The 144,179-nt window shown below is 39.7% G+C and overlaps 4 protein-coding genes and 3 long non-coding RNA genes across 14 annotated transcripts; all 7 read right to left on the bottom strand.

The window, feature by feature from the left end:
* Nucleotides 1-330: 330 nt before the first annotated feature.
* Nucleotides 331-1,195, bottom strand: LOC6503188 (vesicle transport protein SFT2A). Its single transcript, XM_001967687.4, has one exon. It carries the CDS (start codon nucleotides 1,029-1,031, stop codon nucleotides 531-533), a length of 501 nt encoding a protein of 166 aa, XP_001967723.2. The 5' UTR covers nucleotides 1,032-1,195; the 3' UTR covers nucleotides 331-530.
* A 19,216-nt stretch (nucleotides 1,196-20,411) lies between these two features.
* On the bottom strand, nucleotides 20,412-20,959 carry LOC116655093. Its single transcript, XR_004310253.2, has 2 exons — nucleotides 20,817-20,959; nucleotides 20,412-20,683 (listed from the first exon to the last, which is right to left on the bottom strand). It is a non-coding gene; the product is annotated as an uncharacterized LOC116655093 (long non-coding RNA).
* A 1,938-nt stretch (nucleotides 20,960-22,897) lies between these two features.
* LOC123257723 lies at nucleotides 22,898-27,078 on the bottom strand. The gene is made up of 6 exons (XM_044717648.1): nucleotides 25,571-27,078; nucleotides 25,242-25,411; nucleotides 24,972-25,178; nucleotides 23,653-24,714; nucleotides 22,969-23,563; nucleotides 22,898-22,913 (listed from the first exon to the last, which is right to left on the bottom strand). The coding sequence occupies exons 1-6, from the start codon at nucleotides 27,076-27,078 to the stop codon at nucleotides 22,898-22,900; spliced, it is 3,558 nt and encodes a 1,185-aa protein (XP_044573583.1).
* On the bottom strand, nucleotides 27,017-28,366 carry LOC116655083. The gene is made up of 2 exons (XM_032452147.1): nucleotides 28,277-28,366; nucleotides 27,017-28,222 (listed from the first exon to the last, which is right to left on the bottom strand). The coding sequence occupies exon 2, from the start codon at nucleotides 28,031-28,033 to the stop codon at nucleotides 27,083-27,085; it is 951 nt and encodes a 316-aa protein (XP_032308038.1). The 5' UTR covers nucleotides 28,034-28,222; nucleotides 28,277-28,366; the 3' UTR covers nucleotides 27,017-27,082.
* Nucleotides 28,367-38,107: 9,741 nt separating this feature from the next.
* On the bottom strand, nucleotides 38,108-38,820 carry LOC123257739. Its single transcript, XR_006507854.1, has 2 exons — nucleotides 38,627-38,820; nucleotides 38,108-38,493 (listed from the first exon to the last, which is right to left on the bottom strand). It is a non-coding gene; the product is annotated as an uncharacterized LOC123257739 (long non-coding RNA).
* A 14,488-nt stretch (nucleotides 38,821-53,308) lies between these two features.
* On the bottom strand, nucleotides 53,309-55,510 carry LOC123257738. The gene is made up of 2 exons (XR_006507853.1): nucleotides 53,827-55,510; nucleotides 53,309-53,694 (listed from the first exon to the last, which is right to left on the bottom strand). It is a non-coding gene; the product is annotated as an uncharacterized LOC123257738 (long non-coding RNA).
* Nucleotides 55,511-55,793: 283 nt separating this feature from the next.
* Nucleotides 55,794-143,690, bottom strand: LOC6496629 (slo-interacting protein 1). Of its 8 annotated transcripts, XM_044717669.1 has the most exons (6): nucleotides 143,560-143,690; nucleotides 142,966-143,451; nucleotides 87,978-88,292; nucleotides 69,084-70,023; nucleotides 58,578-58,726; nucleotides 58,060-58,444 (listed from the first exon to the last, which is right to left on the bottom strand). In XM_044717669.1, exons 1-6 carry the CDS (start codon nucleotides 143,605-143,607, stop codon nucleotides 58,136-58,138), a joined length of 2,247 nt encoding a protein of 748 aa, XP_044573604.1. In that variant the 5' UTR covers nucleotides 143,608-143,690; the 3' UTR covers nucleotides 58,060-58,135. The 8 variants fall into 8 exon arrangements, 3 of the variants coding, with proteins under 3 accessions (XP_044573604.1, XP_032308025.2, XP_044573603.1); XR_006507848.1 differs by lacking the exons at nucleotides 58,060-58,444; nucleotides 58,578-58,726; nucleotides 69,084-70,023 and adding exons at nucleotides 55,794-56,065; nucleotides 56,198-56,345; XR_006507850.1 differs by lacking the exons at nucleotides 58,060-58,444; nucleotides 58,578-58,726; nucleotides 69,084-70,023 and adding exons at nucleotides 55,794-56,065; nucleotides 56,213-56,345.
* Nucleotides 143,691-144,179: the final 489 nt, after the last annotated feature.

Genomic DNA, 144,179 nt, shown 5'->3' with positions numbered 1-144,179 from the left:
TACTGGCCTAAATAACTAAAGAAGGAAAAGTTATAATAGGTTATGGGCCCAGGAACGTTTTGTTCAGTTTAAGGGGGCAGGATGGTTTCAGGGGCTGAAAAAAAGCACATTTTTGCGATTTTTTTTCTCATTTCTGAGTGAACGAAATGATCCAATTTTTTTACACGATAAATGGCTATATTTGTAGAGTATTTAAGAATATTTTTTATTAAGAAATAATTATTATTTATTCCGTGACGGCAGTCGGCCGGAGTCGCTTCAAAAAATTGGTCTCTTGCGGTGCGTAAAGTCTGGCCTTACAGTGTTATCTAAAATCAAAAAATTGAATTGATTTAAAAGATATATATATATATATATATTTATTTAAAAGACAAACGAGAGAATACTTGTTAATAAGCGAAATACAAAAACGGAATTTCTACGGCCTACTCCTAGGTTAATACAGACGATGTAATTGTCTCTCTTTGCTTAAGTTACAAAAGAAATCTAGAATTTCATATATTATATTATGTACAGAAGCGCTGGGGATGTTAGACTTCGAAGCATGCCGACACGGTCTTTTTAACAGCATCTCGGGCATATGGGATGTACGATAGCGAGTACAAGGTCATGGCCAGGGATTGTATGATAATGAATATAAGCGTCAGTCCGGCTTTTTTCAACACTATGGCCGATATAAAAGTCATAATAATGGCCACGATCACGATACTGGTGGCTATCAGTCGGGTCTCGGCAAACATCTTTTTGATCTGCTTGAAGGGACCCATCAGGAAGCAAGTACTGGCCATCGAGATAATATTTCCTAGAGTATAAAAAACCGCAAAGACCACAATTCCTCGATGCAAAAATAGGGCAATGGAGCCCAGCAGCGAAAGGAAAATGCCCAAGACAAAGCAAATGCAAAACGCCTTGATGCGAGTGGACCAACTCAAAGTGGACATGTCGTTAATCTGTGTGATGATGCTGCTTTCCTCCTCAGGTGTGGGCTCATCCCCACTCAGAACGCGGCGTAGCTTGTCCATGTTTACCATGGGTTGGATGTATTCAACAAGTGAAGTCTACTTAAGCCCTGCTCTGGCTCTCAAGTCAACAGATAACAGCCTCTGTTCTTATTTCTGTCGGGTTTTTCCACTGCCGCAAAGACAATATTAAATCCAAGATCAGATCAGAATTAGGTCTGTCAAAGATTGATCAACATGACTTAAAATATTTGTTTCTTGTGCGGATGAACGAAACCATTTTGAAAAATATGCAATTTTGAATTTTTGGCGCGGTTTCAAAGTCAAAAGTGCCATTTTTACATAAAAATCCGCCCATTTTTGCCCCTAAAAAAAGTAAAAAAAATTTTTTTGAAGTCTCAAACCATCCTGCCCCCTTAAGGTAAAAGAAAAAAGGTCATTTTGCTCGATTACGATGGATTTGGCGAAGCACGTTACGAAGCTCTCAGGCGCGACCGATTGGCCGATTTGGAAAAGAAAAATAAGGGACCTGATAGATTATCACGACGGTGCCAGGTATTCAGGATATGCAACGAGTTTTTCGCTTTCTCTTGGAATCCAGGTAACGATGTATCAACCCACATAGAAAAATTGCGTAGTCTATGGAACGATTTAAATCAAGCTTTAAAGGCCAAAAATGAAACTGAGCTGCCAGATTTAATACTTGTTTGTAAAACGCTACATATTTTGCCAAAAACCTTAGAAACGTTCCGTCAAAGTTGGATGCTCTTGACGAAAGAAGAAGAAAAGACTTTTGACGAATTAACTAATCAAATTGTCATGTTTGAGAGAAATTTTAGAACAAAAGCAAATGACGAAAAGGAAAGTCAGGAGGCTTTTTCTACCACAGCAAAAAAGGAGCATCATCAGGATTCAGGAGCATCTGGTCGGAGATTCGATACCTGCCGCTATTGCAAGAAAAAGGGGCACTGGGTGAGGAACTGCATAAAATGGAAGAAGAATGCGGCCCATTTGAGGATTCTTTCCAGAAGAAGAGGTATTTGGTAGTTTTTAAGGATCATTTCACCAGGTTTCGATATAGGTACATCGTCAAGCAGAAATCAGAGGTCAAGGACGTGCTACGACACATGGTTTCTCACGCCAAGCAACAAGGGCACACAATTCGAGAATTCCTGAGCGACAATGGAGGAGAATTCGACTGTGCAGAAGTGAGAGAAACTCTTCATGAAGCTGGTATAACTTTTCGACTCACCGCTCCGTATACTCCAGAACAAAACGGTGGGGTCGAGAGAGAGAATCGATCGATAGTCGAAATGGCGAGAACTTTCAAGTATTCTAATCCAGAAATAAAATTTCCAGAAGCAATTTGGTCCGAGTTGGTCAGCACAGCAGTCTACGTTCTCAATAGGACGGGCAAATCTTCGTTGAAGGGTCTGAGCCCTTACCAACTTTGGCTGGGCAAGAAACCAAGAATCAAACATCTTCGAATCGTAGGATCGACGTGCTATGTACACATTCCATCCCAAAAAAGGAAGAAGATGGTCGAAAAAGCTGAAAAGGGGTACCTGGTGGGTTACGGCGGCGATGAGAGGTATCGTATTTACTTACCAGAGAAGCACAAAGTAGTCGTGTCGAGGGATGTAAAATTTCAAGAGAAATTCAGCAACTGTGAACCAGGCGTCAACCTACCTTTCCAAGATTTTGGATCCAAGGACGTCGTGGAAGACAAGGAAGAAGAAGACGTGAGCTTGCACCAGAGCGAGGACGAAGACAAGGAAGAAGAAGACGCGAATTTGCACAAGAGCGAGCACGAAGACACACTCCAGGAGCAAGACTTGAAAGAAGACACAGCCGAAACAGGAAGCGAAGACAATTACGAAACCGGAGTAGAAACAAGCTTTGACGAAGAAAACAACAAGAGAAAAATGCAATCAATGCGGTTGAGGGATCGTTCGAAGTTGAAGAGACCGGAGCATATGGATGACTACGTAGCAGCAGCCGAGAATTTTGTGCTGGAGAGTCCAGATTCCTTCCATGAAGCCATCAACAGCAACGTCGAGTGGAAAAAGGCAATGGACAGGGAAATTTATTCTTTAAATCAGAATGAAACTTGGAGCTTGACAAGACTCCCCAGAGGAGAGAAATGATATGTTTTTGTTCCAGTTTAACGTCTCAACAGCTTTTCTTTACGGTGAATTGGACGACAAGGAAATTTACATGCAACAACCTGAGGGATACGAGCAAGGACAGGGGTTGTTTGCAGATTGAAGAAGAGTCTCTACGGGCTTAAGCAAGGGCCGAGATGTTGGCAAGAACGCTTCGGAGGTTTCCTGCGGAAACACAATTTCAAAGTCAGCGAGGCAGATCCATGTCTCTACGTCAGGGAAAGAAATTGCAAAAAGATTCTACTCGTTGTTTACGTAGATGACGGACTCGCCGCAGCAACAGACACGCAAGATTTGGAAGAATTTTTGGACGAGTTAAAATCAGAGTTCAAAATTGTCTCAAGCAAGGCTGAGTGCTTCTTGGGACTCGAAATCAAAAAACAAGAAAATGGACTAAAAATTAGTCAACAAGGATATGCCACAAGGATTTTGGAGCGATTCAGATTCTCGGATTGCAAAGCTGTTTCAACCCCACTTCTCAAGACTTTGGAAATTACGACAACAGGGAAAGAATCAGAGACGTCTGCTTTCCCTTATCGCCAAGCCATCGGAGCCCTTATGTACCTCATGCTTGGAACTAGGCCAGACTTGGCTTTCAGCATCGGATTTCTTTCAAGAACGCTTGAAAATCCTACAAAAGAAAACATTGCACAAGTTAAGAGGGTTTTCCGTTACATTTCCGGAACAATCAACGTTGGGATAGTCTATCGGAAACAGAAGAAAGGAACCCTCGAATGCTACAGCGATGCTGACTATGGTGGCTGCAGGGAAAGAATTGCTGAGGGAGAATTTGGAATCGAACAAATCCCGACTGAAGAACAACTCGCAGATATGATGACAAAGCCGATCCTCAATACTCGTCTCCGGATTCTTTGCAACAAGATTGGACTCTTCTGAAGGAGAAAAACACCATTTATTTTGCTTTATATGGAGTCATAAAATTTAATTGTCTGTCAATTGAATTGTTATTTTTGAATTCTCAGAAGGGCAAGTGTTAAAGATAAATGTTTCAAATTCAAAAATACCCGCCAAGTAAGAGGGCGCTTATAATATAATATCATATCGATAACTTTTAAATTCATAACGATTGTATCGAATCAAAACTAAACATATAACCTAAAGAGCTGTCGAAGAGAGTTAATAAACACGAGGTTGATTTTCAATAAATATGGTTTATTTACTGGCCTAAATAACTAAAGAAGGAAAAGTTATAATAGAATATATATACTTTATAGGGTCGGAGATGTCTCCTTCACTGCGTTGCACACTTTTGACCAAAATTATAATACCCTCTGCAAGGGTATAAAAATATGATATATAGGTGTACAAAATTGCATATAACCAATATTCTTATTCGGCACGTGCCTGATTTTTAGATCTGATTTAAAGATCAATCCGCAGAAAACAACAAACTTCTGTTTTACACTGAAAACGCTCAGAATTAATTCTCCTCTCCCCAGAGAAAAGTTACCCTAGACCAGCCAAAACTCTGGACAAGCGACTTACGTTTGGCCCACATCTCAAGTCAGCGTCTAAAAAGTTTAATATAAGGATTCAGTAACTGCGTTGGCTGATAAATAGAAGGAGCCGCGGTAATGCTCTGTAGCGCAAAACCTTACCTGCATGAAGAAAAAGGGCTCTCAAGGCCTCTTATCTGATCTGCATGAGATGATATACGCCAAAATCAGGAACCTTCTAGACAATGGATACGCGGTTAAGCTATCCAAGGAGAAAACCTGACGTGAAAACAGTCGTTTATGGTATCTTCCCATATTTATAGCGCGGAATCCAAATAATTCGAGTAAGGTAAGACTAGTATGGGATGCAGCCGCGAAGGCACTAATCAGGGGACCAGATTGCCTGAACCCACTCATAAAGGTGTTACTTGCCATCCTTGTCAACAAGATTTGTCATTTGCGGTGACATTGCGGCAATGTTTCAAACCCAGCAAAAGGTGTGGAAAACGGGCCGGAGTTCTTAAAATTTGAATCCAGAAATTGGCCAACACTGAAGAAGCAGGGAAGCATCACAGACACTTTGGAAATACGGAAGCATGTGATGCGATGCATGCGAGAACATCGGTTAAGTTCAACGCGCACTATTTCTGTGCTCTTGAGCTGCTCGCATGCAGGCGTGTTTTTTATTGTGCTCCGGGAAAAAATATTCAATAAAATCATAAAAGTGCAGTGACTGGTCTAAGAAATCTACAATAACGCGAAAAGACGCTTTTTGCGATGAAATCGCTAATGTTTATATTGATTAATAAATTATTTAATTAATATAAAACACAACTCTTAAAACTCAAACTAAATCAACCTCGACTGCAATGAGCTTAAACGACGTTCGCACACAACGTCAACGTGAGCAAGACGAGAGACGGCTCTCAGTACAAAGAAACAACGCGTACTTCTCTTTTAAAGCAACCGAAAACCATGCAAGCTCTGATCAAGCGCGGTCAATTACCCCCAACTTGACCGAATTCTTAAACGTAGAGAGCGAGAGAGCGCGTTCCTGCTCCCCCTCGATACCATCGATGTCTCTGCAGCCAAAGAGTGCAGTAACTAGCACCTCAATTTCTTTGACAACGTCAACAGTAACAACAACAACAACCGCAACTGTATCTACAGCGCGTTTAACGACGTCATCAGCTAGCAGCGCAAATAGTAATACGTCCGCGCTGCCCGAAAACCAAAACAAAAACAAAAACAATGACTATATTAAGCCGGCTGTGCAGACTGGCATGGATCGCTACATCCAAATCAAAAGGAAGCTGAGCCCCCTGAATTCCAAACGCAAAATAACCCGTGGCAATGCTAGCCTAGCAGCAAAAGAAACGCCCATTAACTCAAACCGATTTAAAATCTTGGCAGACGCCGATGAGGTTGAGGCGGTCGAATCCACTGAAGTTGAGAAAAGGAAGCCAAAACCTCCGCCTATCTATATACGCGAAAAAAGTTCCAATGTTCTTGTCAACAAAATTATTGAGCTTATTGGTAAGGATAACTTCCACATAATACCCCTTGTAAACATTCAAGAAACAAAAGTTCAAATGAAGTCTGAAGATAACTACAGAGTATTATCAAAATATCTTACCGAGAATAAAAAGAATTTTTACAAGTATCAGCTAAAAAGCACCAAGGGCCTGCAAGTCGTACTTAAGGGCATAGAGCCCGAAGTAACGCCTGCAGAGATAAAAAAGGCGCTACAGGAGAAGGGTTTTAGCGCCAAGACAGTCTTTAATATCCTTAACAGGGATAGAAAGCCGCAGCCACTCTTTAAGGTTGAGCTCGAACCAGAAACAAAGCTCCTGAAGAAATACGAAGTGCACCCAATATACAATCTTCAGTACCTGCTGCACCGCAGAATTACAGTTGAGGAACCGCACAAACGCAATGGCCCGGTACAATGTGCGAACTGCCAGGAATATGGCCATACAAGGTCATACTGTAAACTGCGCCCGGTGTGTGTAGTTTGCGGAGAGCTTCATGACTCCGCACACTGCCCAGCGAGCAAAGATGACAGCAACTCGAAAAAGTGCGGCAACTGCGGTGGCAATCACACTGCTAATTATAGAGGATGCCCAGTCTATAAGGAGCTGAAAAGTCGCATCCACCAGATGCTGCCCGCACCCAAAATGGACAGTTCACGGCGTCCAGATCAAACCCTGAAGTCTTCTTCTCGACTGCAGCCAGATCCTCACTAGGACCCATTAACGTTGACAAAAATGTGACATACGCAAGCGCCTTAAAATCAGGACCGGCGACACCTGCCTCAAGAAGCTCATTTCTGCAATCAGCATATCAAGAACCGAACACGGCTCAGCAACATCAACCAACAGAGCAGCCAAAAAGCAACTTTGAAGCTATGATATGCAGCCTACAACAAAGCCTGACGGAATTTATGTCGTTTATGCGCACAACTATGCAAGATTTAATGCGAAACCAAAATCTATTGATTCAAATGCTGGTTTCACAACAATCCAAATAATGGCTTTCCTACGGATATCTACGTGGAACGCTAACGGCGTTTCGCAACATAAACTTGAGTTAGCTCAATTCCTACTCGACAATCACATCGATGTAATGCTGCTTTCGGAAACACACCTCACAAACAAATACAATTTTCAACTACGAGGATATTCATTCTACGGAACAAATCATCCAGATGGTAAAGCACATGGTGGGACTGGAATTCTAATCAGCCGCATAAAGCACCATTATCAAAACAAATTTGCTAAAAACTACCTACAGGCCACATCTATTAATATACAACTAAATACTGGCAACCAACTTACACTAGCCGCCGTATACTGCCCCCCTCGCTTCAATATAGCTGAAGATGAGTTTATGCAGATTTTCAACACACTTGGAGACCACTTCATAGCAGCAGGAGACTACAATGCCAAGCACACACACTGGGGATCCCGTCTCGTGACTCCAAAAGGGAAGCAGCTCTATAATCCAATTATCAAAGCCAAGAACAAGCTCGACTATGCTTCTTCTGGCACACCAACATACTGGCCGGCAGACCCAAGGAAACTACCAGACTTAATAGACTTTGCGATTACCAAAAACATCCCTAAAAATCTGATAAGCGCCAATTGCCTATCGGATCTTTCATCTGATCACTCGCCTGTCCTGTTTATTCTACTGCGACATCCAGGAACATTGGAACAACCATTTAAATTGACCTCACAGAAAACCAATTGGGTTAAGTACAGAAAATATATCAGCTCACACATTGAGCTAAGTCCTCATCTCCACGATGAAGCCAACGTAGACAGCTTTGTTAATTCACTTGAGTCTGTACTCGTCTCTGCAGCTCGAGACCCAACATCGCAAACTATAAATACACAAAGCAATAAAAAGACAAATTTACAAATCGAACAGCTCGTCCTCGAAAAGCGGCGTTTACGTCGCGAGTGGCAATTCCACAGATCGCCATCTGCCAAGCAAAGCTTAAGACATGCCTTACGTCAACTAACTAAAGCCCTACAGCAAGCTTATGCTTATGAACCTTATGTCCACCGCCGCTATATAGAGCAATTGTCAACTTCTAGTACAAAACACTCACTATGGAGAGCTCACCCAACTCTAAGCTCACCGAAAGAAACCGTGATGCCTATTAGAAATCCCACAGGCAGCTGGGCGCGCAGCGATGCAGACAGAGCCAGCACGTTTGCCAATCACTTTAAAAATATCTTCCAACCAAATCCTGCCACTAGTGCCTTTACTTTGCCGACTTTACCATATGAGCCTCAGCTTCAACATGAACCAATCGAGTTTCGCCCAAACGAAATCGCTAATATCATCAAAAACCAACTAAATCCGAAAAAATCACCAGGCTGCGACCTCATAACTCCCAAAATGATCATTGAGCTTCCATATTGCGCCGTCTGCACTATCACCCAGCTCTTCAATGCCATCGCAAAACTTGGCCACTTTCCAGCGAGATGGAAAAAGTCAATTATAATAATGATAGCAAAGCCGGGAAAAGACCACTCAATTCCCACGTCGTATAGACCTATAAGCCTACTTTCATGCTTATCTAAACTCTTTGAGAAATGCATTCTGACTCGAATAAACACATACCTAAGGATCCAGGAAGGAATCCCGTCACATCAGTTTGGGTTTCGTGAAAAGCACGGAACAATTGAGCAGGTCAACCGGATAACAGCAGAAATTCGGAATGCATTCGAAAAACGCGAGTACTGTACCGCAATATTTCTAGATGTCTCTCAAGCATTTGATAGAGTCTGGCTAGAAGGTCTAATGTACAAGATCAAGACAATGCTCCCTTGTAATACTCACAAGCTTCTAGAGTCTTACCTTTACGACAGAAAATTTGCTGTGAGGTGCAACACTGATATATCTGACGAATTCACTGTTGGAGCTGGAGTTCCTCAAGGAAGTGGTCTCGGACCAACATTATATGTTCTCTACACAGCAGACATCCCGACAAGCACACGACTAACAACATCTACGTTTGCTGATGATACAGCTATTCTTAGCCGCTCAAAATGCCCGATGCAAGCAACTGCGCAGCTAGCTCTTCATCTGGTGGATGTTGAAAAATGGCTATCAGACTGGCGAATTAAAGTAAACGAACAAAAATGCAAGCACGTTACTTTCACCTTGAATAGGCAAAACTGCCCGCCCCTTACGCTAAACAACACCCTACTCCCGCAAGCAAACGAGGTAACATATCTAGGAGTACACCTCGATAGAAGACTCACATGGCGTCGGCACATAGAAGCTAAAACAACCCACCTAAAGCTAAAAGCCAGCAGCCTTCATTGGCTTATCAACGCTCGGTCTCCCCTTTGCCTTGAATATAAAGTCCTGCTGTATAACTCGGTACTTAAACCTATATGGATGTACGGCTTCCAGTTATGGGGGAATGCTAGCAATAGCAATATTGACATAATCCAGCGAGCTCAGTCGAAGATCTTGAGAACAATCACCGGGGCACCTTGGTACGTTCGCAACGAAAACATACATCGCGACTTAAACATTCTTCCAGTCAAAGATGTGATCGCAGAACAGAAGGAAAAGTACTTTAGCAAGCTATTGTCGCACCCTAACCACCTGGCGAGAGGTCTAACAAGGTTGAGCAACCAATCACGACTTCGACGCAATGACCTACCCACCCAGCGACCGTCTTGAGGAACGTGCAACCAGAATGCAGTCTTAGTCTACTGTAAGTTAAATGTTAATGATAAGATTTGAAAACTTATTGTTAGTCTCAAAATCAAGTGATAGGCAAGACATGCCAACAGCCACGTAAGCCCATGTAAACAAAGCAAACTATACAAGCAATCTCAAGCTATGGCCAACGATGGAGTACTTCTGTCTAGAGGCAGAATGACTTCAATTGACACAGCTGAGGACGCAATTATTAGGACTGGCTCCAGGATGCCAGATAACCAACTTAATAGTTGGGATACTCAGTCTTTCGTCTGACTTTGCCGTATCCCGACGTGTTTTTGCGATTGCTCTCATCTTATTACCTACATATATCATTGATACGAGACTCCTCTTTCCGCGTATCATTGTCGGAGATAATTGACTTACATAGTTCATTATCCACACACTTCTTAAAAATAATATTATTCTTCAATATTACTTCTGCCGTGCTCTGCGAATATTCATATATATATATTCCTGAGTCTATTCTCCGATCGAGTAATCCCGTTATATCATTGTTACTCTGAAGCGGTTATTCGTCACATTCGTATCTCTTTTGTTACGTATTCTCTTCGACGTGCCTGATCCGAACGTGCCTCTCTACCACTGAACTCTTTGAACTCTACCATTGAACTCTTCTCGCTCTCACTACAGTGGACAAATCTCAGTCAATAATGAGTATAATTTGCACTGCTAAGAAATGCGAGTTTGGAGGATCCATCACTGGAGATTCGTATCTGTCCTGCTGGCTTTGCAACAACTGCTCACATATTAAATGTGCTGGTGGTGGGCACAATGGACGGATAAGCGATCTCATCCCTAAGAATATTGGTCTGACATGGTCTTGTATTGCCTGCAGAGAGATTGAGTCTGAGATGCGGACCTTCATAAGGCAGACGAGAAACGATTTTCTTGATGTCCGTAAGCAGTTTGCTGCACTTAATGAGCAATTCCTTACACTTGAGACCCAATTTCTTGGTCTCAAGTTACTAAGTGAATCTCCAAGGAGAAAAATTCCGAATAATAACCCGATGGCGGTCAATATATTGGGCACTCCTGCTTCTCATGTGATTCATTCGGATAAATTCTTAACTCCTAATACTTCATCGCCTCCTGTTGTTCCTGTGGAAGTGATCCATTCACCAAGTCTGCCAATGGAATCGTCAATGAGTCTTGTTCCACCTATTGTCCTGGATCCTCCATCGTTGGAAAACCTCCAGGTTCCTGTGGCTCCGTCACCTAGGCCTCTCACTGGTGTGGCGCCTGAGTTAAAATCCTCTGGGCTTTCGCTGAGAGCTGTTGCACCTCGTAAAGCTGTTGCACCTCGTAAAGCCATATTTGTATCCCGCCTCATGCCGGATGCCACTGTGGATGATGTCAGGAGTCACCTCTTAAAACATCTTAAGGTAGCTCCTAATGATTTAGCGGTCTTTAAGTTTAATTTTAAACATAAGCGTAGCATATCCTCTTTCAAAATTGTTATACCTGAATCCTACTTTGAAAAAGCACTAGATCCGTCAGCCTCGCCCGAGCACAGTATTATTCACGAATTTTTATCTAAAGACCCTCTGAATCACAACTTTGCCGATTCAGCTCCAAAAAACTGATTAATAATGTTTTTTCTTGCTGCTACCAAAACGTTCGAAGTATTCTGGGTAAACTGAGCCAATTTTTTACTAAGAGTGCTTCTTTTGAATTTGATGCTATTGCACTTACTGAAACCTGGCTTAATTCCTCTGTCTCTGATTATGAAATTTTTGTTCCAAACTACACTGTGTTTCGATTGGATAGGCCTTCTTTCGGTGGTGGTGTCCTCATTGCTGTTAGTATTAAATACTCGGCTGAACTAATCACTTTCCCGAATCAGTTTGGAATCGAGTTTATCGCAGTAAAAATAACTGTTGGTCCGTCTCATATTTTCATGACCTGTTCTTATATACCTCCATCGGTTGATGATACGGTATATTTTCATCACCTTAATGCTATCAAGTACGTTTTATCATTAGTCAATGACTCTGATTTTGTCCTAATCATGGGTGATTTCAACCTTCCCCAAATCTCCTGGATCCCGTGTGAAGATGACAATTCCTTGCATTCAAGTTGCCATAACGACTTCATTGATGAATTAATTGAAATTGCTCTTTCCCAAATTAACCCCATCCTTAACACACTTAGCAGGTCCCTAGACCTTATTTTCTGTAATAGAATATCCTCTGTCACTGTAAATCGGTCTTCACCACTATCGCTTCCTGAAGATGTACACCATCCCACACTATTGGTTTCGGAGTTAATTGATGTCCCTAATATGCATAACTATGAGGCTCAGTATCGTTCTAAATGTTTCCGAAAAACGGATTACAACGCTCTTCGCAATCATTTAGCTGGAATTGACTGGGAATATCTTTCATCTTTAAACTCTATTGATGCTGCTACTGATTCTTTTTATGGTGTAATCCACAACGCGTTGGACAAATTTGTTCCAGTACTATCATCGTCTTCATCCACGAAACTGCCAAGGTTTAACAAACACCTTTCTCGTCTTAAGAACAGGAAATCTCGAGCTTACAAAATGTTTAAGGATCTTTGTTCTGGATCTTTGTTTCATCAGACACACTTTCTTTACATTCGTAACCAGTTTATTGTTCTTAATAATCAACTTTATAAGCGTAAGATCACCATTCAGTTCGAGGGCATAAAGTGGCGACTCAAAAATAGGAATTTATACTCGTCCCCAGGAACCTGTGGTTTAAAGAACGAGTGACCGACACGATGATAGCCAAGGACGAACCAGTTCGACGAGTGACTATAAGCCAAAGCATGGCGTTGTGTAGTGTGTGGATTTCCAACAGGGCATTCATTCGAAGAGCGGGTCATAAGATAGACAAAAAAAAAAGGAGAGCTTTGAAGCTTTTTTTTTTATAGCAATGATCTCACGGTCATCTTGGATAAGCAAACGAAGCATCACGCGATTCTTATCTATTAATTTTGCATATCGAGATAAGAGTGCAGCAACAGTTATGTGAAAGTTTTTTCTGCTAGCATCTGCTGCTATTTAGGACAAGATTTGCATGGGAAAGCTTACTCATTAACTAACGAGCTTTGAAGAAATATGGCTGCAATCTAAAGCCCAGATTAATAAATATTTAAATATTGTTTAAAAACGAAGTGAAATTAAAGGAATATATTTACAAAAATACCAGTGGAATTATTTGGATCTATTTAATTGTGTTTAGTGATTTTGTCTAGTGCCACGTGCCAGTGCGGCTAGTACGAGATTACATTATCGGCCAAACCCAGATTACATAATAGGCTATCCAAAGCCTATTAGGCTTTGGATTAGTGCAGAGATCTAACGTGGGATCGGAAGAAATTCTTTTCATGCATTTTGGAGTCGACCACAACCTCAGTGACACGCCTTATTCGCTACACGGAGAGAAAACTCCAGCGAATTATTTATAAATTTGTAACTATTTACCAATTGCTTAATTTAATACACATTTTTTCTACTGAACCTGTTTGCATTTTAGGGGATTTGTTTCTTTTGTTTTCTTTTGGATTTGATTCTGCAGTACAATCATCCGGGATTCTTTATTAATTTTCTAGCTAGTGCACTTAAATATATTCTGATGATGTGTTGCATGGATACGTGAAAACAACCACCCCATCCGTCGATCAGATAACAAGAAAAGCACGACCTTTGAAACAGACATTCAGAAAACATAATTTTCTATAAACAATGGGAAATACGAATTCCTAAGAGTGCTCTTTGCCCTTTTAACAAGCGCTCCTAGAATATTCCAACGAGAAATGGATGATATTTTAAGAGAACAAGTAGGTGAAAATTGTCGTGTTTATATGGATGACATTATTATATTTTCAAAAAAAATTTAATAACATTACAAAGATTTCATAAACGCAAATTATTAGCTATAGAATGGGCTTTTAAAAATCTTCCAAACTTCTTATATGGGGTAAGCAATATCGAAATCTATACAGATCACCAACCACTTTCATATTCAATTTCTCAATAGAATCCAAATATCGAAATGAAAAGATAGTATTCTTTCATTGAAAATTATTCACCCAAAATTATTTATAAACTAGGAGTAACAAATTTTGTTACGGATGCTTTATCAAGAATCCAAATAATCAACTTAACGGAAAGTAACGAATCAGACTTAGATCAAAATATCCAGCACTCAGCTGAGAGTAGTTTTGAGAATGTTAAACAAGAAACCTGAAAACTTTTAAACCACTTTAAACTACAACTTATTATAGCAACGGGAAGGTATACAATACATAAGTCGATTAATGTACTTGAAAATACTATACATATAATAGAGTATGACACTCCAGAAAACTTAATGTCTATCTTAAAGGAATATATTCCACCTCATGAACTAATAGGCATTGTACTCTAGAGGACATTTAAACAAGAAAGGAAAGCTAACTTCGGGCGGAGCCGAAGTTGATATACCCTTGCAGTTCAGTCGCAGTCCGCTAGGTGGCGCCACGCATCTTATATTATTAAATATATAGCGGATCGTATATAGTCGGCCGATCCTTATGAAATTTGGCATATTGAATTATTTTGCCCAAAGGGTAATCTGTACCAAGTCCCATCTTTCTAACTTAAAAAACACCAAAGTTATGCCAATTTCGATCGTTCTATGACAGCTATAGGATATAGTCGGCCGATCCTTATGAAATTTTGTACATAAGATATTTTGGTATAAAATATATATCCACATAAATATAACATGTGTGGAAAGTCCCAACCCTCTAACTTAAAAAACACCAAAGTTATGGCATTTCCGATCAATCAGTTATATGGCAGCTATAGGATATAGTCGACCGATCCCGGCCGTTCCATATATATATATACTACATATATATACTACATATATACTACCTGCAAGGAAAAGAAGGAGCAAGGGTATAAAGATAATAATCTGTAATCTGTAATCAAAACAATTACAACAGACACCAAGTAAAAATTCCCATCGGTCAAGCACACCATACGGAAATAGAAGGGAAATGTTTGCATCTTGAAATATACTATGCCCAAAATCTTATATTCATTACCAGTATAGATTCGTATTCACAATACTTGGTCGTAAATGAAATTCCTAATAAACTAAATATAGAAACAAAGATTCAGAAATTTTACAACAGTTTCCATTGGCCAAAACATTGATGATAGGAAAGGAACAAAGTTTTTCCTCATCCCAATTTAAATCTTTTGTCCAACGCAATGGAATATCTGTATTCTTTGCGGATCCTCGACATAGTACGTCCAACATACAAATATAACGGGCACAATTATAAAAATAAGTACCATTGTTAAAGAAAATATTTCTAGCAAAGTTATCGCAGCGGACGGCAGTCTGCTAGGTGGCGACACGCATGCCCCCTGCTGCTTTAAGGCGCGTAAAGACACTATATTAATAGGCGAAGAATTAAAAATTTCCAATGAACGTTCAATCTGAGTGAGTGATATACCAAATGTAATATACCAAAAGGTATTGTTTTCACTAGAGGGATTTTATCCAAACATTAGCCAAAAGAAGTATGGTTTGGGAGAAATTCCATATTCGGTTGCCAAATATATATATATATATATTGTCTTTTTGTAAGTTTCCAACATAAACAACATTTTTTCGCTTGTAGATGGCGCTTTGCCACTCCCATCAAATAAAAAATAAATTATATCAAATAAAAAACCTCTTGACGAGGTAAAATAACGAAAACTATGTATAAAAAATTACATATAAAAAATTTTCTTATTAGGCACGTGGGTCATTATTAATAAACAATATAAACACGTGCCGGGTACGAATATTTTTTATATGTAATTTTTTATATATATGTATATTGTATTTTTTCGTCACCAAAATGGATATCAGATATTCGCCACCGTTATTTTACCGTCACCGTTTTTTTTATTTAATTATAAATAACAGAAACCGCACGATTCATAAATACAACATTAAATAATTGACGTCAAATTCCAAATATTGATTTCATTAATGTACTTTTTATTACTGGCAGCCAAAACCAAACCAGAAATTATGGATTATTCGAACCATGATATCGTTCTATACAATGATACCAAAGATGTTCTTATTTATTAATCATACTCATATTTCATATTTCTAATAAAAGCTTTTATAGATAAACGACAGATGACGACAGCAAAAATTCTCTTTGAGAAATATCCCACGATTTAAAAATTATTGAAATATTTATCACCCAAATAATACCCAGAAGGTCAAATAGAGGTGTATTAATGAAATAGGAACTATTTGGAAATGGATAGCAGGGACACCAGATCACGATAATTTCATAACAGTCCAGCGCTTGCTTACTTACGGTCTTGAATGAATTTAATTTAAATGAATTTAATAGACACATTTACACTTACAAAAATTGGTTTATTAAATATTTAAATTCTAAATTTAAATTCTGAATTTAAAATCGCTTTGCACCAGGATCTTATTATAATATACATAAAATATCCAATTATTACCGAGCGTTTTGACGTTTACATACGACGTTGTATTCATTTGATTCCACAGGCCGACAGAAAAGAATCTTCACGCATAACCATATGCGTCACTCATAATCCATAGTCCAGAACGAAAATATGTAGGTGCCAACACCCACATCTTCCGCGGTACATCTAATAGAAGAAAATTCTGCACCTAAGAGGGAAAACTCGAAATAATTTTATTGAAGTTTTTATAGTTAGTTAAACAAGAATTGCTCCAATTAAATAAGAGTTTTTAATCTTATATTTTCAAAAAGCCATGGCTATCTATAAAATCTGTAAAGCGGCTAAACCGGCAAAGGATTTGTTTGAACATATAAACAATTTATTTAAACCAGGGGTGACAAAGCACTGCTTATGACAGAGCGAAATTCAATAACAAAGCAAAAAATCACAAATACATATGTGCGATAGAGTTATTTTTATTTCCAATCCAACAACAAAATGCTTTTGCACTAGGCCAAAAAGTGTTGAAACTTTGTTAAGTATTGTTGAGCTATGCAAAATTGTTTTTGTAATTTTTTACCGATAATGGAATAATTAATATTTCCGACAATAATATACTTCTATCATACTTTACTTCTAAAATACTTATTCTAAATACTTTAATACTTAAATATTTTACTTCTAAAATACTTTAGAAGAAAATGTCAATGAATCGGAACAGTTCAATTTACAATGGGGAGAGTTATATGGCACATTATTCAAGGGCTCTACCCAACTTATAAACAACTTCGAGCCAAGAGCGGATTTCTAAATAAATCTGACAGACCCGGAATAAATCCGGGGTCAACTATTTCTGTCAAGACCTTGCGTGTCAGTAACCAAATCGCCCGGCGAACCTTGAATTTTTTTATTTGATGGAACATTTTTATGTAATTCTATTAAGTGTTTTAGTGTCCCATTGTTTAATGAGGACTCAGAGCTTCATACGCAAAGAGCTTTCTAAACAAATAACGCATATAAGTAATGTGTTGGCACCTAGTGCCAAGACCTACTACCCTATATTTACACTTAATAATCTGATCTAATCAATGTTCATCAGCATGTCGCAATACACAATAATTAGACCCACTAACCTATTGGCACACATAGAAATAACACAGGCCGACAATTTCCAACTTTTTTTTTCCTCCACGCATAATTTTACCTGCTCCATAATCTTTAGGCTCCCCTGAACCAAAGTCCAGAACAAACATAGGTTCTATCACCCACCGTTTCCGCGGTACACCTAAGAGAAGAAATTGATCAAATTTTACCATATATTGAATTATGTAGGCCGTGAAATGGCTACGACCATCATTGTTTCCAGTACATATCATTTTTGAAATGTATGTGTACCAACTAAAATTAAAAAATGGTATCTAGCAGTTACCATATCTTTGGAATACTCATCCAAAGTTGAAATCTCAGATTTTCTACGTTAATTTTTGCTCTTCTATGATTTTTCCCCAAACATTTTTCTATGGAAGATTTTTATTTTCTTATTGAAATCAATATTTCATACCATGTTTTAATTTTGGATTTAAGGAAAAACTCGAAATAATATTATTGAATTTAATATAGGTGGTTCAACAATATTTTCTTCAATTAAATTGGAGTTTTTAATCTCATATTTTCAAAAAGTCATCCTTATGAAATTTTGTACATAAAATGTTTTGGTCAAATATAACATGTGTGGAAAGTCCCAACCCTCTAACTTAAAAAACACCAAAGTTATGGCATTTCTGATCAATCAGTTATATGGCAGCTATAGTATATACTACCTGCAAGGAAAAAAAGAATGTGTGCAAAGTTTCAACTCGATAGCTCTAAAACTGAGAGACTAGTTTGCGTAGAAACAGACAGACGGACAGACTGACATGCTCATATCGACTCAGGAGGTGATCCTGATCAAGAATATATACACTTTATGGGGTCGGGGATGTCCCCTTCACTGCGTTGCACCCTTTTGACCAAAATTATAATACCCTTTGCAAGGGTATATAAACACCCAAATTGACGAAAACAAAAATAGGGGCGCTCGACTCTTCGTTATAATTCCCCCTATATACTTAAGCGAATATTAGCTTTCCTACGCTCCCGCTCGTCCTTATGCTAACTTAGACTAGACTTTAAAAATAACATTCAAGTACATATCACAAGCTGCATTTGTCTGAAACTGTGGAAGATTTTTTTTCATTTTGAGTCAATTTCCTAGGAAAGGCCGGAAAAGCCGCTCCCTGCATTTATTTGTAGAAATAGCTTAGGATTCGTAATTGCGGGACCAACAAAGCAAAGAGGGATTGCACAGACTGTCGGTTTATAGGACGATTGGAGCCGAAGCCGAAAACAAAAGCTGATCCGAGGAAGGATCATCGTCAAAGGTCAGGTAGGTTATCCTTCTTAGCCACACCCGCCAGTACATCCGGATTGTTGGAGCACCACTTTCTCAAGCGAAACTTGCCCTTGGACAGGATTCCAGAAATTTGATCACTCATGTTGACAACCATCTTCAGTAGGTTGTTCTTTACCACCAGAAATGAGAGCATCTACGTAGAAATATTGCTGCAAGATCTCGGACGTCAAAGGGAAATCAGCAATTTCTTTCTCAGAAAGCTGATGCATTGCTCTTACGGCCAAATATGATACGGCAGACTTCGTTCCGTATGTCACTATATTCAACTAATACGTCAGGAGATCATCCTGGGGGGATTTCTTGCCAGATAAAACATTGGGGGTAGCATTCTAATACAATTATAAATTTTACAAATAGCGCCATATAACGCCACAGGTTAAGAGTGAATCCTCAGAAGAATATGGAATAGCTTAGGCTGGCCATTAAAACGTCATTCAATGAGTATCCCGAGATTGTAGCAGCGGAACATTAAACACCACCCTATGTTTGGTTATTGAGCTTTCCTCATTCACCACGCAATGATGAGGTAGGAAATACTTGCCCGTATTGCACCCGCATTTCTGGATAACTTCATTTCCAGAGTATGAAAGCCCCTCAAGGCCCGAGTGTAAGAATCTCCTAGGACATGGAAGTTGCATTTAGCTGAAGGACTGGCGGAAAACTTCCTTGTCTTCAACCGAACAAACGTTTAAGAGAAATACCCTTTTGGATGCCTTCACGATTGGCTCAACACAATTTTCGACTCCTCAAAATTGACAGAATTATTGGGCTGGGCTGACTGTCCGTAATGTTGAAAGCTATAACAATCTAAATTTTCGAATAATACGTTTTAAGGCGGCATTTTACGCGCAAATTAACAGAAGCTTTATCCGTTTTAAGCTCAGCGCCACTGAGACGGGCCATCGTTACAGAACATTTAGTGCGGCACTTGTAAACCGGAATCTAAAAAAACTCGGGTAGGTAGAAAGGCTCCTGATTGACCAAAAAGGAGGTGGTTGGTAGGAGCTATAGCTCAGCATGGCGATCTTGGGTCACGTCGGTGTGGATTGACCGGCATGGTGGGGTCGCACTGGAAAATTGATGGGTCCCCAGACTCTTACACGGAGTGGAGCTCTGTTAGAGCATGCTAGTATCGACTCAAGAGGTGAACCCAATAAAGAATGTATATATGTACATTATAGGGCAGGAGATTTTTCCTTCACTGCGTTGCACATTTTTGACCAAAATTCTAATACCCACTGCAAGGGTATAACTAACAAGAAAGGAGAGCTAACTTCGGGCGGAGCCGAAGTTGATATACCCTTGCAGTTGAGTTGGGGGCGCCACGCATCTTATATTATTAGATATATAGCGGATCGTATATAGTTGGCCGATCCTTATGAAATTTGGCATATCGAATTATTTTGCCCAAAGAGGAATCCACTGAAACTTCCATCTTTCTAACTTGAAAAACAACGAAGTTATGGCATTTCCGATCAATCAGTTATATGGCAGCTATAGGATATAGTTGACCGATCCCGGAGAAAGAAGGGTGTGTGCAAAGTTTCAACTCGATAACATATTTAATTCTAAGTAAAGCTATGTAATGTATTACTTAGGATATATAGGAAAAAACATTTATTGTTTTTCGTGCAGCTATGTTTTATGATGTCGCCGCTCTCGTGCCCGTTCTATATGCCTTTTCCGTTCATCCTTTGTCCAACAACGACCAATTTTCTCTTCTGATATTGTTTCCTCTTCAGTAGGTAGCTCATTTCCCCGAATATTTTTTTGAATTGTGCGATTACGCACCGGTCGTTTCACAATGTACCGAGATCCATCTGGTCGTCGCTTAACTTTCCAAACCATAGATGATTCATCACCGCCTTTTATGTTGACTAGTTCAGAAGTATTCTTTGAACTTTGAATAGAGCTTTGTTCGCAACCTAAAATTAAATTGACATGTTAAATCAAAGGAAGAAAAAACTACACTTTTCATTACAAACAACTTTAAAGTTTTTATTAAAGGTTTAGATTTAGCAACAAAATTTAAAAAAAAAAACCAAGATGGAAACTTACCTCTTGGCTACTTACAAAATGATAGCGACTTAAATTTGGTGCATTAAACTGCGGATGGTGACTTTCTTCTACTTTCTTTTTTGTATAACATGTTGATCTGATCTATGCACATTTATGTCCTCTTTATTGCTGGCTTTTCTGGGGGTTTCTAAAAAGAAATATAAAAAATTAGTAAAGAATATCAACTTTGGTCGGAGTCTTTTGGTACACATTTTTTAACTATGACTACCAATTTATTTAGAAAAATAAACAATTTACCAGGTGAAATTTCTATGTATTTTTTCCCTCCCCATGAGGGGAGAAGCCAGTGAAAGTGCGGCCGTCTACATTTTGACAAAAAAAAGTAATTGCCATAAATGTCGTGGGATGGCTCAAGATATGTTTTTGACAAGGGTAATAAACGTTAATTCCGGGAGCGAAGCGGCGCCAGAAGCGGTAATCAGCAGTATAAGCGGGAAGATTGACCGACTGACCGAAGCAAGCAAAGCCAGCTAGCTAAGCCGAAATGCATGAACATGCCATGCATGACTAGCAATCTGACTGAGCAGACTCAGAGGTGGGTAATGCCAGTGTCGTTCCAACACGTTCATAACATTGACCTTTGTATATTTATGTATAATTTAGAATCTGTAAAATAATTGTTCTTCTAAAATAAAGATAGTTGCGAATACAGAGTAGATCGGTTCGTTACTCAGTGTCAAGGTATGGCACTTAAAACCAACCTACTTCGAGTGATCCTGCGTAAAACGGACCACAAGTAGGACTCTCTTAAAACAAACCTACTTCGAGAGTTGCTCCTGTGTAAAACGGACCACAAGTAGGACTTTCTTAAAACTATCTACTTCGAGTGGCTCCTGTGTAAACTGACAACAAGTAGAACTTTCGTCATCAAACCCACTTCGAGTGGCTCCTGTGTAAAACGGACCACAAGTAGCCTTCGGTATCTAATCTACTTCGAGTGTTGCTTCCGTAAAACGGACCACAAGTAGAAACCGCGCTATCCAACCTACTTCGAAAGTTGCTCCCGTGAAACGGCCCATAAGTAGGATCGGCCGATACGGAATCCGCCGAAACCCCATACTATCTGTACTTGAGGACAACCAACCCAGGACTTCAAGTATCTCACATCAACTCTAGCCTGATCACAGCAAGCGCATGGTGAACCCGATCAGTCCCTTGCAGAATCCAGGTACATTTAGTCGGAACTTTTACACGTTCTTTGAATACGACTACGTTTCTGAGATCTGTGCGCTCAAAAATACTGAAAGCCTATGTGGGAAACAGAATATATATAAATGTCTATAACTCCTCTAAAAATCGGTCGATTAGCTGTAGAAATAGTTTGGCTCAAAAAATTTTCAAAATACTTTTTTGTGTACCGCTGAAACTGTGGGTGATGGAACCTATGTGTGTTCTAGACTTTGGTTCAAAGGAGCCTGAAGGTTATTTCAAGATACGGAGGAGTAATAGAGGAAGACTCACAGTATTAATATGTACCTGTGTTTTTGATCTAATGATATTGTCGTCGCTCGGGTGGGAGATGCCTTCAACATATGTACGGCGGCGATGGGGCAACCCGCTTCTAAAACACAAGGCAATGTGTATTCGTACAGCGTATGTTTTATTCTATGGGGATTACATGTTAGGGTAAGAAAGAATTATAAAATTACAAAAGCTTACCGCAGTTTAACCTCCCACACTCTATGACAACAATCACAAATTCACCACACGCGCCATTATTTTCTATCCTAGTGTGCCCAATCTCTTCACGAGTGCACAATAACAAAATTCTACTTAAATACTAACTATCGATAATCGATCCGCGACATCCCCACCTCCGTGAAGAACTTCTTCACTCAAATCCAAAGCCGCCAACTTTGAAGCGGGGCGCATTATCCAGCGGGTCCGATCTCCATCCATGATCCTAACGCGGGCTCTTCTGACCTCACCATCCGTTCCAGCAAAGGTCTCCTCCACGACGCCTTTCCGCCAGTCTCGACGCGGAATGGCTGGATCGCAAACGAAGACAATGTCTCCTGGTTGAATCGGCTTCTCTCTGCGGCACCACTTCTCTCTCCGTGTCAGCGTGGGTAGGTACTCCAAGACCCACCTCTTCCAGAATCGGTCTCTCAACATCCTTGCCACGCGCCACTGCTTCCGCGTAGCTCCTTCCTTGACGAGGCCTCCATCCAGGCCGGGGGTATCCGGTGGGCAAGCTGCTCCCTTGAGGAGATCGTTGGGCGTGAGAGGGACTTCCTGGTCCGCACTCACTGGCAAATGGGTGAGCGGACGAGAATTAACGACATTCTCCGCCTCTATCAGGAAACTCTCCAGGACGTGCTCCTTCGGCGCCACTTCCTTAACTGTGTGGCGTAGCACCCTCTTCACGCACTGTACCATTCGCTCCCAAACTCCACCCTCTGACGGGTTCGCTGAGCAGTTGAAGATCCATTCAATTCTTTTGCTTGACAGCTCCGACTGGATCCTCTCGGGTTCGAAGATCTCCGCAAATCTCTTGGCCTCTCTGTCTGCTCCAACGAAGTTCTTGCCATTGTCGCTGCGCAGTCTATGTACATGCCCTCGACGGCAGATGAAATTCCTGATTGCAAGTATGCAGGACTCAGTCGACAGGTCATGTGCCAGTTCCAGATGAATCGCCCTGGTCGTCAGGCACGTAAACAAGGCCACCCACCGTTTCTCCTGGTGCCGAGCAACGGTCACTAGCAGCGGCTCAAAGTAGTCGATGCCTGTGCTCTTAAACGGCCATAGGCGTCCAAACGATCATCTGGCAGGGGTCCCATAATCGGCGGCATCGGCCGTGCTCTGTGCAGCTTACACTCGCTGCATCCCGAGATCACACTACGAAGCACTCTCCGCAGTCTCGTAATCCAGAACCTGGTCCGGATCTCCGTCATCGTAGCATCCACGTTTTGATGCTTCATCCTCACATGGGCGTCGCGCACAATCATCTCCGTGAGACCATGCCGGTGGGAGAGGATCACTGGCCTCCTGGCGCTGTACGGTATACATAGCGCCGCATCGATCCTGCCATACGCTCGCAGGATTCCGTTGCCATCTAGGTATGGCGCCAGTCCACATATGTCGCTTCCTTTAGCGACGTCCAAGCCCTTCTCTGCGGCCTGCACCTCATCGGGGAACGCCTCACGTTGTGCTCTACGGAATAAAAAGTCCTCAGCTGCTTCACACTCGGCTGCATTGAGGCCGTAGTTCTCCAGCTCATCTCGTTGTCCACGGCATCGACGTATGAACCTTAGGACCCAGGCCGTAGTCCTCAGCAATCGCCTGTAGCTTGAGAATCTCTCCAGCGATATGAACGGGTCACTCGCTCCAACAAGCACGAACTCACTCGGCATCTCCTCTTCGCCTTCTGCATCCGCTTCGTCGGTGAGAGCAGTTCCTGGCCAACTGCCCGCTGGTCTCCTCAGAAATGCCGGCCCTCTTAACCAGCGTGCCTCCTCGCTTAGGTCCACGCGTTGCGCTCGAGTTGCATCATCTGCCACGTTGTCGGCGGATGGTAGCCATCTCCATTGGGCCATCTTCGTCGACTCCAGATTCTCGGCTACTCTGTTCCCTACGAACTGCTTGTTGCGCCTGTGTGTGCTGCCAATCCAACGCAGCACTGTCTTCGAATCCGTCCATAGCACAGTCTCTGCAATGGCCACACTATGGTCCTGTCTGATTGTGTCCATCAACCTCGTTCCTAGAACTGCTGCCTGCAGCTCCAACCGTGGAATCGTCATCGTTCGCATCGGTGCACACTTCGTCTTTGCGCACACGAACCTCACTTGCACGCCGCCGTCCTCGTACGTGATCCTCCAGTAGACCACTGATGCGAATGCCGACTGACTCGCATCCACAAATACGAGGCGTTGTACATCTCAGCCGGTAGTGGTTCATCCCATGAGATCTTCCTTCTCCATACCTCTCGCAACAACAACTTCGCTGTTATCTTTAGACAACATAGGAATCCCAAGGGGTCGAACGTTGACATGACCATACTCAAGAATTCCCTTTTTGTGGCAATTCTCTTCCCATCGGACACGACGGGGGCGACTTTGTGGTACTTCACTCAAAACCTGAAGTCGTCCGTGGCTGGCTGCCACCGCATTCCCAAAATCTTTTACTCTGCCTCACCCCATCCAATACTCTGGGCGTGATCACTGGGTCCAAGCATCCACTGTAGCATCTCCACTGTAGGCGAACTGGACGAAAACTTGCAAAGCTCAAAACCGCCTTCTGCATGTATCTTCTTCACTCTGCTAGATACTTCGATAGCTTCGCTCTCTGTGGCAAAGCTGCCCACATAGTCATCCACGTAGTGGTAGTCCACGATGGCTTTGACTGCTCAGGGATCCGAATCCAGGAATCGCTTGGCATTCACTGTCTTTACATGATGCGCCGCACTCGGTGAGCATGCTGCTCCAAAGGTCATCACGCACATCTCGTAGACGTCGGGGTCCCGTTGGTCATTCCCATCTCTCCACAGAAATCGTTGCGCACATCTATCCTCGGGTCGGAACAGCACCTGGTGAAACATCTCCTTAATGTCGCTGCAGACTCCGACGGCACCTTCCCTAAAATCTAAGAGGATAGATGCCAAGGCCTTATAGTGTTGCGGCCCCTTGCTCAGCGCAGAATTCAGTGATACTCCTCCAACTCGTGCCGCTGCGTCGAATACTAATCGGATCTTCCCTGGCGTGTTGGGATTCTCCACTCCAAAATGTGGCAACTACCATGTTCTATCGCTTCCCGAATCCTGTCGTTCCAGACGCCGAGCGTATCCCTTGTCGATATAATCATTAACAATCCGTGAATATTCTTGGGCGAACTGCCCATCTCGCTTTATTTTCTTCTCGATGTTGACCAATCTATTGTACGCCATATTATAACTACGTGGCAGCACAATGTTATCCGTTTTCCTCAATAATCCCGTCTGGTATCGGCGGCCAACTCGCACCGTAGTATCCTCCAAGATCTTCTGAGCCCTCACGTCGTCGCTGGCTGTGGCCGCTGGCGCCGCCTTCACACCGAAGTTCTCGATCTCGAAGTAGTCCTCGACGATCCGTTCCACGTTATCATCCAACGACGTGGCTAGCAGACAAGACCTCGGTGATGGCGTGTCTCGTCGTCCTTCTACAGGCCCAAAAACAACCCATCCTAATTCGGTTGCGGCAGCGTACGGTCCCTCGCTGGCAAACCGTCTCGTTTTCAATGGCAGTCCTAGATGCCCATGGTCCAAACCAATAAGCAGCTTCGGCACTGCATTTACGTAGGGCTTCATTGGTAATAGAGCGTCCTTGTTCACGCTCCTAACATCCCTTCTGTGCAGGCTCTGCATCGGCAGACTCAAGTTCGAAATGGCATAGACGTTCCTCAGCACATGTCGGGAGGACTTGCCTGCTCTACTGATCTGCAGACGTACCACGTTAATAGGCTCTCTTGTGGCCGTGCCTCCGAACCATTGAACGTTCAGCTGACGACGTACTCCTTGTACGCCTAGCTCTGCAACCAGCTCGTTGTCTACCATCGTCACCGAAGAACCTTCATCCAGAAGAGCGTACGTATCCACCTGCTTCCCACCTCCGTATAGCGTCACCGGCAATACACGGAACAGAAGTCGTTCTCGGTCCTCGTCGACACAGCTCAAATTTCTCTCCGGCGTTGCAGAAGCATCCACGGATGAGGCTGCTCCTCCATTCACTCGGACGCCTTCCCTCGGTCCGGCGGCCTGCCGGTTGTAGCTTCTCCAATTGCCGCCTCGCTGTGGCGGTCTCCTGAAGCCTTCATTGTTTGCCTCATGAAGAAGACGGTGGTGCTTCCTCCTGCATCCATTCATGGGGCACTCTCCTGACGCAGCGCAGGATCTAGTCATATGCCCGCTTTGCAAGCACATGAAGCATAGGCGATGTCTTCTTGCGAGTCTCCACCTCTCTGTAGGTGTGGCTCCAATAAATCGTTGGCAGTCCCGAACTGCATGTTGTCCAAGGCCTTCACAAATTGGACAATTCCTGCGGCAGCTCTCCTGTTGCTCCTCCTGCTCTCGGTCGACGCTGGCATGAAGCAATCGACGCCTTGGCTCCTTTCCATCAATGTCGGCCACCATGCAGACCACGTTGGCTAGTTCCGTCAACCACGAACTGAAGTCCACAATCGTCGGATAGGGCCGAATAGTTGCAGGGTGCCTTGCCCAGTCCACTCGTTTGCTTATTGGGAGCTTGGCCACAAGCTCTTCCATCAGCATAGGGTTACCCAGGTGCTGCTCCGCCTTCGCTGACTGTAGGAAAGCCTTCAGGTTGCTGACATGTGTGGCGAATGCGACGAGCTTTCCTAGATTGTGCTCCGTAATTGCAGGCACATCTCGAATGCTGTTGGGCTGGCTGCGTATTAGTTGCTCCGGTCGGCCGTATCTGAATCGCAGCTACATTCGCATTGCTGGGGTGAATCAACAACGACTTCACCGTCTCACGCGCGTCATCCTTTAACGCCTTCAGTAGCCTTTGGTTATTCTCCAAGTCCGTACAACCATACGCTTGCGTCGTCTCCTTAAACGCGCAGTAGAAAATGGGCCAGTCCTCTAGCTTCCCTCCGAACGTAGGCAGTTCAGGAAGCTTTCGTGGCGCCCAGCGTGCAGTTCCTCCAATGCTCGTCGCCCAAGCACCGTCTCCAGGAGAAGGCGCACGTACCGATGTTCCGCCGGCCACTTCATTCTGTAGCCCGAAACCATGCGCTGGAATAGTAGTGACGGTAGCGCAAAATGGCGATGCTTGATTAATCCTCGTGGTACAGTTCTGCGAACACGGTACCGTTTGAGATCCGCTCCAGGATGGCGGTCTCTCTGACGCCGCATGATAAACACTTGTCGGGTTGGGTACGGTCAGGCCGATTGCAAATGGCGGCTGACCTACCCCAACCTCACTCGACACAACGGGGTCAGTGCGTTCCATATTAGCGCTGCGAGCGCGTTCCAACTCCTTCTCCAACTCGGCAATCCTATCCATGAGGTCGGCCACCTTCGGTTTCCTGGTGGCTCCAGATGCTGCCAGCTGCGCTGATGACGCCGGGGCTTCACTGCCTCGGCCGCTGGCTTGCGACGTCCCTATACTAGGTTGCGGGGCCAAAACGCTGCCATCTACTTGCGTTGCGATATTCTGTCCCTCGTTTAGTCGGGGACTCCTTCTGGGCGAATGGTGCATCATGTCGTCCAGGCAAGATCGACCCTCTCACCAGGGTGCTATTCCAAAACAATGTCGCCAGTCGCCTGACTGCGAATAAAAGATTCTGTCGTCGCTCGGGTGGGAGATGCCTTCAACATATGTACGGCGGCGATGGGGCAACCCGCTTCTAAAACACAAGGCAATGTGTATTCGTACAGCGTATGTTTTATTCTATGGGGATTACATGTTAGGGTAAGAAAGAATGATAAAATTACAAAAGCTTACCGCAGTTTAACCTCCCACACTCTATGACAACAATCACAAATTCACCACACGCGCCATTATTTTCTATCCTAGTGTGCCCAATCTCTTCACGAGTGCGCAATAACAACATTCTACTTAAATACTAACTATCGATAATCGATCCGCGACAGATATGTATATGCATTCAAATATCCAGAAAAGTTTTCAAATAGCCCACAATCTTGAATCAAGTGAGCGAAAAAAAATAATGATATATATTTTTTCGATCAAAAAATAATGATTATTTTCTGAGTGAAAAAATATAAACCAATTCATCATTATTATCCTTTTAAAAAAATTACGCCATTTTTTTGTATGCGATTTATTTTTTATTCTAGGCCACAAACTTTTTGTTTTTTTGCTACAAATCATGTTTTTTTTAAATAAATGTTAATTTTCCTGTGACACAAAAAACATTTCTAATATTTTTTTAAGTAATTATTTTTATAAACTTATAAAAAAACAAATATGAATGCTACATATTTAATTCTAAGTAAAGCTATGTAATATATTACTTAGGATATATAGGAAAAAAAATGTATTGTTTTTCTTGCAGCTATGTTTTATGACGTCGCCGCTCTCGTGCCCGTTCTATATGCCTTTTCCGTTCATCCTTTTTCCAACAACGACCAATTTTCACTTCTGATATTGTTTCCTCTTCAGTAGGTAGCTCATTTCCACGAATATTTTTTTGAATTGTCCGATTACGCACCGGTCGTTTCACAATGTACCGAGATCCATCTGGTCGTCGTTTAACTTTCCAAACCATAGATGATTCATCACCGCCTTTTATGTTGACTAGTTCAGAAGTATTCTTTGAACTTTGAATAGAGCTTTGTCGCAACCTAAAATTAAATTGACATGTTAAATCAAAGGCAGAAAAAACTACACTTTTCATTACAAACAACTTTAAAGTTTTTATTATAAGTTTAGATTTAGCAACAAAATTTAAAAAAAAAACCAAGATGGAAACTTACCTCTTGGCTACTTACAAAATGACAGCGACTTAAATTGGGTGCATTAAACTGCGGATGGTGACTTTCTTCTACTTTCTTTATTTGTATAACATGTTGATCTGATCTATGCACATTTATGTCCTCTTCATTGCTGGCTTTTGTGGGGGTTTCTAAAAAAGAAATATAAAAAATTAGTAAAGAATATCAACTTTGGTCGGAGTCTTTTGGTACACATTTTTTAACTATGACTACCAATTTATTTAGAAAAATAAACAATTTACCAGGTGAAACTTCTATATATTTTTTCCCTCCCCATGAGGGGAGAAGCCAGTGAAAGTGCGGCCGTCTACATTTTGACAAAAAAAAGTAATTGCCATAAATGTCGTGGGATGGCTCAAGATATGTTTTTGACAAGGGTAATAAACGTTAATTCCGGGAGCGAAGCGGCGCCAGAAGCGGTAATCAGCAGTATAAGCGGGAAGATTGACCGACTGACCGAAGCAAGCAAAGCCAGCTAGCTAAGCCGAAATGCATGAACATGCCATGCATGACCAGCAATCTGACTGAGCAGACTCAGAGGTGGGTAATGCCAGTGTCGTTCCAACACGTTCATAACATTGACCTTTGTATAATTATGTATAATTTAGAATCTGTAAAAGAATTGTTCTTCTAAAATAAAGATAGTTGCGAATACAGAGTAGATCGGTTCGTTACTCAGTGTCAAGGTATGGCACTTAAAACCAACCTACTTCGAGTGATCCTGCGTAAAACGGACCACAAGTAGGACTCTCTTAAAACAAACCTACTTCGAGAGTTGCTCCTGTGTAAAACGGACCACAAGTAGGACTTTCTTAAAACTATCTACTTCGAGTGGCTCCTGTGTAAACTGACAAGTAGAACTTTCGTCATCAAACCCACTTTGAGTGGCTCCTGTGTAAAACGGACCACAAGTAGCCTTCGGTATCTAATCTACTTCGAGTGTTGCTTCCGTAAAACGGACCACAAGTAGGAACCGCGTTATCCAACCTACTTCGAAAGTTGCTCCCGTGAAACGGCCCACAACTAGGATCGGCCGATACGGAATCCGCCGAAACCCCATACTATCTGTACTTGAGGACAACCAACCCAGGACTTCAAGTATCTCACATCAACTCTAGCCTGATCACAGCAAGCGCATGGTGAACCCGATCAGTCCCTTGCAGAATCCAGGTACATTTAGTCGGAACTTTTACACGTTCTTTGAATACGACTACGTTTCTGAGATCTGTGCGCTCAAAAATACTTAAAGCCTATGTGGGAAACAGAATATATATAAATGTCTATAACTCCTCTAAAAATCGGTCGATTAGCTGTAGAAATAGTCTGGCTGAAAACATTTTCAAAATACGTTTTTGTGTACCGCTGAAACTGTGGGTGATGGAACCTATATGTGTTCTAGACTTTGGTTCAAAGGAGCCTGAAGGTTATTTCAAGATACGGAGGAGTAATAGAGGAAGACTCACAGTATTAATATGTACCTGTGTTTTTGATCTAATGATATGTATATGCATTCAAATATCCAGAAAAGTGTTCAAATAGCCCACAATCTTGAATCAAGTGAGCGAAAAAAAATAAAAATCATAAATAATGTTTATTCCTGATATATATTTTTTCGATCAAAGAATAATGATTATTTTCTGAGTGAAAAAATATAAACCAATTCATCATTATTACCCTTTTAAAAAAATTAATTTTTTTTGTATGCGATTTATTTTTTATTCTAGGCCACAAACTTTTTGTTTTTTTGCTACAAATCATGTTTTTTTTTAAATAAATGTTAATTTTTCTGTGACACAAAAAACATTTCTAATATTTTTTTAAGTAATTATTTTTATAAACTTATAAAAAAACAAATATGAATGCTACATATTTAATTCTAAGTAAAGCTATGTAATGTATTACTTAGGATATATAGGAAAAAACCTTTATTGTTTTTCGTGCAGCTATGTTTTATGATGTCGCCGCTCTCGTGCCCGTTCTATATGCCTTTTCCGTTCATCCTTTGTCCAACAACGACCAATTTTCACTTCTGATATTGTTTCCTCTTCAGTAGGTAGCTCATTTCCCCGAATATTTTTTTGAATTGTGCGATTACGCACAGGTCGTTTCACAATGTACCGAGATCCATCTGGTCGTCGTTTAACTTTCCAAACCAAAGATGATTCATCACCGCCTTTTATGTTGACTAGTTCAGAAGTATTCTTTGAACTTTGAATAGAACCTTGAGCTTTGTTCGCAACCTAAAATTAAATTGACATGTTAAATCAAAGGCAGAAAAAACTACACTTTTCATTACAAAACAACTTTAAAGTTTTTATTATAAGTTTAGATTTAGCAACAAAATTTAAAAAAAAAACCAAGATGGAAACTTACCTCTTGGCTACTTACAAAATGATAGCGACTTAAATTTGGTGCATTAAACTGCGGATGGTGACTTTCTTCTACTTTCTTTATTTGTATAACATGTTTGTTGACACCTAGTGCCAAGACCTACTACCCTATATGCACACTTAGTAATTTGATCCAATCAATATGCATCAGCAAGTCGCAATATACAAACCCACTAACCGATTTTCTCACCTCTAAACAATTAGTAATAAGCATAAAACTATATCCAACCTATTAACCCAGCACTAATAGACGGCGCCAAAAGCAGAAGCAGCATATCAGCGGGAAGAATGACCGACTGACCGATGCAAGTAAAAACCAGCCAGCTAAGCCGAATTGCGCAAGCAGTACATGAACAACCAATCTGAGTCAGCAGACTCAGAGGTGGGTGACCCTGGCATTAACCTTAGTTTAGCACGTCCAGAACTTTGACCTTTCTTAGATTTAATGATGTATAATTTAGCATCTTATATAAGAGTTATTCTTCTGAAATAAAGACAGTTCCGAAATCAGAGTCAATCGTCTCGTTACTCAGTGTCTGAACCACGGCACTTAAAATCAACCTACTTCTAGTGATCCTGTGTAAAACGGTTCACAAGTAGAATCCGCGGCATACCAGTCTACTTCTAGTGTTGCTCCCGTGAAACGGACCACAAGTAGACCCCGCGTCACCTCCTTACTTCTCGTGTTGCTCCCGTGAAACGGACCACGAGGAGACCCCGCGGCATACCAGTCTAGCTCGAGTGTTGCTCCCGTGAAACGGACCACCAGCAGACCCCGCGCTATCTAACCTACTTAGAGTGTTGCTCCCGTGAAACGGACCGCCAGTAGGACCGGCCGATAAGGAATCAGCCGAACCAACATACCACCGGTACTTGAGGAAAACCACCCCAGGACTTCAAGCACATCAACTCATGCCTGATCACAGCAAGCGTCTGGCCAACCCGAGCAGTCCCTTGCATAATCCAGGTAAATTTAGTCAGGACTATTTACGGTTTTGACTACGACTCCGGGACCTACCGTTACTCCCGTGAGTTCAAGTTTGACGTAGCTGCCGCGTAACGCTCTACGGACGAACATTTGGTGACCCCGACGTGATCCTTTAGGATCACAACTTGAACACAAACCTCAACGCAATATAACTCAAAAAAAAAAAAAAAAAAAAAAAAAGGGGAGAGAGGAGAGATACATTGCAACAATGGGATCAGAATCAGACCCCGTAATCCAAATGCTCATTGATGAGCAAATTGAAAGCAACATAGTCATCCAAAGGCTAATAAGAAACTTCACTAAGGACTCCGCAGAGCGTAAACTCAAGGGAGGATACTTCGAAGAGAAACTCAGACAGCTCACTCACTCATGGACCCAGTTTAAAAAAAATGATGCCAAGCTCAAGGAGCTAGCACTAAGTCCTGAGAATGAGTATTTCACAAAGGCCAAAGCGCTAGAAGAGCTTGTGAAAAAATATGAAGCAATATTTTCGGATGGAATCCCATCAGTGTCAGGCCCGTCACAAAGGCCCCGGAAAACAGGCGAAAATCTCGAGCCAAAGGCACAAGCATCACGAGGAAACGAAGGAGAAGACCTTCGATTAACATCATTAAAACGAAGACATGAAGGACGATTAGACGATATGGAAGACTTGCTGTGCAACCGCACCGAAGGACGGGAAGTGTCCACACACGTCAGACAACACATGAAGGAGCTATGGAAGGAAATCGTCACGGGATACCATGATCTCATCGACCTGGAACCAGCCATAAAAAATGATGATCACACCGATGACAGATTTCAGGTTGTACGAGCAGAATATTTTTCGTTTTTGAGCGAAGAATCGAAGTCAACTTCAGCATCAACACAAAAACTCGCGATTGCACCTCCGTTTGTAATACCACCAGTAGAAATTCCAAAGTTTGACGGAGACTACCGGCATTGGCTACGATTCTACGAAATTTTTACGGAATGCATCCACGATCAAGACTACAGTGATGCAGTAAAATTCCGTCATTTGGAGAATCATGTAACAGGTGAAGCACAAAACCTAATCGCAACGTCGATTGGCGGACAGACCAGTTACCAGGATGCATGGCAACGACTAAAGAATCGATACCACAATGAACGGCTGTTGATTAAATCCGCGATTCAAGAGCTTTTCGGACACCCCAGAACAAATGGATCAGCGGACCAGCTGCGCAGCTTACATGATACCGTGCTCCGAACGGTCGCCACACTCGACGCACTCAAAGTGTCAACAGACAACTGGGACCCAATCTTGATACACATCATTGAGGAAAGATTGGATCCACACACGCTGTCAGCTCTAGAACTAGCCGTCACCGATCCAACCAATCGACAATCTCTGAAGCAGATGTTAGAAAACCTTGAGCGTCAGGCAACCAGTCAAGTAACAATGCAGAAAAATACGTCGGCGGCTCCACTTCGATCCAGTTCATCACGATGGGTGTGTTCAGCCACAGCCCTGCTTACAGATAAGCCCACCGTTCTTTTACCAACCGCCCAAGTGGCAGTACATGGCCCAGCCGGAACCCATCAGCAATGCCGCACACTCCTAGATTCTGGATCACAGATTAACATAATCACCAGAAGGATGGCTGACACACTTGGACTACAATTGGAGCCATCAACCCTGAACATCGCTGCACTGGGAGGAACAACAACAAGATTAGGAAAAAAGGCTGTGGTGACCCTATCATCATTAACCACTGACTTCGAAGATCAAATCAACGTCGTTGTACTACCGGAAATAATGCCCAATCAACCATCCCACCCTATTCAAGCGCCAAGAAATATCTCACCTCAGTTGCGCTTAGCCGATCCTGAATTTACGCAGCCCCAGAATATTGATCTGTTGTTGGGCGCCGAAATCATCTCCCAGCTTATGAGGCCACAACAGACATATTTGGGAGAAGGACAACCACTACTAAAAAATACCGCGCTTGGATGGATTGTGATGGGGCCAGTGCGACCGGCATCAGCTCCTAATAACAAGGCAGAACAAGTCGTCGGTAATACGACGGCTTGGACACCGGAAGCTAACGAGCCACGACAAAGTTTGATTGCATGCATCGGCAAGGAGCAAATAGTAAAATCCGGAAGAGTACATAGTTCCCCACTCATTGCGGATCAACAAGAAGCTAACGAGCCACGACAAGATCAACAAGGAGAGCCGCAGACGGACCCCAATCCACAAGCCCAAGGTTGTCAACTCACAACTGAAGAGCACAGAGTGAAGGGGCCAGTAACCAAGGAAATTCAAGGAGTAGAAGTCACCTCCTATCTGGCATGGGTAACATGCATCTCCGAAAGGGAGCAAGAAGCAAGGTCAAGAGAGGACCAAGAGTCCTGTATGCGCACTGACCAACCAGAAAAAAGGTGTAGTACTTCATGGGATGCCCAAGGAGAATGGTTACGAGGGCGCGCAACAAGGCGAAGGAGACAACAGGTCGGATAGAATTATCGTTGGTAGAGATCTCACCCACATGATTCAAAATTGTAGTAACTTTAGATTTTAGTAATTAGTTTTAAGATACACAATATTTTCTAGCGCAAGGGTACACATCGGTTCACTAAGACGGTCCAACAACAACGCACAGCCCCTATTATTGAGTACCTCAATGGGGGGGGAGAATGTTGACACCTAGTGCCAAGACCTACTACCCTATATGCACACTTAGTAATTTGATCCAATCAATATGCATCAGCAAGTCGCAATATACAAACCCACTAACCGATTTTCTCACCTCTAAACAATTAGTAATAAGCATAAAACTATATCCAACCTATTAACCCAGCACTAATAGACGGCGCCAAAAGCAGAAGCAGCATATCAGCGGGAAGAATGACCGACTGACCGATGCAAGTAAAAACCAGCCAGCTAAGCCGAAATGCGCAAGCAGTACATGAACAACCAATCTGAGTCAGCAGACTCAGAGGTGGGTGACCCTGGCATTAACCTTAGTTTAGCACGTCCAGAACTTTGACCTTTCTTAGATTTAATGATGTATAATTTAGCATCTTATATAAGAGTTATTCTTCTGAAATAAAGACAGTTCCGAAATTAGAGTCAATCGTCTCGTTACTCAGTGTCTGAACCACGGCACTTAAAATCAACCTACTTCTAGTGATCCTGTGTAAAACGGTTCACAAGTAGAATCCGCGGCATACCAGTCTACTTCTAGTGTTGCTCCCGTGAAACGGACCACAAGTAGACCCCGCGTCACCTCCTTACTTCTCGTGTTGCTCCCGTGAAACGGACCACGAGGAGACCCCGCGGCATACCAGTCTAGCTCGAGTGTTGCTCCCGTGAAACGGACCACCAGCAGACCCCGCGCTATCTAACCTACTTAGAGTGTTGCTCCCGTGAAACGGACCGCCAGTAGGACCGGCCGATAAGGAATCAGCCGAACCAACATACCACCGGTACTTGAGGAAAACCACCCCAGGACTTCAAGCACATCAACTCATGCCTGATCACAGCAAGCGTCTGGCCAACCCGAGCAGTCCCTTGCAGAATCCAGGTAAATTTAGTCAGGACTATTTACGGTTTTGACTACGACTCCGGGACCTACCGCTACTCCCGTGAGTTCAAGTTTGACGTAGCTGCCGCGTAACGCTCTACGGACGAACAATGTTGATCTGATCTATGCACATTTATGTCCTCTTCATTGCTGGCTTTTCTGGGGGTTTCTAAAAAAGAAATATAAAAAATTAGTAAAGAATATCAACTTTGGTCGGAGTTTTTTGGTACACATTTTTTAACTATGACTACCAATTTATTTAGAAAAATAAACAATTTACCAGGTGAAACTTCTATATATTTTTTCCCTCCCCATGAGGGGAGAAGCCAGTGAAATTGCGGCCGTCTACATTTTGACAAAAAAAAGTAATTGCCATAAATGTCGTGGGATGGCTCAAGATATGTTTTTGACAAGGGTAATAAACGTTAATTCCGGGAGCGAAGCGGCGCCAGAAGCGGTAATCAGCAGTATAAGCGGGAAGATTGACCGACTGACCGAAGCAAGCAAAGCCAGCTAGCTAAGCCGAAATGCATGAACATGCCATGCATGACCAGCAATCTGACTGAGCAGACTCAGAGGTGGGTAATGCCAGTGTCGTTCCAACACGTTCATAACATTGACCTTTGTATAATTATGTATAATTTAGAATCTGTAAAAGAATTGTTCTTCTAAAATAAAGATAGTTGCGAATACAGAGTAGATCGGTTCGTTACTCAGTGTCAAGGTATGGCACTTAAAACCAACCTACTTCGAGTGATCCTGCGTAAAACGGACCACAAGTAGGACTCTCTTAAAACAAACCTACTTCGAGAGTTGCTCCTGTGTAAAACGGACCACAAGTAGGACTTTCTTAAAACTATCTACTTCGAGTGGCTCCTGTGTAAACTGACAAGTAGAACTTTCGTCATCAAACCCACTTTGAGTGGCTCCTGTGTAAAACGGACCACAAGTAGCCTTCGGTATCTAATCTACTTCGAGTGTTGCTTCCGTAAAACGGACCACAAGTAGGAACCGCGTTATCCAACCTACTTCGAAAGTTGCTCCCGTGAAACGGCCCACAACTAGGATCGGCCGATACGGAATCCGCCGAAACCCCATACTATCTGTACTTGAGGACAACCAACCCAGGACTTCAAGTATCTCACATCAACTCTAGCCTGATCACAGCAAGCGCATGGTGAACCCGATCAGTCCCTTGCAGAATCCAGGTACATTTAGTCGGAACTTTTACACGTTCTTTGAATACGACTACGTTTCTGAGATCTGTGCGCTCAAAAATACTGAAAGCCTATGTGGGAAACAGAATATATAAAAATGTCTATAACTCCTCTAAAAATCACTCGATTAGCTGTAGAAATATTTTGGCTCAAAACATTTTCAAAATACTTTTTTGTGTACCGCTGAAACTGTGGGTGATGGAACCTATGTGTGTTCTAGACTTTGGTTCAAAGGAGCCTGAAGGTTATTTCATGATACGGAGTAGTAATAGAGGAAGACTCACAGTATTAATATGTACCTGTGTTTTTGATCTAATGATATGTATATGCATTCAAATATCCAGAAAAGTTTTCAAATAGCCCACAATCTTGAATCAAGTGAGCGAAAAAAAATAAAAATCATAAATAATGTTTATTCCTGATATATATTTTTTCGATCAAAGAATAATGATTATTTTCTGAGTGAAAAAATATAAACCAATTCATCATTATTACCCTTTTAAAAAAATTAATTTTTTTTGTATGCGATTTATTTTTTATTCTAGGCCACAAACTTTTTGTTTTTTTGCTACAAATCATGTTTTTTTTTAAATAAATGTTAATTTTTCTGTGACACAAAAAACATTTCTAATATTTTTTTAAGTAATTATTTTTATAAACTTATAAAAAAACAAATATGAATGCTACATATTTAATTCTAAGTAAAGCTATGTAATGTATTACTTAGGATATATAGGAAAAAACATTTATTGTTTTTCGTGCAGCTATGTTTTATGATGTCGCCGCTCTCGTGCCCGTTCTATATGCCTTTTCCGTTCATCCTTTGTCCAACAACGACCAATTTTCACTTCTGATATTGTTTCCTCTTCAGTAGGTAGCTCATTTCCCCGAATATTTTTTTGAATTGTGCGATTACGCACAGGTCGTTTCACAATGTACCGAGATCCATCTGGTCGTCGTTTAACTTTCCAAACCAAAGATGATTCATCACCGCCTTTTATGTTGACTAGTTCAGAAGTATTCTTTGAACTTTGAATAGAACCTTGAGCTTTGTTCGCAACCTAAAATTAAATTGACATGTTAAATCAAAGGCAGAAAAAACTACACTTTTCATTACAAAACAACTTTAAAGTTTTTATTATAAGTTTAGATTTAGCAACAAAATTTAAAAAAAAAACCAAGATGGAAACTTACCTCTTGGCTACTTACAAAATGATAGCGACTTAAATTTGGTGCATTAAACTGCGGATGGTGACTTTCTTCTACTTTCTTTATTTGTATAACATGTTGATCTGATCTATGCACATTTATGTCCTCTTCATTGCTGGCTTTTCTGGGGGTTTCTAAAAAAGAAATATAAAAAATTAGTAAAGAATATCAACTTTGGTCGGAGTTTTTTGGTACACATTTTTTAACTATGACTACCAATTTATTTAGAAAAATAAACAATTTACCAGGTGAAACTTCTATATATTTTTCCCCTCCCCATGAGGGGAGAAGCCAGTGAAATTGCGGCCGTCTACATTTTGACAAAAAAAAGTAATTGCCATAAATGTCGTGGGATGGCTCAAGATATGTTTTTGACAAGGGTAATAAACGTTAATTCCGGGAGCGAAGCGGCGCCAGAAGCGGTAATCAGCAGTATAAGCGGGAAGATTGACCGACTGACCGAAGCAAGCAAAGCCAGCTAGCTAAGCCGAAATGCATGAACATGCCATGCATGACCAGCAATCTGACTGAGCAGACTCAGAGGTGGGTAATGCCAGTGTCGTTCCAACACGTTCATAACATTGACCTTTGTATATTTATGTATAATTTAGAATCTGTAAAAGAATTGTTCTTCTAAAATAAAGATAGTTGCGAATACAGAGTAGATCGGTTCGTTACTCAGTGTCAAGGTATGGCACTTAAAACCAACCTACTTCGAGTGATCCTGCGTAAAATGGACCACAAGTAGGACTCTCTTAAAACAAACCTACTTCGAGAGTTGCTCCTGTGTAAAACGGACCACAAGTAGGACTTTCTTAAAACTATCTACTTCGAGTGGCTCCTGTGTAAACTGACAACAAGTAGAACTTTCGTCATCAAAACCCACTTCGAGTGGCTCCTGTGTAAAACGGACCACAAGTAGCCTTCGGTATCTAATCTACTTCGAGTGTTGCTCCCGTGCAACGGCCCACAACTAGGATCGGCCTATACGGAATCCGCCGAAACCCCGTACTATCTGTACTTGAGGACAACCAACCCAGGACTTCAAGTATCTCACATCAACTCTAGCCTGATCACAGCAAGCGCATGGTGAACCCGATCAGTCCCTTGCAGAATCCAGGTACAATTAGTCGGAACTTTTACACGTTCTTTCTACGTTTCTGAGATCTGTGCGCTCAAAAATACTGAAAGCCTATGTGGGAAACAGAATATATATAAATGTCTATAACTCCTCTAAAAATCGGTCGATTAGCTGTAGAAATAGTTTGGCTCGAAACATTTTCAAAATACTTTTTTGTGTACCGCTGAAACTGTGGGTGATGGAACCTATGTGTGTTCTAGACTTTGGTTCAAAGGAGCCTGAAGGTTATTTCATGATACGGAGTAGTAATAGAGGAAGACTCACAGTATTAATATGTACCTGGGTTTTTGATCTAATGATATGTATATGCATTCAAATATCCAGAAAAGTTTTCAAATAGCCCACAATCTTGAATCAAGTGAGCGAAAAAAAATAAAAATCATAAATAATGTTTATTCCTGATATATATTTTTTCGATCAAAGAATAATGATTATTTTCTGAGTGAAAAAATATAAACCAATTCATCATTATTAATTTCGCCATTTTTTTGTATGCGATTTATTTTTTATTCTAGGCCACAAACTTTTTGTTTTTTTGCTACAAATCATGTTTTTTTTAAATAAATGTTAATTTCCTGTGACACAAAAAACATTTCCAATATTTTTTAAGTAATTATTTTTATAAACTTATAAAAAAACAAATATCAATGCTACATATTTAATTCTAAGTAAAGCTATGTAATGTATTACTTAGGATATATAGGAAAAAACATTTATTGTTTTTCGTGCAGCTATGTTTTATGATGTCGCCGCTCTCGTGCCCGTTCTATATGCCTTTTCCGTTCATCCTTTGTCCAACAACGACCAATTTTCACTTCTGATATTGTTTCCTCTTCAGAAGGTAGCTCATTTCCCCGAATATTTTTTTGAATTGTGCGATTACGCACCGGTCGTTTCACAATTTACCGAGATCCATCTGGTCGTCGTTTAACTTTCCAAACCATAGATGATTCATCACCGCCTTTTATGTTGACTAGTTCAGAAGTATTCAGTGGCGTAGATAGCTTTTTGCTATGGGGGGGATATGACTCAGAATAATATCCTGTTTTTTTGTAAGTTTTATTTTACACTGCGATAATAATCCGCAATCTGCGATAATAATAATAATAATGCTGTACTGCACAGTCATCGCGTAAAAATGTGTTTCTTTTTCAATTTTGAGATTATATCATCTTATAATTCTCAGACCCAAGGGGGGTATTGATCCCCCTGATCCCCCCCTATCTACGCTACTGGAAGTATTCTTTGAACTTTGAATAGAACCTTGAGCTTTGTTCGCAACCTAAAATTAAATTGACATGTTAAATCAAAGGCAGAAAAAACTACACTTTTCATTACAAACAACTTTAAAGTTTTTATTATAAGTTTAGATTTAGCAACAAAATTTAAAAAAAAAACCAAGATGGAAACTTACCTCTTGGCTACTTACAAAATGATAGCGACTTAAATTTGGTGCATTAAACTGCGGATGGTGACTTTCTTCTACTTTCTTTATTTGTATAACATGTTGATCTGATCTATGCACATTTATGTCCTCTTCATTGCTGGCTTTTCTGGGGGTTTCTAAAAATGAAATATAAAAAATTAGTAAAGAATATCAACTTTGGTCGGAGTTTTTTGGTACACATTTTTTAACTATGACTACCAATTTATTTAGAAAAATAAACAATTTACCAGGTGAAACTTCTTTATATTTTTTCCCTCCCCATGAGGGCTTCTCCCCCAGTGAAATTGCGGCCGTCTACATTTTGACAAAAAAAAGTAATTGCCATAAATGTCGTGGGATGGCTCAAGATATGTTTTTGACAATGGTAATAAACGTTAATTCCGGGAGCGAAGCGGCGCCAGAAGCGGTAATCAGCAGTATAAGCGGGAAGATTGACCGACTGACCGAAGCAAGCAAAGCCAGCTAGCTAAGCCGAAATGCATGAACATGCCATGCATGACCAGCAATCTGACTGAGCAGACTCAGAGGTGGGTAATGCCAGTGTCGTTCCAACACGTTCATAACATTGACCTTTGTATAATTATGTATAATTTAGAATCTGTAAAAGATTTGTTCTTCTAAAATAAAGATAGTTGCGAATACAGAGTAGATCGGTTCGTTACTCAGTGTCAAGGTATGGCACTTAAAACCAACCTACTTCGAGTGATCCTGCGTAAAATGGACCACAAGTAGGACTCTCTTAAAACAAACCTACTTCGAGAGTTGCTCCTGTGTAAAACGGACCACAAGTAGGACTTTCTTAAAACTATCTACTTCGAGTGGCTCCTGTGTAAACTGACAACAAGTAGAACTTTCGTCATCAAACCCACTTCGAGTGGCTTCTGTGTAAAACGGACCACAAGTAGCCTTCGGTATCTAATCTACTTCGAGTGTTGCTTCCGTAAAACGGACCACAAATAGGAACCGCGTTATCCAACCTACTTCGAAAGTTGCTCCCGTGAAACGGCCCACAACTAGGATCGGCCGATACGGAATCCGCCGAAACCCCATACTATCTGTACTTGAGGACAACCAACCCAGGACTTCAAGTATCTCACATCAACTCTAGCCTGATCACAGCAAGCGCATGGTGAACCCGATCAGTCCCTTGCAGAATCCAGGTACAATTAGTCGGAACTTTTACACGTTCTTTCTACGTTTCTGAGATCTGTGCGCTCAAAAATACTGAAAGCCTATGTGGGAAACAGAATATATATAAATGTCCTCTAAAAATCGGTCGATTAGCTGTAGAAATAGTTTGGCTCAAAACATTTTCAAAATACTTTTTTGTGTACCGCTGAAACTGTGGGTGATGGAACCTATGTGTGTTCTAGACTTTGGTTCAAAGGAGCCTGAAGGTTATTTCATGATACGGAGTAGTAATAGAGGAAGACTCACAGTATTAATATGTACCTGTGTTTTTGATCTAATGATATGTATATGCATTCAAATATCCAGAAAAGTTTTCAAATAGCCCACAATCTTGAATCAAGTGAGCGAAAAAAAATAAAAATCATAAATAATGTTTATTCCTAATATATATTTTTTCGATCAAAGAATAATGATTATTTTCTGAGTGAAAAAATATAAACCAATTCATCATTATTATCCTTTTAAAAAAATTACGCCATTTTTTTGTATGCGATTTATTTTTTATTCTAGGCCACAAACTTTTTGTTTTTTTGCTACAAATCATGTTTTTTTTAAATAAATGTTAATTTTCCTGTGACACAAAAAACATTTCTAATATTTTTTTAAGTAATTATCATCCTTTGTCCAACAACGACCTATTTTCACTTCTGATATTGTTTCCTCTTCAGTAGGTAGCTCATTTCCCCGAATATTTTTTTGAATTGTGCGATTACGCACCGGTCGTTTCACAATTTACCGAGATCCATCTGGTCGTCGTTTAACTTTCCAAACCATAGATGATTCATCACCGCCTTTTATGTTGACTAGTTCAGAAGTATTCAGTGGCGTAGATAGCTTTTGGCTATGGGGGGGGGATATGACTCAGAATAATATCCTGTTTTTTTGTAAGTTTTATTTTACACTGCGATAATAATCCGCAATCTGCGATAATAATAATAATAATGCTGTACTGCACAGTCATCGCGTAAAAATGTGTTTCTTTTTCAATTTTGAGATTATATCATCTTATAATTCTCAGACCCAAGGGGGGTATTGATCCCCCTGATCCCCCCCTATCTACGCTACTGGAAGTATTCTTTGAACTTTGAATAGAACCTTGAGCTTTGTTCGCAACCTAAAATTAAATTGACATGTTAAATCAAAGGCAGAAAAAACTACACTTTTCATTACAAACAACTTTAAAGTTTTTATTATAAGTTTAGATTTAGCAACAAAATTTAAAAAAAAAACCAAGATGGAAACTTACCTCTTGGCTACTTACAAAATGATAGCGACTTAAATTTGGTGCATTAAACTGCGGATGGTGACTTTCTTCTACTTTCTTTATTTGTATAACATGTTGATCTGATCTATGCACATTTATGTCCTCTTCATTGCTGGCTTTTCTGGGGGTTTCTAAAAATGAAATATAAAAAATTAGTAAAGAATATCAACTTTGGTCGGAGTTTTTTGGTACACATTTTTTAACTATGACTACCAATTTATTTAGAAAAATAAACAATTTACCAGGTGAAACTTCTTTATATTTTTTCCCTCCCCATGAGGGCTTCTCCCCCAGTGAAATTGCGGCCGTCTACATTTTGACAAAAAAAAGTAATTGCCATAAATGTCGTGGGATGGCTCAAGATATGTTTTTGACAATGGTAATAAACGTTAATTCCGGGAGCGAAGCGGCGCCAGAAGCGGTAATCAGCAGTATAAGCGGGAAGATTGACCGACTGACCGAAGCAAGCAAAGCCAGCTAGCTAAGCCGAAATGCATGAACATGCCATGCATGACCAGCAATCTGACTGAGCAGACTCAGAGGTGGGTAATGCCAGTGTCGTTCCAACACGTTCATAACATTGACCTTTGTATAATTATGTATAATTTAGAATCTGTAAAAGATTTGTTCTTCTAAAATAAAGATAGTTGCGAATACAGAGTAGATCGGTTCGTTACTCAGTGTCAAGGTATGGCACTTAAAACCAACCTACTTCGAGTGATCCTGCGTAAAACGGACCACAAGTAGGACTCTCTTAAAACAAACCTACTTCGAGAGTTGCTCCTGTGTAAAACGGACCACAAGTAGGACTTTCTTAAAACTATCTACTTCGAGTGGCTCCTGTGTAAACTGACAACAAGTAGAACTTTCGTCATCAAACCCACTTCGAGTGGCTTCTGTGTAAAACGGACCACAAGTAGCCTTCGGTATCTAATCTACTTCGAATGTTGCTTCCGTAAAACGGACCACAAATAGGAACCGCGTTATCCAACCTACTTCGAAAGTTGCTCCCGTGAAACGGCCCACAACTAGGATCGGCCGATACGGAATCCGCCGAAACCCCATACTATCTGTACTTGAGGACAACCAACCCAGGACTTCAAGTATCTCACATCAACTCTAGCCTGATCACAGCAAGCGCATGGTGAACCCGATCAGTCCCTTGCAGAATCCAGGTACAATTAGTCGGAACTTTTACACGTTCTTTCTACGCTTCTGAGATCTGTGCGCTCAAAAATACTGAAAGCCTATGTGGGAAACAGAATATATATAAATGTCTATAACTCCTCTAAAAATCGGTCGATTAGCTGTAGAAATAGTTTGGCTCAAAACATTTTCAAAATACTTTTTTGTGTACCGCTGAAACTGTGGGTGATGGAACCTATGTGTGTTCTAGACTTTGGTTCAAAGGAGCCTGAAGGTTATTTCATGATACGGAGTAGTAATAGAGGAAGACTCACAGTATTAATATGTACCTGTGTTTTTGATCTAATGATATGTATATGCATTCAAATATCCAGAAAAGTTTTCAAATAGCCCACAATCTTGAATCAAGTGAGCGAAAAAAAATAAAAATCATAAATAATGTTTATTCCTAATATATATTTTTTCGATCAAAGAATAATGATTATTTTCTGAGTGAAAAAATATAAACCAATTCATCATTATTATCCTTTTAAAAAAATTACGCCATTTTTTTGTATGCGATTTATTTTTTATTCTAGGCCACAAACTTTTTGTTTTTTTGCTACAAATCATGTTTTTTTTAAATAAATGTTAATTTTCCTGTGACACAAAAAACATTTCTAATATTTTTTTAAGTAATTATCATCCTTTGTCCAACAACGACCTATTTTCACTTCTGATATTGTTTCCTCTTCAGTAGGTAGCTCATTTCCCCGAATATTTTTTTGAATTGTGCGATTACGCACCGGTCGTTTCACAATTTACCGAGATCCATCTGGTCGTCGTTTAACTTTCCAAACCATAGATGATTCATCACCGCCTTTTATGTTGACTAGTTCAGAAGTATTCAGTGGCGTAGATAGCTTTTGGCTATGGGGGGGGATATGACTCAGAATAATATCCTGTTTTTTTGTAAGTTTTATTTTACACTGCGATAATAATCCGCAATCTGCGATAATAATAATAATAATGCTGTACTGCACAGTCATCGCGTAAAAATGTGTTGAATACGACTACGTTTCTGAGATCTGTGCGCTCAAAAATACTGAAAGCCTATGTGGGAAACAGAATATATAAAAATGTCTATAACTCCTCTAAAAATCGGTCGATTAGCTGTAGAAATAGTTTGGCTCAAAACATTTTCAAAATACTTTTTTGTGTACTGCTGAAACTGTGGGTGATGGAACCTATATGTGTTCTAGACTTTGGTTCAAAGGAGCCTGAAGGTTATTTCATTATACGGAGGAGTAATAGAGGAAGACTCACAGTGATACATACACACATAATGATATGTATATGCATTCAAATATCCAGAAAAGTGTTCAAATAGCCCACAATCTTGAATCAAGTGAGCGAAAAAAAATAAAAATCATAAATAATGTTTATTCCTGATATATATTTTTTCGATCAAAGAATAATGATTATTTTCTGAGTGAAAAAATATAAACCAATTCATCATTATTACCCTTTTAAAAAAATTACGCCATTTTTTTGTATGCGATTTATTTCTTATTCTAGGCCACAATATATAATATAAATGGCCATCACAACCCTATCGGGTCACAGCCTGTTGCACAATCTGCCTCCACGCTTTCCTGTCCTGGGCCCGCGCTCGCCAGTTGGTAACACCAGATGTAGACAGGGCTTCCATCACCTGGTCCTGCCAACGTATCCGGGGTCGTCCTCTCCTCCGTTTTCCGACTATTACCGCATCAAATACCTTACGAGCCGGAGCGTCTTCTTCCATACGGGCGATGTGACCCAGCCAGCGGAGTCTTTGAATTTTGACTCGGCTTACTATATCAACATCCCCGTACAGCTCATACAGCTCGTGGTTCCATCTGGTGCGATAAGCATCGCCAACGCAGATTGGACCGAAGATTTTGCGGAGAATCTTTCTCTCGAACACTCCAAGAGCAGCTGCATCGGATTGCACCACTGTCCAGCACTCCGCACCATATAAGAGTACTGGAAGAATGAGCGTCCTGTAGAGTGTTATTTTTGTCGGTCGAGAGAGAGCTCTACTGTTAAAGTGCCTACTGAGCCCAAAGTAGCACCTGTTGGCAAGTGTGATTCTCCGCTTAATCTCCAGGCTGACATCATTTGTGCTAGATATTGCAGATCCAAGGTAAATGAATTCCTTCACGGACTCAAAGCTATGGCTTCCTGCAGATAGCTGGGAATCAAGACGCCGCGATTCCCTGCTAGAGCACACCATAAACTTTGTCTTATCCATGTTAACTGCCAGTCCTACTTTAGCTGACTCTTTTTCAATAGCCCCGAAGGCTGCTGTAACATCACGCTTGGTTCGGCCAATGATATCAATATCATCAGCGTAGCCAAGGAGTTGGACACATCTGTTTGTTAGAATAGTGCCCGTCCGATGCACACCAGCCTTCCTTATAATACTCTCCATTAGAATGTTGAAGAGCATACAAGACAGCGAGTCGCCTTGTCTGAGACCACACTTGGTATAAAAGGTTTCAGATTGGTCATTTCCTACCCTGACAGAGCTGATGGTGTTGCTCAATGTCATCATGCAAAGCCGTATTAGCTTTGCTGGTATACCAAGCTCAGACATGGCGGCATATAGGCGATCTCGCCGGGGACTATCGAATGCTGCCTTGTAATCGACGAAGAGGTGATATGTGTCGATCTGATTTTCGTAGGACTTCTCCAGGATTTGGCGCAAGGTGAAAATCTGGTCAATAGTGGATTTGCCAGGCCTGAACCCGCACTGATAAGGTCCAATCAGTGCTTCGGCATGTGGTTTAAGTTTTTCACACAGTACGCTCGTAAGGACCTTGTATGCGACTGGAAGAAGACTAATGCCACGGTAATTGGTGCGCAATGTGGCATCACCCTTCTTCAGGATAGGACAGATCATGCTGTGGTACCAATCGTCGGGCATGCTCTCCGTAAGCCATATCTTGCTGATTAGTTTGTGCATGCTCCCTACCAACATATCACCAGCAGCCTTAAACAATTCAGCCGGCAGGCCGTCAGCACCTGCGGATTTATTGTTTTTAAGTCGTTGGATTGCATCCTTGACTTCGGCATGGCTTGGGGTCGGTACGTCCACATCAGTACCATAGATTGGGGTTTGTGGATCATACTCTCCATAGTCATCATGGCCAGAGCCAGCTAATAGACTTGAGAAGTGATCCCTCCATAACCTCAGCACAATCTCTGCATCTGTGATTAGGTTTCCGTCATCGTCCTTGCACGCAACTCCTCCAGTCTTAAAACCTTGGGTCAGACGCTTAACCCTCTGGTAGAAGTTACGAGCTTCATTCCGGTCTCTGCTGCTCTCAATGCTCTCACACTCACGCCTCTCCTGTTCTCTCTTCTTGCGTCTGAAGAGGCGTTTCTCATCTCTCCTCCTTGACCTGTAGACCTCGACAACAGCCCTTGTGGCCCCAGCTTGCAGTGTTCTTCCGTAGGCGGCGTCTTTTGCAGCTGTTGCGTCGCGACACTCCTGGTCGTACCATGGATTCCTCTTTGGGGTACGTTGGAATCCGATGACCTCTTCTGCAGAAGTTCGCAGGGAGTGGGATATGAGTGCCCACATATTGCTGATGTCTTCAGGTGTTGGAGTTGCTCGGCTCAGTAGGCCTGTGACTTGAGTGGAGAATGCATCCCTTGTCCGTTGTGATTGCAGCTTCCCGATGTCCAGCTTTCTCAACAGTCCTCGACGTGCAACCTTCGCAACACATAGCCGTGTGCGAATCTTAGCTGCAACAAGATAATGGTCGGAGTCGATGTTGGGACCCCGACAGGATCGCACGTCGAGTACGTTAGATGCATGCCTTGCATCGATCACAACATGATCTATCTGATTTCTGGTCAGTCGATCAGGAGAGAGCCATGATGCCTTGTGTATGTCCAAATGACGAAACCCAGTACTACGAACTACCATATTATGCGCTGCAGCAAAGCCTATTAATCTGAGACCATTGCTCGAGGTGGTCTCGTGTAGACTAAATTGCCCGACGGTGGCACCAAAGATGTCTTCTCGCCCTACCTTGGCATTAAAATCCCCAAGGAGGATCTTAATGTCATGGGAAGGACAGCGTCCGTAAGCCCGGTCGAGCTCCGCATAGAAAGCATCCTTGGTGACATCGTCCTTTTCTTCGGTTGGGGCATGCGCACATATCAGGCTGATGTTGAAGAATTTGGCAGTAATTCGGATCGTTGCAAGTCTCTCGTTTATTGGCAGAAAGTGAGAGACCCGGCGCCGCAGTCTGGCGCCTACAACGAAGCCACAGCCAAATTCATGCCGTTCTGGATGGCAGCTGTAGTAAATGTCGCAGTTCTTCTTCCTAAGGCAACCTTGTCCTATCCATCGCATTTCCTGGATAGCAGTGATGTCAGCCCTACATTTATTGAGGGTATCTGCTAGCTGTTGAGCAGCACCTGGTCTGTACAATGTGCGTACATTCCAAGTGCATACTCTCAAATCATTGTCCTTTTTACGTGTGCCATGGTCGTCAACTTTAGATTGGTTCCGTTCCGAGGCTTCATCTGCTACATTCACTGAAGATTTGTTTTCCGTGGGTGGATTTCAAGTCCTACGCCACAACCTAGTTTGAAGAGCTAGGACTCTCGTCGCGCGCTTTAGTTTGTCAGACAACGGGTGTTGAGTGACAATCCAGGGAGAACCACGTGGAGGTAGTGCGTCGGCTTGGGGAGAGCAGTGATAAGGATCATGCTGGCATTCACCAAGTTGAGTGCAATCAGACACTTTACCTTATATAATCTCCCCCATTCTCCCCATTCTAGGCCACAAACTTTTTGTTTTTTTGCTACAAATCATGTTTTTTTTAAATAAATGTTAATTTTCCTGTGACACAAAAAACATTTCTAATATATTTTTAAGTAATTATTTTTATAAACTTATAAAAAAACAAATATGAATGCTACATATTTAATTCTAAGTAAAGCTATGTAATGTATTACTTAGGATATATAGGAAAAAACATTTATTGTTTTTCGTGCAGCTATGTTTTATGATGTCGCCGCTCTCGTGCCCGTTCTATATGCCTTTTCCGTTCATCCTTTGTCCAACAACGACCAATTTTCTCTTCTGATATTGTTTCCTCTTCAGTAGGTAGCTCATTTCCCCGAATATTTTTTTGAATTGTGCGATTACGCACCGGTCGTTTCACAATGTACCGAGATCCATCTGGTCGTCGTTTAACTTTCCAAACCATAGATGATTCATCACCGCCTTTTATGTTGACTAGTTCAGAAGTATTCTTTGAACTTTGAATAGAACCTTGAGCTTTGTTCGCAACCTAAAATTAAATTGACATGTTAAATCAAAGGCAGAAAAAACTACACTTTTCATTAGAAACAACTTTAAAGTTTTTATTATAAGTTTAGATTTAGCAACAAAATTTAAAAAAAAAACCAAGATGGAAACTTACCTCTTGGCTACTTACAAAATGATAGCGACTTAAATTTGGTGCATTAAACTGCGGATGGTGACTTTCTTCTACTTTCTTTTTTGTATAACATGTTGATCTGATCTATGCACATTTATGTCCTCTTCATTGCTGGCTTTTCTGGGGGTTTCTAAAAAAGAAATATAAAAAATTAGTAAAGAATATCAACTTTGGTCGGAGTCTTTTGGTACACATTTTTTAACTATGACTACCAATTTATTTAGAAAAATAAACAATTTACCAGGTGAAACTTCTATATATTTTTTCTCTCCCCATGAGGGGAGAAGCCAGTGAAAGTGCGGCCGTCTACATTTTGACAAAAAAAGTAATTGCCATAAATGTCGTGGGATGGCTCAAGATATGTTTTTGACAAGGGTAATAAACGTTAATTCCGGGAGCGAAGCGGCGCCAGAAGCGGTAATCAGCAGTATAAGCGGGAAGATTGACCGACTGACCGAAGCAAGCAAAGCCAGCTAGCTAAGCCGAAATGCATGAACATGCCATGCATGACCAGCAATCTGACTGAGCAGACTCAGAGGTGGGTAATGCCAGTGTCGTTCCAACACGTTCATAACATTGACCTTTGTATAATTATGTATAATTTAGAATCTGTAAAAGAATTGTTCTTCTAAAATAAAGATAGTTGCGAATACAGAGTAGATCGGTTCGTTACTCAGTGTCAAGGTATGGCACTTAAAACCAACCTACTTCGAGTGATCCTGCCTAAAACGGACCACAAGTAGGACTCTCTTAAAACAAACCTACTTCGAGAGTTGCTCCTGTGTAAAACGGACCACAAGTAGGACTTTCTTAAAACTATCTACTTCGAGTGGCTCCTGTGTAAACTGACAACAAGTAGAACTTTCGTCATCAAACCCACTTCGAGTGGCTCCTGTGTAAAACGGACCACAAGTAGCCTTCGGTATCTAATCTACTTCGAGTGTTGCTTCCGTAAAACGGACCACAAGTAGGAACCGCGTTATCCAACCTACTTCGAAAGTTGCTCCCGTGAAACGGCCCATAAGTAGGATCGGCCGATACGGAATCCGCCGAAACCCCGCACTATCTGTACTTGAGGACAACCAACCCAGGACTTCAAGTATCTCACATCAACTCTAGCCTGATCACAGCAAGCGCATGGTGAACCCGATCAGTCCCTTGCAGAATCCAGGTACATTTAGTCGGAACTTTTACACGTTCTTTGAATACGACTACGTTTCTGAGATCTGTGCGCTCAAAAATACTGAAAGCCTATGTGGGAAACAGAATATATATAAATGTCCTCTAAAAATCGGTCGATTAGCTGTAGAAATAGTTTGGCTCAAAACATTTTCAAAATACTTTTTTGTGTACCGCTGAAACTGTGGGTGATGGAACCTATATGTGTTCTAGACTTTGGTTCAAAGGAGCCTGAAGGTTATTTCATTATACGGAGGAGTAATAGAGGAAGACTCACAGTATTAATATGTACCTGTGTTTTTGATCTAATAATATGTATATGCATTCAAATATCCAGAAAAGTTTTCAAATAGCCCACAATCTTGAATCAAGTGAGCGAAAAAAAATAAAAATCATAAATAATGCTTATTCCTGATATATATTTTTTCGATCAAAGAATAATGATTATTTTCTGAGTGAAAAAATATAAACCAATTCATCATTATTACCCTTTTAAAAAAATTACGCCATTTTTTTGTATGCGATTTATTTTTTATTCTAGGCCACAAACTTTTTGTTTTTTTGCTACAAATCATGTTTTTTTTTTTAAATAAATGTTAATTTTCCTGTGACACAAAAAACATTTCTAATATATTTTTAAGTAATTATTTTTATAAACTTATAAAAAAACAAATATGAATGCTACATATTTAATTCTAAGTAAAGCTATGTAATGTATTACTTAGGATATATAGGAAAAAACATTTATTGTTTTTCGTGCAGCTTATGATGTCGCCGCTCTCGTGCCCGTTCTATATGCCTTTTCCGTTCATCCTTTGTCCAACAACGACCAATTTTCACTTCTGATATTGTTTCCTCTTCAGTAGGTAGCTCATTTCCCCGAATATTTTTTTGAATTGTGCGATTACGCACCGGTCGTTTCACAATGTACCGAGATCCATCTGGTCGTCGTTTAACTTTCCAAACCATAGATGATTCATCACCGCCTTTTATGTTGACTAGTTCAGAAGTATTCAGTGGCGTAGATAGCTTTTGGCTATGGGGGGGGATATGACTCAGAATAATATCCTGTTTTTTTGTAAGTTTTATTTTACACTGCGATAATAATCCGCAATCTGCGATAATAATAATAATAATGCTGTACTGCACAGTCATCGCGTAAAAATGTGTTGAATACGACTACGTTTCTGAGATCTGTGCGCTCAAAAATACTGAAAGCCTATGTGGGAAACAGAATATATAAAAATGTCTATAACTCCTCTAAAAATCGGTCGATTAGCTGTAGAAATAGTTTGGCTCAAAACATTTTCAAAATACTTTTTTGTGTACCGCTGAAACTGTGGGTGATGGAACCTATATGTGTTCTAGACTTTGGTTCAAAGGAGCCTGAAGGTTATTTCATTATACGGAGGAGTAATAGAGGAAGACTCACAGTGATACATACACACATAATGATATGTATATGCATTCAAATATCCAGAAAAGTGTTCAAATAGCCCACAATCTTGAATCAAGTGAGCGAAAAAAAATAAAAATCATAAATAATGTTTATTCCTGATATATATTTTTTCGATCAAAGAATAATGATTATTTTCTGAGTGAAAAAATATAAACCAATTCATCATTATTACCCTTTTAAAAAAATTACGCCATTTTTTTGTATGCGATATATTTTTTATTCTAGGCCACAAACTTTTTGTTTTTTTGCTACAAATCATGTTTTTTTTAAATAAATGTTAATTTTCCTGTGACACAAAAAACATTTCTAATATATTTTTAAGTAATTATTTTTATAAACTTATAAAAAAACAAATATGAATGCTACATATTTAATTCTAAGTAAAGCTATGTAATGTATTACTTAGGATATATAGGAAAAAACATTTATTGTTTTTCGTGCAGCTATGTTTTATGATGTCGCCGCTCTCGTGCCCGTTCTATATGCCTTTTCCGTTCATCCTTTGTCCAACAACGACCAATTTTCTCTTCTGATATTGTTTCCTCTTCAGTAGGTAGCTCATTTCCCCGAATATTTTTTTGAATTGTGCGATTACGCACCGGTCGTTTCACAATGTACCGAGATCCATCTGGTCGTCGTTTAACTTTCCAAACCATAGATGATTCATCACCGCCTTTTATGTTGACTAGTTCAGAAGTATTCTTTGAACTTTGAATAGAACCTTGAGCTTTGTTCGCAACCTAAAATTAAATTGACATGTTAAATCAAAGGAAGAAAAAACTACACTTTTCATTAGAAACAACTTTAAAGTTTTTATTATAAGTTTAGATTTAGCAACAAAATTTAAAAAAAAAACCAAGATGGAAACTTACCTCTTGGCTACTTACAAAATGATAGCGACTTAAATTTGGTGCATTAAACTGCGGATGGTGACTTTCTTCTACTTTCTTTTTTGTATAACATGTTGATCTGATCTATGCACATTTATGTCCTCTTCATTGCTGGCTTTTCTGGGGGTTTCTAAAAAAGAAATATAAAAAATTAGTAAAGAATATCAACTTTGGTCGGAGTCTTTTGGTACACATTTTTTAACTATGACTACCAATTTATTTAGAAAAATAAACAATTTACCAGGTGAAACTTCTATATATTTTTTCTCTCCCCATGAGGGGAGAAGCCAGTGAAAGTGCGGCCGTCTACATTTTGACAAAAAAAGTAATTGCCATAAATGTCGTGGGATGGCTCAAGATATGTTTTTGACAAGGGTAATAAACGTTAATTCCGGGAGCGAAGCGGCGCCAGAAGCGGTAATCAGCAGTATAAGCGGGAAGATTGACCGACTGACCGAAGCAAGCAAAGCCAGCTAGCTAAGCCGAAATGCATGAACATGCCATGCATGACCAGCAATCTGACTGAGCAGACTCAGAGGTGGGTAATGCCAGTGTCGTTCCAACACGTTCATAACATTGACCTTTGTATAATTATGTATAATTTAGAATCTGTAAAAGAATTGTTCTTCTAAAATAAAGATAGTTGCGAATACAGAGTAGATCGGTTCGTTACTCAGTGTCAAGGTATGGCACTTAAAACCAACCTACTTCGAGTGATCCTGCCTAAAACGGACCACAAGTAAGACTCTCTTAAAACAAACCTACTTCGAGAGTTGCTCCTGTGTAAAACGGACCACAAGTAGGACTTTCTTAAAACTATCTACTTCGAGTGGCTCCTGTGTAAACTGACAACAAGTAGAACTTTCGTCATCAAACCCACTTCGAGTGGCTCCTGTGTAAAACGGACCACAAGTAGCCTTCGGTATCTAATCTACTTCGAGTGTTGCTTCCGTAAAACGGACCACAAGTAGGAACCGCGTTATCCAACCTACTTCGAAAGTTGCTCCCGTGAAACGGCCCATAAGTAGGATCGGCCGATACGGAATCCGCCGAAACCCCGTACTATCTGTACTTGAGGACAACCAACCCAGGACTTCAAGTATCTCACATCAACTCTAGCCTGATCACAGCAAGCGCATGATGAACCCGATCAGTCCCTTGCAGAATCCAGGTACATTTAGTCGGAACTTTTACACGTTCTTTGAATACGACTACGTTTCTGAGATCTGTGCGCTCAAAAATACTGAAAGCCTATGTGGGAAACAGAATATATATAAATGTCCTCTAAAAATCGGTCGATTAGCTGTTTGGCTCAAAACATTTTCAAAATACTTTTTTGTGTACCGCTGAAACTGTGGATGATGGAACCTATATGTGTTCTAGACTTTGGTTCAAAGGAGCCTGAAGGTTATTTCATTATACGGAGGAGTAATAGAGGAAGACTCACAGTATTAATATGTACCTGTGTTTTTGATCTAATAATATGTATATGCATTCAAATATCCAGAAAAGTTTTCAAATAGCCCACAATCTTGAATCAAGTGAGCGAAAAAAAATAAAAATCATAAATAATGCTTATTCCTGATATATATTTTTTCGATCAAAGAATAATGATTATTTTCTGAGTGAAAAAATATAAACCAATTCATCATTATTACCCTTTTAAAAAAATTACGCCATTTTTTTGTATGCGATTTATTTTTTATTCTAGGCCACAAACTTTTTGTTTTTTTGCTACAAATCATGTTTTTTTTTTAAATAAATGTTAATTTTCCTGTGACACAAAAAACATTTCTAATATATTTTTAAGTAATTATTTTTATAAACTTATAAAAAAACAAATATCAATGCTACATATTTAATTCTAAGTAAAGCTATGTAATGTATTACTTAGGATATATAGGAAAAAACATTTATTGTTTTTCGTGCAGCTATGTTTTATGATGTCGCCGCTCTCGTGCCCGTTCTATATGCCTTTTCCGTTCATCCTTTGTCCAACAACGACCAATTTTCTCTTCTGATATTGTTTCCTCTTCAGTAGGTAGCTCATTTCCCCGAATATTTTTTTGAATTGTGCGATTACGCACCGGTCGTTTCACAATGTACCGAGATCCATCTGGTCGTCGCTTAACTTTCCAAACCATAGATGATTCATCACCGCCTTTTATGTTGACTAGTTCAGAAGTATTCTTTGAACTTTGAATAGAGCTTTGTTCGCAACCTAAAATTAAATTGACATGTTAAATCAAAGGAAGAAAAAACTACACTTTTCATTACAAACAACTTTAAAGTTTTTATTAAAGGTTTAGATTTAGCAACAAAATTTAAAAAAAAAACCAAGATGGAAACTTACCTCTTGGCTACTTACAAAATGATAGCGACTTAAATTTGGTGCATTAAACTGCGGATGGTGACTTTCTTCTACTTTCTTTTTTGTATAACATGTTGATCTGATCTATGTACATTTATGTCCTCTTTATTGCTGGCTTTTCTGGGGGTTTCTAAAAAAGAAATATAAAAAATTAGTAAAGAATATCAACTTTGGTCGGAGTCTTTTGGTACACATTTTTTAACTATGACTACCAATTTATTTAGAAAAATAAACAATTTACCAGGTGAAATTTCTATGTATTTTTTCCCTCCCCATGAGGGGAGAAGCCAGTGAAAGTGCGGCCGTCTACATTTTGACAAAAAAAAGTAATTGCCATAAATGTCGTGGGATGGCTCAAGATATGTTTTTGACAAGGGTAATAAACGTTAATTCCGGGAGCGAAGCGGCGCCAGAAGCGGTAATCAGCAGTATAAGCGGGAAGATTGACCGACTGACCGAAGCAAGCAAAGCCAGCTAGCTAAGCCGAAATGCATGAACATGCCATGCATGACTAGCAATCTGACTGAGCAGACTCAGAGGTGGGTAATGCCAGTGTCGTTCCAACACGTTCATAACATTGACCTTTGTATATTTATGTATAATTTAGAATCTGTAAAAGAATTGTTCTTCTAAAATAAAGATAGTTGCGAATACAGAGTAGATCGGTTCGTTACTCAGTGTCAAGGTATGGCACTTAAAACCAACCTACTTCGAGTGATCCTGCGTAAAACGGACCACAAGTAGGACTCTCTTAAAACAAACCTACTTCGAGAGTTGCTCCTGTGTAAAACGGACCACAAGTAGGACTTTCTTAAAACTATCTACTTCGAGTGGCTCCTGTGTAAACTGACAACAAGTAGAACTTTCGTCATCAAACCCACTTCGAGTGGCTCCTGTGTAAAACGGACCACAAGTAGCCTTCGGTATCTAATCTACTTCGAGTGTTGCTTCCGTAAAACGGACCACAAGTAGGAACCGCGTTATCCAACCTACTTCGAAAGTTGCTCCCGTGAAACGGCCCATAAGTAGGATCGGCCGATACGGAATCCGCCGAAACCCCGTACTATCTGTACTTGAGGACAACCAACCCAGGACTTCAAGTATCTCACATCAACTCTAGCCTGATCACAGCAAGCGCATGGTGAACCCGATCAGTCCCTTGCAGAATCCAGGTATTTAGTCGGAACTTTTACACGTTCTTTGAATACGACTACGTTTCTGAGATCTGTGCGCTCAAAAATACTGAAAGCCTATGTGGGAAACAGAATATATATAAATGTCCTCTAAAAATCGGTCGATTAGCTGTAGAAATAGTTTGGCTCAAAACATTTTCAAAATACTTTTTTGTGTACCGCTGAAACTGTGGGTGATGGAACCTATATGTGTTCTAGACTTTGGTTCAAAGGAGCCTGAAGGTTATTTCATTATACGGAGGAGTAATAGAGGAAGACTCACAGTATTAATATGTACCTGTGTTTTTGATCTAATAATATGTATATGCATTCAAATATCCAGAAAAGTTTTCAAATAGCCCACAATCTTGAATCAAGTGAGCGAAAAAAAATAAAAATCATAAATAATGTTTATTCCTGATATATATTTTTTCGATCAAAGAATAATGATTATTTTCTGAGTGAAAAAATATAAACCAATTCATCATTATTACCCTTTTAAAAAAATTACGCCATTTTTTTGTATGCGATTTATTTTTTATTCTAGGCCACAAACTTTTTGTTTTTTTGCTACAAATCATGTTTTTTTTTAAATAAATGTTAATTTTCCTGTGACACAAAAAACATTTCAAATATTTTTTTAAGTAATTATTTTTATAAACTTATAAAAAAACAAATATGAATGCTACATATTTAATTCTAAGTAAAGCTATGTAATGTATTACTTAGGATATATAGGAAAAAACATTTATTGTTTTTCGTGCAGCTTATGATGTCGCCGCTCTCGTGCCCGTTCTATATGCCTTTTCCGTTCATCCTTTGTCCAACAACGACCAATTTTCACTTCTGATATTGTTTCCTCTTCAGTAGGTAGCTCATTTCCCCGAATATTTTTTTGAATTGTGCGATTACGCACCGGTCGTTTCACAATGTACCGAGATCCATCTGGTCGTCGTTTAACTTTCCAAACCATAGATGATTCATCACCGCCTTTTATGTTGACTAGTTCAGAAGTATTCTTTGAACTTTGAATAGAACCTTGAGCTTTGTTCGCAACCTAAAATTAAATTGACATGTTAAATCAAAGGCAGAAAAAACTACACTTTTCATTACAAACAACTTTAAAGTTTTTATTATAAGTTTAGATTTAGCAAAAAAATTAAAAAAAAAAAACCAAGATGGAAACTTACCTCTTGGCTACTTACAAAATGATAGCGACTTAAATTTGGTGCATTAAACTGCGGATGGTGACTTTCTTCTACTTTCTTTATTTGTATAACATGTTGATCTGATCTATGCACATTTATGTCCTCTTCATTGCTGGCTTTTCTGGGGGTTTCTAAAAAAAAAAATATAAAAAATTAGTAAAGAATATTCTTTCAGCCTTTCTTTCGTAAGGCTGACTTTACGAAATTAAATAAGTTAATTTTGGAATTTGATTGGTCTGATTTACTGGCATGCGAGGATATAAACATCGCATTACAAAAATTTTATTACACTTTGAACATATTTTTCGACGCTTGCGTGCCGTGGAAATATCCGTCCGCTTCAACGAATCCGCCTTGGTATACAAGGCACCTTATAAATTTAAAGAATAGTATGAGTAGACTTTTAAACAAACATAGATTATCTGGCTGTACAGTTAGTTATTCAAGATACTTAGTAGCGCGGTCCAATTTCACCGTGCATAACGCAGAATGTTATAGGAGTTATATTCGCCGCTGCAGGATTCAGTTTACTCAGGATCCGAAGCAGTTTTATAACTTAGTAAACACTAAGCGTAAACATGTATCTTTTCCCCCACTGCTTACGTTTGAGAACTCTTATGCGAACACCGATCAGGCAATGGCCGATCTCTTTGCACAGTTTTTTCAAACTACCTATTCACCTAGCAGCAGTTTAGCTCAGCCTTACACTTATAATATCCAATCAGCCAACCTTATATTTTGCCCATCTTTCGATCAAAGTGGTGTGTTATCGGATCTTCTCCAGGTTAAGCCCGTGTATTCGCCAGGCCCTGATGGAGTACCAGGCTGTGTTCTGAAGTACTGCGCCGAGGCACTGTGCAAACCGCTTGTTAAACTCTTTAATCTATCGCTGGAAACTTCGATCTTTCCCCTTATGTGGAAGGAATCCTTCATTATTCCGCTGCATAAAAAAGGGAAAAAATCCGACGCTGCTAATTATAGAGGCATCTCTAAATTGTCAGCAATTCCAAAGCTTTTGGAAAAACTTATCACTCCACATTTGCAACACCTATGTAGTTCAATAATAACTCCGTGCCAGCATGGCTTCATGAAGCGCCGCTCCACCACTACCAACTTATTGGAGCTAACATCTTTTATCACGGATGGCTTCCGGAATGGCTTACAAACAGACGTCATATACACTGACTTCAGTAAAGCATTTGACTCTGTTAACCATTCGCTTCTTATAAGTAAACTCAGTCTTTTGGGATTCCCAACTGATCTTCTTATGTGGATTTCGAGCTACTTATCAGGGAGAACCCAACGTGTTTTCTTTAAAGATGTTACCTCGCGTTTAGTCCGCGCCACATCGGGGGTGCCCCAAGGAAGCCATCTTGGACCCCTACTTTTTACTCTTTTTATTAACGACTTGCCCCTTGCCTTAACTAATTCACTTGTACTTATGTACGCTGATGACGTTAAGCTATGCCTTCAGAATAAATTCACTAGCGCCCAGTCTAGACTTCAATCCGATTTGGATAAACTTCAAAATTGGTGTTTAGCAAATAACCTAAAGCTTAATGGATCGAAATGTAAACTTATGTCTTTTTACCAAACTAGTCCTCACCAGGCTATGTACTTTCTCTATGGGAACGCCTTAGAACGATTAACTCAGGTTGACGATCTAGGTGTCCTATTAGATTTGAAACTTAAATTTACCGACCATGTATCTACCATGGTTAATAAAGCTATGGGTGTGCTTGGTTTTATTAAAAGATGGTCAAAAGAATTTTATGACCAGTACATAACTAAAACGTTATATACATCACTGGTCCGTCCGATTCTTGAGTATGGATCGTGGGTCTGGAGTCCTCAATATGGAGTACACCAAGATCACATTGAATCTGTACAAAAAAACTTCCTTACTTTTGCGCTTAGGGGACTTAATTGGGATGCAAATCTTTACCTCCCCTCTTATCATAGTAGACTTTTACTAATCAACTTACCATCATTAACAAATCGTAGAACGATGCTGGGTGTCATGTTTTTATATAATCTTATTTATGGAAATATAGACATTCAGCATTTACTAACACGCTTAAATTTTAACGTTCCTAGTAGAAGGACCAGAAACTTTCGTCCTCTGCTCCTCAGCCATTGTAGTTCGACATATGCCCAACACGATCCGTTCAGGGTATTATGTTCGGACTACAATGGTCTCTACCACATCTTGTCATTTTGCTCTACTAACAATCTTAAATTGCTTTTATTAACCGCCTTATCTGTGCAACACTCTTCCTCGTAATATCTTTCTCATAATCCTCGCTTATCTATCTCGGATCTATTCCCGCGATTGGAGCCGTACGTTACGCGGCAGCGTCCCTCGGTCGGTTGGACGGGAGGTGGGCTGTACGTATGCAGTGGAAACCGCGCAAAAAAAAATATCAACTTTGGTCGGAGTCTTTTGGTACACATTTTTTAACTATGACTACCAATTTATTTAGAAAAATAAACAATTTACCAGGTGAAACTTCTATATATTTTTTCCCTCGCCATGAGGGGAGAAGCCAGTGAAAGTGCGGCCGTCTACATTTTGACAAAAAAAAGTAATTACCATAAATGTCATGGGATGGCTCAAGATATGTTTTTGACAAGGGTAATAAATGATAATTCCGGGAGCGAAGCGGATTTCTATCCAGCGCGATAAGCTTAGGATAACTTCACATCCTGCTGGTACTTGGTGACGATTGCATTATCGGCCAAAGATGGCACACAATGAAAAAGGAAAAAAGCTTATGTGGGATACGAGAAAAGCACCAGAGCACTCAAGCCAATCGACGTGGGTTCCCCAATCGACCATTCATGTCAAAATATAAGAAAAATTGATGCTGGCGAAAGACCAAAAAGATATAAAATAAATATCTCTTTGCAGTATTATAATACTGCTTAGCTTTCCTTTTTATACCCTTGCAGAGGGTATTATAATTTTGGTCAAAAGAGTGCAACGCAGTGAAGGAGACATCTCCGACCCTATAAAGTATATATATTCTTGATCAGGATCACCTCCTGAGTCGATATGAGCATGTCAGTCTGTCCGTCTGTCTGTTCCTACGCAAACTAGTCTTTCAGTTTTAAAGCTATCGAGTTGAAACTTTGCACACACCCTTCTTTCTCCGGGATCGGTCAACTATATCCTATAGCTGCCATATAACTGATTGATCGGAAATGCCATAACTTCGTTGTTTTTCAAGTTAGAAAGATGGAAGTTTCAGTGGATTCCTCTTTGGGCAAAATAATTCGATATGCCAAATTTCATAAGGATCGGCCAACTATATACGATCCGCTATATATCTAATAATATAAGATGCGTGGCGCCCCCAACTCAACTGCAAGGGTATATCAACTTCGGCTCCGCCCGAAGTTAGCTCTCCTTTCTTGTTAGTTATACCCTTGCAGTGGGTATTAGAATTTTGGTCAAAAATGTGCAACGCAGTGAAGGAAAAATCTCCTGCCCTATAATGTACATATATACATTCTTTATTGGGTTCACCTCTTGAGTCGATACTAGCATGCTCTAACAGAGCTCCACTCCGTGTAAGAGTCTGGGGACCCATCAATTTTCCAGTGCGACCCCACCATGCCGGTCAATCCACACCGACGTGACCCAAGATCGCCATGCTGAGCTATAGCTCCTACCAACCACCTCCTTTTTGGTCAATCAGGAGCCTTTCTACCTTCCCGAGTTTTTTTAGATTCCGGTTTACAAGTGCCGCACTAAATGTTCTGTAACGATGGCCCGTCTCAGTGGCGCTGAGCTTAAAACGGATAAAGCTTCTGTTAATTTGCGCGTAAAATGCCGCCTTAAAACGTATTATTCGAAAATTTAGATTGTTATAGCTTTCAACATTACGGACAGTCAGCCCAGCCCAATAATTCTGTCAATTTTGAGGAGTCGAAAATTGTGTTGAGCCAATCGTGAAGGCATCCAAAAGGGTATTTCTCTTAAACGTTTGTTCGGTTGAAGACAAGGAAGTTTTCCGCCAGTCCTTCAGCTAAATGCAACTTCCATGTCCTAGGAGATTCTTACACTCGGGCCTTGAGGGGCTTTCATACTCTGGAAATGAAGTTATCCAGAAATGCGGGTGCAATACGGGCAAGTATTTCCTACCTCATCATTGCGTGGTGAATGAGGAAAGCTCAATAACCAAACATAGGGTGGTGTTTAATGTTCCGCTGCTACAATCTCGGGATACTCATTGAATGACGTTTTAATGGCCAGCCTAAGCTATTCCATATTCTTCTGAGGATTCACTCTTAACCTGTGGCGTTATATGGCGCTATTTGTAAAATTTATAATTGTATTAGAATGCTACCCCCAATGTTTTATCTGGCAAGAAATCCCCCCAGGATGATCTCCTGACGTATTAGTTGAATATAGTGACATACGGAACGAAGTCTGCCGTATCATATTTGGCCGTAAGAGCAATGCATCAGCTTTCTGAGAAAGAAATTGCTGATTTCCCTTTGACGTCCGAGATCTTGCAGCAATATTTCTACGTAGATGCTCTCATTTCTGGTGGTAAAGAACAACCTACTGAAGATGGTTGTCAACATGAGTGATCAAATTTCTGGAATCCTGTCCAAGGGCAAGTTTCGCTTGAGAAAGTGGTGCTCCAACAATCCGGATGTACTGGCGGGTGTGGCTAAGAAGGATAACCTACCTGACCTTTGACGATGATCCTTCCTCGGATCAGCTTTTGTTTTCGGCTTCGGCTCCAATCGTCCTATAAACCGACAGTCTGTGCAATCCCTCTTTGCTTTGTTGGTCCCGCAATTACGAATCCTAAGCTATTTCTACAAATAAATGCAGGGAGCGGCTTTTCCGGCCTTTCCTAGGAAATTGACTCAAAATGAAAAAAAATCTTCCACAGTTTCAGACAAATGCAGCTTGTGATATGTACTTGAATGTTATTTTTAAAGTCTAGTCTAAGTTAGCATAAGGACGAGCGGGAGCGTAGGAAAGCTAATATTCGCTTAAGTATATAGGGGGAATTATAACGAAGAGTCGAGCGCCCCTATTTTTGTTTTCGTCAATTTGGGTGTTTATATACCCTTGCAAAGGGTATTATAATTTTGGTCAAAAGGGTGCAACGCAGTGAAGGGGACATCCCCGACCCCATAAAGTGTATATATTCTTGATCAGGATCACCTCCTGAGTCGATATGAGCATGTCAGTCTGTCCGTCTGTCTGTTTCTACGCAAACTAGTCTCTCAGTTTTAGAGCTATCGAGTTGAAACTTTGCACACATTCTTTTTTTCCTTGCAGGTAGTATATACTATAGCTGCCATATAACTGATTGATCGAAAATGCCATAACTTTGGTGTTTTTTAAGTTAGAGGGTTGGGACTTTCCACACATGTTATATTTGACCAAAACATTTTATGTACAAAATTTCATAAGGATGACTTTTTGTAAATATGAGATTAAAAACTCCAATTTAATTGAAGAAAATATTGTTGAACCACCTATATTAAATTCAATAATATTATTTCGAGTTTTTCCTTAAATCCAAAATTAAAACATGGTATGATCTATTGATTTCAATAAGAAAATAAAAATCTTCCATAGAAAAATGTTTGGGAAAAAATCATAGAAGACCCAAAATTAATGTAGAAAATCTGAGATTTCGACTTTGGATGAGTATTCCAAAGATATGGTAACTGCTAGATACCAATTTTTAATTTTAGTTGGTACACATACATTTCAAAAATGATATGTACTAGAAATAATGATGGTTATCGCCATTACACGGCCTACATAATTCAATATATGGTAAAATTTGATCGATTTCTTCTCTTAGGTGTACCGCGGAAACTGTGGGTGATAGAACCTATGTTTGTTCTGGACTTTGGTTCAGGGGATCCTAAAGGTTATGGAGCAGGTAAAATTATTCGTGGAGGAAAAAAAAAGTTGGAAATTGTCGGCCCGTGTTGTCAGCTTGTCCTATAACTCTCTCCGTACTGTATCCACACTTGCATTTAAATGTAATTTTGAATGAATTTTCGAAGACCCACAATGTGAGTTTGACAATTCTCGAACAATTCGGCACTCAGCAGGTGAAAGGACTTTTTTTATATTTAAGAGGTTTAGACCCCTGACAATTTTTAAACTTTATCGCATGGAATTTTGCTCAGAATGAAGAAATCACGTCTGTTCCTATTCAAGTGCATGCAAAAAACTACACCATTCTAGGAGTGGTCAAAGCAAAACAGAAAAAAAAATCTCTTATTTCCATAGTTTGCCTATGTTCTCTTCTTCAGAAAACAAATTCTAGTCCCCATTCAAGTGCACGGCAGTGTATGATGCAAAGAAGTTTTAAAAACACGATCTTGACCCGCGCGGGATGCGAAGAAGTTTTAAAAACTTGTTTTTCGACCTATCTTAGTCCTATCTTTCAAACTTAAACAAGGAAAGCTAACTTCAGGCGGATCCAAAACTGATATACCCTTGCAGTTAAGGTTGTGCAATTTCCGATCGTTCAGTCATATGGCGGCTATAGGATATAGTCAGCCGATCCTGATGAAATTTGGCAGAATCCATAGAAAATCCCATCATTCTAGCTTAAAAGACACCAAAGTTATGCCAATTCGATCGTTCAGATATATGGCAGTTATAGGATATAGTTGGCCGATCCTTGTACATAAGATATGTTGGTCAAATATAACATGTGTGGAAAGTCCCAACCCTCTATCTTAAAAAAAGTTATGACCAAAGTTATGACATTTTCGATCAATCAGTCGACTCAGGAGGTGATCCTGATCAAAAATATATATACTTTATAGGGTCGGAGATGTCTCCTTCACTGCGTTGCACACTTTTGACCAAAATTATAATACCCTCTGCAAGGGTATAAAAAGTCGCTCTCCCGTAGCTCTCTCTTTACTAACTCCCTCCTCTACCTACCTTTTATTAACCTTAGTTGGTACAGTGGTTGAAGGCTTATTTGCTTAAAATAAAAAAAAAAATAATAATAATAATAGAAAATTTAAAAAATTATAAATTCATTTTTGCTAATTTGTAATTTTAAAAAAATGGAATACAATGTTGTCTGCTCATTAAAATCGTGCAATAAGCCGATATCTTCGTCCCAGGCCAGCATCTATTGTTGGCTGTGCGAAAGTGTCTCACATGCCAAATGTGCTGGCCTTACTGCATCTGTCTCGGATGCCATATCCCGCCGTGTTGGCCTCCATTATTGCTGCAGTGGGTGCCGGGCTGTCCAAGATGAAATGAGATCATTCATGCGACAGACCAAGAGTGGGTTTAAAGATTTGATCGTTGGTTTCCGAAAAATCAGTGCGCTGGATGTTCAATTCAATAGCCTCAATTCAATAGAAAAAATGTGCTACTAGGGAAGTTGCAGCTCCAGAGATCGCGGGACAGCTGGATCCTCCCGCAACAATACAGCCGCTCATTACCCTTGCTACTCGAAGAGCAAGGACGGTAAATGAAAAATCAGCACCCGAATTTACCGTAGCAGAGCATAACTTGTCTGCTTTGTCCTCCATGGCATCACTCCAAGTGATTCCTAGGAATGCCCTAGAATTAACCCCCATAGCTTCCACTAGAAATGGTAACCCGCCGCCCGGACCACCGGAACGGACTGATGCCGCGGTATTACCGACCGTGGCACCAAAACCATTACAGGTAATACCACCTGTTAGACAAATATTTGTCTCACGGCTAGCCCCCGATACCTCGGAGATTGATATCTCGGCTTATATCAAAGCCAAAACCAAGGCCGTTATTAGAGTGGAAGACATTAGGAAATTTAAATACTCCTACTCGAGGCGCATGTCATCCTTCATGATACGTGTGCCAGTGCCGATGTTTGTGACAATATGTTCGCCTGGCTTCTGGCCAGAGGACATATTTGTACAAGAGCATCAGCCGAGTAAGGTAAAAAAAAAAATTCGAAGCCTGCTGGAGTCAAGCTCCCAACATCTGTCCAATCCGACTCTTCAAAAAACTAACATGTTCTATCAATCTTACCTATCAGAACTGTCGGGGCCTGCTACGTAGACTAGACTTTACTCTGATAGTATTTCCTTTGCGTCCCATATTATAGTCTTTACTGAAACTTGGTTAAAGACGGAGATCTTTTGCTCCGAAGTTTTTCCAAGTAGGTACACCACTTTTAGACGTGACCGACCTCTGCGAAGAGGAGGAGGAGTCTTAATTTCTATTGACTCCAATTTCGTTTTTGAAGAGGTAAAGTTACCAGAGTTTGGTGATCGAATTCATTTGCGTTAAAGTCATATTGTTTGCTCAATCATTGTTTATTACCTGTTCTTACATTCCACCATCTTCCGAGCCGCCTACATACTGGCATCACTTGTCGGCTATACAGGCTGTTACCAATCTTATGTCAGATATTGACCTTCTGGTAGTTCTTGGCGACTTTAATTTACCAGAACTTAATTGGTCAAATACTGAAAATGTATCTTTCTTATCACTTTCCACCCATTATGATTTCACGGCGGGCATCTTTGACTTGTCCCTAGGCCAGATCAACCATGTTAGAAATTCGTTAGGTCGGCTTCTTGACTTATGTTTTGTATCTGATCCAGATAGTACCACACTTTCCAGAGCGTTGCCCCTCTCAACCCCTGAAGATCCATACCACCTTACGCTTGAAGTTTCAATTGAAACCAATTCTGGTGTCAATCAGAAGCCTTCCCGCGTATCAAAGAAGATTCGTTGTTTTCGTAAACTTAATTTGTTAATCGACACTTTTACTGGTCCGATATTCTGGCATGCACAGATATAAATATCATCCTAGATAAATTTTATTTGACATTAAATACATTCTTTGACTTAAGTGTGCCGTGGAAATATCCGTCCGCTACTAATAATCCTCCTTGGTTTACAAGGTGCCTAACAAAATTAAAAACAGATAAAGACAGGCTTTTAAATAAATATAAAAGAACATAGATTTCTCAAGATACTTAATAGCTCGGTTAAATTTCACCGTGCATAACGCCGAATGTTATAAAAATTATATTCGCCGCTGTCGGATTCAGTTCACTCAGGATCCAAAGCAGTTTTATAACTTTGTAAACACGAAGCGTAAACATGTATCTTTTCCTTCCCTACTTACGTATACAAATTTATCAGGGACTTCAGATCAGGCCATGGCCATTCCAAACAACGTATTCACCTCCTAAAACTTCAGATCAGTCATACGCTTACAACATTCAACCAACTAATCGTATATTTGTTCCATTTCTTTCTAAAAACAATTTTTTATTGGATCTTCAAAAGGTAAAACCAGTTTATTCGCCAGGCCAGGAGTACCAGGCTGTGTGCTAAAATACTGTGCTAGGGCTCTGTGCAAACCTCTTCAAAAACTTTTCAACTTATCTTTGGAATCTTCGATTTTCCCCTTTAAATGGAAGGAATCTTTCATAATTCCTCTGCACAAAAAGGGGAAAAAATCCGTTGCTGCCAACTACAGAGGCATCTCAAAAGTGTCAGCGATTCCCAAGTTATTCGAAAAATTAATAACTCCACATTTGCAACACCTATGCCCATCAATAATTTTTCCACTCCTACTAATAAACTTACCCTCCTTAACAAATCGTAGAACAATGCTGGGTGTCGTTTTCCTACACAAGCTTATTAATGGTGATGTAGATAGCCAGCACACTAACACCCTTACAGTTTAACGTTCCGAATAGACGGACCAGAAACTTTAGTCCTTTAGTCTTAAGGCATTGTAGATCACAGTACGATCCCCTTAGGATTTTATGTTCGAACTATAATGGTCTGTATCGTATTATTTCTCTTCCATCCCTTTCAAATATGAAAACCTCCATTTTAAATTACCTTCAAGAGCATACTAATTCTTCCTCGTTTTCTTTATAATCCTTCTATTTATATTTACTAACTCGAATTTATTCCCGCGATTCGAGCCGTACGTTATGCGGCAGGCGCCCCTCGGTCGGTTGGGTGGGAGTTGGGCTGTACGTATGCAGTGGGAACCGTGCGAAAAAAAAAAAATTTGTATTACCTTCTGCAAGGGTATAAAATGTTTAATAAGGGAGGGTGTTTTTTTTCAAATTTTTCTAAATAACTTAAATACTTTGTAAAAATTTATGATAGCTAGTTTTTATAGTCTCACATTTCTTAAAATACATTCAGTGTTTCTCTGAAGTTAAAATTATGATTACCGCAACCATTTCATTGTTGGTTATTCTAGTGGAGTTATTTTTATTTTCGCGGCTTTTTACCCATATAGGGTATTTGTACCCATATAGGGTATGTTTGTTTGTTTATATATAATATATTTGAGAACACTTACTTTTTTGTGCCACGAAAGTGCCCTAATACGAGTAAAATTCTAATAAAAATTTACAAGTACTGAATTAAGCACTGAATAAAACTAAGACACCAAATATGCAAGAGCTGTTAAGATCCTCGAAGCTAGGTATAATTTGTTGACATACCGCTGATATAAGCTGTGTGCAAGTTGCCAGAACAGAGCCCAATGCGTCCTGATTTCCCAAATGGCAAAAGTAACATACTACTTAAAGGAGAAGTAACAAAAGCTTCACTTTGCGAAACTGTAGAGTCAACTTCAGGATCTATCCCTTCCAGTTTAGAATTCGAAATGGGTTCTTCATCAGCTTTCAATATATTCATATGAGGCTTCGCGCTATTTTTTGAACCTTCAGCGTTGAAAGCACTAAGGGAATTATGCACTTCTTCGCTAGGAATTTTGATTGGGCGATTTAAGCTATATACAATTCCACTACTGCTGGATCGACTTGTACTAGTGATTGTGCTGCGTAATGTGAAAATTCTATTGCATTCAGGAAGTTGATTTGGTTTTGCTGATGGAAGTCGACTAAGATTTTTCGTTGTCTTAGGGCATTGGGATTTTAAACCCAGCCACTGGGCGACTCGTTGAGTTTGATGTTGCATTGATGTCACCAATGCATCTGTTTCTATTCCGGCCGGTTCCGTTATTGTTGCAGGTGAACAAGAACCCACTGCCGTCATGTAATTTGAACTTTGATATGGTGAGCAATATAAGGGTTCAGATTCAGAATCCTCTGGAATGGTCTCATAAATATGCTCATTTTCATCGTAGTCATATAAAAGATTTTCTTGATTTTTATTTGTCGATCGATCTATGGTTTTGTTTATTTTATTCGGAATACAATTTTCTTCATTAAATAACCTTGTATTTTCACCAGAATTTTTTTGTGTTTCTAAACATAAGCATTTTGGAGTGTGAAAATCTTCATTATTTGATATAGTTTTTTTATATTTAACTTGGCTTAGTAGAACTTTATCCAATTTATCTACAACATTTTTGTAGTCGTCGCTTAGAAAACTGTTGTCGTATTCAAAGTTACTCTCAATGTCATCGCCGTCATCTTCCTAGCAAATTTTAGAAAAATGTTTATAGTTAGACAAAATGTTAAATATATTAACCAAGGATTTGGTTTTCATACTCTAAATTAACAAAACTTAAAAGATTTTGACTTCGAGCAGAGCCGAAGCTTACATGTAAAAAGTGTACTTGCACTTGCATATCCTTGTTTTTACTATTCTCTCTTTCTACCCTTTTTGATGGTGGAATTTCTTAAGATATACATGCACAAAGTATACGAGTGCAACAGAGACAAAACATCCATTACACTCATAGGAATTTGTGTGTTTGGCGAGTGGCACTCATGCACTAATTTGTATACATGCTGTTCCCTGGTGTGGACGAGACTCTTACAAATAGAACTCGAAGGTTTGGAACGTAGACTCATATTAAATTCACGCTGTTGAAGTTTGTTTCAAATTTCTCCCACACCTTCTATTGCATAAATGGCATATTTCAGTAGCGACACAAATATGTTGGGAAAAGCTTTGCTGTTAAACTATTCAAAGCAGGGGTGCCCAAGCACTGCTTGACAGAGCCACGTCTATACCTATATTCTAGGAGTGTGAAAATCTTCATTATTTGATATAGTTTTTTTATATTTAACTTGGCTTAGTAGAACTTTATCTAATTTATCTACAACATTTTTGTAGTCGTCGCTTAGAAAACTGTTGTCGTATTCAAAGTTACTCTCAATGTCATCGCCGTCATCTTCCTAGCAAATTTTAGAAAAATGTTTATAGTTAGTCAAAATGTTAAATATATTAACCAAGGATTTGGTTTACTCCTCCTGTGTCGATACAAGCATGTCCGTCTGTCCATCTGCCTGTTTCTACGCTAACTTATCTCTCCGTCTTAAAGATAACTTTAAACTTTGCACACATCCTTCTTTCCTTTGCATGCAGTATAAGTCCGAAACCGGCAGGATCGATGGACTATATCCTAAAGCTGCCATATCTTAGCGGCCGGGGAAGAATAATTTAAATATGTAATTTTTTATACATGTATTAAATTTTTTCACCACCAAAATTTTGGTGGGGATATTTTGGGCGTGGCACGCAGGTTCGCCACCGCTATATACCTCGTCAAGATTAGAAACGAGTCGAATAGCGGTATTGCCAGTGCTTCTATCAAAATACGCGTGCCCTTGCAGATGTTCAAGACGATTTGTTCCGCCAGCTTTTGGTCAGAGAACATTTTCGGTCAAGAACATCAGCCAAGTACGGTGAAGAAAAAAATATCCAAGCCTGTGGGTGTAAAACTTCCACATGTTACGGCCACTGGCTAACCTTCCACCTCATCTTCCTCAGTTTCAAAAAACTAATGTCTTCACTAACACTTACCTATCAGAATACAAGAGGATTACGTAGTAAACCTTCCAAACTGTTTTCTGATAGTTCTTTCTTTGCATCTCACATTATTGTATTTACAGAAACTTGGTTAAAGCCGGAGATCTTAAGCTCCGAAGTTTTTCCTAGTAGGTACACCACTTTTAGATGTGATAGAACTCTGCGAAGGGGAGGAGGAGTGTTCATTTCTGTAGACTCGCTTCTGAAGAGGTAAAATCACAAGAGTTTGGTGACATTGAATTCCTTTGCATCAAAATTACTTTGTCCGATCAATCTTTGTATGTTACCTGTTCTTACATACCACCTTTGTCCGAACCGCCAACATACTGGCAACATTTGTCCGCTATTCGTTTGGTTTTCGATAGTCTGTCTGATGGTGACCAGCTGATAGCTCTGGGTGACTTTAATATCCCAGAACTTATATGGTCAAATGTTGAAAATTCACCGTCTTTACAGCTTAACTCCCACCATGACTTCCCTGCGGGCATGTTTGACATGTCACTCGGGCAAACACTTAACACTCAAACATCATAAAGTTCGTTTCTTTCGTAAGGCTGACTTTATGAAATTAAATAAGTTAATCTCGGAATTTGATTGGTCTGATTTACTGGCATGCGATGACATAAACTTAGCATTACGATTGACGATTGTGTGCCGTGGAAATATCCGTCCGCTTCAACGAATCCGCCTTGGTATACAAGGCATCTTAACAACTTAAAGAATAGTATAAGAAGACTTTTGAATAAACATAGATTATCTGGCTGTACAGTTAGTTATTCTAGATACTTAGTAGCCCGGTCCAATTTCACCGTGCATAACGCAGAATGTTATAAGAGTTATATTCGCCGCTGCAGGATTCAGTTTACTCAGGATCCGAAGCAGTTTTATAACTTTGTAAACACTAAGCGTAAACATGTATCTTTTCCCCCACTGCTTACGTTTGAGAACTCTTATGCGAACACCGATCAGGCAATGGCCGATCTCTTTGCACAGTTTTTTCAAACTACCTATTCACCTAGCAGCAGTTTAGCTCAGCCTTACACTTATAATATCCAATCAGCCAACCTTATATTTTGCCCATCTTTCGATCAAAGTGGTGTGTTATCGGATCTTCTCCAGGTTAAGCCCGTGTATTCGCCAGGCCCTGATGGAGTACCAGGCTGTGTTCTGAAGTACTGCGCCGAGGCACTGTGCAAACCGCTTGTTAAACTCTTTAATCTATCGCTGGAAACTTCGATCTTTCCCCTTATGTGGAAGGAATCCTTCATTATTCCGCTGCATAAAAAAGGGAAAAAATCCGACGCTGCTAATTATAGAGGCATCTCTAAATTGTCAGCAATTCCAAAGCTTTTGGAAAAACTTATCACTCCACATTTGCAACACCTATGTAGTTCAATAATAACTCCGTGCCAGCATGGCTTCATGAAGCGCCGCTCCACCACTACCAACTTATTGGAGCTAACATCTTTTATCACGGATGGCTTCCGGAATGGCTTACAAACAGACGTCATATACACTGACTTCAGTAAAGCATTTGACTCTGTTAACCATTCGCTTCTTATAAGTAAACTCAGTCTTTTGGGATTCCCAACTGATCTTCTTATGTGGATTTCGAGCTACTTATCAGGGAGAACCCAACGTGTTTTCTTTAAAGATGTTACCTCGCGTTTAGTCCGCGCCACATCGGGGGTGCCCCAAGGAAGCCATCTTGGACCCCTACTTTTTACTCTTTTTATTAACGACTTGCCCCTTGCCTTAACTAATTCACTTGTACTTATGTACGCTGATGACGTTAAGCTATGCCTTCAGAATAAATTCACTAGCGCCCAGTCTAGACTTCAATCCGATTTGGATAAACTTCAAAATTGGTGTTTAGCAAATAACCTAAAGCTTAATGGATCGAAATGTAAACTTATGTCTTTTTACCAAACTAGTCCTCACCAGGCTATGTACTTTCTCTATGGGAACGCCTTAGAACGATTAACTCAGGTTGACGATCTAGGTGTCCTATTAGATTTGAAACTTAAATTTACCGACCATGTATCTACCATGGTTAATAAAGCTATGGGTGTGCTTGGTTTTATTAAAAGATGGTCAAAAGAATTTTATGACCAGTACATAACTAAAACGTTATATACATCACTGGTCCGTCCGATTCTTGAGTATGGATCGTGGGTCTGGAGTCCTCAATATGGAGTACACCAAGATCACATTGAATCTGTACAAAAAAACTTCCTTACTTTTGCGCTTAGGGGACTTAATTGGGATGCAAATCTTTACCTCCCCTCTTATCATAGTAGACTTTTACTAATCAACTTACCATCATTAACAAATCGTAGAACGATGCTGGGTGTCATGTTTTTATATAATCTTATTTATGGAAATATAGACATTCAGCATTTACTAACACGCTTAAATTTTAACGTTCCTAGTAGAAGGACCAGAAACTTTCGTCCTCTGCTCCTCAGCCATTGTAGTTCGACATATGCCCAACACGATCCGTTCAGGGTATTATGTTCGGACTACAATGGTCTCTACCACATCTTGTCATTTTGCTCTACTAACAATCTTAAATTGCTTTTATTAACCGCCTTATCTGTGCAACACTCTTCCTCGTAATATCTTTCTCATAATCCTCGCTTATCTATCTCGGATCTATTCCCGCGATTGGAGCCGTACGTTACGCGGCAGCGTCCCTCGGTCGGTTGGACGGGAGGTGGGCTGTACGTATGCAGTGGAAACCGCGCAAAAAAAAATATCAACTTTGGTCGGAGTCTTTTGGTACACATTTTTTAACTATGACTACCAATTTATTTAGAAAAATAAACAATTTACCAGGTGAAACTTCTATATATTTTTTCCCTCGCCATGAGGGGAGAAGCCAGTGAAAGTGCGGCCGTCTACATTTTGACAAAAAAAAGTAATTACCATAAATGTCATGGGATGGCTCAAGATATGTTTTTGACAAGGGTAATAAATGATAATTCCGGGAGCGAAGCGGATTTCTATCCAGCGCGATAAGCTTAGGATAACTTCACATCCTGCTGGTACTTGGTGACGATTGCATTATCGGCCAAAGATGGCACACAATGAAAAAGGAAAAAAGCTTATGTGGGATACGAGAAAAGCACCAGAGCACTCAAGCCAATCGACGTGGGTTCCCCAATCGACCATTCATGTCAAAATATAAGAAAAATTGATGCTGGCGAAAGACCAAAAAGATATAAAATAAATATCTCTTTGCAGTATTATAATACTGCTTAGCTTTCCTTTTTATACCCTTGCAGAGGGTATTATAATTTTGGTCAAAAGAGTGCAACGCAGTGAAGGAGACATCTCCGACCCTATAAAGTATATATATTCTTGATCAGGATCACCTCCTGAGTCGATATGAGCATGTCAGTCTGTCCGTCTGTCTGTTCCTACGCAAACTAGTCTTTCAGTTTTAAAGCTATCGAGTTGAAACTTTGCACACACCCTTCTTTCTCCGGGATCGGTCAACTATATCCTATAGCTGCCATATAACTGATTGATCGGAAATGCCATAACTTCGTTGTTTTTCAAGTTAGAAAGATGGAAGTTTCAGTGGATTCCTCTTTGGGCAAAATAATTCGATATGCCAAATTTCATAAGGATCGGCCAACTATATACGATCCGCTATATATCTAATAATATAAGATGCGTGGCGCCCCCAACTCAACTGCAAGGGTATATCAACTTCGGCTCCGCCCGAAGTTAGCTCTCCTTTCTTGTTAGTTATACCCTTGCAGTGGGTATTAGAATTTTGGTCAAAAATGTGCAACGCAGTGAAGGAAAAATCTCCTGCCCTATAATGTACATATATACATTCTTTATTGGGTTCACCTCTTGAGTCGATACTAGCATGCTCTAACAGAGCTCCACTCCGTGTAAGAGTCTGGGGACCCATCAATTTTCCAGTGCGACCCCACCATGCCGGTCAATCCACACCGACGTGACCCAAGATCGCCATGCTGAGCTATAGCTCCTACCAACCACCTCCTTTTTGGTCAATCAGGAGCCTTTCTACCTTCCCGAGTTTTTTTAGATTCCGGTTTACAAGTGCCGCACTAAATGTTCTGTAACGATGGCCCGTCTCAGTGGCGCTGAGCTTAAAACGGATAAAGCTTCTGTTAATTTGCGCGTAAAATGCCGCCTTAAAACGTATTATTCGAAAATTTAGATTGTTATAGCTTTCAACATTACGGACAGTCAGCCCAGCCCAATAATTCTGTCAATTTTGAGGAGTCGAAAATTGTGTTGAGCCAATCGTGAAGGCATCCAAAAGGGTATTTCTCTTAAACGTTTGTTCGGTTGAAGACAAGGAAGTTTTCCGCCAGTCCTTCAGCTAAATGCAACTTCCATGTCCTAGGAGATTCTTACACTCGGGCCTTGAGGGGCTTTCATACTCTGGAAATGAAGTTATCCAGAAATGCGGGTGCAATACGGGCAAGTATTTCCTACCTCATCATTGCGTGGTGAATGAGGAAAGCTCAATAACCAAACATAGGGTGGTGTTTAATGTTCCGCTGCTACAATCTCGGGATACTCATTGAATGACGTTTTAATGGCCAGCCTAAGCTATTCCATATTCTTCTGAGGATTCACTCTTAACCTGTGGCGTTATATGGCGCTATTTGTAAAATTTATAATTGTATTAGAATGCTACCCCCAATGTTTTATCTGGCAAGAAATCCCCCCAGGATGATCTCCTGACGTATTAGTTGAATATAGTGACATACGGAACGAAGTCTGCCGTATCATATTTGGCCGTAAGAGCAATGCATCAGCTTTCTGAGAAAGAAATTGCTGATTTCCCTTTGACGTCCGAGATCTTGCAGCAATATTTCTACGTAGATGCTCTCATTTCTGGTGGTAAAGAACAACCTACTGAAGATGGTTGTCAACATGAGTGATCAAATTTCTGGAATCCTGTCCAAGGGCAAGTTTCGCTTGAGAAAGTGGTGCTCCAACAATCCGGATGTACTGGCGGGTGTGGCTAAGAAGGATAACCTACCTGACCTTTGACGATGATCCTTCCTCGGATCAGCTTTTGTTTTCGGCTTCGGCTCCAATCGTCCTATAAACCGACAGTCTGTGCAATCCCTCTTTGCTTTGTTGGTCCCGCAATTACGAATCCTAAGCTATTTCTACAAATAAATGCAGGGAGCGGCTTTTCCGGCCTTTCCTAGGAAATTGACTCAAAATGAAAAAAAATCTTCCACAGTTTCAGACAAATGCAGCTTGTGATATGTACTTGAATGTTATTTTTAAAGTCTAGTCTAAGTTAGCATAAGGACGAGCGGGAGCGTAGGAAAGCTAATATTCGCTTAAGTATATAGGGGGAATTATAACGAAGAGTCGAGCGCCCCTATTTTTGTTTTCGTCAATTTGGGTGTTTATATACCCTTGCAAAGGGTATTATAATTTTGGTCAAAAGGGTGCAACGCAGTGAAGGGGACATCCCCGACCCCATAAAGTGTATATATTCTTGATCAGGATCACCTCCTGAGTCGATATGAGCATGTCAGTCTGTCCGTCTGTCTGTTTCTACGCAAACTAGTCTCTCAGTTTTAGAGCTATCGAGTTGAAACTTTGCACACATTCTTTTTTTCCTTGCAGGTAGTATATACTATAGCTGCCATATAACTGATTGATCAGAAATGCCATAACTTTGGTGTTTTTTAAGTTAGAGGGTTGGGACTTTCCACACATGTTATATTTGACCAAAACATTTTATGTACAAAATTTCATAAGGATGACTTTTTGAAAATATGAGATTAAAAACTCCAATTTAATTGAAGAAAATATTGTTGAACCACCTATATTAAATTCAATAATATTATTTCGAGTTTTTCCTTAAATCCAAAATTAAAACATGGTATGAAATATTGATTTCAATAAGAAAATAAAAATCTTCCATAGAAAAATGTTTGGGGAAAAATCATAGAAGAGCAAAAATTAACGTAGAAAATCTGAGATTTCAACTTTGGATGAGTATTCCAAAGATATGGTAACTGCTAGATACCATTTTTTAATTTTAGTTGGTACACATACATTTCAAAAATGATATGTACTGGAAACAATGATGGTCGTAGCCATTTCACGGCCTACATAATTCAATATATGGTAAAATTTGATCAATTTCTTCTCTTAGGTGTACCGCGGAAACGGTGGGTGATAGAACCTATGTTTGTTCTGGACTTTGGTTCAGGGGAGCCTAAAGATTATGGAGCAGGTAAAATTATGCGTGGAGGAAAAAAAAAGTTGGAAATTGTCGGCCTGTGTTATTTCTATGTGTGCCAATAGGTTAGTGGGTCTAATTATTGTGTATTGCGACATGCTGATGAACATTGATTAGATCAGATTATTAAGTGTAAATATAGGGTAGTAGGTCTTGGCACTAGGTGCCAACACATTACTTATATGCGTTATTTGTTTAGAAAGCTCTTTGCGTATGAAGCTCTGAGTCCTCATTAAACAATGGGACACTAAAACACTTAATAGAATTACATAAAAATGTTCCATCAAATAAAAAAATTCAAGGTTCGCCGGGCGATTTGGTTACTGACACGCAAGGTCTTGACAGAAATAGTTGACCCCGGATTTATTCCGGGTCTGTCAGATTTATTTAGAAATCCGCTCTTGGCTCGAAGTTGTTTATAAGTTGGGTAGAGCCCTTGAATAATGTGCCATATAACTCTCCCCATTGTAAATTGAACTGTTCCGATTCATTGACATTTTCTTCTAAAGTATTTTAGAAGTAAAATATTTAAGTATTAAAGTATTTAGAATAAGTATTTTAGAAGTAAAGTATGATAGAAGTATATTATTGTCGGAAATATTAATTATTCCATTATCGGTAAAAAATTACAAAAACAATTTTGCATAGCTCAACAATACTTAACAAAGTTTCAACACTTTTTGGCCTAGTGCAAAAGCATTTTGTTGTTGGATTGGAAATAAAAATAACTCTATCGCACATATGTATTTGTGATTTTTTGCTTTGTTATTGAATTTCGCTCTGTCATAAGCAGTGCTTTGTCACCCCTGGTTTAAATAAATTGTTTATATGTTCAAACAAATCCTTTGCCGGTTTAGCCGCTTTACAGATTTTATAGATAGCCATGGCTTTTTGAAAATATAAGATTAAAAACTCTTATTTAATTGGAGCAATTCTTGTTTAACTAACTATAAAAACTTCAATAAAATTATTTCGAGTTTTCCCTCTTAGGTGCAGAATTTTCTTCTATTAGATGTACCGCGGAAGATGTGGGTGTTGGCACCTACATATTTTCGTTCTGGACTATGGATTATGAGTGACGCATATGGTTATGCGTGAAGATTCTTTTCTGTCGGCCTGTGGAATCAAATGAATACAACGTCGTATGTAAACGTCAAAACGCTCGGTAATAATTGGATATTTTATGTATATTATAATAAGATCCTGGTGCAAAGCGATTTTAAATTCAGAATTTAAATTTAGAATTTAAATATTTAATAAACCAATTTTTGTAAGTGTAAATGTGTCTATTAAATTCATTTAAATTAAATTCATTCAAGACCGTAAGTAAGCAAGCGCTGGACTGTTATGAAATTATCGTGATCTGGTGTCCCTGCTATCCATTTCCAAATAGTTCCTATTTCATTAATACACCTCTATTTGACCTTCTGGGTATTATTTGGGTGATAAATATTTCAATAATTTTTAAATCGTGGGATATTTCTCAAAGAGAATTTTTGCTGTCGTCATCTGTCGTTTATCTATAAAAGCTTTTATTAGAAATATGAAATATGAGTATGATTAATAAATAAGAACATCTTTGGTATCATTGTATAGAACGATATCATGGTTCGAATAATCCATAATTTCTGGTTTGGTTTTGGCTGCCAGTAATAAAAAGTACATTAATGAAATCAATATTTGGAATTTGACGTCAATTATTTAATGTTGTATTTATGAATCGTGCGGTTTCTGTTATTTATAATTAAATAAAAAAAACGGTGACGGTAAAATAACGGTGGCGAATATCTGATATCCATTTTGGTGACGAAAAAATACAATATACATATATATAAAAAATTACATATAAAAAATATTCGTACCCGGCACGTGTTTATATTGTTTATTAATAATGACCCACGTGCCTAATAAGAAAATTTTTTATATGTAATTTTTTATACATAGTTTTCGTTATTTTACCTCGTCAAGAGGTTTTTTATTTGATATAATTTATTTTTTATTTGATGGGAGTGGCAAAGCGCCATCTACAAGCGAAAAAATGTTGTTTATGTTGGAAACTTACAAAAAGACAATATATATATATATATATTTGGCAACCGAATATGGAATTTCTCCCAAACCATACTTCTTTTGGCTAATGTTTGGATAAAATCCCTCTAGTGAAAACAATACCTTTTGGTATATTACATTTGGTATATCACTCACTCAGATTGAACGTTCATTGGAAATTTTTAATTCTTCGCCTATTAATATAGTGTCTTTACGCGCCTTAAAGCAGCAGGGGGCATGCGTGTCGCCACCTAGCAGACTGCCGTCCGCTGCGATAACTTTGCTAGAAATATTTTCTTTAACAATGGTACTTATTTTTATAATTGTGCCCGTTATATTTGTATGTTGGACGTACTATGTCGAGGATCCGCAAAGAATACAGATATTCCATTGCGTTGGACAAAAGATTTAAATTGGGATGAGGAAAAACTTTGTTCCTTTCCTATCATCAATGTTTTGGCCAATGGAAACTGTTGTAAAATTTCTGAATCTTTGTTTCTATATTTAGTTTATTAGGAATTTCATTTACGACCAAGTATTGTGAATACGAATCTATACTGGTAATGAATATAAGATTTTGGGCATAGTATATTTCAAGATGCAAACATTTCCCTTCTATTTCCGTATGGTGTGCTTGACCGATGGGAATTTTTACTTGGTGTCTGTTGTAATTGTTTTGATTACAGATTACAGATTATTATCTTTATACCCTTGCTCCTTCTTTTCCTTGCAGGTAGTATATATGTAGTATATATATGTAGTATATATATATATGGAACGGCCGGGATCGGTCGACTATATCCTATAGCTGCCATATAACTGATTGATCGGAAATGCCATAACTTTGGTGTTTTTTAAGTTAGAGGGTTGGGACTTTCCACACATGTTATATTTATGTGGATATATATTTTATACCAAAATATCTTATGTACAAAATTTCATAAGGATCGGCCGACTATATCCTATAGCTGTCATAGAACGATCGAAATTGGCATAACTTTGGTGTTTTTTAAGTTAGAAAGATGGGACTTGGTACAGATTACCCTTTGGGCAAAATAATTCAATATGCCAAATTTCATAAGGATCGGCCGACTATATACGATCCGCTATATATTTAATAATATAAGATGCGTGGCGCCACCTAGCGGACTGCGACTGAACTGCAAGGGTATATCAACTTCGGCTCCGCCCGAAGTTAGCTTTCCTTTCTTGTTTAAATGTCCTCTAGAGTACAATGCCTATTAGTTCATGAGGTGGAATATATTCCTTTAAGATAGACATTAAGTTTTCTGGAGTGTCATACTCTATTATATGTATAGTATTTTCAAGTACATTAATCGACTTATGTATTGTATACCTTCCCGTTGCTATAATAAGTTGTAGTTTAAAGTGGTTTAAAAGTTTTCAGGTTTCTTGTTTAACATTCTCAAAACTACTCTCAGCTGAGTGCTGGATATTTTGATCTAAGTCTGATTCGTTACTTTCCGTTAAGTTGATTATTTGGATTCTTGATAAAGCATCCGTAACAAAATTTGTTACTCCTAGTTTATAAATAATTTTGGGTGAATAATTTTCAATGAAAGAATACTATCTTTTCATTTCGATATTTGGATTCTATTGAGAAATTGAATATGAAAGTGGTTGGTGATCTGTATAGATTTCGATATTGCTTACCCCATATAAGAAGTTTGGAAGATTTTTAAAAGCCCATTCTATAGCTAATAATTTGCGTTTATGAAATCTTTGTAATGTTATTAAATTTTTTTTGAAAATATAATAATGTCATCCATATAAACACGACAATTTTCACCTACTTGTTCTCTTAAAATATCATCCAGGCAATTCAGGCTATAGACCGGTTGTTGAGGAGTTCAGGAATTTGCCATGTATTTTCCCGATACTATCCATCCAAGAAGCGTTTTTTGCAGTATGGGATAGTTCGGACCTTGCTTTATTTGGCCAGCGGACAACAGTTCGAAAAATGTCTCAGCTCCAATTAACATATCTATCCGCTGAGGTTTATAAAAATATGGGTTTGCTAAGGGCAAGTTCTTTGGTAGGGTCCAATCTTTCACGTTCACTGGCTGGTAAGGGTGATAGCCTGAAATGGTTTTTAAAATCAAAAAGTTGAACGAAAACCCCTGCCATTGATTCTCGTCTTCACCACGGTGTGTATCTTTTTCTTTGCTTGTGAATTAGATTGACCAATTCCAAGCAAGTTGATGCACGATTCTTTTCTACGGATCTATACGCGTTGAGCAAGATCTTCAGTAATGAAGTTCATTTGTGACCTTGAGTCAAGTAATGCTCGGGCCAATATGTGCTCGCTACTTTTTGTTCGAACGCTTACGATCGACGTCGCTAACAATACCCTTTCTAGAGCCGACGCATGCAAAGCATGTGAAGTAGAAGGGCCATCATTCGTTAACGCTGGAGGAGGATTTTTTGTTGGTGGTGGGAACGCTAAGTTATTTTCAGTCACTGTAAATCGGTGTAGAAGTTTATGGTGCGATCTTGCACAGATTTGACATCTGGTTGATTTTCACTTCGCAAAGGTGTGACCTTTTCGCAGATAATTTAGACAGAGAGATGCTGACTTGACAAACTCAACCCTTTGCATTACAGCAAGGCGAGCGAGCGGACTGCACTGGGCTACAAAATGGTCTTGAGCGTCGCAATTACTGCAAGCTGGTTTGGTGTTAGCAGAGGAGCAAGCCAACGAACTTCTATTAAGTTGTTTGCTAAACCCAGTTTTCTCCTGTTTTGTTTTGCCAGTCTCTTCAGAGGATGGATGTTGGTACCTACAATTTAATACCTTTTCGAAATCGGACCACAGAGGCAATTCCTCATAATCCAATCCCTCTTCCCATCTTTGCCTGGTCACTGGATCTACTCTACTTAAAACTAAATATATAATCATAGAGTTTGCAATTTTAGTGTCATCTCCTATGGATAATAATGATCCATAAATCGATGACACAGTCGATGAGATAAGGCAGAAGGCTGGGAAATTTTCGGAAGACTGAACAATTGACTTATTTGGTTGGATGAGACATTCGTTATCATAGACTCTTTTTAAACTAGCGATAGCTTAGTCGTAATTACTTTCGGTGATTTGGAATACCTTGATAGTTCCTAAGGCTTCAGGGAGGCAAGCAATTAATTGATTAAATTTCTCAATAACAGGAATGTTCACACCTTTGTGTACCAAGGTCTCGAAATAAATTTTAATTTTAATTTCGGTACAAAATAAACGAAAACAATAATAATTAATTAATTAACGAAATTACTTTTATTTACAATTTTTATTTAAAAGTAATTCTGTGAATTATAATTTTTTATTTTTTATAATAAAAAAAATAAATAATAAATTTTCAACCAACGAAAGCAATAATTAATTAATTAATTTAGGCACTGAGTACTTAAATATTTGTTCGCCAATGATACCGAAAACTTGACGATCCGTTCAACAAAAGGCGCCAAAAATGCATATACGCGCATACATACAGTAGCGGATAACGGAGGGAGGCGAAAACGATAAGTTCACCGCTGCATCTATTTGTATGTACCAATTAATAATGCACAAATATATAAAATAAGTTTTTGGCTGCACTTTATCGATTTTATTGGCAAATATTTACAATAACGAGAACGAGGGGTTGGAGCGACAGTAATTTTGGAATAAATTATGCGTCTTAATTTTGTTCACAAGCAATTGTTCATATGTATTGGCAATATTTTAATAAAATTTAAATAAAACTTTATTATTCACTTTAGCTCTACTATTTTGAAGTACGTATGCGCCAAGAACTGAAAGGAGGGTGCAACATTCCAGCACAAGACGAATATTATTTTGTTATTTCTCGACTTTCAATTTTTTGCACAAATACCTGCGGTTCTGAGTTTGGATCCTTTAAACCTGCGGCTACTTTCCTAGTACACTCGATGGAGGTGCAGGGCATGGGGATGACGATGACTCCTTCACTAAAGGCGCTGAATTAATCTAGTTGATCAATAAAAGTTGTTTCGCAACGCGAACTTTAAATTGTTTTTTTTGTTTATTGTTTTCAAAGTTCACAGCACTACCATCGCGAGCAACTTTTTATTTTTATTTTTTCTCTCAACACTATCAAAAAAAACTAAAGGTGGCTGTTTACTAAAATTTCCACAACGACGAAAAAGAAAATTAGAAGCACTCGACTCAACGTTATAATTCGCTATATTCAACCAATAAGAACTTAAGCCTAGCTTATCTATTGCGGCGAAGCGGGGTGAATTTGTAATAGAGCGCAACTGAGCTTTTATTTCGCTCCCACTCCGCCCTATGCTAACTTAGACTAGACTTCAATTTTTCTCGACTTCAATACTTAATTATACTACCAATCTAATCTAATCTAATGCTACAATCTTCTATGATTTTTCCCCGAACATTTTCCTATGGATTATTTCGATTTTTCCCTTAAATCCAAAATTAAAACATGTTAACATGCCAGAATTGAAATGATCTACTGATTTTAATAAGGAAATAAAAATCTTCAATGATTAATCTAGAAACTAGACAATCTAAATGACCAATCTAGAAACAATGATGGTCATCGCCATTACACGACCTACATAATTCAATATATGGTAATATTAGATCAATTTCTTCTCTTAGGTGTACCGCGGAAACTGTGGGTGATAAAACCTATGTTTGTTCTGTACTTTGGTTCAGGGGAGCTTAAAGGTTATGGAGCAAGTGAAATTATGCCTGGAAATTTTTTGCTGTTGGCCTGTGTTATCTCTTGTTAGTCGGTTTTGGATAAGAAAGCCCCTGAGCAGAACTTTGCTCAACTATGACATACCGTATGTGAACCAAATAGGTTCTAAGCACATAGGTAGGTTAGGCATCAGAATTGACGGTCATCCACAACAATTCCAGCGAAGTCATATCAACGTCTTAAATGAAAACCTAACCTCATCACTCTCATCCACAACTCTTTCATTTTCCTCGACAAAGAGGAAGCGAAAAGAACGGAGTCAAACTTCGTGTCGTACAAGCCGCTAGGCCAGTGTCGCTCTATCCCTTTGGAAGACAATACCTAGACAGCGAGCACTTCCAGTGCAGAATCAGAAACAACGGCAAAGGGTGACAACGTCGACAACTTATTTGCGCTCCAGAAAGATCTTCATAATCAACTCAACCAACTCCAAATAAACTTTAAAAAGGATAGCACATCTCGGAAAACTAAACACTATTTCCAACTGCGCGTTTCGAAGCTAAACTTTCTAAGCCAGCACCAAAAATCAGCAAGAGTTCGTTGCCACGAATTCAACCGCCTTAAAACTAATACCTATCCTAGCTCACAATGGATAGTCCATCATCGTCAGACTGCCTAGGTCTACGGTACAATCGTCTCGTCAGCATGAACAGCATTGAAACCGGAGATGCCCAATCTGAGTTCGACGATCAACAAATCGATAAACTTCCAAAGCCAAAAGGTTCTGGCTACTTTAAGGGCAACACAATATGCGACGATGTCCTGACTTTCTATCCAAATATTGTCGATCATATAAAGTCATGCCTAAATTGCCTCAGCACCACTCATCCGGGCATCATCAACCCTTGTAAATTCGGTAAATCATCGGAGTGGTCTTTGGCAAGACAAAAATGTCCTAAAATGGTAATGACTGAAAGGTTAAGAACCACTGTGTTAGAGGATAATGACACGAATTTCGCCCTTTGGAAGCTGTAGATCGATTTAAGCAACACACCGCATTTAAATTTCCAATTAGGTGGACATATGGGTTCGGGATTTACTCACCTCAGGAGAACTTCCTCGACGCTCGATTGCAATTTTCCTTACCGCTTCGTCCCGTTACACTTCCAGAGACCATGAGCATTATAAGGATGATAAAAACAACCGCCAGCAGACCACAACAGCTGCCGCGTAAGCAGTTTGCTGTCAGTTTTTGAAAATATCCTGGAAAGTTCTACTGCCCCTCTTGCTGTCCAATCAAGGTGTCCCAGAAGCAATTCTTACTAATTTGGCTTCAGGCAAGGAAACGGATTTACCGAACAGCTTCATCGTGTGGGGCATTTCATTTGGGATGGATACCAACGCAACGTCTGCATTCCTGTCCAAAAGGCCTTCGACAGGGTATTTCATCGGGGGCTCTAATAAGGATCTAGAGATATACGGGATAATAGCCCCGTATAACCGCTGCAGGATACAGTTTACTCAGGATCCGCAGCAGTTTTATAACTTTGTAAACACTAACCTAAGAGGAAAAGATACATCCCCCACTGCTGTTTGAGAACTCTTATGCGAACACTGATCAGGCAATGGCCGATCTCTTTGAACAGTTTTTTCAAACTACGTATTCACCTAGCAGCAGCTCAGCTCAGCCTTACACTTATGATATCAAATCAGCCAATCTTATATTTCGCCCATCTTTCGATCAAAGTGGTGTGTTATCAGATCTTAAGGTCAAGCCCGTGTATTCGCCAGGCCCCGATGGAGTACCAGGCTGTGTTCTGAAGAACTGCGCCGAGGCTCTGTGCAAACCTCTCGTTAAACTCTTTAATCTATCACTGGAAACTTCGATCTTTCCCCTTATATGGAAGGAATCCTTCATTATTATACTGCATAAAAAAGGGAAAAATTCCGACGCTGCAAATTATAGAGGCATCTCTAAATTGTCAGCAATTCCAAAGCTTTTTGAAAAACTTACTACTACACATTTGCAACACCTATGTAGTTCAAAAATAACTTCGTGCCAGCATGCCTTCATGAAGCGCCGCTCCACCACTACCAACTTATTGGAGCTAACATCTTTTATAACGGATGGGTTCCGGAATGGCTTATAAACAGACGTCATTTACACACACTTCAGTAAAGCATTTGACTCTGTAAACCATTCGCTTCTTATAAGTAAACTCAGTCTTTTGGGATTCCCAACTGATCTTCTTATCTGTATTTCGAGCTACTTATCTGATGAATCGAACGTGTCTTCTTAAAAATGTTACCTCGCGTTTAGTCCCCGCAACATCTGGGGTGCCCCAAGGAAGCCATCTTGGAAACCTACTTTTAACACTGTTTGTTAACGACTTGCCCCTTGCATTAACTAATTCACTTGTACTTGATGTACTTGTACTTGTACTTGATGTAAATTGATGACGTTAAGCTATGCCTTCAGTATAAATTCACTAGCGCCCAGTCTAGACTTCAATCCGATTTGGATAAACTTCAAAATTGGTACTTAGCAAATAATCTAAAGCTTAATGGATCGAAATGTAAACTCATGTCTTTATACCGATCTAGTCCTTATCAGCCTGTGTACTTTCTCTATGGGAATGCCTTAGAACGATTAACTCAGGTTAACGATTCAGGTGTCCTATTAGATTTGAGACTTCAATTTACCGACCATATATCTACCATGGTTAATAAAGCTATGGGTGTGCTTGTTTTTATTAAAAGATGGTCAAAAGAATTTAATGACCCCTATATAACTAAAACTTTTTACACATCATTGGTCCGTCCGATTCTTGAGTATGGATCGTGTGTCTGGAGTTCTCAATATGGAGTACACCAAGATCACATTGAATTAGAATCTTTACTTTTGCTCTTAGGGGACTTAATTGGGATGCAAATCTTTACCTCTTCTCTTATCGTAGTAGACTTTTACTAATCAATTCTCATCATTAACAAACCGTAAATGGAAATGTAAACAGCCAGCATTTAGTAACACGCGTAAATTTTAACGTTCCTAGTAGAAGGACCAGAAACTTTCGTCTTATACTCCTCAGCCATTGTAGTTCGACATATGCCCCACACGATCCGTTCGGGGTATTATGTTCGGACTACAATGGTCTCTACCACATCTGGCAACTTTGCTCCACTAACAATCTTAAATCGCTTATATTAACAGCCATATCTGTGCAACACTCTTCCTCGTAATATCTTACTCCTACTCTTCTCTTGAACAATCCTGGATCAATTCCTGCGATTCGAGCCGTACGTTATGCGGCTGCGTCCCTCGGTCGGTTAGACAGGAGGTGAGCTGTACGTATGCAGTGGGAACCGCGCGCAAATAAACACGCAAATAAACACGATAAATTTTTATATTTACCATATATTTTGCAAGTCACTTTCTACAGTAAGGGTTGAATTTTTTTACTACGATACTTTCACAAAAATGCGATAACAGGGAATTTCTAAATAATAATTTAATCAAAAATTCAAATCAATATAAGCAAAATGTAGCAAATCTTTGCAAGCAACCTTTTTATTTTCATTAACAATCATGCAATAATGCTTACTGCGTATAATATTCGGCTAACTAGAAGCGTCACTATTGAGTTTTTTTCCGCAATTCGTGTTTCTACATCTTCCTTTCTTCTTACATCTATACCATTAATGCGTAGTATCTGGTCACCCTTTCGAAGTCGTCCATCTTGTTCGGCAATACTATCTGATTTAATACCACAGATAAATACATCTTCAAAAATATCTTCCGTGCAAAAAAAATCGTCCTTATTGTGATAAGTACTTGGCGATGGAAAACCTGCGGAACAAACATGTAGTCCCATTTGTCCACAGGATACAATATCCATTGGCTTATTGAGTGTTATTTCCTGTAAAATTAAAAAAAATTATAATATATATATATTTTTTTAATGTCATTTAAAGCTTAAAAATAAAGCCGAAGTTGATATACCGAAAATGATACATGAAATATATATATATCGGGTCAGATCGGGACCGATCCTTATGGGTATTTCACTTTAAAATAATTTTCTACTAAAATAAATGTATGACAGGTATAGAATATAGAGAAGCGATCCCGTTCCATCTTATATACTGTGTGCAAAAGAAAGAAGGATATGAGCAAAGACTTAAGTCGATGGCTTAATAAAGAGACAGGCGTAGAAACAGGAAGACGGAAAGAAAGAAATATATAACAAGATTAACTAGAAAGTTTACATAAAATTGTAAGAATGTTGAGAAATTATGGGAAACATATTTTTTCTTTTTATTGGGACTAGCTTTTATGGTTTTATATCATATTGACGTCCGATATAGTAGCAGTGACATCATCAAACTTGTATCTTAAGAATAATGAAAATGCTATGTCTTCAATTGTTTAACGTTGCACTTCCCGGCCAACTGCGTGTCTTAAGTAGCATTATAGTGGTATTATAACTATTATAATTTCCCCTTCCCCATATTTCCTCAACAACCTCAGTGATAATGAAAATGCTATGTCTTCAATTGTTTAACGTTGCACTTCCCGGCCAACTGCGTGTTTTAAGTAGCATTATAGTGGTATTATAACTATTATAATTTCCCCTTCCCCATATTTCCTCAACAACCTCAGTATTTTATACATAGTTTCTAGTTAATATTGTTATATAATTTTTTCTAATCAGATAACATAGGCCAACAGCAAAAAATCTTCACGCATAATTTCACCTGCTTCATATCCTTTAAGCTCCCCTGAACCAAAGTCCAAAACAAACATAGGTTCTATCACCCACAGTTTCCGCGGTACACCAAAGAGTCATGGCTATCTACAATTTCAGTTAAACTTTACTAAATCAACTGAACCTGCAATAGATACGTTTTGAACATAGAATCAGTTTTAGATAGTCATGAATTTTTGAAAATATGAGATTAAAAACTCCAATTTAATTGACAATAATTTTGTTTAACCACTGTCGCCGCTTGGCCGATCACAGGGAATGCCTTTAAACACTTTAAACACTAGTGCTGGACAACAGTTGGAGTTCTGTGTTTGTTGATGGTTTTATTCTGGAAGAGTTACATTAATTACTTATCTTTTACAACCACTTCGTCTTTAACCTACCGCAGTTTCTCTTCCCTCTTATTGTGATGGCACAAATCGGTCTAATTCCGCCAAATTGTTTCCCTCTGTTTACACTTTTTTTCGTGGGACCAAATAACCTAAACTTAAATACCAAAGCTATCGACACAAATAATACTGCGGCGCTGAGTTTAAACTTAACTAACTATCGATAACCCTAATCCGTTCCGCGACAACCACCTATAATAAATTCAATAATATTATTTCGAGTTTTCCCTTAAATCCAAAATTAAAACATGGTATGATCTACTGATTTCAATGAGAAAATAAAAATCTTCCATAGGAAAATGTTTGGGGAAAAATCATAAAAGACCAAAAATTAATTTATAACATCGGAGATTTCAACTTTGGATGAGTATTTCAAAGATATGGTAACTGCTAGATACCATTCTTTAATTTTAGTTTGTGACGCTACCGCACTTCGAAAAAAATTTCCCAAACAATTTGCAGCTTCTTTTTTTCACCGCTATGGGGCGCTTATTAAGAGTTGGCTAATAATCGAAAATAAGTTGAAGAGTCCTACACGAATGCGAAGACACATAAAAAATATTCTTATTTGGCACGTGGGACACTTACAGTAAACAATATAAACACGTGTCGGGTAAGAATATTTATACCCTTGCAGAGGGTATTATAATTTTGGTCAAAAGTGTGCAACGCAGAGAAGGAGACATCTCCGACCCTATAAAGTATATATATTCTTGATCAGGATCACCTCCTGAGTCGATATGAGCATGTCCGTCTGTCTGTTTCTACGCAAACTAGTCTCTCAGTTTTAAAGCTATCGAGTTGAAACTTTGCACACACCCTTCTTTTGTTTGCTACTGCCTGCAAGTCGGAACGGCCGGAATCGGTCGACTATATCCTATAGCTGCCATATAACTGATTGATCGGAAATACCATAGCTTCGGTGTTCGAGGGCTCGAGGGTTGGGACCTTTCTGACATATTACATTTGGCCAAAATATTTTATGTACAAAATTTCATAGGGATCGGCGGACTATATCCTATAGCTGTCATATTACGATCGGAATTGGCATAACTTTGGTGTTTTTTAAGTTAGAAAGATGGGACTTTCTACGGTCAAATTTCATAAGCATCGGCCTATATCTCCTATAGACGCCATATATCTGAACGATCGGAAATGGAACAGTCTTAACAGCCTTGATAAGAAATCCATTGCGACCAACATCACAGAATCGAAACAAATTTGTCTTGCACCATGAAACCTATTAACTTACTCGCATCGCAATAAATTCGTCTTCAGCTTTGTCTTCGTATCAGCACGCACCATGTTTTGCAGCCCTAATAAGAAGATTCGTTAGGAATTCCAAAAGATTGAGGTAGTAACAGAGTAAAATACTTTACTCAACTCAGTGTAAATGACATCTGAAGCCATCCTGAAAAACGCTTACCGGATGGTAAGCGGAAGCACTGCCTGACTCTATGACTGTTGGAATTCCAACACAATTAAAACCTACTGCCCAGATTCGGGTAGGACGAGGAGGTCTTGATTGTGTTGGAATTCCAACAGTCATAAAGTCAGGCAGTGCTTCCACTATTTTGGTATAGACCACAGTAACAATTATTGCTTAAAATAGCCAACATGTGGCCGATACTTTACTAACTGGACCTCCTGCGAAGCAAAAACTGCTGCACATATAATATCCAATCATCCAACCTTATATTTTGCCCATTTTTTGATATAAGCGGTATGTTATAGGATCTTCTTAAAGTTAAGCCCGTGTATTCTCCAGTCCCCGATGGAATACCAGGCTGTGTTCAGAAAAACTGCACCGATGCACTGTACAAATCGCTCCTCAAACTCTTCAATCTGTCTCTGGAGCCTTCGTCTTTTCCTTATGTGGAAGGAATCTTACATTATTCCTCTGCATAAAAATGGAAAAATATCCAACGCAGCCTAATCTAGAGGCATTGCTAATTTGTCAGCCATTCCAAATTTGGATTTCAAGCTACTTATCTGGAATGACCCAACGTGTCTTCTTATATTAATATTTGATATATGAATATTTCTGGAAGGACCCAACATCTTCAAGATGTTACCTCGCGGTTAGTCCGCGCCACATCTGGGGAGCCCCCAGAAAGCCATCATGGACCCTTACTGTTTACACTGTTTATTAACGACTTGCCCCTTGCCTTAACTAATTCACTTGTACTTATGTACGTTGATGACGTTAAGCTATGCCTTCAGTATAAATTCACTAGCGCCCAATCTAGACTTCGCAAATTTTTAGCAAATAACCTTAAGATTAATAGATCGAAATGTAAACTCATGTCATTTTATCGATCTAATCCTCACCAGGCTAAGTACTTTCTCTATGGGAACGCCTTGGGAACGATTAACTCAGGTTAACGATCTAGGTGTCCTATTAAATTTGAAACTTTAATTTACCGACCATATATCCACCATGGTTAATAAAGCTATGGGTGGGCTTGGCGTCAACACTGAGTAGACCAAGATCACATAGAATCTGTACAAAAAAACTTCCTGACTTTCGCCCTTAATTGGGATGCAAATCTTCACCTCCGCTCTTATCATAGTAGACTTTTATTAATCGAGGCTGAGTGTCATGTTTCTATATAATCTTATTTATGGTAATGTATGTAGACTTCCAGAAATTACTAACACGCTTATATTTTAACGTTCCTAATAGAAACTAGAAACTTTCGTCTTCTACGCCTTAGCCATTGTAGTTCGACATATGCCCGGACGATCACTTTAGGGAATTATGTTCGGACAACAATGGTCTCTACCACACTTTATCGCACAACATAGAACTCCATGATTTAGTCTTACTGCTTTATCTGATCAGCACTGTTCCCTGTTATACATAACTACCGTTACTATCTCGGATCTATCCCCGCGATCCCCCTACGTTATGCGGCAGCGGCCCTCGGTCTGTTGAACCGGAGATGCACGAATGCACTCAAAATTTTCGGTTATTTGACTACAACAAACCTGAATTCGAATTGGTGAGCGTTGTTTTCGTTGTATGCGAAATGAGTGAAATTGAAACCAAAGTGTAATTTATAAAATAAATAAATGTGTCGAATACTCGGATAAAATTGTTGCATTCAGAGCAGAAGCAGCAGAGGAGCAAATCTAGTTACAAGAATGCAGGGCTTGGACGAAAGCGTAAGTACTTTAGTAAATTTCGTATGTACAATAAAAAATATGTACATACACAATTAAAGGGTTAAATGGGTTTGGCAGCTATTGTATTATACATTGTATAATTTCTACAGAATCTCGAGAATGTTCTCCTAAATTTTCAAGTCGATTCGAATAAAAGTTTCGGAGATACAGCCTTGAAAAGGTGGACTCTCGAGGTCGGGTAAAGGCAGAGCGCAAACCTTCAAACGCATTTTTCTCAAAACTACATTTTCAAAGTAGGTTGACAAGATTTCTCTGAAACTATTCAACCGATCTTGTTCAAGATCCGATCGAGATACGATTCTCGAGAACTTAAAGGGATTTTTTTTCGTTGATAACAACTATTTAAAAAAAATTTTAAGCAAATTTCTTCACAATTTAAATTTTACTTGTAAAAAGGTGTCCAATTTTCACTTCTTTTTTTTCCTTCGTTCAGTTTCAGGTTCTAGTTTCAGGTCTGTACTAAAAGAAAATATTTTGTCTTTTCAATTCAGATGGTTCTGTCAGGAATTAGCTGTCAACGAGAAAGCATCTTTTTTCCGAAATAAGAAATAAGAAAATAGAGGTCTTTAATAAGAAAACTTTAATAAGGAACGTCTCAATGCCTGACTGTTTAATAATTCTTTCTGAAAATTTCCGAAATTTTTCGTCAAATATAAATATTTAAGAAACTTGAAAGTTATAATAAAATTTTTTCCGAGGGGTCGGAAACTTTAATAAGGAACGTCCTAATGCCTGACTGTTTAATATTTCTTTTTGAAAATTTCCGAAATTCTTTAAATATTATATGTATATTTAAGAAACTATTTTCCAAAAAAATTTTGAAAATAGTCCCTTGTTGGCCAGTAAACCCACCTAACCCCTTAATAATTAGCTAAATTGAAAATTCATTGGGATACACATGTTTAAAGGTAGGGGCGTCCGGTTTATGTAATAGTGAGTTGAAACTTTAAACACGTTTTTCTCAAAACTACGTTTATGTAGTCGGTGACCACTCTTACTCGAAAACTAGGGACCCGATTGTCTTGAAATTTAGCATGTTTTTTTAATACATAATAATCTAGAACTTAATCGAAGGATTGATTTTTTTATGCAAAACTTTTTTTTTTACAGCGGAAAATCTACCGCTTTTTTTTAACGAAAAACGATTGTTCAACTTTTATAGGTCGCCATTTTGTCGAATATTTTTTTTTTAATATCCATCGATTAAGTACTAGATAAACTTTCAATAAATGTAAATCCGTTTCATTTTTTAAGTTCAGACGTTCAAGATTTCCACAGTCTTGGTCACCGCGACCCGTGTTTTTCAGACGGACCTCACTTCGACGTGGCATATCTTTGAAACTGCTCAATATTTTCTACTTTTTATACCCTTGCAGAGGGTATTATAATTTTGGTCAAAAGTGTGCAACGCAGTGAAGGAGACATCTCCGACCCTATAAAGTATATATATTCTTGATCAGGATCACCTCCTGAGTCGATATGAGCATGTCCGTCTGTCCGTCTGTCTGTTTCTACGCAAACTAGTCTCTCAGTTTTAAAGCTATCGAGTTCAAACTTTGCACACATCCTTCTTTCCTTTGCAGGCAGTATATAAGTCGGAACGGCCGGGATCGGTCGACTATATCCTATAGCTGCCATATAACTGATTGATCAGAAATGCCATAACTTTGGTGTTTTTTAAGTTAGAGGGTTGGGACTTTCCACACATGTTATATTTGACCAAAATATCTTATGTACAAAATTTCATAAGGATCGGCCGACTATATCCTATAGCTGTCATAGAACGATCGAAATTGGCATAACTTTGGTGTTTTTTAAGTTAGAAAGATGGGACTTGGTACAGATTACTCTTTGGGCAAAATAATTCAATATGCCAAATTTTATAAGAATCGGCCGACTATATACGATCCGCTATATATCTAATAATATAAGATGCGTGGCGCCACCTAGCGGACTGCGACTGAACTGCAAGGGTATATCAACTTCGGCTCCGCTCGAAGTTAGCTTTCCTTTCTTGTTATACCCTTGCAGAGCGTATTATAATTTTGGTCAAAAGTGTGCAACGCAGTGAAGGAGACATCTCCGACCCTATAAAGTATATATATTCTTGATCAGGATCACCTCCTGAGTCGATATGAGCATGTCCGTCTGTCCGTCTGTCCGTCTGTCCGTCTGTCTGTTTCTACGCAAACTAGTCTCTCAGTTTTAGAGCTGTCGAGTTGAAACTTTGCACACACCCTTTTTTCCTTTGCAGGCAGTATATAAGTCGGAACGGCCGTGATCGGTCGACTATATCCTATAGCTTCGGCTCCGCCCGAAGTTTATATACCCTTGCAGATGAGTCGCAGTCCGCTAGGTGGCGCCACGCTTCTTATAAAATTATATATATAGCGGATCGTATATAGTTGGCCGATCTTAATGAAATTTGGCATATCAAATTATTTTGCCCAAAGAGGCATCCATTATGAATCCCATCCTTCTAACTTGAAAAACAACCAAGTTATGGAATTTCCGATCAATCAGTTATATGGCAGCTAAAGGATATAGACGGCCGATCCTTATGGAATTTGGCAGATCATATAAGTTGACCCATATTAGAATGCACAGAAAGTCCCATCCTTCTAACTTGAAAAACAACGAAGTTATAGCATTTCCGATCAATCAGTTATATGGCAGCTATAGGATATAGTCGGCCGATCCTTATGAAATTCGACAAACCAGATTGTTTTTCTGTACCAAATCTGTACCAAATCCCATCTTTCTAACTTAAAAAACACCAAAGTTATGCCAATTTCGATCGTTCTATGACAGCTATAGGATATAGTCGGCCGATCCTTATGAAATTTTGTACATAAGATATTTTGGTCAACAAAATATAGCATGCAATATGCATAGCAATATAACATGTGTGGAAAGTCCCAACCCTCTAACTTAAAAAACACCAAAGTTATGGCATTTCCGATCAATCAGTTATATGGCAGCTATAGGATATAGTCGACCGATCCCGGCCGTTCCGACTTATATACTGAGAGACTAGTTTGCGTAGAAACCGACAGACGGACAGACGGACATGCTCATATCGACTCAGGAGGTGATCCTGATCAAGAATATATATACTTTATAGGGTCGGAGACGTCTCCTTCACTGCGTTGCACACTTTTGACCAAAGTTATAATACCCTTTGCAAGGGTATAATGATGTACTTTCACATAATAAAGCGATATTTCAAAAAAATTCAATAGTTTACGAGAAAAAAATTTGGGAAAAATGTATATTTTTTGGCGCTCCAACTGCGCATGCCCATTTAAGTAAATCAATCAAATTTTTTTTAGTTCCGATAAGACTGTAAGGCCAAACCTTACGCACCACAAGATAACAATTTTTTGAAGCGACACCGGCCGACTGCCCATTACGGGATAAATAATAATTATTTCTTAAAAATAAAAATGCCTAGATACTCTCCAAATATAGCCATTTATCGTGTAAAAAAAATTGAATAAATATATTCACTCAGAAATGAACAAAAAATCGCAAAAATCTGTTTTTTTCAGCCTCTGAAACCATCCTTCCCCCTTAACCAAAACGATTAGTCTACCACGTGCTGTCTTTTCCACGTGTTTGTAATCATGTAAGTCTATGATGCTTCTATATTGGTATATTTTTAATTTATAATTAGTGGCTAGGTGTTTCGTTTTTAGTTTTCGTATACAGCAGTATCTACGCATAGAGATATTAAATCCAAACATTTAAATGTCGAATATATTTTGAACCTTAAAAAGGTTGGAAGTAAAGTTCGGGAAATGTTCGCAAATATTAGAAAAACGGATGGAGAGAACTTAAGTGGTGATGTTGTCTGCAAAAAGTGCTGCAGTGTGTATAAATTTACTTAACAAAGCACAAATGGTTATGCCAACATTCAGCGGCCGACTGGCCGGATTTCTACGCCCTTTGTAAGACCACGATTGACAGCCATCCTCACCTAACAAAAATAGAAAAGCTTCGGTGGCTCATTTCATGCCTGCGGGAGTCAGCCATGGAGACGGTGAGAGCGCTGGATATTACTGACGCGAACTACGATGTGGCCTTTGACCGATTGCGCAATTTTAGTAATCGGTATTTAATTTTCCAGTCTTACATCAACGATATCCTGCAGCTTTGTCTGGTCGAGCCAGGGTCTGTTTCTACTTTGCGGGAGCTATCGGATCTGTTCAATGAGCATATGCGGGCCCTCATGAGTTCCGGATCAGCTGCCGAGATCCAAGAATGCTTGCTCATCCAGATTGTCCTTCAGAAGATGGATTCTGCCACAAAAGCCAAGTGGGAAAATACTCTCTTAAATGCGTATTCTTTTCTTTGGCTGGGTATCCACCAGCTAACCAAGTGGGCCGAGGTAGATCTTCGAATAACCGATTTTTGTGCATGATTATTAACGCCCGTCCAGCTCTATGCGCCCTGTGTGGTGTTTTGGCCCACGCGTTTCCTACTTGTCCAAGCTTCATTGCCGTGCCAATTAGTTAACGGTACGGCGAAGTGCAACGGCTGACCCACTGTTTTATATGTTTGGATGATGGTAATTTTGCACGTGGATGTTCAGCTTCCCGTTGCCCAACGTGCAACCGACATCATTCCTTGTTACATCATTGCGGGCAGCTGTCCATCCCTAACAATTCCCCACCAGTTCGAGGCTTGGTTTCCACCGCTGCCGTTGCCGTACTGAATTGCTTCTGCCAAATGCCAATATCCTTAGCCGTGGTCGATCAGGTGCCTTCCTGCCTTCCAGAGTGTTATTGGACTCTGGTTCACAAGTTCACCTTATCTCATAACGGCTGGCAAGTCAACTTGAGCTTCGTCGCTCCTAATGGGCGTGTAGCCCATTTCGTCGCTGTGTAGCGGTCGCCGGTCTTGCCGGCACTTAGTTACGGATGGATGCTCCGTTAATGTGATTGTGAAGTCTCGACTAACCACATAGTCTGCGAACCTAGAGGCGGTTATAGTGTCTCATATTGCGGACTGTCACCCCAGCCTTAAAATTAATATTTCGAAATGGAAGATTCCTCATGACGTAGCTCTGGCTTATCCCAACTTCCACAGACCGCAGGGTGTGGACCTGCTAATTGGAGCCAGCCTATTCTTCAACCTTTCGTCAGTTGGCCAAATCCATTTAAGTCATTGCCTTCCCAAGTCACCCAAAACACTCAATTTGGCTGGTGGTTTCTGGAAGCAATAAACTACCGCGGGAGGCTGGATTGCCCTATGTAGAAGGAGAAGCTAAGAAGAATAAACTTTCTTTCTTTCTTTGCATCTCACATTATTGTATTTACAGAAACTTGGTTAAGGCCGGAGGTACACCACTTTTAGATGTTATAGAACTCTGCGAAGGGGAGGACGAGTGTTAATCTCTGTAGACTCGCTTCTGAAGAGGTCTGAAATCACAAGAGTTTGGTGACATTGAATTCCTTTGCATCAAAATTACTTTGTCCGATCAATCTTTGTATGTTACCTGTTCTTACATACCACCTTTGTCCGAACCGCCAACATACTGGCAACATTTGTCCGCTATTCGTTGGGTTTTCGATCGTCTGTCTGATGGTGACCAGCTGATGGCTCTGGGTGACTTTAATATCCCAGAACTTATGTGGTCAAATGTTGAAAATTCACCGTCTTTACTGCTTAACTCCCACCATAACTTCCCTGCGGGCATGTTTGACATGTCACTCGGGCAAATTAACCACGTTAGAAATTCTTTAGGTCGGCTGTTGGACTTATGTTTCATTTCTGATCCTGATGGAATTACTCTTTCCAGAACTTTGCCCCTTTCTGACCCTGAGGATCCATATCATCCCACTCTTGAGCTTTCAATCGAAAACAACTTCTTAATTGACCTTAAGACTACACTTAAATCTCATAAACTTCGTTTCTTCCGTAAGGCTGACTTTATGAAATTAAATAAGTTAATCTCGGAATTTGATTGGTCTGATTTACTGGCATGTGAGGATATAAACATCGCATTACGAAAATTGTATTTCACTTTAAACTCATTTTTTGATGCTTGTGTGCCGTGGAAATATCCGTCCGCTTTAACGAATCCGCCTTGGTATACAAGGCATCTTATAAATTTAAAGAATAGTATGAGTAGACTTTTAAATAAACATAGATTTTCTGGCTGTACAGTTAGTTATTCAAGATACTTAGTAGCTCGGCCCAATTTCACCGTGCATAACGCAGAATGTTACAGGAGTTATATTCGCCGCTGCAGGATTCACTTTACTCAGGATCCGAAGCAGTTTTATAACTTTGTAAACACTAAGCGTAAACATGTATCTTTTCCCCCACTGCTTACGTTTGAGAACTCTTAAGCGAACACTGATCAGGCCCCTTATGTGGAAGGAATCCTTCACTATTCCGCTGCATAAAAAAGGGAAAATATCTGACGCTGCAAATTATAGAGGCATCTTTAAATTGTCAACAATTCCAAAGCTTTTTGAAAAACTTATCACTTCACATTTGCAACACCTATGTAGTTCAATAATAACTTCGTGCCAGCATGGCTTCATGAAGCGCCGCTCCATCACTACCAACTTATTGGAGCTAACATCTTTTATAACGGATGGCTTCCGGAATGGCTTACAAACAGACGTCATATACACTGACTTCAGTAAAGCATTTGACTCTGTTAACCATTCGCTTCATATAAGTAAACTCAGTCTTTTGGGATTCCCAACTAATCTTCTTATCTGGATTTCGAGCTACTTATCTGGGAGAACCCAACGTGTCTTCTTTAAAGATGTTACCTCGCGTTTTGTCCGCGCCACATCTGGGGTGCCCCAAGGAAGCCATCTTGGACCCTTACTTTTTACACTATTTATTACTGACTTGCCCCTTGCCTTAACTAATTCACTTGTACTTATGTACGTTGATGACGTTAAGCTATGCCTTCAGTATAAATTCACTAGCGCCCAGTCTAGACTTCAACCGATTTGGATGTACTTCAAAATTGGTGTTTAGCAAATAACCTAAAGCTTAATGGATCGAAATGTAAACTCATGTCTTTTTACCGATCTAGTCCTTACCAGGCTATGTACTTTCTCTATGGGAACGCCTTAGAACGATTAACTCAGGTTAAAATCTAGGTGTCCTATTAGATTTGGGACTTAAATTTACCGACCATATATCTACCATGGTTAATAAAACTATTGGTGTGCTTGGTTTTATTAAAAGATGGTCAAAAGAATTTAATGACCCGTACATAACTAAAAAGTTTTATACATCACTGGTGCGTCCGATTCTTGAGTATAGATCGTGTGTCTGGAGTCCTCAATACTCTCCTACTTCTGCTCTACTAACAATCTTAAATTGCTTATATTAACCGCCCTATCTGTGCAACACTCTTCCTCGTGGTATCTTTCTCGAACCGTACGTCACGCGGCAGCGTCCCTCGGTCGGTTGGACGGGAGGTGGGCTGTACGTATGCAGTGGGAACCGCGCGAAATAAACGTTCCGGACCCCTGCACTCGTTACGAGAACTCGATTCCCGCATTGGTCTATTGGGGTGTAACAATGAATGGTCAAAGGTTTGGAAGAAGTTGTGGTTATCCATTAAGTCTCCCAGTTTCGCATGCACTTTGTTTTCATTTGAACCGCATGCGCTTGCGGGAGCTTTGCAAGAGCTTTTGCGCCAAAGCTCTTGTTTTTCTTGCATATTTTGGAGTAGTTAATGACTGACCGCTATGTTGCGATATTGCGCGGAATTAGGTCTCAATAAAATATAAACCGGAATTATTCGACCGCTATCAAAAAGCTGGTAGCGTTACAGTTACTGTGTGAAAATGTTGTTTTAAGATTTTGAGTTCTAACAAGTTTATAATAGATCGAAAGCTTCTCTTATATGTTTTACATTTCTATTTGTTACGACTGAAGCTCAATTTACATCGATATTTTTTAAGAATGTTCTTAGCATAGCTTCTTCAAAATTTTTGGGACTAAACTTAGAGTGCTTCACATTATCATATTCATATTTTTCATTAATTTTACACATTATATTTCTTAAAGATTTCAAATAATCTGTAATATCGCTTTTGTTACTTAGCATAAACGGTTCTTGATAAAGTTCATTATAAGACTCCTTAACTCCAAAATTCCGAAAAAGAATCGTCTTGATGTCATCTTACGATGGCGTAGAATTCTCGATGGTCTCACTACATGTAAAACTGCGCTTTGGATTTTGTTGAGGATGACACGGCAACGGAGGTAGACTCTTACGGCAGATGTGGGAGGTAATAATAATCCACTTCACGAACACTTGAGTTGATAGAGCCCTTGCTACCCCAAGAAAATGGGAGTATTCATTATTAATTAACTATGAAAAAATGTTATTATATATTATATTATATTTTTTAATATTTCATACTTTTTACACATATTTAGGAATACGATTAGGTGGCAGCAGTAAAATGCTTTTCATATATATTTACGAAATGACATATTTCTGTATTTAAGAAAAAATAAAAACCGTTGTACTAAGATAGGAACAGGGTATCTTTTAGTCGGTTTCACTTAAAACCAAAATTTCGCTGTTGTTATTTTCAAACGGATGGTGCTTGCATACCCTACTGATGCCCACAGAAACAAAAAATGCTGTCAGCTACTTTTTTTTATTCTCACTCGTCTAAAAATCATCCATCAGAAGGGTATGGAACATCATCCGCTTGCAGAACTACAACAACTTTATAGATTAATTCGGAAAAACTTCTAAATAATTATGAAAAACATTTTTCAGCTATCACTTAATCGTATTCCTAAACAAATATAAAATATAAGCTAAAATATTAAAATATACAACGTATTTTTTTCATCATTAGTCGTATAATGTATACCCCATTTTTCTTAGTGTAGCATGCCTGAAAAGTTACAAAAATTAAACATTTTTGCTGGCTTCAAACGAAGTCGAACGCACACATATGAAACCGTGTTTGTGAATGTGTGAGCATACATATAAAGATCAGTTTAATCGCGGATCAGGGTCTCGCAGAACTTCGGGACTAATTCAATATGATATCTGTTTTTATATCTTCTTCTTATAAATTTTTCGTCCATACAATATATACTGGCCTTGAATATAACTATAAACTTAAACGGTCAGCTATTAATGGAAGATACCAAAAAGCTTATAGCTCTCTAGGAGTACGGAGGTTGGAAAAGGAAAGATGGGTGTCGTTCTACGTATCTTTATCAATGTTGATGTCTTAAATTGTCTTAAATTGCATGGCTATTCCTTAGTCATTGTAGTCCAACTTTTGTCCATCAGGTTCTATTTAGGCACTTTCAGCGCTCATTTGTTTTTGTTGTTGCTCACGCTAATTGAGCTGAGTGAGGTTGCTCATTCCATAAAGCTAGTGTGCTCACGTCCAATTTGTCCTTTACTTCTTTTAGCCACTATTCGTAATAAAATCACTGTCCAACCCAAAAAACAAAATAATTACTTTTTTTTCATTGTATTTTGGCTGCTCAATTTAGATATGCACTTCTATGAAAATCAAATAAAATCAAGAAAGGAAAGCTAACTTCGGGAGGAGCCAAAGTTAATATGACAGCGTAATATGGCAGCTATAGTATATAGTCAGCCGATCCTTATGAAATTTTGTACATAAAATATTTTGGCCAAATATAACATGTGTGAAAAGTCCCAACCCTTTATCTGTCCCCAAAGTTATGGCATTTCCGATCAATCAGTTATATGGCAGTTATAAGATATAGTCGACCGATCCCGGCCGTTCCGACTTATATACTACCTGCAAGGAAAAAAGGATGTGTGCAAAGTTTCAACTCGATAACTCCAAAACTGAGAGACTAGTTTGAGTAGAAACAGACAGACAGACAGACAGACGGACAGACGAACATGCTCATATCGACTCAGGAGGTGATCCTGATCAATAATATATATACTTTATAGGGTCGGATATGTCTCCTTCACTGCGTTGCACACTTTTGACCAAAATTATAATACCCTCTGCAAGGGTATAAAAAACCATAATATTTTCTTATTTCAAACTAAATTAATACGCAACAAGAAAGGAAAGCTAACTTCGGCGGAGCCGAAGTTGATATACCCTTGCAGTTCAGTCGCAGTCCGCTAGGTGGCGCCACGCATCTTATATTATTAGATATATAGCGGATCGTATATAGTCGGCCGATCCTTATGAAAATTGGCAGATCAGATTGTTTATTCCAAAATAAAATCTGTACCAAATCCCATCTTTCTAACTTAAAAAACACCAAAGTTATGGCATTTCCGATCAATCAGTTATATGGCAGCTATAGGATATAGTCGACCGATCCCGGCCGTTCCGACTTATATACTGCCTGCAAAGGAAAGAAGGATGTGTGCAAAGTTTGAACTCGATAGCTTTAAAACTGAGAGACTAGTTTGCGTAGAAACAGACAGACGGACAGACGGACATGCTCATATCAACTCAGGAGGTGATCCATATCAAGAATATATATACTTTATAGGGTCGGAGATGTCTCCTTCACTGCGTTGCACACTTTTGACCAAAATTATAATACCCTCTGCAAGGGTATAAATATATATATCTTTTAACATCTCTATATATATAAAAATGATTTGCTGTTCGTTAGACTTGGTAAAACTCGAGAACGGCTGAACGGATTTATCTTATCTTGGTCTTAAATTATTCGTGAAGGTTTAAAAGGTGAGACAAATTCGAATAATTGCCGGGAAAATCCTCAAACAGCATTTTTCTATTTCCCATACAAACGTTTTCTAAATAAAATGGAGACTACAATAATAGTAGGCGCCGGTATTTGATACATTGTTTGACATCTACGCATTGTTCTCTGCTCAGTTAATTTTACAGTTAATTTTTTTTTTTATATGTGACAAACCGATATTGTGTTCACTGAAAAATTATGAAAAAAAATTGGAAAAAAATTGTAATTTGAAACCATCAAATCAATCGCGTGCATTGTGGAAATTATTGAACCGCACTGATGACCAGAGACAGACAGATCAAGAAAATAATCGTATTGCTATGACAGAATATCGTTCTTTAGTGATTGACAATGTGGGAGATAGGCTTAGAATGCAACGAGTTCGTGCACATCAAACACAACAACAGCAAGCTAGACATAATGAAATTGAGCGAATCCGCAGACGCAGTGCTCTTGTGATTCTTGAACGAGCTGCATCCCACTATGATCCGGCAATTGATTATTGTGCCGACAAATCAGTAACAATTGGGGAAATGAAAACAATTTGTAAATATTGTAAGGCGTTAATGTACACTGGTGAATCTACTGGATTATGTTGTGCTGAAGGCAAAGTAAAATTGCCACAATTGGTCCCACCACCAGATCCTTTACGCTCTTTAGTTTCTGGGATTGGAAATGATTCTAACCACTTCTTGACCAACATTCAGAAATATAACAACTGTTTCCAGATGACATCATTTGGTGCTACACATAATATGTGATGTGACAAGACAATTTCATACCCACTTTTAAGGTATTATATAAAAATATTCAAGTTTGTACTAAAATATATATATCGGAAATAATTAAACAAAATATAGTTTATGAGAAAGCTTTACATTAATTAACAGACTGTATTTTAATAGTGTGTGTCTGTGAATATCAAATTTAAATCTTATAAATAGCCAGTATTTCAGGAAAACTCTGTTTTGTAAGTAAGCAACATGTATCGAAAATAATAATAAAACTTCATGTTTTATTCAATAAATGAAGTTGAATAAAATAAGAGGGTACTCTTTTATTTTTGGGATTGAAAATGATTATTAAATATTTATTGTTATTCAATACAGTTCATATTAAATTATAATCCCTCAATGTTGCCAAAGCAATTTAGGTGTGTTTCTTTTTATTGTGTGTTTCTAATTTTTTACCGCTCCACAAAGTTCAAATCCAATCAAATTATTTTTCTCGTGCGCTTTGGGGGATCTAATGTCGCGTTTCGAAACAAAAGCGAACAAAAGTGAATCGCGATCTCGAAAAAATTTCAGAGTCACAAATTGTAATAAGTCATTAGTAGTACTGTTTTTTAATACTGTTAATTAATTTATTTGGTCAGCTCCGCGAAACTTAATTTTAGCTATCTTGAGTTATTACTGTATCAGATAATTTTTTTAAGTTTGAAAAATTTTGAATTTTGTCACAAAAGAAGTTTCTGGCAGTACGAAGTCTGCCGGGTCAGCTAGTATATGTATATATATTTTGATACAATATTCAAAACTAAAATATCTAACCAAAATATCTTCATAATATTATGTTATTTTTTAAAAGGAGGGAGATGTAACTGTAAATATATACAGACATAAAAAGGTCATATAAATATTCCTATATCAAATGTGTAGCAATTTGAATTCCACAAGAACCACAATATACTTAGTTGGCAATTCTAGCATGCGCGACAGCCATATGTGTTGAGCTATCAGCGTTTTGATAGCGGCCGAATTAATAGACAAGGTTCAATTTTATAATTCAATTTATTGTGGGTTAATTTAACCCCAAAATAAATTCCGCGGCCGAACCAAAACAATGCCGAATTACAAGTGCCTAAAACCTAAGAGCTTGCGCAGAAGCTCCGCCAAAGCTCCCAAAGTGCATGCGCTACAAATACCAATAAAGCGCATGCGAAACTGGGAGACAAAACAAAGAAGAATACATGCTGACAACAACAGCTGCAGCTAAGCATTTTATGATTATTTTAAATGCACTTTCTGGTGGCTGCTTGGCTCAACAATATGTATGCATACAAAAAACACACAAAAATTCACTCGCATATGCACACGCATACTAACCCTCTCCATGTAAAATATACGATGATGACGTCTTTGCCGGCACAACGGCCTAGAAAAAAGCAACTCACTTTAGATATAAGCAATAATTATTCAATAAAAACTACTCAAACACAAGGGACGTGGACCATTTATTTGGTCCTTCCATTAGCAACCTTTAATTAAGCATCGCGATGCTTCGGTGCATCGGTACAATTTTAAAATATGTACCAATCCTTCCGCAAAGCCAAAAATCACTTTCTTGGTGTCTTAAAATTGTTGTAATAAAAGTTAATCAGCCATTTAATAAGATTATGCAAAACATAAAAGGAAAGATTACTTCGGGCGGAGCCGTCGTTGATATACTCTTGCAGATAGGTAGCAGCTTATATTGTTATATATATATATATCTCATCGTATATAGTTGGCATTTTTAGAGGAGAGTTTTCATACTGTATTGTTTGAGATTTTTTTTTCCAAAAAAATACAAAATGTTATTTTTTTGATTAGTAAAATAATAATGAAGAAAAAAAAATTGTTTTCGGTTTTGTCAATTGAAAAAAATTTTTTTTTTTTTTTAAACCCACATTAATTTTTTAAAATAAAGTTTCAATTATTCTCACTTATTTCTCCAAGTAAATTCACTTATTCATACAACTTCATTTCGATTTTGTGTCGCATTCACTAAATTCAATTGAATTGGATCATTTTATTAATTTATTTGATGTTAGATTGTTCTAGTATTTTAACGTAAATACATAAGTTTTTTTTTCTTTGTTATTAAAATTTTTTTTTATTCTTTTTTAAGACATGTTTTTTTGTGTATATATTATAAATATCTAACCCGCATAGCTAAGCATTCTGCAGTGCCATATTTATGTCAGCCTTAGACGGATTTTGTAAAATTTTGCAATACAAGTAGAGTTCTGCTTCTTTTTTCCTTTTTATACCCTTGCAGAGGGTATTAAAATTTTAGTCAAAAGTGTGCAACGCAGTGAAGGAGACATCTCCGACCCTATAAAGTATATATATTCTTGATCAGGATCACCTCCTGAGTCGACTTATTGATCGAAAATGTCATAACTTTGGTCATAACTTTTTTTAAGATAGAGGGTTGGGACTTTCCACACATGTTACATTTGGCCAAAATATTTTATGTACAAAATTTCATAAGGATCGGCCGACTATATCCTATAGCTGCCATATTACGCTGTCATATTAAAGACTCCGCCCGAAGTTAGCTTTCCTTTCTTGATTTTATTTAGATATTTGCAGTAATTCGCTGCTATTATCGCTGCAACGGATGTTCCCTGGAACAGAGATCACTTGACAGCCTGATCAGACGCAATTATTTGTGTCACGGCTTGCCCCTAAAACCTCGTAATTAGGATGGAAGAAATTAGGGAATTTAAATAATCTTAAATGTAAATAAAGGCTCTCCATTGTGTGCTATTACCCATGTTTGGGACAATCTGATAGCACGGCTTCTTAATTTTTTTTTTTTCGTTAAAATCATTTTGTCTGCTCAATCGTTGCTTATCTTATATTCCACCGTCATGTTCGGATGACTGCCTACACACTGGCATCACCTCCTTTGCAGTCGGTTGGTAATCTTATTCCCGAAAGTAACCTCCTAGTGAATCTCGGTTAATTTAATCTACCGAAACTTGCTTGGTCAAATAGTAAACGCTCGCCATCTTAATCACTTTCAACTCATCATGATTTAACTGCGGGCATGTCTGCCTTGTTTTACAAGGCATAAAAAACTGGCTATAGTATTGCATTTTCAAGATATTTAGTAGTTCGGTAAAACTTCACCGTACCTAACGCAGAAATTTATGTGATTTATATTTGTCGCTGCCAGACTCAGGGGAGTCTAAACCTAAAGGGGAGTGTAAACCATTATATAAACTTTTTAATTTATCTCTGGGAACTTCAATTTTTCCCCTTAAGTAGAAGGAATCTTTTATAATTTCTTTGCCAACTATAGAGGTATCTCTAAATTGTAAACAATTTCAAAGTCGAAAAATTAATTACTCCTCATTTGCAACTCCTTTGTAGTTCAATCACTTCACCATGCATGATTCCATTAAGCAACTTACGTGGGTTTCCAACCAATTTAAATGGAAGAACATATCGAGTATAAAAAAACTAAAAGTGTTCTTCGCTTTATTATATGGTAAAAAGAATGTTTGCCCCTATATACATAACTAAAAGCTTATATATATCCTTCGTCTGTGCGAATCTGGAATACGGTTCATGTGTAGATAAAAGTACATAAAAATTTCTTATAATTAACTCTTAGGAAACTTAACTGCGATGCACATCTTCGTCATCCTTCTTATAAAGTAGACTGTTACTAGAAATACTTACTCGCCTTAATAAATTGTAGAACGATGCTAGGTGTCGTTCTCCAACATAACCTAATAAATGGTGATGTAGATAGCTAGAATCTACAAACACGCTTAACTTAAGAACTGGAAATTTTAGTCTTCTTTTCCTTAGCCATTGTTATTTGATATATGCCCAGCATGACCCTCAGATGGTTTTATGGTATCAGATGGTCGACAAAAAAGAAAGTCGACAAAAAATAACTGGCGGGTCAAGCAACCCCAGGAAAATCTGGCCGGCAATAATTTATGGATCTCTGAAACACTTGTTTCAGAAACCGTTGTTATGTCTCTCCGTCGCTTGTTTTTTATGTTACTTATCGCGTCGCCCGCTCCCGTGCATTTAATCGGTTACCTGCATTTGCCATCGGCCACCGGCATTAGCGTTGCCTCGCTCTCTTTCGGTACCTTAGTCGTAGCAGTTGCACAGTGAGTCGTAAACTATCAATACATAAACCTAATTTAGTTGGTTTTTGTGTAACAAAAATACGTTTTTTCGAGTCTGCATCTCCTGGAAGAAAGCTCTTTTTGAGCCGAAGCGCTGTCTTTTTGACGTTCTCCAAGGATTGCTGTCTCTTTAAAAACATGGGAGGCATTTCCGGAGGCAATGATAAATGTGCGGCTTAGCGAATTGGAAGTTATCGTCGCGGATTTAAAAAACACACACAAGGAGCCCTCTGAGTAGGATGTTGCAGAACTCAGGAGCGATCTGCGCACCAACTTCAACAATGCCGCGAGGGACGCATGTTTCATTTTGCATCAGGAGATTATTCGGCGTTCCAGTTTGTTGAAATTAAAGTCTGACAAAATTTTTATTCTGCCACATCACTGTGTGGCAGGGCTGGGCTCCAACCAAAACTTTTTCACGTTCTGCTCAGCTTTCGTTCGCATCGAAAATTTTCTAGTGGGATCCGAAATTTTGCTTCATAGAAATTTTCGAAGAAAGTGGGATCCGAAATCTTGCTTCATCGACGAACTTATTTCTTGTAGCAAAGGCGAATTTTGGCAGCGGAAACGGTGCTCAAATATCCCTAGTTATTGTCTGGCTTGCCTGAAGAGAATCGGAAGCATTATTTAACCTTTGATGATGGCAGCAACTTTACGAAAACTTCAGGATTGGCTTGGGATCCTTCCTCTGTACAGCTGCTGCTTTCTTTTTCTGCTCTTGACATCAATAGCGCGGTTGTACGATCAGCTTGGCCTAGTTGGTCCAGTTATTACTAAGGCGAAAATATACTTGCAGAAGCAATGTCGGGAGCAGCTTTCTTGGGATGAAAGCTTACCTCAGGTTTTTTACACGGAGTGGCAGGAGATCTGCTGGAGCTTCAGTCACATCCAACGTGCAGTATTATCTCGGCTGGCGCTTAGTTCTGGAGCTCTCGGGAAGATTCATGGCTTTTGTGACGCCAGCATTGAAGCCTACGTAGCCTACGGAGCGTGTATCTATGTAGTTTCCAGGTCGCGAGGGGCTGAGAGCCGACCTCTAAGTGCAAAGACAATAACTGTGCCGAAGTTAGAGCTGGCAGGAGCAGGTTTTGTTGGCGAGAATGATGGACCTCTGCCTCAGTCTAGGCGCTTACAAAGGAATGTATGTTTGTTGGTGCGACTCGTCTGTTGTGTTATCCTGGATTCGAGAGAGATGGCCAGATTTAAGGTCGTCGCCAACCGCGTGTCAACTATCCAAAATCTGACTCATTCCATGAACATCTGACATTCAGCTGACATCTTATCTCGTGGAGCTCTTCCTAGTGAGTTGATAGGATCCAGTTTATAGTATCAGGAGCAGCCTTATCTAATAAAGGAGCATGAGAACTGGCTATAATCGAGAAGCTAGCAAAAGATCTTTGCCGTAGAATTTTTTAGGTGAAATCGCCACATACGGACCCCATGGCGACATGCAAATACGTCAACTTATTTCCAGTTCTTCAGCGAGTGCTTGCGTTCATCTATAAGTTTGGAATACAGGTCTCCCAAGACGGGGAAACTGAGCTCAGGCGGTGATAAATATATGCGTGAGATGTTTTCGAACGAAGTCGAGTTTGTTGGAGCATGAAATGGGCGATCTTCCGAATGAGAGAGTGGAAGGTTATCAGCTTTTCGATGTCAACGGCATTGATTTTTGTGGCCATTTCCTGTATAAGTGGGAGGTTACCAACAAGGGCCCCATCAGCGTTTTACTCTGTTTCCCAACGAAGGCCGTCCTCTAAGAGCTAGTGAGGGATCTGTCCACAATCGCCTTTCTACAAGCACTGCGGAGATTTATTTCTATCTGGAAGAAGCCTCGACAAATCTGGTCCAACACCGCCAACAATATCGTTAAGAAAAGTGTATTTCTTAGCAAAGAGCATTAGAGAGGAGTGGTGGATTTTCGGGACTCCTTCCAGAGTCCATTGAATGGATGTGGGAAGCTACTGTTAAGACAGCAAAGTATTATTTTTACCGGGTCGTAGACTCGTCTATATTAAAGACCGACGAGTTGCGTAAGCTTTTTGATAATATTGCTGCGGGGATTAATTTGAGGACGTGAGTCCCTTTCTCTGAGAACCCCGCTGTTCTTCTGGATGTCCTGACTGTTGGTCATTTTTTTCACAGAGGGTCTCCTTTTAGTTTAAGCGAGCCAGACCTGACAAAACTCAACACCAATCGGTTGGATGCCTGGCAATGCATCGTCTTTCTTTAACAATGTTTCGGGTCCAGATGGAAGGAAGCGTATTGATTCTATTTAACCCTGTTGCAGCAACGATCTAAATCTAGATTCTCAGGTCGAGGCATAGCTGTTAATGATATCGTGCTGGAGAAGGAAGAAAACTTACCGCCCTTGAAGTGGCCCCTGCACAGTGAGAGAAACGACTGGTTTATCGGCTGGTTTATTTATTAAGAACTCGGCAAAAATGATTCTATTTTTGAATGGATAATTTTTTTGTAGGTAAATATAATTAAATCAAAATCAGCATAAAAATATTTTTTTGGTATACTGTATGACAAGAAAAAACAAATGATTATTTTTTTCTTAACATACACTATTATATATATTTAAAATATACTATCTTAAATACACTACACTATCATACACTATCTAAACTTTTTTTTACAGTTATTTTAGCGCAATCATGATCACCATAAATAGTTTTATCACTGATTTTACTGTAGTTGTTGTAATGTTTCCACAGCCAAAAGTTTTTTTTTAAACAAGATCCTTTCTTGTCCGAAGCCGAAGTTTATAAACCCTTGCAGTTAAGTAGCAGCATATATTATATATTTATATCGGATCGTATATACACTGACGAGCAAAACTGTAACACGAGTTCATTGGTGCAACTTCAAAGGTCTGTAACTTTTTTACTAATGCACGCATTTTAAAAATCTTAGTCTTGGTTTATTGGTTGTATCATATACTATACAAAATTGAAAGTCATTTGTTATCAGTTAAAGAAAATGACACGCCAAACTGTAAAAAAAGTCAAATGTTACAGTTTTGCACACTAGTTATTTTTTTAACAAATATTTTTTTAAATGATTTTTTAATAATGAGTCTATATCCCCTTGGATTTTTTCAACTCTTCTGGGACAAAACTCATTGGATGGGATTTCGATGGGATTATGCGAAAGGAGCAATATCTAGCCATATTGCAAGAAAATCTTCCAAAAGTTATTGGGAATATGGGTCTTTCTGTCGAAAAATGCGTTTTTCAGCAAAACAACGACCCGAAGCACACGTCCATATTAGATAAAAATTGGATTTCAAAACAGAAATTTCTATTTTGAAGTGGCCATCACAATCTCCCGATATGAATCCAATAGAAAACTTGTGGAGTCACGTGAAATCGCAGCTGGCGCAGTATGCAGTTCCTCCAAGTGGAATGAAGGAGTTGTGGGAATGGACACAGGACATATGGAATGCTATTCCCCCGAAAATGGTACAACGGTATACCCAAAGTATGCCCGATCGCATAGAAGAGTTGAAAAAATCCAAGGGCATGTAGACTCATTATTAAAAAATCATTAAAAAAAAATATTTGTTAAAAAAATAACTAGAGTGCAAAACTGTAACATTTGACTTTTTTTACAGTTTGGCGTGTCATTTTCTTTAACTGATAACAAATGACTTTCAATTTTGCTTAGTAATAGTATATGATATAACCAATAAACCAAGACTAAGATTTTTAAAATGCGTGCATTAGAAAAAAAGTTACAGACCTCTGAAGTTGCACCAATGAACTCGTGTTACAGTTTTTCTCGTCAGTGTAGTTGCCAGATTCTTATAAAAATTTCACAATCAAATCAATTTTATAATAAAAATGTTTCAAACAGCCCCAAGCATCTTTAAAAATAGCAGGGTTAGCAGTTATATGGCAGCTATAAAATATAGTCGGCCGAACCTTATAAAATTTAGCAGATCGGATTACTTTGTCCCAATTCCCAATTGTTAAGCCAATTCCGATCTCTCTATGACAGCTATAGGATATAGTCGGCCGAAATGTTGTAGATGAGATAAGATACAAAATTTGTTGTGCAAGTATAACATGTATAGAAAGTTCCAACCATCTAACTTAAAAAACACCAAAGTTATGGCATTTCCGATCAATCAGTTATATGGCAGCTGTAGGATATAGTTGACCGATCCCAGCCGTTCTGGCTGATTTTAATTTATCCAGCTAAACCAGTCGTTTCTCCCACTGTGCCCTGGCGAGAGTGACGGGTGTGTCGAGTTGAGCTGCTAAAGACGGTGTCCGGAGCTACTTCTCTCAGTTCTACCGTTTTTTAGACACCGTTTTTAAGTCTCTGTGTCCGCTTGCGCCCGCTCTATTTGTCTCTTTTCGCGTCACGATTTTCTTCTTAATTAATTTCAGAAAAGTTCTAAGATAAAGTTCAGAAAGCTTTGATCTCAAGGCAACAAGGAACATTGAGCTAGCTGTTAAGTCATAAGAATTTATAATTAACTCACAAAAGATAAAAATGTGCACACAACAAAAAAAAAGAGAGACACAAAATACATAAGAAAGAAAATATTAGGTTATAGCCAATATAAAGAACGATGACTTAAAGAACCAAACACTACACCAACCACAAACTGACACGGCATCCAAAACTGCTGGCCACTGTTTGGCTGTATTTCTATTAATTTACCACCTAAGCAATTTCCATCTACCAATTTGAAACAGGTACTATGAACTTTTATATTAATAAAGTCAGTCTTAGGCAAACCTATTCTGAACTCATTATTTCTTCACGCCCAATTGGTTCAAGGGCACGTTGCGGCAACAAACCAGCAATCGGTTCATGTACCCTTTGCTTCCCTTAATCATTACAGATTAACAACCCCAGGCCTTGATGAGGGCCAGCCATTGATGAGGCGACCGCTCAATGTCTCCTAGATGCCCAAAAAGAAATTGGGCAGGAGATCTTAAGATGCATCCGGAATTATAAAAAGAATGGGCCGAATCGAAAATTAAAGGCATTATGTTCAAACGAAACTATCCATTCTCGAAGAGGCTTGGAAAAGATTCGTTGAAAGTGAGGACCTCCGACAAGCTAATGCAAGGCACGAGTCGGAAAGAAGAGGCTCAAGAACAAGTAGAAAATCAAGTTCAAGAGCAATCTCGTGACGTAGTAGAGTCCGCTATCGGTGCTTTACGAGAGTTTAAGACATCTGGGGGAGCCCCAGCAGACCTACTAAAATCTTTATGGACTCAAGTCCAAGAAATCCACTTGACAGTCTACGAGGAATTTGAAAACCCCATAGACAGTGGATATGACAAACAGGCATCCTTACAACTGCAAGCTGAGGTGCAGAATGCACTTATGGCAAAGGTTAGCCCTACGACAAATAGCATTGATGTGCAAATGCCCTGGATAAACATTCCACAATTTGACGGGGATGCAATGAAATGGAAGCAATTCCATGATCTATTTTCCTGTATGGTTCATTATACTAACCCAAAAACGGTGGTACCTAAAAACTGTTCTTTCTCGAAATACAGAGAGATTGATACGTCATATCGAGCTAAATGAGGACAACTATTTACATTCATGGAACATAAAAGTTGGATCATATAATCATTCTCGGCTCTTCGCAAATACAGTTATTCGTCGGCTACTTCATCAGAGCCCAGTCTCTGACAGTGCCAAATCAATTCAGGTGTTGTACATAACAACTTTAGAAAGCCTTGCGTCATTAAAGGGACTAGACATCAATGTATCTACATGGAATGCGTTACCGATTAGCTTGACTTGACTAATAGGGGTCTATTTGAGCAGACAGTTTACCACTCAGTTGAGATCCAGTCCCTACAAACGATGCTGGATGATCTAGCTTAGGAAGCACAACGGCACCATTTAAAAAAAAAAATAAAAAAAATGGGGATTTCAGCCAGCGCATAGAAGCCTTTGTATTTCTCCACATTGTAGCTGACCAACCAGCTTAACTACTGAGTGTCCATGGAAGGATAGATCTACTAATCGGCACCGAGCACTATTACTCGCTGCTCCCTCCAAATCAGCAGAAAGCCTGAAAAGATGATGCCATGCTACAAAACACGAAACTTGGTACAATCTATCCAAGTTTCGTCGTGTTCCGCTGACGGAGATCGATGTTTCTTTTGGTTTTTCAAATTATATAGCTTCCAAAAGCTTACATTCGATGGCTGATTGAGTTTTAGATTTATTTCTTCCTGAAGAGATGGTGCCATGCTACAAAACACGAAACTTGGTACAATCTATCCAAGTTTCGTGTTTTGTAGCATGGCACCATCTCTTCAGGAAGAAATAAATCTAAAACTCAATCAGCCATCGAATGTAAGCTTTTGGAAGCTATATAATTTGAAAAACCAAAAGAAACATCGATCTCCGTCAGCGGAACTTTGTGAATAACCCTTCGTAGAAAGTCTCGAACGATCCGAAGACGGATTGTGAAACTGCTTTTCGCCGAACACCCTTCAGCCCTGGGGGGAGCCGAAAATGTGTTCCGACTTAATGAAAGAATATGAAGCCTTGGGACATATGAAGTTGGTTTCAGAAACACATACCTTACATCTCAGTATTTTGTTGTCTCCCCACAAAATCAATCCACTTGGAGTAGGCGCCTTTTTGGCCGCTCTCCGCCGGTTCTTTGGACGTCGAGGAAAGTGCCAGACTAACCATTGCGAAAATGCAACAAATTTTGTTGGAGCCAACAATAAATTGAATGAGCTCAAAACCACAATTTTCCAATGCCAAGGACATCATAGTTCAACATTGCAAAAAAAAGAGAAATAGACTTCAAATTCATTCCCCCAAGAGCACCATCATTCGGTGGCCTTTAGGAAGCGGCGCAAAACGAAGTCCCCAAAACGGCTGCTTGTAATAATTAGCCACGGCGTCTATGACGTTTGAAGAACTTAACACGGTGGTCCTTGAAGTCGAGACGATCAATTCACGTCCTATCACTCCCATGTCATTAGACCCCAATGAAGAATCATCTTTAACGCCAGGACACTTCCTAATTGTAAAAGCATGAACTGCTCCTCCCGATACCAACATTATCTCGTGTGGCAAACCTTCGATAAAAAGATGGGAACTGGTATCAATAATGAAGCACGCGTTTTGGAAGCAATGGTCGGGTGAGTACCTGCAAGAGCTCCAAAATCAGCACAAATGAAAGCAGACATCTCCAAATACACAGGCCAACAGCAAAAAATCTCCACGAATAATTTTACCTGCTCCATAACCTTTAGGCTCCCCTGAACCAAAGTCCAGAACAAACATAGGTTCTATCACCCACAGTTTCCGCGGTACACCTAAGAGAAGAAGAAGAAGCAGTTACCATTTCTTTGAAATACTCATCCAAAGTTGAAATCTCAGATTTTTTACATTAATTTTTGGTCTTCTATGATTTTTCCCCAAACATTTTCCTTTGGTAGATTTATATTTATTTATTGAAATCAGTAGATCATACCATGTTTTAATTTTGGATTTAAGGGAAAACGCGAAATAATTTTATTGAATTTATTATAGGTAGTTAAACAATATTTTCGTCAATTAAATTGGAGTTTTTAATCTCATATTTTCAAAAAGTCATGGCTATCTACAATTTCTGTAGAGCTTTACTAAACCAGCTGAACCTGCAATAGATACGTTTTGAACATAGAAACAGTTTTAGATAGCCATGACCTTTCGAAAATATGAGATTGGGTAATGGACAAGACGTCATCTTCAGTATTTAAGAGACTAATGACTCGGCTACTGTTTCTACAAGAGATCAACAAAAAGCGCCCATTGGACGACACCCTCAAGGCCGAATAGTCTGATGAGCCCCCTGTACAACGCGAAAGGGGAATCCTATCACCAATATCTTCTAGCATTAATGGTGCTATTTCCACTAGTCATGGCAACGGCAATTAAAGCAACGGAGTTCAGAAAAAAGCAAGGAATATTCTACTAACGTCTGGGAACCACGAGAATGCTAATTTCAGAATGGACAATGATAGTATATTACGACTTGGATCCATACTGAAATAATAGGAAGGTATTTTCAGTTGAGTTAACAGAGCTTTCACGCAAAAGGTCAGGAATTGACAAACGTAGCAGCATGCAGTTCCATTCTGGACCATTTTAAACATCTGTATGCAGACCTTCAGTAAGGAAATAATCGATTGTATCAATCTCGGCAACACAGATCACCAATTAATATTGTTGGATCCATAGCCAATTCATTATTCGGTACTCGATTCCACGTACGTAGAGGACATAGTTAAAACTATCACAAAGGTTAAGGGTAATGAAGAATTTCTTCTACAGATGCTTCAGACCCCAATATCCATTGTTGACTCCACCATCCATTTGGTGCGAAAAGGAAATTTAGCTATCAATAACCGCTTTTAAGATAAGATCTTTGGAACAATAGATGACCCTCATAAATAAGCAACGAGGACAGTACCAAGGCGCGCATTTGGAGCAAGCATTTGATCCTCACGGATGCAGCATCGTGCCCATTCCAATATGGGAATAAACAGGTTGGGCTCTTAAGGGCTCCCACTCAATCACAAATTATGGACGACACAGAATTAGAGGTTCAACAACATCGGCTAGCCGATATAATAGGCAAAAATGCACAGTACCAACTAGACCACCAGACTACCATGTCATACATAGGATTGGCCATTTCAGTCATCATACTGAAACTGATCAGCTTCCTCATCACAATCGATCTATTTGGACAATGGCTAAAGACACTACACGAAAATCAACTCCGGAACCTATCCAAAAAAAGCGCTGGACGACGGTTGAACACCTGTTCAACGGCGGGAGAATGTTACGTTATAAGAATTAAATATTAAATCACAAAAGCCACAAATGTGCACACAACAAAAAACAGAGACACAAAATACATAATAAAGAACATATTAGGTTATAGCCTATATAACGAACGATGACTTAAAGAACCAAATATTACACCAACAGCAGTCGACAAAATCTTGTGGCACGATCCACCCTTTTGAACTGTTAATTTATAAATTTTACGTTTTGCTATATTTATATTAAGGGGGCATGCGCAGTTGGAGCTCCAAAAATTAGACATTTTTCCCGATTTTTTTTCTGGTAAACTATTGAATCTATATTATGTGAAAGTACATAATTTTAACTATACATTTGAAAAAAAAGTATAAAATATTGAGCAGTTTCAAAGTTATGCCCCGTCGAAGTGAGGTCCGTCTAAAAAACACGGTTCGCGGTAAAATATTGAGCAGTTTCAAAGTTATGCCCCGTCGAAGTGAGGTCCGTCTAAAAAACACGGTTCGCGGTGACCAAGACTGTTGAAATCTGGATCGTTTGAAATCTAAAAATTAAACGGATTTACATTTATTGAATGTTTATCTAGTACTTAATCGATGGATATTAAAAAACAAAAATATTCGACAAAATGGCGACCTATAAAAGTTGAACAATCGTTTTTCGTTAAAAAAAAGCGGTAGTTTTTCAGCTGTGAAAAAAAGTTTTGCATAAAAAAATCAATCCTTCGATTAAGTACTAGATTATTATGTATTAAAAAAGCATGCTAAATTTCAAGACAATCGGGTCCCTAGTTTTCGAGTAAGAGTGGTCACCGACTACATAAACGTAGTTTTGAGAAAAACGTGTTTAAAGTTTCAACTCACTATTACATAAACCGGACGTCCCTACCTTTAAACATGTGTATCTCAATGAATCAAATATATATATACTTTATAGGGTCGGAGATGTCTCCTTCACTGCGTTGCACAATTTTGACCAAAATTATAATACCAGTTATAGTACCAATTACCAGCAGTTCATTTGTAACTTGTCCGCCGTAATTGGTCTGAAAATAATTATTTGGACAACAAACTAAGCGACTTTAAAGATGCTAGCTGGACCAATAATAATCACGCTTTGTTTTCTATTAAAAGTTCTGAACAAAATAATTTATGCACTACGTTTCCCCCATCCATATTGCCTTAAATGAAAAATTGTCCTATTGCATAACATAGTCCTATTCACGGGTGCTATGAAAAAAGATAGTTTTCCACCACAAAAGCTGGGAAACTATCGATAGTGGTTACATCCGATATTTTCAGTTTTCAGATACTATCGATAATATCGGTTTTTATAAGGTATTTATTACAAATTAAAATTATAAGTAATTTCGAAAGTATAGAGAATATTCAATCTGCTATTTTTAAGACATTGGATCAATTTGAAGAAAAGTTATTGCATTTCAAGTGTCAGTATATTTGTATTAACGGAGCGAAAATGAATTTTAAAGAAAGAGTCTGTGTTGAGCTATCAGAATTTTGATAGCGACCGAATTAATACACAATCCACAATTCGATTTCAATATTTTTATTGGGTCAATTTAACCCCAAAACAAATTCCGCGGCCGGTCCAAAACAATGCCGAATTACAAGTCATAAAACCTAAGAGCTTGCGCAGAAGCTCCACCAAAGCTCCCAAACTGCATGCGCTACAAAAGAACAACAAAGCGCATGCGAATTTGGGAGAAACAAAGAATATGGAGCAGCTGATAACGGGCAATTAGTGGACCGCTGCGGCTGGTTACACTGAGAGAATAGAAATAGAAATAATTATGATTTTTGATGCTGGCACAAGTCCCAACAGTCTGCTTATTTTTACTTTTACCGAAATATTTTAATTGATGAAACAGGTTTCAAATCACAAGTTTCAAGTTTTCTTCGGAGTTAGGCAGCTGCTTATATTAATATATAAATATCGAATCGTATATAGTTGGTCGATTTTTATGAGTATTGCACCATTAAATCCATTTTCTAATAAACATTTTAGAAACATCTAAGCATCTTTAGCTCTAGGATATAGTCGGCCGATCCTTATGAAATTAAGCCTCTTACTTCGGGATCAAGGATCAAATAGGTCCTGATCAAACAAACCGTTAGAAAAAAGCGCACCTATAAAAATAATCCGCAAAAGAACTACCCGTTTAAAATCGCGTGCTAACAAAAAAGGAATCCTGGAATAAAACCTACTTGTATTCACGAATAGCATTGTAAAACCCTCAAGTGTATTGCGATAATTTCTAAAAACCTAATCGTGAAATAAACCCTACGTGTATTCACCCTCCCAACGGAACGTGTTGTAACAACCTCAAGTATATTCACGGACAAACCCCTAAACAACCAAATAAGTAAATAATAAAGACAGTACGATAGCACCCCAAGAAAACTGGAATTTGCATCTAACCCCGTCGATAAAATTAATTATACCAGACTTTTAGAAAAAAACATAAGCGAAACCATTGGTAGAAAACTTCCCGATAGATTTGCAGGTCTATAGTTAGAGAATATATTTCAACTATTATAAAATTCAAATAAAAAAGGAAAGCTAGCTACGGGCGGAGCCGAGGATGGTATACCCTCGCAGTTAGATAGCAGCTTTTATTATTATATATATATCGGATCGTGTATATTTAGCACACCCTTTTGAGAATTTCACCATATCAATTAAATTTTCTAATAAAAATGTTGGGAACAGCAACAAGCATCATTTTAAAATAACAAGGGTATGAAATTTCCGATCGTTCAGTTACATGGCAGCTATAAAATATGGTCGGCCGATCCTTATAAAATTTGGCAGATCGGATTACTTTACTCCAAAATGGAATCTATATATGGTACAAATAAGCTGATATAGTCGGCCGATCCTTATGAAATTTAGCAAAATAAGGTTGCACAAAATGGATTTCGTATACAGTCCCAACTTTCTAGCTTGAAAAATAACAAAGTTATGCCAATCCCGATTATTCAGAAATATGAAAGCTGTAGGATATTGTCGCCGATCCCTGCCGTTCCGACTCAAAAAAATTATGTGTGCAAAGTTTCAATAGCTTTAAAACTGAAAGACTAATTTGCGTAGAAACAGACGCATGTCCGTCTGTCGACTCAGAAGGTGATCCTGATCAAGAATATATATACTTTCTAGGGTCGAAAATATCTCCTTTACTACCCAAGGGTATAATTAGCGTCTATGGAGTTGGGATTACATGATGAAAAACCAAGTGAACATTATTTTAAATATTTAAATAACAAGGATAGGAGAAATAAATATCAGAATCAAAATCGAAGATATTCTGGTTAGCGTTCAAAGACCTCAGAACTCAAACTCCTTAGAATTCAATATATTTAAATTATAAATAAACTATGTTTAAACTTTAGATCAAGGCAGATTTAACTTTAACAAGAAAGGAAAGCTAACTTCGGGCGGAGCCGCAGTTGATATACCCTTGCAGTTGTGCCATTTTCGATCGTTTAAGTTATATGGCGGCTATTGGATATAGTTGGCCGATCCCTATGAAATTTGGCAAAACAGATTATTTTGTCCAAAATAGAATCTGTACCAAGTCCGGCAAGACGCATGTCCGTCTGTCGACTCAGAAGGTGATCCTGATCAAGAATATATATACTTTCTAGGGTCGAAAATATCTCCTTTACTACCCAAGGGTATAATTAGCGTCTATGGAGTTGGGATTACATGATGAAAAACCAAGTGAACATTATTTTAAATATTTAAATAACAAGGATAGGAGAAATAAATATCAGAATCAAAATCGAAGATATTCTGGTTAGCGTTCAAAGACCTCAGAACTCAAACTCCTTAGAATTCAATATATTTAAATTATAAATAAACTATGTTTAAACTTTAGATCAAGGCAGATTTAACTTTAACAAGAAAGGAAAGCTAACTTCGGGCGGAGCCGCAGTTGATATACCCTTGCAGTTGTGCCATTTTCGATCGTTTAAGTTATATGGCGGCTATTGGATATAGTTGGCCGATCCCTATGAAATTTGGCAAAACAGATTATTTTGTCCAAAATAGAATCTGTACCAAGTCCCATCTTTCTAACTTAAAAAACACCAAAGTTATGCCAATTCCGATCGTTCTATGACAGCTATAGGATATAGTCGGCCGATCCTTATGAAATTTTGTACATAAGATATTTGGCCCCACCCTCTAACTTAAACAATACCAAAGTTATGGCATTTCCGATCAATCAGTTATATGGCAGCTATAGGATATAGTCGGCCGATCCTTATGAAATTCGACAAACCAGATTGTTTTTCTGTACCAAATCTGTACCAAATCCCATCTTTCTAACTTAAAAAACACCAAAGTTATGCCAATTTCGATCGTTCTATGACAGCTATAGGATATAGTCGGCCGATCCTTATGAAATTTTGTACACAAGATATTTTGGTCAAATATAACATGTGTGGAAAGTCTCAACCCTCTAACATAAAAAACATCAAAGTTATGGCATTCTGATCTGGCCGACACGCTTTCAGAAAAGATCGGCGAGACTTATTGCTCCCTTATTGCCCCCACTCCCCCGGCGAGTGGGGGAGCACTTCGGTGAAACCCTTGCCCTAGCGGTTGTACAAGGAGCCCTAGCGGCTCAAGTGGAAGCGGGGGGGTCTTCTATGTCCCCCAAGCATCACCGCCCTAACCTAACCTAAGTAATCCTAAACAAATTTAATCATTTATAGGTCTTTGCGGATTTTACCGAAAGTTTGTTAGAGAATTTGCAAAAATTGCTAAACTCAGTGCGTAAATGACCCAGTGCCTTAAGAAGGGTTCAAAAATAAATGTCAAAGATAGTAATTACGTTGAAGCATTTAAAAAATTTAAAACACTAAACTTGTACATAAGATATTTTGGTCAAATATAACATGTGGGGAAAGTCCCAACCCTCTAACTTAAAAAACACCAAAGGCATTTCCGATCAATCAGTTATATGGCAGCTATAGGATATAGTCGACCGATCCCGGCCGTTCCGACTTATATACTACCTGCAAAAGAAAGAAGGGTGTGTGCAAAGTTTCAACTCGATAGCTCCTAAACTGAGAGACTAGTTTGGGTAGAAACAGACAGACGGACAGACGGACATGCTCATATCGACTCAGGAGGTGATCCTGATCAAGAATATATTCAGTATCATGAGGGTGACAATTTGACCTTCACAAATGAAATCAAACAAAAAATAAAAACTAAACACGAAGATCCCATTTATAGAAGACCATAATACTTATCCCTATATTTATGACAATGAAGTAGAAAACCAAATAGCAGATATGATTAAACAAGGCATCTAAATCTCCTTATTGTAGTCCTATAGTAATAGTACCCAAAAAAAAAAAGGATGCATCGGGCATTCCAAAATTTCGTTTGGGTATTGATTACAGAGGACTTAACGAGATAACAATTGATGATAAATTTCCCTTCCCCAATATGGATGAATTATTAGATAAGTTAGGGAAATGTCAATATTTTCCAACGTTAGATCTGGCAAAGGGATTCCATCAAATTGAAAGGGACCCAAGATCAATACAAAAAACAGCATTTTCCACCAAGAAAAGACACTATGAATATACTAGAATGCCTTTCGGTCTAAAAAATGCTCCTGCTACATGAATAATATTCTTCATGATATAATAGGAACTCATTGCCTAGTATATTTAGATGATGTTATTATATTTTCAACCTCCTTACAAAAACATATTCAATGCCTTCAAAAAGTCTTCGTCCGTTTAAGAAAATCCCATCTTAAACTTCAATTAGATAAATGCGAATTCATGAAGAGAGAAACAGAATTTTTAGGCCATATAAGTACTACTGAAGGAATTAAAACAAACCCGAATAAAATTCAAGCTATTCACGATTTTAAAATTCCAAGTACTCCTTGGCCGTCAGCCAACGGGTACTACAGGGGGAGAAACGCATGAGTTCATGTGCCGTATCTGTGTACACCGCTGGTAGTGCGACTATACTCTCCACGTGAGGGCGGCTGGTAACAGGTCCCGGGAAGGTCATGTCTCTGCCGAGTACGCTGGCGAATCGTAGTCGGGCGGGGAGAAGAACACCCCCTTCCTCAAATCACCCCAATTCAAAGTGGATAAGCATATGCCGAGGGATGCATGTCCGGGGTGTGCACGGACGTGAATATGCGGACTCTGGGGGACCGGCCGACCCCTCAGTTTTAATCAGGCTTATCATGATAAGCGGGCTATGTCATGATGGACGAACCCCTTCCCGCCTACTCGTGGGTCCAAATATGAATTCAAGCAACAACACAAACAAAAATAGTGGAGAACGGAACTCCCCAAGAAAGTCCGGAAATGGGATCATGGATCCGTCAATCTCCAATGCAGACAGAGGCCAAAGAGACGCTGGGATGGCGAAGCTCCCCACTGAGGGACAACGTCCGAAGGCGAGCTGCACCGGTGTAGGGGGGGATGCCAAGGCACCAACCCCCAAAACGGGGCCCACTATGGGACCACCGAACGGTGTGGGGGGGCAAGATCGGGTCGAGCTCCTCTCGCACCGGCGGTATCCCTAAGGAAGGCCCCGGTCCGGCGACTGCTGGCCCCTCGCAGCGGAAGGGCTCCTATAAGGATAGGAGGAGAGCGGCCTTCATTCTGATGAGGGCGGACCCATCGGCGGAATCCAACCCCGATCAGGCTGAGATTATTGCCTGTTATTATTATTGAGGGTGCTGGTAGCCGTATTAAGTACGGGTTCGAGCACGTAGCAGTGAGGATCTACAAGTCGGATGCAAAGACTAAGGCAGGAGGCATCGTCTTGGAGATAGACGCACAAGGAATGTCTGATGTGGAGGAGGACATTCTGGAAGGGTACACCTCAGAGGAGAGTGACTTGGCAAGGGCTCTTGGAGGCGTCGGTATGGAGGAGGACTCACTGCTAGGCTCCGACACCGAGGCTGAGGATACTGTGGTGGAGAATCTAAAGGATGTCCCTGACATTCCTGCAGATAAATCTCCATCACAGTAAGGAGGCATCCGCCGCCCTCCGGCTCCATCTCGCAGAGAGTGGAGCTGACGTGGCCCTCATCCAAGAACCCTGGATCCGTGGAGACAGGATTCTCGGTTTGGGGGCGTCGGATTTCAGGCTGTGCACAGCCGATGTAACAGGTATAAAGCGACCATGCATACTCGCAAAAAAGAGCCTTAACATTTTCTTGCTACCAAATTTCAGCAATGAAGATCATGTAGCCGCATCGATAGAAGGCCCAGGCGGCCATCTAAGACTATGCTCGGCGTATATGGGTCATGACCACATAGGACCTCCACCGCACTTGCTACTCAAGCGGCTTGGGGAAGACAGCGAGAGGAAGAAAATCTACCTACTAATAGGATGCGATGCCAACGCTCATCGCAGTCAGTGGGGAAGAACTGACACAAATGAGAGAGGTGAGTCAATCTTCGATTTTATCCTCAGCTCTAAGCTTCTAGTGGGTAACAAAGGTTCAGAACCCACCTTCGTCGTCAAGAACAGGAGAGAGGTTCTTGACATTACATTATTCTCGCATTCCCTGGCTGATGCAATCACCAGCTGAAGAGTCCTAGACAAACACTCCTTTTCAGACCACCGCTACATTGAGATAGCCGTAAATTTTTAAAACTTCACCAAGCAAGCAGTTCGATATCCTAGGAAGGCTAACTGGGAGCTCTATAAAAAGATACTAGATAGATCCTTAAGTGAACCACTTTCAGAGATTATCGAGACTTACGAGGGGCTCAAAGCCATGGTAGATAAGCTTGCTGCGACGAGCAAAAAAGCATACCACAGGGCCTGCCCCAAGAAAAGAATAGGTAGCAGCAGATCGAAGAAGCCTCCATGGTGGACCTCGTCGTTAGCCCCCTTCAAGAAAAATGCACGTAGGGCCTTTAACCACGCGTACCATACCAACACAGACGAGGCGTGGGAGGCCTATAAAGCTGAACTCAGGCGGTATAACAAGGAATTGCGAAAGGCAAAGAGGGTTGTCTGGGCCAATTTCTGCACCAACATCCAGGAGACATCAGAGGCCGCCCGCCTAAGAAAGATTCTCTCTACTACAACCCCCATCGTAGGTTATATTAAGAACACGGATGGGCGGTGGACAACCTCAAGCCAGGAATCCCTGGAGACCCATATCAACGCACACTTCCCGGGTTGCTCATCGGAAGGAACGACCCAGGCGATGCGTAGCCAGGGCCACCAGGGCTCACTCAACTACCTCCTTAGTGACAGGAATCTTAAATGGGCAATAGATAGTTTTAAACCCTTCAAATCTCATGGCCCAAACGGTATTCTACCGGCTCAGTTATCCAGGGCCGGTATTAACCTAAGGAAATGGATCAAGAAAATCTTCAGCACAGTCTTCACTACTGGTATGGTACCAAAGGCGTGGCTGTGCACGAAGGTTGTATTCATACCAAAGGCGGGCAAACCATCCCACTGCACCCCTAAGGACTTCAGACTTATAAGTCTTTCATCCTTCCTCCTTAAGACTATGGAAAGACTCTTAAGTCTCCATCTCCAACTAAACATTAACTCAAGAGACATCTCATGCTCTCAGCATGCTTACAAAAAGGGATCAAAACTCAACGGCCTGGTGGGAGGCGGTTACTTTTGTGAGCATTTGAGCCTGAAGGAGTCCTTCAGACTCCCTGACCACTGCAGTGTTTTCCAGGCTGAAGTAGTAGCCATTAGGGACGCACTGGAATCCCCAGCACTAAGGGACAATCGGGGTACAATATGCAACTTTTCAGATATTCAGGCAGCGTTCAAGGCACTTGACGGGTTCTCGTCCAACTCCAGGACAGTCAATGATTGTCGCAGATCTCTCAACGAGATGGCTGAACAGCATGACATCTACCTCATTTGGGTTCCCGGACACGGGGATCACGAGGGAAACTGCGCCGCAGATGAACTAGCTAGGGTAGGGACTACCAACCCTCTCCTACCGGAGAAAGAACTAGTAGGCATTCCCTTGGCTACTTGCAGGCTAAAGTGCAGGGAGTTTTTTGACCTGGCAGCCGATAGGAAATGGAGTAATCTCCAGACCTGTAGAACCTCACGTCTGATCTGGCCGACACGCTTTCAGAAAAGATCGGCGAGACTTATTGCTCCCTTATTGCCCCCACTCCCCCGGCGAGTGGGGGAGCACTTCGGTGAAACCCTTGCCCTAGCGGTTGTACAAGGAGCCCTAGCGGCTCAAGTGGAAGCGGGGGGGTCTTCTATGTCCCCCAAGCATCACCGCCCTAACCTAACCTAAGTAATCCTAAACAAATTAAATCATTTATAGGTCTTTGCGGATTTTACCGAAAGTTTGTTAGAGAATTTGCAAAAATTGCTAAACCCAGTGCCTAAATGACCCAGTGCCTTAAGAAGGGTTCAAAAATAAATGTCAAAGATAGTAATTACGTTGAAGCATTTAAAAAATTTAAAACACTAAACTTGTACATAAGATATTTTGGTCAAATATAACATGTGGGGAAAGTCCCAACCCTCTAACTTAAAAAACACCAAAGGCATTTCCGATCAATCAGTTATATGGCAGCTATAGGATATAGTCGACCTATCCCGGCCGTTCCGACTTATATACTACCTGCAAAAGAAAGAAGGGTGTGTGCAAAGTTTCAACTCGATAGCTCCTAAACTGAGAGACTAGTTTGGGTAGAAACAGACAGACGGACAGACGGACATGCTCATATCGACTCAGGAGGTGATCCTGATCAAGAATATATTCAGTATCATGAGGGTGATAATTTGACCTTCACAAATGAAATCAAAAAAAAAATAAAAACTAAACACGAAGATCCCATTTATGGAAGACCATAATACTTATCCCTATATTTATGACAATGAAGTAGAAAACCAAATAGCAGATATGATTAAACAAGGCATCTAAATCTCCTTATTGTAGTCCTATAGTAATAGTACCCAAAAAAAAGGATGCATCGGGCATTCCAAAATTTCGTATGGGTATTGATTACAGAGGACTTAACGAGATAACAATTGATGATAAATTTCCCTTCCCCAATATGGATGAATTATTAGATAAGTTAGGGAAATGTCAATATTTTACAACGTTAGATCTGGCAAAGGGATTCCATCAAATTGAAAGGGACCCAAGATCAATACAAAAAACAGCATTTTCCACCAAGAAAAGACACTATGAATATACTAGAATGCCTTTCGGTCTAAAAAATGCTCCTGCTACATGAATAATATTCTTCATGATATAATAGGAACTCATTGCCTAGTATATTTAGATAATGTTATTATATTTTCAACCTCCTTACAAAAACATATTCAATGCCTTCAAAAAGTCTTCGTCCGTTTAAGAAAATCCCATCTTAAACTTCAATTAGATTAATGCGAATTCATGAAGAGAGAAACAGAATTTTTAGGCCATATAAGTACTACTGAAGGAATTAAAACAAACCCGAATAAAATTCAAGCTATTCACGATTTTAAAATTCCAAGTACTCCTTGGCCGTCAGCCAACGGGTACTAAAGGGGGAGAAACGCATGAGTTCATGTGCCGTATCTGTGTACACCGCTGGTAGTGCGACTATACTCTCCACGTGAGGGCGGCTGGTAACAGGTCCCGGGAAGGTCATGTCTCTGCCGAGTACGCTGGCGAATCGTAGTCGGGCGGGGAGAAGAACACCCCCTTCCTCAAATCACCCCAATTCAAAGTGGATAAGCATATGCCGAGGGATGCATGTCCGGGGTGTGCACGGACGTGAATATGCGGACTCTGGGGGACCGGCCGACCCCTCAGTTTTAATCAGGCTTATCATGATAAGCGGGCTATGTCATGATGGACGAACCCCTTCCCGCCTACTCGTGGGTCCAAATATGAATTCAAGCAACAACACAAACAAAAATAGTGGAGAACGGAACTCCCCAAGAAAGTCCGGAAATGGGATCATGGATCCGTCAATCTCCAATGCAGACAGAGGCCAAAGAGACGCTGGGATGGCGAAGCTCCCCACTGAGGGACAACGTCCGAAGGCGAGCTGCACCGGTGTAGGGGGGGATGCCAAGGCACCAACCCCCAAAACGGGGCCCACTATGGGACCACCGAACGGTGTGGGGGGGCAAGATCGGGTCGAGCTCCTCTCGCACCGGCGGTATCCCTAAGGAAGGCCCCGGTCCGGCGACTGCTGGCCCCTCGCAGCGGAAGGGCTCCTATAAGGATAGGAGGAGAGCGGCCTTCATTCTGATGAGGGCGGACCCATCGGCGGAATCCAACCCCGATCAGGCTGAGATTATTGCCTGTTATTATTATTGAGGGTGCTGGTAGCCGTATTAAGTACGGGTTCGAGCACGTAGCAGTGAGGATCTACAAGTCGGATGCAAAGACTAAGGCAGGAGGCATCGTCTTGGAGATAGACGCACAAGGAATGTCAGATGTGGAGGAGGACATTCTGGAAGGGTACACCTCAGAGGAGAGTGACTTGGCAAGGGCTCTTGGAGGCGTCGGTATGGAGGAGGACTCACTGCTAGGCTCCGACACCGAGGCTGAGGTTACTGTGGTGGAGAATCTAAAGGATGTCCCTGACATTCCTGCAGATAAATCTCCATCACAGTAAGGAGACATCCGCCGCCCTCCTGCTCCATCTCGCAGAGAGTGGAGCTGACGTGGCCCTCATCCAAGAACCCTGGATCCGTGGAGACAGGATTCTCGGTTTGGTGGAGTCGGATTTCAGGCTGTGCACAGCCGATGTAACAGGTATAAAGCGACCATGCATACTCGCAAAAAAGAGCCTTAACATTTTCTTGCTACCAAATTTCAGCAATGAAGATCATGTAGCCGCATCGATAGAAGGCCCAGGCGGCCATCTAAGACTATGCTCGGCGTATATGGGTCATGACCACATAGGACCTCCACCGCACTTGCTACTCAGGCGGCTTGGGGAAGACAGCGAGAGGAAGAAAATCTACCTACTAATAGGATGCGATGCCAACGCTCATCGCAGTCAGTGGGGAAGAACTGACACAAATGAGAGAGGTGAGTCAATCTTCGATTTTATCCTCAGCTCTAAGCTTCTAGTGGGTAACAAAGGTTCAGAACCCACCTTCGTCGTCAAGAACAGGAGAGAGGTTCTTGACATTACATTATTCTCGCACTCCCTGGCTGGTGCAATCACCAGCTGAAGAGTCCTAGACAAACACTCCTTTTCAGACCACCGCTACATTGAGATAGCCGTAAATTTTTAAAACTTCACCAAGCAAGCAGTTCGATATCCTAGGAAGGCAAACTGGGAGCTCTATAAAAAGATACTAGATAGATCCTTAAGTGAACCACTTTCAGAGATTATCGAGACTTACGAGGGGCTCAAAGCCATGGTAGATAAGCTTGCTGCGACGAGCAAAAAAGCATACCACAGGGCCTGCCCCAAGAAAAGAATAGGTAGCAGCAGATCGAAGAAGCCTCCATGGTGGACCTCGTCGTTAGCCCCCTTCAAGAAAAATGCACGTAGGGCCTTTAACCACGCGTACCATACCAACACAGACGAGGCGTGGGAGGCCTATAAAGCTGAACTCAGGCGGTATAACAAGGAATTGCGAAAGGCAAAGAGGGTTGTCTGGGCCAATTTCTGCACCAACATCCAGGAGACATCAGAGGCCGCCCGCCTAAGAAAGATTCTCTCTACTACAACCTCCATCGTAGGTTATATTAAGAACACGGATGGGCGGTGGACAACCTCAAGCCAGGAATCCCTGGAGACCCATATCAACGCACACTTCCCGGGTTGCTCATCGGAAGGAACGACCCAGGCGATGCGTAGCCAGGGCCACCAGGGCTCACTCAACTACCTCCTTAGTGACAGGAATCTTAAATGGGCAATAGATAGTTTTAAACCCTTCAAATCTCATGGCCCAAACGGTATTCTACCGGCTCAGTTATCCAGGGCCGGTATTAACCTAAGGAAATGGATCAAGAAAATCTTCAGCACAGTCTTCACTACTGGTATGGTACCAAAGGCGTGGCTGTGCACGAAGGTTGTATTCATACCAAAGGCGGGCAAACCATCCCACTGCACCCCTAAGGACTTCAGACTTATAAGTCTTTCATCCTTCCTCCTTAAGACTATGGAAAGACTCTTAAGTCTCCATCTCCAACTAAACATTAACTCAAGAGACATCTCATGCTCTCAGCATGCTTACAAAAAGGGATCAAAACTCAACGGCCTGGTGGGAGGCGGTTACTTTTGTGAGCATTTGAGCCTGAAGGAGTCCTTCAGACTCCCTGACCACTGCAGTGTTTTCCAGGCTGAAGTAGTAGGCATTAGGGACGCCTAATGAAATGATGTAGGTCCAGTCTGGTATGACCGAAACTATTCTTGCTCCATATATTTTCCTCTCGCAGTCTTATTGCGGCCAGAGTGGCTGTCTTTACCCCCATCAGTTCCACTGGTAGTAGGTCGAGGATAGTGTCTAGGGCATCACTAGGCGTAGTGCGTAGACTGCCTGTTATACAGACTTCCGCCAAGCGCTGCGACTTCCTGAACTTTTCCTTGCATGTGGAGTTGTCCAGGGCGGGCCACCAGACCACAACACCATAGAATAAGATTGGTCTGATGATCGCTGTGTATAACCATCTGACCATCTTCGCGGACATTCCCCATTTCAGGCCTACCGCCTTGCGGCAGGTACAGAGTGCTATTGCCGCTTTCTTAGTCCTATCTGCGGTGTTCAGCTTCCAGTCCAGTTTCCTGTCTAGAGTGATGCCTACGTACTTCGCACTATCACTAAGAACTAGTGTTTCTCCTAGGAGCTTTGGAAGTCTTAGGTTAGGTATTTTGTACTTCCTGGTAAACAGCACGAGCTCTGTCTTGGACGGATTGACTCCCAGCCCGTACCTTTGTGCCCAGGCCGACAGAACTTCGAGCTTCCCTGTCATTTGGTCGCATAGCGTCTGTGGGAATTTCCCTTCGAAGGCAATAGCAACATCGTCCGCGTACGCAATGATCTTACAGCCGCCACCCTCTAAGGATCGCAGTAGGCTGTTAACCGCCACGTTCCAGAGTAGTGGTGAGAGTACACCTCCTTGTGGGGTGCCCCTCTTGACGTATCTTCGAATAGACGAACCTCCAAGAGTAGCCTCGACACTCCTGTTAACCAGGATCTGCCGTATTAGGTGAATTGATCGGTTGTCTATTCCAAGTCCCGTCAGTGCGTCGATTATTGAGCACGGCAAGATGTTGTTGAAGGCCCCTTCTATGTCTAGAAAAGCAACAAGTGCGTATTCCTTAAAGTTGATCGCTCGCTCGGCGATCATAGTGGTTTCGTGGAGGGCTGTTTCTGTTGTTCGACCCCTTTTGTAAGCATGCTGAGAGCATGAGATGTCATTTGGGTTAATGTTTGGTTGTAGATGGAGACTTAAGTCTTAAAGAGGAAGGAAGACAGACTTATAGGTCTGAAGCCCTTGGGGGTACAGTGGAATGGTTTCCCCGCCTTGGGTATGAATACAACCTTCGTGCACAGCCATGCCTTTGGTATCATACCAGTAGTGAAGACTGTGCTGAAGATTTTCTTAATCCATTTCCTTAGGTTAATACCGGCTCTGGATAACTGAGCCGGTATAATACCGTCTGGGCCCGCAGATTTGAAGGGTTTAAAGCTTTCTATTGCCCATTTAAGATTTCTGTCACTAAGTACGTAGTTGAGTGGGCCCTGGTGACCCTGGCTACGCATCACCTGGGTTGTTCCTTCCGATGAGCAACCCGGGAAGTGTGCGTTGATAAGGGTCTCCAGGGATTCCTGGCTTGAGGTTGTCCAGCGCCCCTCCGTGTTCTTAATGTAGCCTGCGATGGGGGCTGTAGTAGAGAGAATCTTTCTTAGGCGGGCGGCCTCTGATGTCTCCTGGATGTTGGTGCAGAAATTGGCCCAGACAACCCTCTTTGCCTTTCGCAATTCCTTGTTATACCGCCTGAGTTCAGCTTTATAGGCCTCCCACGCCTCGTCTGTGTTGGTATGGTACGCGTGGTTAAAGGCCCTACGTGCATTTTTCTTGAAGGGGGCTAACGACGAGGTCCACCATGGAGGCTTCTTCGATCTGCTGCTACCTATTCTTTTCTTGGGGCAGGCCCTGTGGTATGCTTTTTTGCTCGTCGCAGCAAGCTTATCTACCATGGCTTTGAGCCCCTCGTAAGTCTCGATAATCTCTGAAAGTGGTTCACTTAAGGATCTATCTAGTATCTTTTTATAGAGCTCCCAGTTAGCCTTCCTAGGATATCGAACTGCTTGCTTGGTGAAGTTTTAAAAATTTACGGCTATCTCAATGTAGCGGTGGTCTGAAAAGGAGTGTTTGTCTAGGACTCTTCAGCTGGTGATTGCATCAGCCAGGGAATGCGAGAATAATGTAATGTCAAGAACCTCTCTCCTGTTCTTGACGACGAAGGTGGGTTCTGAACCTTTGTTACCCACTAGAAGCTTAGAGCTGAGGATAAAATCGAAGATTGACTCACCTCTCTCATTTGTGTCAGTTCTTCCCCACTGACTGCGATGAGCGTTGGCATCGCATCCTATTAGTAGGTAGATTTTCTTCCTCTCGCTGTCTTCCCCAAGCCGCTTGAGTAGCAAGTGCGGTGGAGGTCCTATGTGGTCATGACCCATATACGCCGAGCATAGTCTTAGATGGCCGCCTGGGCCTTCTATCGATGCGGCTACATGATCTTCATTGCTGAAATTTGGTAGCAAGAAAATGTTAAGGCTCTTTTTTGCGAGTATGCATGGTCGCTTTATACCTGTTACATCGGCTGTGCACAGCCTGAAATCCGACGCCCCCAAACCGAGAATCCTGTCTCCACGGATCCAGGGTTCTTGGATGAGGGCCACGTCAGCTCCACTCTCTGCGAGATGGAGCCGGAGGGCGGCGGATGCCTCCTTACTGTGATGGAGATTTATCTGCAGGAATGTCAGGGACATCCTTTAGATTCTCCACCACAGTAACCTCAGCCTCGGTGTCGGAGCCTAGCAGTGAGTAGTACCGACGCCTCCAAGAGCCCTTGCCAAGTCACTCTCCTCTGAGGTGTACCCTTCCAGAATGTCCTCCTCCACATCTGATATTCCTTGTGCGTCTATCTCCAAGACGATGCCTCCTGACTTAGTCTTCGCATCCGACTTGTAGATCCTCACTGCTACGTGCTCGAACCCGTACTTAACACGGCTACCAGCACCCTCCAGGATCCTCGCAGTCTCCTCATTTCAAACGACGCAATCACGCGCTTATAGAGGCCTACAGACCTCGCATCTTGGCACGCTATCACCTTGATGCTACGCTCTTGAGCATCTCCTCCATGAAGCGCCCATGCAGCTCATTCACCACCCTCCGCCAAAGCTCCTTGGGGATCAGGCCATCGATAACCTCGGCGAAGGATCTTGTTGCTCTGCTGCGTCTGCACCTTTTTCTTCTTCGCTAGGGGCGCTCCACCGTCAGTCGACCTCTGCCTCTTCGCACTTTGTGCGCTATCTTTGGCAGAGTCGCATACTCCTGTCGGCTTTTTCGGATCCAATCTCACTCCCGCTTGTGCTGGCTGAAAGTCAGGCAGGATTTCCCTCGCCCACTCAGCCCCTCGGCAATAATCTCAGCCTGATCGGGGTTGGATTCCGCCGATGGGTCCGCCCTCATCAGAATGAAGGCCGCTCTCCTCCTATCCTTATAGGAGCCCTTCCGCTGCGAGGGGCCAGCAGTCGCCGGACCGGGGCCTTCCTTAGGGATACCGCCGGTGCGAGAGGAGCTCGACCCGATCTTGCCCCCCCACACCGTTCGGTGGTCCCATAGTGGGCCCCGTTTTGGGGGTTGGTGCCTTGGCATCCCCCCCTACACCGGCGCAGCTCGCCTTCGGACGTTGTCCCTTAGTGGGGAGCTTCGCCATCCCAGCGTCTCTTTGGCCTCTGTCTGCCTTGGAGATTGACGGATCCATGATCCCATTTCCGGACTTTCTTGGGGAGTTCTGTTCTTCACTATTTTTGTTTGTGTTGTTGCTTGAATTCATATTTGGACCCACGAGTAGGCGGGAAGGGGTTCGTCCATCATGACATAGCCCGCTTATCATGATAAGCCTGATTAAAACTGAGGGGTCGGCCGGTCCCCCAGAGTCCGCATATTCACGTCCGTGCACACCCCGGACATGCATCCCTCGGCATATGCTTATCCACTTTGGATTGGGGTGATTTGAGGAAGGGGGTGTTCTTCTCCCCGCCCGACTACGATTCGCCAGCGTACTCGGCAGAGACATGACCTTCCCGGGACCTGTTACCAGCCGCCCTCACGTGGAGAGTATAGTCGCACTACCAGCGGTGTACACAGATACGGCACATGAACTCATGCGTTTCTCCCCCTGTAGTACCCGTTGGCTGACGGCCAAGGAGTACTTGGAATTTTAAAATCGTGAATAGCTTGAATTTTATTCGGGTTTGTTTTAATTCCTTCAGTAGTACTTATATGGCCTAAAAATTCTGTTTCTCTCTTCATGAATTCGCATTAATCTAATTGAAGTTTAAGATGGGATTTTCTTAAACGGACGAAGACTTTTTGAAGGCATTGAATATGTTTTTGTAAGGAGGTTGAAAATATAATAACATTATCTAAATATACTAGGCAATGAGTTCCTATTATATCATGAAGAATATTATTCATGTAGCAGGAGCATTTTTTAGACCGAAAGGCATTCTAGTATATTCATAGTGTCTTTTCTTGGTGGAAAATGCTGTTTTTTGTATTGATCTTGGGTCCCTTTCAATTTGATGGAATCCCTTTGCCAGATCTAACGTTGTAAAATATTGACATTTCCCTAACTTATCTAATAATTCATCCATATTGGGGAAGGGAAATTTATCATCAATTGTTATCTCGTTAAGTCCTCTGTAATCAATACCCATACGAAATTTTGGAATGCCCGATGCATCCTTTTTTTTGGGTACTATTACTATAGGACTACAATAAGGAGATTTAGATGCCTTGTTTAATCATATCTGCTATTTGGTTTTCTACTTCATTGTCATAAATATAGGGATAAGTATTATGGTCTTCCATAAATGGGATCTTCGTGTTTAGTTTTTATTTTTTTTTTGATTTCATTTGTGAAGGTCAAATTATCACCCTCATGATACTGAATATATTCTTGATCAGGATCACCTCCTGAGTCGATATGAGCATGTCCGTCTGTCCGTCTGTCTGTTTCTACCCAAACTAGTCTCTCAGTTTAGGAGCTATCGAGTTGAAACTTTGCACACACCCTTCTTTCTTTTGCAGGTAGTATATAAGTCGGAACGGCCGGGATCGGTCGACTATATCCTATAGCTGCCATATAACTGATTGATCGGAAATGCCTTTGGTGTTTTTTAAGTTAGAGGGTTGGGACTTTCCCCACATGTTATATTTGACCAAAATATCTTATGTACAAGTTTAGTGTTTTAAATTTTTTAAATGCTTCAACGTAATTACTATCTTTGACATTTATTTTTGAACCCTTCTTAAGGCACTGGGTCATTTAGGCACTGGGTTTAGCAATTTTTGCAAATTCTCTAACAAACTTTCGGTAAAATCCGCAAAGACCTATAAATGATTTAATTTGTTTAGGATTACTTAGGTTAGGTTAGGGCGGTGATGCTTGGGGGACATAGAAGACCCCCCCGCTTCCACTTGAGCCGCTAGGGCTCCTTGTACAACCGCTAGGGCAAGGGTTTCACCGAAGTGCTCCCCCACTCGCCGGGGGAGTGGGGGCAATAAGGGAGCAATAAGTCTCGCCGATCTTTTCTGAAAGCGTGTCGGCCAGATCAGACGTGAGGTTCTACAGGTCTGGAGATTACTCCATTTCCTATCGGCTGCCAGGTCAAAAAACTCCCTGCACTTTAGCCTGCAAGTAGCCAAGGGAATGCCTACTAGTTCTTTCTCCGGTAGGAGAGGGTTGGTAGTCCCTACCCTAGCTAGTTCATCTGCGGCGCAGTTTCCCTCGTGATCCCCGTGTCCGGGAACCCAAATGAGGTAGATGTCATGCTGTTCAGCCATCTCGTTGAGAGATCTGCGACAATCATTGACTGTCCTGGAGTTGGACGAGAACCCGTCAAGTGCCTTGAACGCTGCCTGAATATCTGAAAAGTTGCATATTGTACCCCGATTGTCCCTTAGTGCTGGGGATTCCATCCCACTGCACCCCTAAGGACTTCAGACTTATAAGTCTTTCATCCTTCCTCCTTAAGACTATGGAAAGACTCTTAAGTCTCCATCTCCAACTAAACATTAACTCAAGAGACATCTCATGCTCTCAGCATGCTTACAAAAAGGGATCAAAACTCAACGGCCAGGTGGGAGGCGGTTACTTTTGTGAGCATTTGAGCCTGAAGGAGTCCTTCAGACTCCCTGACCACTGCAGTGTTTTCCAGGCTGAAGTAGTAGCCATTAGGGACGCACTGGAATCCCCAGCACTAAGGGACAATCGGGGTACAATATGCATCTTTTCAGATATTCAGGCAGCGTTCAAGGAACTTGACGGGTTCTCGTCCAACTCCAGGACAGTCAATGATTGTCGCAGATCTCTCAACGAGATGGCTGAACAGCATGACATCTACCTCATTTGGGTTCCCGGACACGGGGATCACGAGGGAAACTGCGCCGCAGATGAACTAGCTAGGGTAGGGACTACCAACCCTCTCCTACCGGAGAAAGAACTAGTAGGCATTCCCTTGGCTACTTGCAGGCTAAAGTGCAGGGAGTTTTTTGACCTGGCAGCCGATAGGAAATGGAGTAATCTCCAGACCTGTAGAACCTCACGTCTGATCTGGCCGACACGCTTTCAGAAAAGATCGGCGAGACTTATTGCTCCCTTATTGGCCCCCACTCCCCCGGCGAGTGGGGGAGCACTTCGGTGAAACCCTTGTCCTAGCGGTTGTACAAGGAGCCCTAGCGGCTCAAGTGGAAGCGGGGGGGTCTTCTATGTCCCCCAAGCATCACCGCCCTAACCTAACCTAAGTAATCCTAAACAAATTAAATCATTTATAGGTCTTTGCGGATTTTACCGAAAGTTTGTTAGAGAATTTGCAAAAATTGCTAAACCCAGTGCCTAAATAACCCAGTGCCTTAAGAAGGGTTCAAAAATAAATGTCAAAGATAGTAATTACGTTGAAGCATTTAAAAAATTTAAAACACTAATAACAAATGATCCAATCCTTAGATATCCAGATTTTGAAAAAACATTTGAATTAACTGCTGATGCTAGTAATTATGCTTTAGGAGCTGTCTTAGCTCAATAAGGTAGACCAGTTTGCTATGCAAGTAGAACATTAAATGATCATGAAATAAATTATTTAACTATCGAAAAAGAGTTATTAGCAGTAGTATGGGCATTTAAGTATTTCCGACCCTATCTATTTGGAAGAAAATTTAAAATTACATCCGATCATAAACCACTATTTTGGTTACACAATATTAAAAAACCTAATATGAAATTGCAAAAATGGAAAATATATCTTAGTCAATATGATTGTGGTATGAATTACATTAAAGGAAAGGAAAATTATGTAGCAGACGCCATGTCTAAGCTACCTAAAAAATAATCAAATAATGAACAACTAGAAGAAACATTTCAAAACGAAGATGATTTACAAAGTACAGGAGCTACTATACTAACGCCTACCATAAAAGACATTATTCTTAAATTTGTATGTGGACACAATTTTGTAATGTACATAAATAATGACGAAGATTTCGTCATATTTCAAAGGGCTTCCATGGAATTAATTAAACCAAATTTGTGAACAAAATTAATGAAAACCCTAATATATCTAATATCCTAATATATCTACCTACGCAGATTTTCAGGAAGAAGAGGAAAATGAGGTCTTGCACCTTTTTAGATAGTCTACACAATTTTCTAGAATACATTGAAGATTTACAAATGGGGATTCAGTTAACAAGAATTGGAATATTTAATCCTAAAATATTAAAACATGAAGAGTTAGTTGACATTAATGAAGAAAAATTATTATCAATAAAGACTTGGATATGCAGTCAAACCAAAAATACTTTTATTTTAGCCCAGAATCATTAAATATCCGGATAATTTAGGTCGCCAAATTGACATAAATGATAAATTTGAATATTTTATGAATAATAATAAAAGTGTTTATTATTTGGAAAATTCTGCAAATCCTTTAGTGAATGTAATGGATCAAAAATATTTAGTAACTGACCAATGTATTTCAAAGATCCTTACAAATCAATTAGCAATTTGTCAACACACTTTTATTTCAGAAAAAGAATTTATAAAATACATTGAACCAAATATTGTAATAACATACAATTTAAGTAAAACGCAAATTAACCGAAATTTTGAATTTTTTAATAAAACAATTGAAGGAAATAATATTATACAATTAAGCCAATTTACACTTGAAATAAGAAATATCAAATTCACTACTTCAAAGAATATCTAATATATAAAATTCTCGTGTCACAGTTTTCGTTACCATACTCCTCCGAAACGGTTTGACCGATTTTGATGAAATTTTTTGTGCTTATCCGGTATCTATGAGAATCGGCCAACATCTATTTTTCATCCCCCTAAATGTTAGGGGTAGTCCACCCCTAAATTTTTATTTTTATTTTTTAGACAAAATTTTTAATTTCTCTTTTTTTATGATACAACATACAAAAATACATACAATCCACAATTTTCACCCTTCTACGATCAACCCTTATTTTTTAATAGCCATTTTAGTAATTTAATCATTTTTCCTCTCCGGTCGAAAACTGATCAATTTTTATTTTTTAGACAAAATTTTTAATTTCTCTTTTTTTATGATACAACATACAAAAATACATACAATCCTCAATTTTCACCCTTCTACGATCAACCCTTATTTTTTAATAGCCATTTTAGTAATTTAATCATTTTTCCTCTCCGGTCGAAAACTGATCAATCGTCATTTAATTAGTTATCCCCGCCAGATGTCTACAGGTGTCACTTCTGACCCAGTAAACAGCAAGGAGTAGGGATGAGAACGAAGCCGGTCCCCTTTCTTTCTCACTCCCTACACAGTTGTCGGCCATCATTATTGTTTATGCATCAAGTGTAGTAGTAACGTTGACAATAACAACCGCTAGAAAATCATCGCTAATTTAGCGATAAAAACCGCTTAAAAATTATCTCTAATTTATCAATTATTACGGCTAGAAAATCATCTCTAATATATCAATAAAAACGGATAGAAAATCGGCTGTCTCTGTCTCTGTTGGCTATAAAAACTGCTAGAGACAGAGACAGAGGTAGAGACAGAGAGACAGAGACAGAGACAGAGACAGACAGAGACAGAGACAGAGGCAGAGACAGAGAGACAGAAAGACAGAGAAACAGAGAGACAGAGACAGAGGTAAATTAGTGATGATAAGACAGAATGTATTTTAACAGTGTGTGTCTGTAAATATCAAATTTAAATCTTATAAATAGCCAGTCTTTCAGGAAAACTCTGTTTTGTAAGTAAGCAACATGATGTATCGAAAATAATAATAAAACTTCATGGTTTTATTCAATAAATGAAGTTGAATAAAATAAGAGGGTACTCTTTAATTTTTGGGATTGAAAATGATTAAAATGATAGCTCCGCAAAACTTAATTTTAGCTATCTTCAGTTCTTACTGTATCAGATAATTTTTTTAAGTTTGAAAAATTTTAAATTTTGTCACAAAAGAAGATTCTGAACGCAACAAAAAAAACAACAGCTGGCAGTACGAAGTCTGCCGGGACAGCTAGTAAATGAATATAAAATAATATTGTCAAGTACCAATGTAACTCTACATGAGCCAACACCAATTTTAAAACTTAAAGAATCATTAATCAATCAACAAAAACAAGATATTGTCTACAAATGGATTGTATTTATAAGCCTCATACTTATAGTTGTAAGCATTACAATTTATATAATATTCACTTATAAGCGTTTAGCCAACCACAAGGAAATTGTTGTTAAATTCAACAACGATGTTGAAATTTCTAAAGGAGGGGCGAGTAGTGCATCTGCAAATACCCTAGACGAAACTTCAATAAAACATTCCAGAGCCTACTGTGGAAATAATTCAAATAGGCTAGACACAAACGCTTTCCCGTGGCATTATCATTGGCATCCAGACATAAACATGGACATAAACCATTCACACGCCAACCAACCACACAGTAGACGTAAACATAAAACCCCTTTTGCTCCAAATTCATAAACAAGTGTCCAGCCTGGGAACCTACATGTCAGCATAAAACTCTGACCAATCAAAACTATTCAACCAAAGTCCATCTATGATGCCAGCGTCGCTGTCACCGATAAAAGCTATAGTTATAAGAAAATTGAATTTGTAAAATCAGTTTATAATCAACGATGAATCCAATAGGAAATCTTTATACCTCATTCTTGATATTTAAAAATAAAATTTATAAAATAAAAATCTTAATTTTTATTTTAAATCGGGAATTAAAACATAAATTTTTGTATAAAAAATTACTTATTAAATATATTCTTACCGGCACGTGTTTATATGGTTTATTTTTATTGTTATACGTGCCGAATAAGAATAACGCATAGTTATTCTTAAGGGGGAGCCTCCTTTAAAGGCTTCAAAAAACAGTTTTTTTTTTGCCTTAAGGGGGCAGGATGGTTTGAGACTTCAAAAAAATTTTTTTTTCCGAAATTTTTTATATAATAGAACATTATCTCAGGAATGTCCTGTGAAAGTTTCATGTCGATCGAACTAAAGCTTGCTGAGATACCGATTTTCTAGTTTCCTTCTCTCCATATACTTTCAATTGCTTTTAAAACTTTAGACGCGTTTTTCTCAAAACAACTTTTTCAAGTCGGTGCGTAACGTAACTCAAAAAAAAGGGTGTGTCAAGCCTACGCAAGACAGAAGTGAAACTTCTAGTATTCCTCTCTCTCTATTTTCATTTCATCATCTCTATTTTCTCTCTTAGGTTAGTTTGAAAATTAGAGGTTAAATAATTCAACGACGAAGCATGAACTTGCTTTTTCTAATATTTTCTTATAGATGAATGACGTTTGATTAATGTATAGTTCCAAAAATTTTCAATTTATTCACAAGTATACAATATTACATAAATAACAATATTACAATTAAAAATTACAAAGAAATTAAAATGACAATTTACCAAACATGTGCCATTTTCATTGTCAATTTCATGAATATCATTTCCTAATGTGATAATTGGGTTATGGTAACTAAAGTGTGAGATATATACGTGAGCACTTAAATCCTTAATGAATCGTGCAAAAACTGCATCGATTGTTGTCCCGTGTCTAGTCGTGCTAGTGTTCCTATCATTAACAATATCCAAATTGAGTGTGTTTTTGAAAAAGTTCAATATCTCTACAGATTCTTCCCTCGCGAAATTAACATTAAAATCTCCCGAAATGATCATAGGAATTTCGTGATAATTCTTATTCAATAGCCTCGAACCACCCTCTGTATATGGCAGAAGCACATGGTGGATAAAATCTTTGATATCAGTAATCGATTTACCTGGTGAGATATAAATCGACACCATAATAATTGTTTTCCCATTAGCCAGAGAGCATTCTGAGGCGTGGCGCAGTTCGCTGGTGTCTGAGAGAGAGGAAAGAAGAGAAGAGAGACAACGTTCGTGAGCGGCTCCCCCACCTCAACAAGCGCATATGGTGAGAGAGGGACAGTGAACGGTGAGCGGTGGTGGGGGTACTCGCATTTTCGTGTCGATCCTGACTCGGTTTTACTCCGTCCCCGAAAATCCATTACGCGCCTAAAGAAGTTTCACTTCAAAAGTAATGCTCGGAACTAAATAAAAATTTTTCACACATCTTTAATACAATAAATACTTGCGGATGAACGAACGCTTTTAAAAAAAAATTTTTTTTTTACCATTTTTACGGGCAATAATTTTTCAAAATGGTTTCGTTCATCCGCACAAGAAACTAGTATTTTAAGAAAATCAATTCAATTTTTTTATTTTCGATAACACTGTAAGGCCAGATTTTACCCCCCGCAAGATAATAATTTTTTGAAGCGACACCGGCTAACTGCCCGTCACGGGATAAATAATAATTATTTCTTAACAAAAAAATTCCTAGATACTCTCCAAATATAGCCATGTATCGTGTAAAAAAGTTGAATAATTATATTCACTCAGAAATGAAAAAAAAAATCGCAAAAAATTTGCTTTTTTCAGCCTCTGAAACCATCCTGCCCCCTTAATCTCTTCATAAACTATCCACGAATATGTCTATAAAATTTCTAAATATCCAAGAATAGGTCTCTAAAAACGCGTGTCTCTTTGACACGCGATTTCTCGGATTTCATATTTGATAAATTTTTTAAATTGGCGGACAAGATAGAAAAAAAAGTAAACGTTTTATCGAACAATTCAAAATGCGTTGTATTTGTGATTAAATTCTTTTCTAGGTTACACTAAAATACCGTAAGAAAGTTAATATTAACCAGATTTTTAAACAACCTAAAGTGAATTTAAAAAAAAAAATCATTTTTTTTAATCTGAGAAAAATTATTGAAAATTTTACTTTTTATTGAATTTTCTTGGTTAACCTACTGTTGAAAATTAAAAACTTATCTGGGTTTTATGTTGTAGATGAAAATTGCTGAACAAAAACAAAATATTGTTTGTTACCGAATAAAATTTGAAGATGTGTATTATGTGATTTTATTAATTTTAATATGTTTTTATCCTACCTCGATATCAATTTCTGGTTCCAGACATTGTTCAAATAAATTGTGCTCTTGTTCTATTAAATGATCAGCAATAGATCGCTCGAAATCAGGGTCTTTCGATGATGTATCGTAATCACAAGTTTGGGTTTCCTTGGACGCAACAAAAGCCGGAGGAAAAACTGAACTTTTGGAGTCACGGAGAGTTAAAATAACTTGCTTATTTCTTTCTTCTTCTTCATGATTAAAATTCAAATTCTTTGAGAAACAGGTTATAGTTGAAGATTCAGTTGTAGTTGTATTTACGAAATTTTTATCCACAGTTTCACATTCCTTAGCTTGTAAAATATTTTGAACATTATCAACTCCTGATAAAGTATCATTGTTTTTTTTTTTTTCTAAGGCATTATTCGTTTGACGGCATATTTCAACCACAATAGTTTCTTTGGCCTGAAGGAACATTTGAACCGCTTCACATCTTGATAAATGACTAATATCATATCCATTTATCTGAAATTTAAATTTAAATATACATGTATGATTTTGTGATTATTCAGAATGCTTTTTTACGCTTTACGATGATTTTTTCAAATCTTATAAAAAAAAGACAACATATACCTTTAAGACAATATACTCATACTCTAAGTTGTTATTATCACTGGTCATGTTGCTGGATGTTTAAATAATATCATATTGTAATTGTATACATATTTTTTCATCAGTGTTACCAAGAATCGCCTGATGAAGATTCTTACCAGTGTGACTATTCGAAATTATCGATAAAAATACCGACGGCGATAAAAGAAGCTGACGTGTTTTATAAAACCAATTACTCATAAAAACAATGTTTGACGATAAACATAAGTTAAGGAAGTTTCTACCTTTTTGAAATCTACTCGTGAAAGAATCTACTCGTGAAATTTAAAAATGTATAGGCTACTTTGTCGAGCAATGTCGCGCTCGTTGGAATATCCAATATACTTTTTAAACGAGTTTTTCTCGAAACTGAATATTTCAAAGTTTTGGGACTCCTACAAAAGCACTAGTAGAGATCGTTAGAAATTGTTTACACGTGTTTATTGAAGAGGTACTAAAGTTCGGTACCTTAATTGTCCAAAAAGAAAATATATTTTGTTGTTCCTTGCATCTTTGATTAAATTCTTAATTTTCATTGTTTTTTGCGATTCAGATCCCAGCCACGTAAAAAAGTATACAGATTAATAACAGCGAACATGTCG

This window comes from Drosophila ananassae (assembly GCF_017639315.1).
Source record: "Drosophila ananassae strain 14024-0371.13 chromosome 4 unlocalized genomic scaffold, ASM1763931v2 tig00000054, whole genome shotgun sequence".
Classification (NCBI taxonomy): domain Eukaryota; kingdom Metazoa; phylum Arthropoda; class Insecta; order Diptera; family Drosophilidae; genus Drosophila; species Drosophila ananassae.
Note: the sequence above shows the minus strand (reverse complement) of the source record. Positions and strands in the feature narration are given on the sequence as shown.

Excerpts from the sequence above, each read along its gene's own strand:
- LOC6503188 (XM_001967687.4), bottom strand. The coding sequence starts at position 1,031 with ATGGTAAACATGGACAAGCTACGCCGCGTTCTGAGTGGGGATGAGCCC.
- LOC123257723 (XM_044717648.1), bottom strand. The coding sequence starts at position 27,078 with ATGCTGATGGAAGAGCTTGTGGCCAAGCTCCCAATAAGCAAACGAGTG. Across the intron at positions 25,412-25,570 it reads TCGGGAAGCGATAGAACATG|GGAAGGTGCCGTCGGAGTCT; the intron begins GTAGTTGCCACA and ends CTTAGATTTTAG. Across the intron at positions 25,179-25,241 it reads TGGAGCAGCATGCTCACCGA|TCAAAGCCATCGTGGACTAC; the intron begins GTGCGGCGCATC and ends ATCCCTGAGCAG.
- LOC116655083 (XM_032452147.1), bottom strand. The coding sequence starts at position 28,033 with ATGATGCACCATTCGCCCAGAAGGAGTCCCCGACTAAACGAGGGACAG.
- LOC6496629 (XM_044717669.1), bottom strand. The coding sequence starts at position 143,607 with ATGACCAGTGATAATAACAACTTAGAGTATGAGTATATTGTCTTAAAG. Across the intron at positions 88,293-142,965 it reads AACCAGAAATTGATATCGAG|GAAATAACACTCAATAAGCC; the intron begins GTAGGATAAAAA and ends TTAATTTTACAG. Across the intron at positions 70,024-87,977 it reads TTAGCCGAATATTATACGCA|GAAGATGACGGCGATGACAT; the intron begins GTAAGCATTATT and ends AAAATTTGCTAG.